General features: G+C 36.5%; 3 protein-coding genes across 5 annotated transcripts in view; all 3 read left to right on the plus strand.

The window, feature by feature from the left end:
* The first annotated feature begins 5,724 nt into the window (after nucleotides 1-5,724).
* Nucleotides 5,725-43,345, plus strand: DCN (decorin). 2 transcript variants are annotated; one of them, XM_060112173.1, is made up of 8 exons: nucleotides 5,725-6,001; nucleotides 9,834-10,080; nucleotides 22,177-22,289; nucleotides 28,102-28,315; nucleotides 29,130-29,243; nucleotides 33,744-33,837; nucleotides 37,227-37,365; nucleotides 42,649-43,345. In XM_060112173.1, the coding sequence occupies exons 2-8, from the start codon at nucleotides 9,867-9,869 to the stop codon at nucleotides 42,841-42,843; spliced, it is 1,083 nt and encodes a 360-aa protein (XP_059968156.1). In that variant the 5' UTR covers nucleotides 5,725-6,001; nucleotides 9,834-9,866; the 3' UTR covers nucleotides 42,844-43,345. The 2 variants fall into 2 exon arrangements, with proteins under 2 accessions (XP_059968156.1, XP_059968157.1); XM_060112174.1 differs by lacking the exon at nucleotides 5,725-6,001 and adding an exon at nucleotides 8,947-9,063.
* A 44,922-nt stretch (nucleotides 43,346-88,267) lies between these two features.
* Nucleotides 88,268-95,514, plus strand: LUM (lumican). The gene is made up of 3 exons (XM_060112809.1): nucleotides 88,268-88,421; nucleotides 90,815-91,702; nucleotides 94,816-95,514. The coding sequence occupies exons 2-3, from the start codon at nucleotides 90,835-90,837 to the stop codon at nucleotides 94,968-94,970; spliced, it is 1,023 nt and encodes a 340-aa protein (XP_059968792.1). The 5' UTR covers nucleotides 88,268-88,421; nucleotides 90,815-90,834; the 3' UTR covers nucleotides 94,971-95,514.
* Nucleotides 95,515-127,149: 31,635 nt separating this feature from the next.
* The window catches only part of KERA (keratocan), an 18,548-nt gene continuing 1,518 nt past the window's right edge, over nucleotides 127,150-144,179 (plus strand). Inside the window, exons 1-3 of one of the 2 annotated variants that reach the window (XM_060113037.1) lie at nucleotides 127,150-127,390; nucleotides 138,267-138,317; nucleotides 139,635-140,529. In XM_060113037.1, the coding sequence (XP_059969020.1) occupies nucleotides 139,644-140,529 (886 nt within the window). In that variant the 5' untranslated portion in view covers nucleotides 127,150-127,390; nucleotides 138,267-138,317; nucleotides 139,635-139,643. The remainder of the gene's footprint in view (nucleotides 127,391-138,266; nucleotides 138,318-139,634; nucleotides 140,530-144,179) is intronic. The other variant, XM_060113038.1, reaches the window with a different exon arrangement.

Consider the following 144,179-nt stretch of genomic DNA (forward strand, 5'->3'; position numbering starts at 1 on the left):
TTTAGATTGCATGATTTCTCCATAATTACTCACACTAGAGTCACTATCAAGATGACTGATTATTTTAGTGCCTTCAAAGTTGGACTCACATAAAATAGTTAATTTCTTATGACTTTTGCAGACATCAAGAGCTTTAATTAATCATCTCTGTTTGCTGCTCTTTTCCATTTAAACAATGTTCTCCTTGGAGATAAAGATGCAAGCAAAGAAGTTAACTATTTTCCTGCCATTGCTTATGGGACAAAAGCAGCTGGTTGGAGTGCAGTGGGTGGAGTACAGAGCTTCTTCAAGCCTTAGTTCTAGGCTTTTAAAATTGATTATGAAAATTAATTATGATAGTGCATAACTGATAAGGTTAACATGAGTCTTAATTGAGATAATGAATTTCAAGAACACACCACAGTGCCTGGCACAGAAGAGGTGAGCTAAACATTTATCTTTAATATATCACATCAGCTTCCTGAGCAGTGGCCCAATTTTTGGCCATGATCATCTTCTTGTTACTAAGGTATTAATACTTCAAGACTAAAGCAATAGCCTCCTAATTTCCTTGATTCCAGTTTCACCACCCTGCATATACTTGCTAGATTTGATTTGTTAAAATAAAATTGTATCATGTTATTATCTCATTCAAGTACCTTTGATGACATCCAGATGCTAGCATGGGAATTGGCACATATTAATCATCAAATGAGTATTTGCTTAACAAATGAATGAGTAAATAAGTGCCCCATAGGAGACTTTCAAGTCCTTCCACAGTCATACTCTACCCTCATTTCTTTCCTTATCTCCCTTTAGTTATTATCATAAACATGGACCATTTATTTATTGTGTGATATCCACATGTCAGACACCACTGTAGTTGTTGAATGTTCAAGGATGAGAAAAGAGCTCATGGCTTCTTTGAAAAGTGTCCTTTTAAGCCAAATTTATTTATTTATTATTTCTTGCTTTCTCATTGCCAAGGTTTTGATAGTGCTGTTCTGCCAGCCTAAAAAAGCTGTCCCTCTACTTTCACACTCTTTTTATCCTTCAGGATTCAGCTCAAACTGTACCTTATTTAGCTTAAACACTTAGCTAACCACCCATATGTAAGGTGATCTCTCCCCTGTTCCTCTTCTGACTTGCTAAGACAATTATTTTTAATTACATCATACTTTACTTCGGCCAGGAGTTATAATTGTATAATACATTATAAGTTTTATGGTACTACAACTCTAAAATGTTATTTTATATATATATATATATATATATATATATATATATATATATATATATAGCTTATGCCCTATCTCCTTACTGCAGTGTAAGTCCTTTGAGGTCGTGCCCTTCACCTTATATTTTCTGTTTATTAGTATCCTCCACAGGACCTAGTATTAACATTTTCTTCCATAGTGGTTCATCAGTCAATATTTGCTGATTGATTGATTGCTTGATAGGTTACTAGATATTCAATAAATCTTGGCTTGGTGTCCCCGTACAACCTACTGATCAATTCTGTGAAAGGAATAATACATCTCTTGACTGCACTTGACAAAAGAGATGCTCCTGAACATTCAAGAGTCAGAGAATTAAGGAACTGAATACCTCCTTGTCATGAAACAGAGGCACGTATCTCCATACCGTTATCTTAGTTCATAATTTACCCTGTCCTTGTTTCTATTTCCACTTCTCCTTCATTGTTCAGATTAGAGATTCTTTACCTGGAGTCTCTGGATCCCTATAAAGTCTATGAATGGATTTCAGCAGGGCTTGGAACCCACTAAAACGTCATGCATGAAGAAAGCCAGACAGTTATTTTACAAGTACAAAGTAGAGGTTTAAACCCAAGCTTATCTAACTGCAAAGTCCCTGTTTTTCCAACTATATCAACGTTTAGGTGATATTTTTCGTTGCTAGGTAGGCAACACCTTAGGCTAGGACAGGGGTGCAGTCTGATTACTGGACTGGAGTGTCCAAGGAAAGGTTTGTAACAACCATGCCCACAAGAGTGGCAGCGGCAGAGGCAACGACACTTATATATTGTTTGAGATGTGTCAGGTGCAGTTCTAGATGCTTTATGTATTAATCTTTTTCTAAACCTTACCACAAACCTATAATGTAGGTGGTACTATGTCTAGACACATTTTATAGATTAGAAACCTGAAAAACAGAAGGTTAAGTTACTTACGCAAGGCACAAGGACACTGAACACAGTGGCGGTAGGTTGAGGGATCAGAGGCATATGGGAAAGAAAGAAGATGGCCAAGGTCATCGTTTCCTACTAACAATTGTGTTTCAAACCTGCATTCTAGGCCACCCTGAATTCCACTCTAGCCTTCTTTCTGGGCTAAAGAAGAAAATCTGTCTAGGGTGGCAAAAGAAAGAGCCAAACAACCCATTCCAGCTGCTGACCTTACTTTGAAGAGTCAGTCTGAGAATAAAACAGTCACATCAAGTTTGTGAAGATAGTCACTTACTTCCAGACCGCTCTGAAAATAAAAGGGTGTCAGAAGGAGACCTTCCTAAGCTCTGGCATTTTTTTTTTTTTTTTAAGATGTTGGGGGTAGGAGTTTATTAATTAATTTATTTATTTTTGCTGTGTTGGGTCTTCGTTTCTGTGAGGGCTTTCTCTACTTGCGGCAAGCGGGGGCCACTCTTCATCACGCTGCGCGGGCCTCTCACTATTGCGGCCTCTCTTGTTGCGGAGCACAGGCTCCAGACACGCAGGCTCAGTAGTTGTGGCTCACGGGCCTAGTTGCTCCGTGGCATGTGGGATCCTCCCAGACCAGGGCTCGAACCCGTGTCCCCTGCATTAGCAGGCAGATTCTCAACCACTGCGCCACCAGGGAAGCCCTGGCATTCTTTACATCTTAGTATGCAGGTACAATTTAAATCACTTGTATTTGATGTCAGTGAGAAAGAGTGACTAGCCTTGAAATGAACCTTGATAACATGCAGAATATAGTCACTCTGTTAACTAGTGGCTTGTCAGTAGAAATCACAGTTTAAGTGGTTTTAACAGCAGATTTGGTATCTGCTCTGTATTTGAATATTTCAAATATCTATACAGCAGCCAAGATTTCAGTGAACCCTACCCCCCTAACATTCCAAGCCAGGATAAATTTCAGCCTCCTTTGCACAAGCATGGTTTCTAGCCTCAAAACTGTTTCATTTCCCATTTGATTGCAAGTGACCTAGGATTCTGACGATGATCCTTATGGCTTCTTTGTGACTTGCTGTATATGACTTTGCTGTGACTTAATTTCTTCCATCTAAAAGTGGATATGACAACATATGTAACAACATCTGATTAAAGGTACAAATTTTAAATAAAATGATATTCAGTAAAATCCTTGGGATTTTGGAGGTGAGGTTCTTACTAAAACTTAAAAGATAGAAATATTTTTTCCTGCATAAAGATAAAGTTTAAAAAGAAGTGTAAAACTTGGTCACAGTTTTTAAACTAGTCTGCAAAGGCATGTTACCCAAGAATTTTTATTATTGATTTCCTATAACTTAAGAGTTTGATCTTTCTTAAAATGCAGTATAGTAATGGTAAACTAGGTTAGGTATGAGAAGGTTTGGGTATTCATTTCTGTTGGGCTTCTTACTAGCTCTGTGAGCTTGGGCAGAGCATTGGACTTCAGTTTTCTCATCTATAAACTGGAAAGAGTAAAAATGATTTCCCTTGCCCAACTCAAAGGATTGCTATGATGTACATCAGAAAACAATAAAGACTAACATTTACAGGGAGCTTAATTTATCCCAGCCATGCTCTGAATTATATGCCTTATACCTTTTGCCTCATTTCATCTTTATTTCAACATTATGTATTAGGTAATACTTTTTATGTATTTTACAGATATGGGAACTGAGACTCAGAGAGGATAAGAATGCTGAGTTCATATAGCTTACTATCAGAGGGAAGAACCTGGATGTGAAACTTGCCAAAATGGTTCTGCTTTATAAAAGTAAGATGATCTACATATCAAGATAATGTGTTTTCTTCTCCTCCTGTCCTCCTCCTCCTCCTCCTTCTTCTTTCTTCTTCTTCTTTCTTCTCCTTCTCCTCCTCCTTCTCATCTCCTTCTCCTCCTCCTTCTTCTTTCTCCTTCTCCTTCTTCTTTCTTCTTCTCCTCCTCCTCCTCCTCCCCCTCCTCCTCCTCCTCCCCCTCCTCCTCCTCCTCCCCCTCCTCCTCCTCCTCCCCCTCCCAATCCCCCTTCCCTCTTTCTCTCTCTCTCTCTCTGGTAACAATTACTACTGTTATTCATCATATACACTATAGCACTATAGTAGATTGGGTTTTGATAAGGAGCAAACCAGACCTGAGCAAAACAATAATCATGGTATGATCCATAGCTAATGATCTATCTTCATGTAATAGTCATTCATCAAGTGTTTCTTGAGAATTTACTATATACTTTGTGCTGAGTGTGGGGACTCTTACAAATATGAAGAGAATGTGCTTTATTCCTTGGGGTAAGAGATGTACATAAAAAACCATAATATGAAGAAGTGATTGCATGTTATAAGAATGAGATAAATACAAGAGGAGTTCAAGTGGAAAAGTTAATTGATTCCAGGTAAGGGGATCATGGATTTTGCACCAATGTCCAGGAAAAATATTTTCCTTTTCCTAAACCATCAGACTAACTGGGCATGGGTTTATTAAATGCCAAGGAGAAAAGGAGTGGGGTAAGGTGTTAAAATTATGGAGACTGGGCTTGGAAAATAAGACAAAATAGCATGTGATAGTACCCTTCCTCCCTTCTTTAGATGCACACTCAAAATTTTAATTTCTTCACATTTCATCATGGCAAAAGTATATTTACTGTAGAATTGTGCACTTAGATGGCTAGAGGAGGGAGGGAGGGAGGGTGGTGGATGGGAGAGTTATCCTCTCATGTTTCACAGATGTTGATTTCAAGTTTCTACCTGGTAACAGCCTAGGGGCCAGGACATAAAGATACAAGTCAAAACATAGAGACACACACAGAGAACTGACAGCATCCAGCAAGGGAATTATAAAAACTCAAAAAAGCTTCCACTGGCTGAATAAATATCTCTCCTTGAATTTGCACTTTCTATTTACTAAATTTGGAAAGAGCCATAGACTTTATTGCCATTTTCAAAGTTCTGAATTATATAAAAGTGTAGCCTATGAAAATAAAATTTTTCATATACAGGCTAAATTAAATTGTGATCAACTTCTAAGATCTATGTGTTTTATTTAAAAAAAACACACACAACTGGTAGACAACAAGAAAGGTTTTAAACTATGAGTAAGGAAAGTAATAAATGACATGCTTTTCATATAAAACCATGGCTTTCTTCCAGGACACTTTAGAAATACGTTCAAAATACATAGAAAACCTCCACAGCGTAGTACTTGAACTTGCACAAACAGCCCAAGGCAAGTAAGAATCCGAATGACTACTCATTTATTTTCACAGACCACACTAAAAATAATTTCATTCCATTTGCTGGACTTACACATCCTGAAAGCAAGAAAAAGCTGTCATTTCAGTAATATGATAAATGTGACTTATAAACAAGACTAGAAAGGGTGGATAAAGGAGTAGGGTTGGGGGTGGGGAAATAAACCCTTTAGTTACAATTTTAGGGAAATGAATCCACACGGTAAAACAAATTCCAAGTCAAGTTGCTCCACTGCTACACTACAGAAGAAGTTTAGAATCTTAAGCAGATGAAAAAGGAATAAAGCATTTAAATGGGGAGAAAAAAAGGCCGATAAAATTTCTGGCTACAATACAAGAGACATATCATTACCATATGATCTAATGTGGGTGTCAGCCGGATTGTGTTCATTGAGGGAAACCTTATTTTTTAACTGTGCTATGGAGTAGAAGCAGGAGATTTTCAACCTAGTGACAGTCACAGAGCAGCACCTGCCCCCTCCTCCTTTCCACACCTGCAAACTCTTTTGCCTGGGCTGAATATTTAGTGTAATTACATCTCAGCTTTGAGGGCTCCTGTGGCAAATCCCCGGATTAAAAGGTATGGTTTTCAATAATTGTCCTGAACTCTGCTACAGACTAATAAAACTTTGATCAAGTTGAGAAAAAAGGGATTATTTGGTAAGAGGAAAAAAGAAAACAATGTGTGCTAAACTTTTAGTAACCTTTATGCAGCATTTTAGACAAGTATTGCTTGAAAACAGAAAGTAAATATTTGGTAAAAATGGTTGAATGCATTGCTTTAGTTCTTTCTCTCTGTTCTTGCAAAGATGTTTCTTAAGAAACTATAACCTAACACCATGACTGTCTTTACTGATATATTTTTTATTTGTGGTAATTAAATGTTTAGCTCTTTGGGAAATGTTTATAGAAAAGTATTCTAGACTGGCATATTATTCGTAGTTGGATTATATATTTAAGGATTTATTCTCCTTCTGAATTCTTGTATATTTTAAGAACTTTAAAACCTCAGAGAAGTGAACTCTGGTGATAACTTATAGAAGTCTAATGTATACTATAAAATAATAGAAATTATCACCAGAGAGGTGACAGTAAACACTGAATATAATTATGCTGATTATTAAGGACTGAATTAAGATAATCTCACAGTTAGCTACATAATTTCTTAAATGTAAAGAAGAGACCCTGCCAGAATTTTCGCTGCAAATAAAATTTTACTAGAAGATACATTCACTCTAAAATGAAAGTGTGGGTTATTTTTCTTTCTAATTTCAAAACAGGGTAACATGATGACCACTGGTTAAATGGACTCCCAGTGATGTAAATACCTGTGGCTTTTTCTTCAAATTGCTATTTTGACCAGAAAAAGAACCACATGCCTCCTATAGTAGCCTTTATTTATGGATGGATACTGCTTTCGCTGTTTATTTTTCACTTATTTCTATTGTTATGGAGGTTTTTAATTCACCTAGTGCTGGAGGATTTAATTTGCTCTGCATTTACAGCTTTACTTATCTCGTGCGGGTTAAAGTTTGACTTTGAAACTCACACCAAAGGCTTAAATGACATCATACAAATGTTGATCTGCATGGTATAATGAAATGAAGTAGTTTAAGAAACGAGAAATTATTATTTTTGATAGAACACATAAATTATGGCAAGCAACTTTAGTAAAGTAGTGACATTCTTAGCAATTAGCATTTTAAAAAGAGGCATACATTCTAAGAATACTTAAAACAGTCGAAATGAAATTTTAATAGCATATCATCTCAAGAATAGTCTCCTTGCTGTCTACATGGGCAACTGCTGTTTTTTTTTTTTTTTCTGATTTATTAAGAAAGGAAGGAAATGATTAAAGAAATCATCAGTATCAACAGCCCACATTAATTGTTTTAAGATGCTGAGTTTTTAAGTATTATGACACTAATTTTAAAGAAGTTATTTCATGGAGGAATTTGTATAAAGTACCTGGACACATATTATTCTTCCCCAGGACATTCAGGGTTAAAATGCACGCACACGCTTGCACACACACACACACAAATGGTAAGTAATGGAAGCTTAAAAGCTGTCTGAGTTCAGCTTCAACCAAAAAGAATGTGTAGAGAATTTGTACCATTTTAACAAGAGTAAACAAGTGTAAATGATAATATTCCTCTGAGCTAATGTTTCGCATTTCCTTTTTTTGGATTTGTGAACCAGGCATTTTCTGCTCTGGAGAAAGATCAGAAAGCGACATCTGCATTAATTCTTGTTGCTATTTATTAAATCTGCAATTAGTTTGCTTCATTTTTCTCAAAAATTGTAAGACATTAAATATGCAAGGCTAGCAAACTTGTGGTAAACCATAAACATTGCATTTTAATGTGAAACAGACAGAAAACCACTCTCTTAGATCCAATCCAAGGGAACACTGCCAAAACAATAGGGTCTCCTTTAAAAGGCAATGCAGTAACTGAGTGGGAATGGGTTTCTAAAGGAAACCGGATACTGAATTTAAAGGGGCAGTGTGAATAATAATCTTGTTATTATTTAAATGAAAAGTCACTATTCTGTATTGCATACGTGCTGCCTGAGACGTGCGTCAAGTAATAAATACAAACTAAGAATAAAATTGTAAGAAATTTTAGAACATTTGTTTCCCCTCTAGTAGATCTAGGCAAACATTTCCAGAAGATACATTAAGGTTAGAGCATACAAAGACTTTTTCTTTTCTGTATATGCTATAATTGGATAATGACTGAAAATAATTCTCTAATTCTAATTATGAATGTACAACTTTAATATGAACCCTTATAAGTGTACAATTAAAGATGATGAGACTAAAGATAATATCTACAATGTGTTCTGGGAATACTTTGAGCAGTTTCAGTGGGGTTTGAAAATATAAGAACTCAAAAATAGACTGTTCCCCCATAATCAACTACTTTTTGTCATTCAGATTTATTAAGATTTTGTTATTCAGATACATTTAGTTCAGCCAACTAAACAACTGACTTAATAACATAGATGTACATATCTATAAGGGCTTGTTAAATGAATGGATAAAAACTGTCTGGATTTGTCGAAATCATACTGTTTGTCGATTTGTTTACAAAATAGTCCTGTTGGTAAAATCAGATAACATATAAGTCATATAAAAATCAGATAGGATTTTCCATATATGTCTATTAGTTTATTAAAAATGATTAGTTTGAGAAACTAGCCAATAGATTTATTTTAAAAACTGAATCTTGCTTATACCAAGTTGAGGTTATCAATTTGATATCTCTCTTATGCTAGAAATTTGATATTGAAAAAAGATCATCATATTTTTAAAAATCAGACTAGTTGGTTGCCTAGAACAAATTGAATAACGTGTATTGTTAATAAACTGACGGTCAATTGAGTCATGTGCAAAATATTGTGCAAGGCCCTGGTACACAACAAAGATTAAGACACGCCCTGAAGGAGTACATCTTCTAGTGGGGGGGCAGGCCAAGCATGCAAAACAAATTACAATATAATGTGATAAGATCTTTAAAAGAGGTAAGCAACATGCTTTGGGAGCATAGAAGAGAAAGCAGCATCCTGCCTGAATGAGCCAGGGAATACACAAGGGAATCCCATTATCTCATTTAGCCTTTACAACACTCTTACAAGGTAGGTATTTTAAATGGTGATTAGCTTTGAGTGTCAGGTTTGAGGTGGGGACTGGGAGTAGAGAGAAAATGGAGAGGAATATGGCTTGAAATATCAGTTGGTATCAAATTATGTGTGGTCTTATATGCAACAAAGGGGATGTAGACCTTATTGGCAAGCTGTGAGAAGTCAACAAAGGGTTTGTGGTAGGGAAAATTAATACAATGAAATTTAATTTTTAGAAGATGACTTGGGCAGCAGAGTGGAAGATGGCCTGGAGCAGAAGAAATATTCAAGGCTGAGTCCATTTGGAAGCTCTTGTTCAGGGAGTGATGAGAAGGGTCTGGACCAAGATAAATACAGTGGGGTGGAGAGATGAGATTGGCCTCCAGAGATATTTCTGAAGCAGGAACTGGAGCTCTCTCAAAACTTTATTTAATTGTGGCATGGCTTGTGTTGAGTGAGCATTGAAAATTCCAAAGTGGTTTATCATCATAACAGTTTTGCAGGTGGCTTGACTATATAACCCATGGTCTTAATTCAGACCCAAATTCAACCAAGCAGATTCAAATACTATTCAAATTTTTCTTCATAAGTAAATAGCTGTGCGAGTTAGTCTCTAATGTACCTTGTTACCTTCCAAATATATTTCTAACACTCTGCTCCTAACAATAAATAAAATATTACTTTTTATGCTTTTCTCTATGCTCATTCCACTGTCAGGTGTTACTGAAGAATAACCATATACACTAGGCAAGGCTACTCTTCTAAACCTTTCATTTGTTTCCTAGGTTCCTTGGTTGTGAAAATACATGAGATAAATCATGAAGGCAACTTTCATCTTCCTCTTGCTTGCACAAGTTTCCTGGGCTGGACCGTTTCAGCAGAAAGGCTTATTTGACTTTATGCTGGAAGATGAGGCTTCTGGGATAGGCCCGGACGACCGCTTTCCCGAAGTTCCTGTATTAGAGCCTCAGGTGCCTGTGTGCCCTTTCCGCTGTCAATGCCATCTTCGAGTTGTCCAGTGTTCTGATTTGGGTGAGTGGGGTGCAGGCTCTCTTTACCTACCTTGTCTGCTTTATCCATGGGAATGGCTTCTGTGGGAGTTTTAGCATTTTCGGTTTTAATTTCTGCAATTCCAACTGTGAGAGACAGTGCCACCTAATGAGGAGTAAGGGAAGCAGAACAGGAGAGAAAGAAATAGCTTTGAAGTGAGGGGGCTTTCTTCTAAGTCAGGGCTCCGTCACTTTGCAATCTTGGACAAGTCACTTAAAAAGAAAATAATCTTTCTGAGCTTCATGGCTCCCTTTCTGCAAAATAAAATTTTGAACAAAATAATATCTTATGTTCTATGATTCCAGGGTGATAGCTTATTTTAATTTGATGATTTGCTCTCATGAAATCTTAGATATTAAGAAAACCTGGGTGATCTCTCTACTCTTGGCTTAGCCCAGATAACAGTTTGAACATTACTAAATTGTAAAGTATGCAGAGTTATCAAGAGCAAAACAAGTAAACTTTTAGAACAGAAATTTATCTTTCAAGTACCAAAATACTCCCTTAATCCCTGGGTCTTAGTTTTGCCTCTGCCTTTGGCATTTTGTAATCTAGCTGTTTATATTCTTTAGAAAGTTTCAAAGGAAATCTTTATAACTAAGTTATGGTATAAGTATTCAACATAATCATGAAGCATATATCTCTATTCTAACACTGTAAATACAGTTTGATTTATTAGCTTTCAAGAAAAATTTGGCCTAGGAATTCCAAAAGCAATATACTCAGAAGATAAATCTCCAGAAACTTCGAAGCCCCAGCAGATGGGCCAAAAGGGAATGAATTTAGTTTACATGGCAGCTGATTCACATTCCTCTTTTTTTTGGTTCATTTTTCTTACTGGAAAGAAAAAACATCCTCACAGAATGATTCTGCCATGGTGCATTTCCTTATAGAATAAACCTCATAGCTTTGTAGAGTACTTATTTTTGAAATCCTGTATTTATTCAGAATATGCTTTCTAGGAGTATTTTGCAGGAAAATTTGCTACTAACTCCTAGAATTGGAATAAACTACATACAGGAACCCAGAAAGATGTAAAACATGTTAAATAGTAACAACTGAAAAACAAACACTTTGAGATAGATTCTTTGATGCTGACATGTACTGTATAGCCATTTAAACCCAAATAAAACGTGTAAATAAAGGCTTTAAAAAAAATGTCATGAAGAACATAGGGGTAAGACAGGAATAAAGACACAGACCTACTAGAGAATGGACTTGAGGATATGGGGAGGGGGAAGGGTAAGCTGTGACAAAGTGAAAGAGCGGCATGGACATATATACACTACCAAACGCAAGGTAGATAGCTAGTGGGAAGCAGCCGCATAGCACAGGGAGATCAGCTCGGTGCTTTGTGACCGCCTGGAGGGGTGTGATAGGGAGGGTGGGAGGGAGACGCAAAAGGGAGGGGATATGGGAACATATGTATATGTATAACTGATGAAATTTGTTATAAAGCAAAAATTTAAAAATATATATATATATTAAAAAAAAGGCTACAGGATAATTCCACTAGATTAATTAATTAACTCATTAATCCAGAAAGTATACTGAGATCCCATAACGGGTCAGATCTGTTCTGGGCCCTGGGGAGAAAGGGATGAGGAAGACAAATATGGTCCTAGTTCTTGTGGGTCTGATATTCTACTGGTGGTGGTTATTCCTTTTTTGAATTGTGTATTAGAGACAAGGGGGATTAGATTACTAGCAAATTCTACAGAAACTTTTATGGCATCTAGAGATTACCTCCATTACTGGTTTAGACAGGAAAATAATGGTGTTAAAAATATCTGAAGAAGGGAATCACCATATGATGGATACACTAGTGGTAAAGTTTTTCAAATATTGCAAAAATGGCCAAGTTCCTAAGAAATGTGATGCAAGTTGAATCTCACTTTGCCTGAGAACAAGTTTAAAAGGATCCATAACTACCCCCCATACACATATTATCAACAATAAAGAGTTGATATTTTTAAGGAAGCCTTGTCCAGTCACTTCACTGAAGTTTTATTCTTCCAAAAATACAGTTTTACTTTGCTTTCATGATAAATAACTCATAAAGCTTGACTCTGATTAAAGCATTGGGACAGTTTTCTAATTATCTATCACAAAAAAACTCCCAAGCCTATTGCTCAAAACTAAACAGAAAAATGTAGCCTTAGGGAACATCAAGCTCACTGATGTGGATGTCTCATGATACAGTTTTTTGGTTGTCCTTGTTATTATTTTGCTTTGTTTATTTTGTGTTGTTTTCAGATGAGAACGTTTTCCAAGTTATCTTTTTCTCTAAGAGCCCAGAGTGTACGTCATCCCTTTGGGCTTACTGATCTTATATACAGAAGTAGTAGCTAAGGTTGTAATAATGATTCATTTGGGGGAACCATGTTTAAAGGGGAGTACTGAGTTCCAATGAGCAATGGTCTCATCCAAGTAACTTTTACTTTTTTTTTTCACATATGCATATTTAAATATATTGTCCAAAAAATCAGTCAGATATTTCTGAAACAGAAAATTCATTTCTTTAAAGGAAAAGCAGTCCACTGCCTTTAAAGAAAACACTGTATTCACATTTTCAACTACTGCATAGCCTCTGTTCCCTTTATGATCATGGCAAGCTGTTCAGAGCCTTGACATTTTCACCTGTAGAGAAATCACAGTCAGTCTTAGAGATTCGATTATCTGTGTGAGGTACCTGACCCATAGTAGAGCCTCAATACATTTTTTCTATATGATAATTATGTGGAGTAAAAGATGAAAGAAACATAGGAAAAAGCAGAGAAGGGGAAATGGGCAACCTCACTCATAGTAATGGCAATGCAGTTTATTTTATTTTTTGTTTTAAGTTATCTAGTAATCTGAACATGAAGCTTGAATTATCATAGCAAAGAAAAAATGCAATGCACTTTGGGGTGAGAAATGTGAATGCCTATTTATACCAAGGACTAATATTTTCTTAAGGATTATTCTTGCTAGAGCTTTTTTTTTTTTTTTTTTTTTTTGCGGTAAGTGGGCCTCTCACTGTTGTGGCCTCTCCCATTGCGGAGCACAGGCTCCGGATGCGCAGGCTCCGGACGCGCAGGCTCAGCGGCCATGGCTCACGGGCCCAGCCGCTCCACGGCATGCGGGATCTTCCCGGACTGGGGCACGAACCCGTGTCCCCTGCATCGGCAGGTGGACTCTCAACCACTGCGCCACCACGGAAGCCCCTTGCTAGAGCTTTTAATGAGCAGAGCGGAGCTTCAGTGTTGAAGGACAATAGATCTTTGTCATCTTATTATCTACATAATGTTTAATATAAGCAAACATGTCTTATTCAAATGTCTGACTATTTTTGCCAGTAAGAAGTATTTCTGACAAAGTTAAACAGCATCAACATTTTAAACAGTTCTTTCAAAGCTAAGATATGAAAACTGTGAAATTAAAATTGAATAATCAGTCCATGGAAAACTTGAGGTGTTCAAGAAGATCCATTGACTGTTTTAGTCCCTAGTTCCAACTTGTCAGAATAGCATTATAATATGTTTTTCTAGAGCATGGGGGATTGAAAAAGTAAACATATATTTTAGCCTAAGAAAGTAATGAATTCTCCATTGATATTGGCCAAATTATTTGGCTGAACTTGTAATTTAACTTGTAATTTGAACCAGAATTTTATGAGACACATATTTTCTTTTCTTTATCTATCCTCTTAAGACATAAAAAGTCCACTCATAATTATAGCATTTATAAAAATAACAATATAAAAGTAAATGTAGGATTAGCAAATTCAGAACCCTATGGGTTTCCTTAAAATAATAATCCCACAATGTTACTCATTCTTGTCTGAATGCCCTAATATTAATCCTGTGATTGGATACTTTGTTTTATGTACTTAGTATCTTAAAGGAAGACAGTTCCCTTACTTAATGTACTCTTTGGCTCAGCCATTCATCTGTGGATCAAGTGTTACCAAGAAGCATTATTTGGTACCGACTTTTATCTCATTTATTAAAGGTATATCAGCCCTGCCATTAAAGGTACATCAGCCCTGCCATTAAAGGCACATCAGCCCTGCCAGGTGAAATAAGCATAAGTATTGTTTTTTAACTATTCTTCCAAATTAAAGCAATATTTATTGATACATTTCTTATAAACAACTTTCAAAAGAATTGAAATACCCTTAAAATATTTAATAGTGGGGCTTCCCTGGTGGCACAGTGGTTGAGGGTCCGCCTGCTGATGCAGGGGACACGGGTTCGTGCCCCGGTCCGGGAAGATCCCACATGCCGCGGAGCGGCTGGGCCCATGAGCCATGGCCACTAAGCCTGCACGTCCGGAGTCTGCTCCGCAACAGGAGAGGCCACAACAGTGAGAGGCCCACTTACCGCAAAAAAAAAAAAATTTAATAGTGGAAAGATCTTGGGTCATGCAGTTCAACACCTCTGAACTCAAGTCCTGCTTTACCATTTATTACCTGTAACTTTGAAACTTTCAAAACCTGTTTCCTCACTGGATAAATGGGAATATCTCTTACCTTATTAGGTAAGAATAGAAAATATTTATAAAAATATTTTTCATAGTAACTGTGATGTTCAGTTGACCATTTCAGACAAAGTCAGCTAATAACACGAAGTTATTTCTCATGATGTTCTTTATTTTTATGTGAAATTGAGAAACACTAAGTATATGGCTTGTCAAGCTCGATACAAAATAGCACCTTCTCTCCCCTCCCCCGAAAGAAGGCCACATCACAAAATAGAAAAAAATTAGAAAATTGTATAAATATCAAAATAGTATTCTCCAAATACTATTCCTTTGAACAAAATTGGTTTGGTTGAGTAGAGAGAACAATAAAGCTTTTGGCTATTTAATAATCACAGATGATTCATAGCCTGCATAGTTAGCCCTCTAGACATGATGCCAGAAGATGAAACATTTTATTTTGCCAAGCAAAAGCGTTGTAAATAACTAATGGTCCCTAAAATGTACCTCATAATGCAAAGGATATTTTACTTTTTAAAAATCTCAGGAAAATGTACAACCCTTTAAATTGCATAAAGTTAGTTTTCTTCTTTTTAATCATTTTGCTTCAATTGGTGGAAATTTTGTTTGTTAGTGGTCACCACTTGGAACATAGATGCCAGAGCTTGTCTCTTGTTTGGGGAAACTGGTTTTCCAGAAGCAAATCTTATGCATGAAGTAAATGAACCATTAGACTTCTTCCATGAAATCATCCTAGAAGAATAAATTAGGACTATTTGTAGAGGGGTAGAGAGAATGCTGGAAGCTTAGTTGCTTTCATTGTTTACATCTAGCTTTACAGCAACAGGGATGTGGGGTGACTCTCATTCAGAGTTTCAGATGCATCAAAAGGGTATCTCTAAGATGTGGTGCAAGAAGGAGGCTGTGCACAGAGCATGCCCATGGGTTGCCTAAAATAGTTTTGGGTAGGGATAGAGTATGACAGATCTCAGATGCAGCAAGAGGAATGCTCAGGTGTGATCCAGATAACCAAAGCCCCTGACTCAAGGGGCTAAAGGTGAGGAGAAGGAAGAGAGGGGTCAGAGAAGGCCAAAGGAAGCATCTGTCTCCTTGACCTGACAACTGACATTTCCCTGATTTCCTTCTTAGTCCCAGGAGGGAGAGAGAGGCAGCTGTGTGGGATCAAGGCATTTGGTTAGACTGCAGCTGTGATGCATTCTCCTCTGGAACATCATTCCTGGCTCCAGAGGACAGGATGGGAATAGGTTAGTCAGAATATCAATGTCCTGGACGAATGCAGGAGACCCTCTAATCTTAACTTTTGTCCTTCAAAAGAGTAGCAAGAAAATTATATATTTCCTTGAAAATAAGGATAAAGAAGAATTAACCCAGTTTGCAATCTAGTCTTAACAAAAGGAAGAAGCCCTGTAGCAGCTACACTGTAACACTCAAGATTCAATTAACCCTTGACTCAGTCTGAAGATGGTTTTGAGGCAATTTCTGCAGCCTGCCTACTTCTGTGCTTTCACTGTAATCTATATTTGCTTTGATGATTCTGCAATAATCAATTATATGTACATAGATAATAATTATTCATTATCTTTAACTACTTATTTAAATATTTACTTTCTCTACCAGAAGAAGGGCATGGTGATAATTTATCTTTTGGTCTTCCACTCTAAAAAATGCCTTATACTTGGTAGGTTCTCAAACATCAATAAATGCTTGATAAATGAATAAATGAACATATGCATGGCTTAGTGCTTGAATGAATGCATAGTTCTACAATATTCTTGATTCAAGCTGGAAACAGGGTGGAACATGGCTGACTGGAAATTAGGAGTCATGGAACTGTAGCATATCCTTTCTTATTCTTTTTGAGGATGACTATAGAACCAGGAAGCTTAAACCTTCCTTAAGTTATTTGGAAAGAGAATCGAATTAAAATGATCTATTATTTCTGAATCCAACTGCCATCAGAGTTGAATTGCTATTTTTTAAGAGGAAAAGAGGGAAACATTCCTGCCTTTGGAAGAAATGGTTTTTGATAGAGCTGGGACTCCTACATATTATTTTGATCATATGCCAAAACTAAAGTGTATCACCATTGACCTAATTATTAAATTGAAGACAGAAATATAAAAACTTTTTGGAAATCAACAAGAATAAATCTTGGAGTTTGGACCCCTGCCACAGGGCAGAAAACAACAAAAAAAAGGCATGATATTTTAGGATGACCTGGCCTTTGTCCAACATGATGTTTACCAGATTGATGAAATTTGCTAGCACAACAATACCGTTCATCACTGAGACAACTAGAAAAAGAAGTACAATTCTTGGGCTTCCCTGGTGGTGCCATGGTTAAGAATCCGCCTGCCAATGCAGGGGACATGGGTTCGAGCCCTGGTCTGGGAAGATCCCACATGCTTTGGAGCAACTAAGCTCGTGTGCCACAACTACTGAGCCTGTGCTCTAGAGCCTGCATGCCACAACTACTGAAGCCCACGTGCCTAGAGCCTGTGCTCCACAACAGGAGAAGCCACCGCAATGAGAAGCCCACGCACCGCAACGAAGTGTAGCCCCTGCTCACTGCAACTAGAGAAAGCTCACATGCAGCAATGAAGACCCAACACAGCCAAAAATAAAAAATAAAAAAAAAAAAAGAAGTACAATTCTTATTAGCCTTTATTTCAGAAATGACTTTCTGGTAATGTCTTAAATAGAGTTTTATTTACTTTAATTAATAACCCTATTATTAATTAAAGAAGATAAAGTTTCCTTTACTGAATTTGGAAGAGCAACTAAATAATTCAGTCTAGCCTTGAAAATAATTGCATTTTGATGGAAGATTTGGAATTATATTAAAGAATGCTCATTGAAAAATAATTAAATTTAGGAAACCACTTTTTTCCTGTTACTATTGCTGAATAAATATTAACTCAAAACTTAGTGACTTAAAAAATAATTTTATTTTGCTCATGATTTAAGTTACAGGGAATTTGAGCAGGGCTTAGAAGGGCTGCTCTCGCTTGCGGTCTCTCATGCATTTGTAGTCAGGTGTTGGCTGAGGCCATAGCCATGGGAAGGATGGCCCAGACTGGACCTAAGACAGCTCACTCTCGTGACTGGCAGTTTGTTCTGCTGTTGCCTAGGAGCTCAGCCCTTCTGTCATCTGGAGTGTCTCACATGGCCTCTCCAGCATAGTGGTCTCAGTGTAGACAGACTTCTTACATGACCCCTTGATGGCCCCAGAGCGAGCATCCCAGAAGGACTGGGTAGCAGCTGAACAACCTTTTCTGACCTCACTCTGGAAGTCACGCTCTGTCACCTTCACCACGTTCCCTTAGTTCAGAGAGACAGCATAAGGCCATACCAGATGGGAAAGGACAGGAACTTGACTCCACCTTTTGATGGGGCTGGACAAGTGTGTATTGAAGAAGAACATGTAAGATGGGAGATATCATTAATGCCAAGGAAGGCAGAAAGGACGGGAGGGAGGAAGGGAGGGAGGAAAAAAGGGAGGAAGGAAGGGAGGGAGGAAAAGAAAGAATATCCTAATATAAACAAAGACTGATATTTTACAGATTTGCAAGCCTGTAGGATTTGCCATGATTGAATTAGGGTTAAAGTGACCGCGAACAGCTCTTTGGGGGGGGGTCTAATTGTTTTGGGGGAATATGTGCCTACTAAACTGAGGGGTTATCATCTGAAGGTGGGGAGCTTGGTAGACGAGTTGTTCAAAGGTCTTGAACTTCATGGGAAAAATGATGACTATAACAAGCCCACAAAACGACTGACGAGAAAAACCAACTCAGAATCAAGTGCGTTAGGTGAAAAATCTGTGTGTGATAACAACTGAAAAATAGATTGCAGCTTACAGGTTAATATGCGTTATAATTGTATTGTACAGAAAATAGAAAACAATCATTTGTCACAGACTTACAGACTAATAATCAGCAAGATAGAGTTTTACCCTCTCTTCTCATTATTATTATTATTATTATTATTTTTGCGGTATGTGGGCCTCTCACTGTTGTGGCCTCTCCCGTTGTGGAGCACAGGCTCTGGACACACAGGCCCAGCGGCCATGGCTCACGGGCTCAGCCGCTCCGTGGCATGTGGGATCTTCCCAGACTGGGGCACGAACCCGTTTCCCCTGCATCGGCAGGCGGACTCTCAACCACTGCGCCACCAGGGAAGCCCTCTTCTCATTATTGATAATAATTACAGGTACCAGGAGTTGGGGCCCTGCTATGCACTATAGTAGGAAATTATTTTATAGAATAGCTTGTTGAATTCTGAGCCAGTTGCATCCTAATAATTTGGGAGATTTATTATGAGAATATATACCTTTATGAAAGAAGAATGTGAAGAGATGATTGTAACAAAACATAGCAGAAAAGATCTTGAAGCTATGGCCATGAACTTTTCACAATGGCACAACAGAATATACTATGATTTTAAAACTAATCAGTCAAAAATTTATTTCTGTACATAAGGCAGTAAGATCAAAGCTCTCATGAAAAATAGTCATTTGTCCCTACTTACCCAGAACTTACAGAAAAGAAAGAAAACTAAAATGTGGTATAATACATAAGTTGATAGATCAGAATTTTGGAGGAGTTTGTTTTCTGGAGTGGTTATGACAAATATTATAGAGGGGGGTGGGGATAGTGGGTACACTTTAAAGGATTGTTAGAATGGAAATGGAAAAATGAGTGGGTGGAGTATTCCATAAAACAAATTATATGAACAAAGTGAGTAGCTGGGAATAAGCACAGTATGTTCAGGGGACAGTGTAGATCAGCATCTTTTAAAAATATGTACATCGTTTCCAAGCATCCATTGCATATCAGGTAGTTCTAGAGTGAGGACTCATGCATCTTGTTCTTGGTTTAGTTTAGCCATGAGGCACTGTGGAGAAGCCATTTAACTTCATTGGGTTTCTGTTCCTTTACCTATGAAAAGAGAGTATTAGACTGGCTTGAAAGTTCCTGATCTCTGGGACAAGTAAAATTTGTTGAATGTTGAACAAGTTACTTTCTTATGAAGGTCAAAACCAAATCCAACAAAAGAACAACCACCTGGCATCTGCTATCAGAATCATTTTTTAAAAGAAGGTATATTTAAAATGGAGGCAGGAGCTAGTCTCAGAAATGTGTGTGTGTACATGTGTATGTGTGTCTAATAATTTATATTAAAACTAACCAAATTGCCCTCATAGTTTTCTGATTATGATATAGGCGGATAAGAACCTCATCATAGAGTCTACCTGATCAGAATTTGGAAACCACAGATTAGCTGATACTCAATGGTCCTTCCCTTTGTGACATTCTAAGAACTCATAGCTAGGATAATTTCCCCTTTGTATTCTGCCTAAATGTACAGCATGTTATTGGGTCTGATGTCAGAATAATTCTTGTTGGGGATACAAATAGGAATGATAGGGGAAAAAAATATCCTGTTGGAAGCCAGGAAATTAGGCTTTTCATCTGCATGTTGTCACTCCTAGCTACATGAGCTTGTTCATGTCACTAGACTTTTTCTAAAAATCATCTGAAAAAATGATATTATCATGCTGCCTCACCTGTCTCATTGGATTGCCGTGAGGTAAATGAGATAACATATTTTCAATTTTTTTATAAACTGTAAAGCTAAATAAAGTTTTAATAATAAAGTGCTGATATGTGAAGTCCCTCAAATGAATATGAATTTTCTAGTAATTCAGAGAAGATTATAGGATTATGATTTTAATCACTATAACAACTCTCTAAGAACTAAGCTGCAGAAACCACAAGCCTGGTTTTTTTTATGCTAAATCTTCAGGGAAAAGATGTATATAATTCATCCCAAGCAGTTCCTGTTACTATAAAATTCTAGGATGACATTATCAAAATTGTCAGCCATCCAGATATATCATTTTCTCTTCACAAACGAAATGTATCTTCACTTTGGCATTGAACAATTGTTAAGGGGGCCACTATAATATAAGTTCAACAATGTATAAAACTAAGCATAAGTGGGAATTAAGACTTTGACAAAGAAGCCCATGAAGTAATGATGAAATGTAGGCAGTAACTTTTCTACAAATGAAAGGAAATGTGCCTTTTCTGTGTTGAAGAACACTAATTATCAAAGATTTGGCAGAAGTCTACCACTCTTAATTGCATGAAATTAGCAAACTGACATTTCTGAAAATGGCAGTGATCATGAGTGTATAGTGCAGTTAAATATCCTCCTACAAGGTAGCTGTTCTAGTGGTTTGCTGTTCATCGCTGAAAACACTTCATTTTGGTTATTTCTCTGTGAACTATTTCTGTAGTGAGTTCTTGGAATATATTTATGCATGTGCAGAATCACCTGCACTTTGATATTCAAATTTATAACCATAGCTGATCACTGAATTGGGAACTAGACTTTTTGCCATTATCAACAGAACAGTGATAATGTGAACAAAAAAGATTTTTTTGGAAAGAAATCAGAAGTTGGTACTTCAGATACATTTTCTGTAATTTTCATGGCAATATGAAGATAGGAATATGGTTAGCATGATAATTTACCTGTATACTTACATAAGATTGAAAATTGAAAGGATATCTTCCCAACATAGCAGTTATTATATACCCTGTTTCAATTTTCCTTTTAATTGAAAACTGTAGATTGAACTCTTTTTTCCATGAGGATGTGGGCAATTTCTGTCTTGTTCCTGCTATATTCCCAGAGCCTAATAAATTAATGGTGTCTAAAAGGTATTCAATAAGATGTTATTGAATGAATGAAAGAACGATCTTCAGCACTTTAAGTCTAAGATATGATGGAGATGTTGAAAAGCGTTTCTGATTTATGTTATGCAATCTTAACATATGAAAATGACCATAGGAATTTGAGTTAATAAAATATCACATTTTTGCTTACATCAATATGGAACAAAGCCAATGGAAGAAAGAAAGGAAAAAGGCTATATAATTTAATATTTTCTCCATTAACATTCATAATGATAATTTATTTTAAATGCCATACCTTTTGAATAAAAGCAGTTTATCCTTATACATCTAGTTGAATGACTATTGAAATGTCTTTTTTTAATGCCATAAGCATTTGGTTTTTCAATGTGTTTACATTTATAAACTAAAAACAATAACTCCATTATTTAGATATAAATTTAAAGTCCAGAAGTAATGCTTCATATAATAAATTTTTTTTTTTTTTTTTGCGGTATGTGGGCTTCTCACTGCTGTGGCCTCTCCCATTGCGGAGCATGGGCTCCGGATGCGCAGGCTCAGCGGCCATGGCTCACGGGCCCAGCCGCTCCGCGGCATGTGGGATCTTCCCAGACCGGGGCACGAACCCGTGTCCCCTGCATTGGCAGGCTGACTCTCAACCACTGCACCACCAGGGAAGCCCTGTTTATGATTTTTTTTTAAACTCATTTGACTTTGTTGGAAAAGATAGAACAGATATTTTAAACTACAGTTGATATAATTCCTAGAAGAAGAAAAATATGGTAGCAGTAAAACTATCACTGAAACACTGATTTCTCTGTAAACACATCCTTTGTGATTCTGTAGTCATGTGTCCCTTTTCACTGAGTGCACATTGCTTTTACTCTCATGCTAGGTCTGGACAAAGTGCCAAAAGATCTTCCCCCTGACACTGCACTGCTGGACCTGCAAAACAACAAAATAACTGAAATCAAAGATGGAGACTTTAAGAACCTGAAGAACCTTCATGTAAGAATTATTATTTATTTGAGTTATAACAAGATCTTACTCAAAGTATTTTTGAAAACAAAACTTAGGTAAGGCCAAGATTACCATATGGTAATAAATAAGCACATAAGTGTTTATTAAATTTTCTTTTTAGGGGGTGATAAAGGAGCAAAGCAACATGTTCATTAACCCCTAAAAAAACATCCAGTTTTCTTACATATACCTCATATAACTTTAGTATTGGCTTTCTAAAAGATATGTTATATCTTAATCTTCTCACACATTTTATTGATTAAAATCTTTATCTTCCCAATTAGAATGTACTTCAATAGTGGAACAAAACACAAAATGGACTGATCTTAGTATTATTTTATTTCATTGTTTCTTTTGTTTTGTTTCATTCATTTTCTAAGACATGCAGATGGCTTTGTAAAGGCTCAAAGACTGACACCAAGAGAAAAAAATAAATGTCTATATAGCTATATAGTTTGCTTTGTATTTAAGATTATGCATGCTGCATCCTTATCTGTATCTGTGTTTTTATTCTGCTTTTTCACTTCCTTCTACTCTATTGTAATGTAATACATCCAGTCTACCAGTCAGGATGGCATGATCAAGGCAAGATTTAGTTATCAACTTTTTGACAGCCAAGATGAGAAAAGCAATAAACATTTGTCCATTAGGAGAAAATTTTACCAGACTTTTTTTTTTTTTTTTTTTTTTTTTTGTGGTACGCGGGCCTCTCACTGCTGTGGCCTCATCCCGTTGTGGAGCACAGGCTCCAGACGCGCAGGCTCAGTGGCCATGGCTCACGGGCCTAGCCGCTCCGCGGCATGTGGGATCATCCCGGACCGGGGCACGAACCCATGTCCCCTGCATCAGCAGGCGGACTCTCAACCACTGCGCCACCAGGGAAGCCCAATTTACCAGGTTTTTAAAAGGAAGCAAAGAATTTTTCCTTGAGATTTTAAGATTGCCCATGGAACAGTTAACAAAAATAATAGCAAGTTATAAAATGGCATCATCAAACTACTGAAGTATCCAACAATATAAGCACATTATGATATAAATAGTGAATATTTAAGGCACTAAGTAAGAGAAGAAAAAGACATGCTCTTATATCAGGGTAGCCAGTTAATGTTTTGAGAGAATATGGAACAAAGGGGACATAGAGGATTAGCAGAATTTTGAAAGGAAGAGAAGAGTTTTCTGTGCAAGAGGAAAGGAAAGGCAGAAGAAAATGAGCAGCAGACAAAAAGAGAAGAGGGCTGAAGTGAAAGATACAGGCTCCAAAGTAGTGGACGGTAAGGCTTGTGCTGGAGGTCTTGAACCCTGGACCAATGGGCTCCTTCTCCACTGACAGGCTACTGGACATGGGCCCCTACTCACCTTCTCTCTGCTTTCATGTTATGATTTCACTAGGAGTGAAACGATGGAGATTCCAACAAAGTTTGTCAGTGAGTATTTAAACTATCATTGGAATAAGTTAAAAGAGGTGATAATAAAAAATGAATATATTAGTTTTAATAAACTAAAGTATTAAAAAGCTTCATTTTTTTTTGCATAACTTTAGCCTAAAGCTACTTTTTTAAGGAAGGAGAATTCTCTTATACCCAACTTCCTGTATGTTTAAGTATAATCTCAATAATTTGTTTAAATTCCTCATACCTTAAGTAAGAGATACCTAGTTTCTGTGACATTCTCACTAAATCTGGTGTTTGTAACAATGTGTTCTTTCTTTTCCATGTGTCCTGCTAAGTATGTTTTTAGGCAACTTATCATCTTGGCAATCTCTTTCTTTCTGCTTTAAAGTATACACTGGAAGAAGACAGAGTTTATTAGAGCTTCTAACCATTTAGAGGATGCTAAACAGCTATCTTTCTCTTACTCTTTCATTCATGACCATTTCTATCCCTGTTATTATGCAAATAAACATCATAATTTCAGCCAGGAAAGCCACCCTTGAATGAGAAGGGAGAGAAATAAAAATTTACCAAGGATTAAAATAGAAAGGATTTAACAGAAAAATGTCACCTTTTTCTCAATAATTTTATTAATTTACAACCGTGCCTCACTATGAGCAGTATATATTGCTTAAGAGTAGTTGTATACTTATATATAGCAGAAAAAATACATATTCTATAAAGTAATGGAAAATTCAGTATAATAATATCAACATTCAATATATTTCCTTTGAATTAAAGTTTAATAAATCTAATTTTAAAAGTTTTTAAACTTCCCTGGTGGCGCAGTGGTTGAGAGTCCACCTGCCGATGCAGGGGATACGGGTTCGTGACCCGGTCCAGGAAGATCCCACATGCCGCGGAGCGCCTGGGCCCGTGAGCCATGGCTGCTGAGCCTGCGCGTCCGGAGCCTGCGCTCCGCAACAGGAGAGGGCCACAGCAGTGAGAGGCCCGCGTACCACAAAAATAAATAAAACAAAGATTGAATAATAGCAAACACTTCTTTAGCCATTACTATATACTAGACACTGTTCTTAATATCTTGTGTACATTAACTTATTTAATTCTTATAACTATTCTAATGAGGTAGACACTCTTGAGAACACGTTTAATACAGATGAGGATACTCAGGCGCAGTGAGGTTATGTTACTTGCTTACTGTCACACAACAAATAAGAGCCAGAGTTTGAGATCTAAACTGGGGAACAGTCTGGCTTGAGTCTGTGCACTTATAAATTGCCTGTAAATATTATAGTAACAATAAAATCCCTTAAACAACACCTGGTACAGTGTGAGCCCTACATAAATGGCTTTGGAGAAAATTGTGCATACTGTTAAGTCGGGTTTCAACATTTTTTTTCAGTTTTATTGAAATATAATTGATATACAGCACTATATAACTTCAAGGAATACAGTATAATGACTTGACATACATATATTGCAAAATGATTACCATAATAAGTTTAATTAATATCCATCATCTCATACAGATATTTAAAAAAAAGAAGAAAAACAAATGTTTTCCTTGTGACAAGAACTTTTAGGATTTATTCTCTTAGCAATATTCAGGCATACCACACAGCAGTGTTAACTATAGTCATCGTGTTGTACATTACATCCCCAGTACTTATTTGTCTTATAACTGTAAGTTTATACCTTTGACCACTTTCTTTGATGAAGGTGGTAAAAATGCTTTTACTCCCCCTTCCACTCGATTTCTATTGTCAGTCACTTTTTTCATCACCTCTCCCCTACCTACCAGGCTAGATCACTTTTCTTTAGTTACCAGAGAAGTAGGCAGTCCCGATTTTTTGAGCCTGGGCTTCAATTTCAGGATAAATAGTACTCAAGGCATTTCCTGACCCTTGAGCAACAAGGTCTCTCCTAATTAGACTTCTCTCGGCCTCTTACCTAACTAATGATAATCCATTTCTGCTTGTGATTCTTTTTTTCATCAGCCGATCTCCTGAAGAATATCTGCGGTTCACCTTTGATTCTTTCTCTGTTTTGTCATTAACCAATGTAATTAGTCAGCTTTTTCCCATGTTGACATCTTTCCATTGCCTGTTATAATATTATAACTATGCTTTCTTAAATACATTTCCCTGTGTATGAAACTAACATTAACCATCTTTAGCAGTACTGTATATACATGAGTACCTTTTTTCACATATGGATCTGTTTTAGATGAAGCTCTAATTTATATATATCTTAACATTTTACATCATGATGACCAAAATGTGTATGGTTGATTCATTTTTCACATTTATTTTATTCTGAAAGTGGAGATGCTTTTTGCTGGACTAGACCTTTCAACCAACACTGCCATTTGAAAAGTGCTTTCCAAAGAAGCAGATGGAAATATGCTATATGCATGATCATTTTTTAATCATCACAACAACCCCCTGTAGGTGTTATTATAGTTTCTACCTTACTGAAGAAATAATTGGGAACAAATGTCACACCACCCCAAAATTTAGCAGCAGTTATTATTACTACAGCATACTCACCAGTAGAGACATTGTCTAGTTATTATCTAGGAAAAGAAGTAATATTTTATTACCTGAAATTTCAGATAACATCAGCAGGTTGATTCTTCATAATAGGTTTCAACATTTAACGTAAAGTAAGACAGATTTTCAGACCACGTTTAATTCATTTAATTGTATCAGTCTTTCAGAATTTTCTTCCAGGGGTGGCAATTAAGGACAGCCTTTGCCTTTATAATTAAGCATCTACCATTTTGGCTGCCTTTTAATGATGCAAGTTCTCTCTTCTCTCCTCTAGCTCCGGCTTTTACTGATTTTCTGGACATTTTGCTTATTAACATCAATTTCCTATGACTTTAACCCTCATGGGTTTTTGAACTTTCTGTAATAGTCTTTGAAATTTCCTAGGATTTTGTTTTAATCAACCAATGTACCTGTTAGGATTAGTTAAAAGATTATGTATGGGCTTCCCTGGTGGTGCAGTGGTTGAGAGTCCGCCTGCCGATGCAGGGGGCACGGGTTCGTGCCCCGGTCTGGGAAGATCCCACATGCCGCGGAGCGGCTGGGCCTGTGAGCTATGGCCCCTGAGCCTGCGCATCCGGAGCCTGTGCTCCACAACGGGAGAGGCCAGAACAGTGAGAGGCCCGTGTACCGAAAAAAAAAAAAAAAAAAAAAAAAAGATTATGTTACTTGTAATAAGTTTTAATTAGTCAAATAATGTGAACTATATGAGGATGTACATGGGTCATGAAACCAGCTGTTACCTTCAGAAAGTAGACCTGCATTTCTGAGACAGAAAGTTCTCACTGTTCTATTACTCTAGTTCCTATTTTGCCCCTCTCCATTTTCATATGCTCCTAAAAATGTACTACAATTGAAAATACAAGTTTCTTAAACCTTGGTAAAATTATCCTAAATTCCTTAGGATTAGTTGATAAATTGACTTAAAATAATATCAGTGTTGTTCTGTATACATATAGTTCATTGGAGGAGAATGAGGTAGTCCAAAAGTAGGTGTAGCAATATCTGTAGTATAACAATAATGGATTACAAGTAACTTCCTATATGAATGGAACTCAGAAACATTTTTAAATTACCCCAAAAATAACATATTTGACTACATAAAACCCTTATATGTAAAAAGGGCAAAAACAGAAGAAAAATATATTGTCTCTGCATATCCTATTATCTATACCTTTATTCTGTAAACCAGTTATTAAAATACATTAAAACTTAAGAAAAATGTGAAGTTTTGTGAGCAAGCAATCCTTTTCCTCCAAACAATAAATGGTAGCAAAATAAAAAGGAAATTTGTTTAACCTCTCAAGTGACAAGGAAATGCAAAGTAAAGCAATGAGCTACAACATAATGTGCTAATTTGGCAAACTTTTGGAAGGCGATTATATCTAACTCTGTGAGGCTGCAAGAAAATTTTACTCTCTTGCATTGTTTGTGATGTTATAAATTAGTGCCACCCTTTTGTAGTGGAATCCATGACAACAGCCAATGAAGATGGACTTTTAGGTTGAAAAGCTGACTGCAGAATGGATGCCTGTGGCACATGATTCTTTTCAGGTCACTCTAGTAATTTCAATATTTTGGAGTATTTATTGTTTAAAAATTAAATATCTCTATCTATCTATCTATCTATAATCTGTATTTTATCAAATTTTTCTCCCCTTTACTCCTGATGTTCAGGTCCTCATATGTTTTCAAGTAAAGGAATCAGATCGGTTTAATTTTTTTCTGATTTCTTCTAATTTTGCAGATTTCTCTGCTAGTCCCATGAATGGAATGAATAAACCACACACTTGCTTTACATACATATTTATGTGTGGAAGGTTTTGGAATTAAGATGTTGCTTTTGTTCACTGTCTACAGACGTTGATTCTTATCAACAACAAAATTAGCAAAATCAGCCCTGGGGCATTTGCACCTTTGGTGAAATTGGAACGACTTTATCTGTCCAAGAATCAACTGAAGGAACTGCCAGAGAAAATGCCCAAAACTCTTCAGGAGCTGCGTGTCCATGAGAACGAGATCACCAAAGTGCGAAAGTCTGTGCTCAATGGATTGAACCAGTTAATTGTCGTAGGTACAGATATTCTTATAACTCTAAGACCAGGCAGGATTCAAGGTTCACCTTAAGAGATTACAAGTAAGCTTTAGCTACAGGAAGGTAAATTAGCTGGAACTTACATGTCTTAAGACTATAGAAATAACAGTAGCCGGGCCAGGAGAAATGGGATTTTGAATCTGTGCCTTAAGACGTTTTTATTCTTGTCCTTGAGGATCTGAGAATGTGGAAGAAAGCTCTAGGGCTGATGCTACACTAGCTGCCGCATGCCCAAGGTACAGGATGGAATTAAGTAGTGCTTATTAGAGATATTTGGAGGATACCTTTCTGTTGTGGGAATTTGTTCTAGTCTGAACATCTATAAATCATTTGCCTTAAAATGTGTTCTAAAGCTTTTCTCTATGTGTGGTAAAATATTTGTAATTTTATAATTGGCTTAAAAAATCCTAGAGTCAAATTATTTTAACAACATTTTAATATATCTTAGTAAAGTAATTGCTCCATAATAAGTGTGATTTATAAACACTTACTTTTATTGATTCTAGGCAGACCTGTGTATGGACCTTAAATAATTTTGTTGTGATAGTTTTTGTTACTATTGCTTTTTCATAAATCTTTGGGGTTTTTTGTTATTGTTTGTTTTTTGATTGTTTTAATAAGGGAAATTTTTACCCCATTTGCCATCCCTTTGAGAAGCATGTCCTTTAATTTCTCTCTTGTTTTTCAGGCAAGTTGTTATTAACCCAAATTTCTTCTTGTTGAACAGACACTACTCTGACTTGCAATATCCTCAAATTGTCCTCTAAAAGCTTTGCACTTATTGCATTTATAGAACTTGGCACCAACCCTCTGAAGAGCTCAGGCATTGAAAATGGAGCCTTCCAGGGAATGAAGAAGCTCTCCTACATCCGCATTGCTGACACCAATATAACCACCATCCCTCAAGGTGACGTAAATTCTCCAAAGCAATTTGAATATCTAAATCCAAAGGCTTTGACACTAAAAAATGGTTTTGGAAATTTGAATGGTGACTCAAGTGGCCATTCTCTATCCCTTGAAGTGTTTCTACTGAACCTAGCTGACCACTGGGCCCGCTAGGCTCACAGTAGAGATGGCTAGACTCTTTCACCTATAAAGTCTCTTACATCTAACATAAAATGTAGGTTAACACACAATGATTTTATGTTATGGGACTGTGACATCACAAAGAAAAAAAGTACAATTATTTAAAAAAGAGTGCTTTAGTGGTAATTTGTTAAAAAAACTGATACGTGGAAGTACCTCTGATATTGAGCCAATTTTTACTTTGAGTCTCTAATCCCTTAGTGAATTCCTTTCCATCTTAGGACATTCTAGTCATTACTATCTGAATAACAGGACTCACAGTGGTCACATTCTTATTTAAGAGTGGTGGTGTGTGTTGTAAAGAGTGTGGATTTTGGGGTTCATTTGCGTGAGTTCAGACTGTCACTAATTGGCTCTACGATCTTGGACCAGTTATTCAACATCTATGACACATTTTTTAAATCTGTAAAGTGGTAATAATATTAACATCCACTTCATTGGGTTGTTTTAAAACTAAATAAATAGAGAAATATCTGGCCTGTAGATAAGTCGTGGATTAATATTACTTTCTATTATTCATTGAAAGTGTTTTAAACACTCCTTTTGCCTAGGCAAAGTACAAACACTGGAGACAGGGCAGTGAATAGGATGCAGACCTGCCTTCAAGGATCTTATTGCATAGAACAAAGACAGGCAAATAAACGGCAATCATCATAGCCACAGGGGTAAGCTCATCATGCTAAGGCTTAGCCAGGAGAGGCACATAAGCCAATCTTTGTGAAAGAAAAGGCATCAAATCACCAAAAATAAGTTTCTCTAAGATTTACATTTTTCTGGTCCCAGGTTTTTCAGTCTCACAAAACTGCCTCTGTATTCTCAAATTTTCCCCTTAGTCTGGCCCCTCCTCAACTTAGATGTCTTATTCCTGAATTGGGTAGAAAATATAGGTACTTGCCCACAGAAAACAATTTCCCTTTACTGTGCTTCCACAGAAACTTCAAGTCTAGAGAGTACGGAGTCCATAGAATGGTTCCTTACTACCCCCTGCCCTCTCCACAGTCTTTTTGCTACAAAGTATGTTTTTGATGTCCATTAATAGCAATTACTGGTGCAGATGATAGATAGATAGATTAGATAGATAGATAGAAGGAGATTGATTTATAGTTCACAAAGTACTTTCATGTTGAGTCTGACTTGTTACATGTAACAAGTAATTTTTTAATCCCCAGTGCAAGGATTTTATATTTGTAAATATATTTTTAATTTATATTTACAATAGTATATTTTATTATATATATATACATATACATATAATTTTCTATATTTATCTTGCCTAAAGCCTTAGAGCTGTAGGAGGTGAAGTAAAGTAGCTAGAATTTAAGGTCCAAGTATTTTGCACTACTTGATGCTGCCAGATGATTTGCGTTAAGTACAATCTTTGATTTTGCTGTCCTTCTAATTACATCTCCTAAATATACCTCAGTAACACATTCATCACTTAGTGATCAGTTTTCCTTGATTTCTTATATGTGTCTATCCCTATGCTAGGTGCTCTTTTCTCATCTTCTCTAGCTTGCTTTTATTTACTCAACTCTTAATAATATTAAAATCATAGTAAGTAAGTTTTATTAAGCACTTGTGCCAAATGCTTTTCATGGCTTCTGTTATATGAATCTCAAAACAATCCTTTATAGTAATATTATCACACCTATCTTATAAATGAGGAAAGTAAGTCTTAAAGAGATAAAGTAAATTGTGACCAAGGCCTTAGAGCTAGGAAGTGGCACAGCTGGGTTGTGCTGGGCTGACATCAGGGCTCATGTGTTTGACCATTTCACTCTGCTGCCGTCTTAAGTCCTTCTTTCCTGTGAATATTTATGCCTGTGTCATGTATGAGTCTACCTTTCCTAGGCTGGGACCCTTACGCCTGGACGTCACCACTTTCCAGGAGTCTTAATTTCCATATATTATGTCCCATCACTGATGGACATGAAAAGGCCATGGAGGAGTAGAGAGATTATAAATTCACACTCTGGAGTTAGACCAACCTGGGTGAGAGGCCTGACTCAATCATTTAGCTGTTCTGTGACTTCGGGCTAGTTATTCCACATCTCTAAAACCTCAGTTTTGTTACCTATAAAATGAAGGTATTAGTGACACCTATCTTCTAGGATATTTGTGAGGATTAATAGATGTATCAATAAATAAGAATTGTAATATATAGAGAGAGTACTTGGCCCAAAGTAAGCTCTCAATATATTTTCTCTTAAAAATGGAAAAGGGGGCTTCCCTGGTGGCACAGTGGTTGAGAGTCGGCCTGCCGATGCAGGGGACATGGGTTCATGCCCTGGTCTGGGAAGATCCCACATGCCGCGGAGTGGCTGGGCCCGTGAGCCATGACCGCTGAGTCTGTGCGTCCGGAGCCTGTGCTCCACAACGGGAGAGGCCACAACAGTGAGAGGCCTGCGTACCGCAAAAAAAAAAAAAAAAAAAAAAAAAAAAAAAGGCAAAGGAAAAGAAAAAAAGTAATTTGGCTAAGTGCTATAGTGGCAAAGGCTAATGATATTCTTTATAAATTTGCCTCTCTCCATCCCACTGCAAAATTTCCTTCCACAGTCAAACTTCCCATAACTTTTTTTTTTTGGAAACTGATGTCCCAAAAGGGAAGACACTTAGAAACAAGGTAAGAATGATGGATGCGATGATAACTGGTGTTCCAGAGACACTACATTTTTTTATTGTCTTTTCATAGTGATAGGGAAAAAAGGACATACACTCATTGCTTTGTTATATACTCACTTGCTTTCTTTATAGAAGTATTTTAAAAATCCACGTTTATTTATTCTAAGGAGACTCAAGTTGAAATCCCTTATTCCAAGAGTGACTGATTTCCTGACATTTACTCATAAGAATAATGCCATTGTTATTTCATTTCCTTCATTTAAGAACATGTTATTTTAACTCTCTTTGGCCATCTGGGAGCATATTACTTTCCCCACTTAGTAGCTAGAGAGCCTACAAAATGGGTAATTGTGAATCTGTTTCCTCATCGATGAAACGAGGTTAATGAAAAATAATTTATACATTGAAAAAAATTACATGAGCTAAGTTATGAAAATGCTAATCTCAGTGTTCAGCACATAACAGACATTTAGTAAGTAGAAGTTCCTTTCCTTAGTATGTCTCCCACACAAATCATACTACTATTGAGAAACTAATAGTCATTTTCAAATCAAATATGGAATAAACTTTTACATTAAATAGATGATCTTGACAGAATTCAGTGGGTTGCAATGAAAATTTCAGACCAAACATAACCTGTGATTTTCCAGTTTTATTCTTTATGGACAAACAACAAATACTATTGGGTTGGCCAAAAAGTTTGTTCGGGTTTTCGTGCAACATCTTACCAAAAACCCGAACGAACTTTTTGGCCAACCCAATTTCTGCTAAGCAGATGTTAGTTCTACATGTAACCAATTTGCTATTTTCTTTGTAGTTGTTGCTGTTCTTGTAAATGGAACAATATGCCATTTAAAATGCTGTATAAAAACCTAATAGAGCCACAGATGGCAGGAAGAAATGAAAATAAGAGATTTAAACTTTTAAATTTACATTACTAAATTTTTAGAAGTCGTAGCCATTCACGAAGTACTATCCAGAGGTTTAGGGGATACTTTGGATTTAAAATTTTTTCCCCAGGTGCCCCACATATGGCAGATCACTTGATTATAGGTCTCTGTACTCATCTTGTATAAAGAAACAGTTTTGATTTTAAAGGAACAAGTAAGTGTTAGCTCTTGCTACACACTGTATTACAGAGGCATTTGATGTTTTTATGGAAAACTTGATTAAAACTAAAGCCAGCACAGTATATAAGTGTTAGTTATTAATTATGCTCATTAACAAAATACCTGGTTAAGTTTGTTTATAGGTTGAACTTATACACAATCGCTTTATTGTAGTGCAAATGCCCATCTCCTCATTTTACAGTTACTATCCTTTGTCAATGGCAGTGCTAGCCCATTAACAAAGCTGTAAGAAACTAATGAGATTCAGGGTTTTTCTTCAGTTCTACAACTGTATCCTGACAGTGGCTAAGACAAAAATCTACTACATGATAAACCCAGACCATGTTTTTGTCATAATAAATCTAGGAGCAGAGCAGAAAGGGCTTGTACTACTTCCCAAAACATATATTATTGTATAAAAGGGATGAAGGAAAAAGATGAAAAGCAAAACTCATGAATCAGATGCAAAGAAAATCCTTTGAAACTGTATGTCTTTTGGAAAATTGATGGCACATGTTCTCATTAAGTCTTTGTACATTCTCTAATTACAGTTATCTACTAATTTAACTTCTTATATTTCCATATTGCAGGTCTTCCTTCTTCCCTTACTGAATTACATCTTGATGGCAACAAAATCACCAAAGTTGATGCAGCTAGCCTGAAAGGACTGAATAATTTGGCTAAGTAATAATATTCTTTCATAACATTCTATCAGTAAAATGGCTAGGTATATTGTGCCTATATGCTCAGAATTAGAAACATGATGATTGATTCTTTTGCCTAAACCACATTTTTTGTTGTTGTTTCTATAAACCTCAAACTTCAGCTTGCCCAATTATTAATATTAAAAAAAAAACCTAATGAAATAGTGTTCTTATCATAACCCCACCAAAATCACCCTTATTTTTTATGAATACCATATTGTTTTTAGATTAATTTAGATATATCATATGTACAAGATATTTGATTAAATCAGTATATTCATTCAATCTGTTCTAACTTGACTGTATGAAACAGAAGGCTAAGTAAATTATAACATAGTATTCAGAATTTGAAAATGTATTAAAATGAAAGCTACCAGACATGGGAATACTGGGCATCTCACACTACAGTACAGAATAGTTATCATGAGATTCTCTAATTCCTATTCTCTAAAGAGTTTAAAATGTCTCGGGACATTTAATGTACTCTAAAAAAACTTTTTTTCTGAGCCTTCTTAACTTTTTTTTTCCTTATAGATGATCACTAGTGCCCATCCTGCTTTCTAACCTAACTTCAGTCTTTCTGTATTTGCAATGTGGTGAAGCAATGAAAAAAGAGTGCTGGCAGACCCTTTCAGCTGTCTTCAAGGAGCACTCTGCTCTTGATCCACACGTATTGCTGAATGTTCTTACAGAGAAGCACAGGGTTGTACCAAATTGGCTCTCCTTTTTTTGCACATAAATTTCATAGTGGATAAATAAATATAAAGCATATCATTTGTCTCTGAGAAATACCTAAGAGCAGATGGATATATAATGCAGTTTTTCCCATTTCTGTGGGTATCCCCCAGTGACCCAGTGGAGCGTGAGGCCTGAAGGTGTCATATGCATGTGACTATAGCTGCAATATATAACCCTGGTGTCTCAAATGATAAGAAATCCTTTATCTAAAGCTATTTTAATTATACTCTCTAATGAAGAAGATATTTTTCAAAATACTGTTATGCAATACCTACCTTTCTATGTTGATTCGGTCCCTCTAGCTGGAGAAAACTGTAGGAAGATAAGTTGCATTGTTTATTGTGTAGAACTGTGTAGAACAATTGCACTGTTTATTGTGCATTGTGTAAAACTGTCTTTTGGACAGCTATTGTTATTGGATTATTATTATTAGGAGGAGGAAGAGGAGGAGTAGAAGTAGCAGTTGGGCTTGACCATAGTATAAAATTCTAAATATGGTAAATCAGTCGTAATATTTGTGCCATTTTAGAAAAGTTTATTTTGTACTGAAAGTGGTATGGAGATTTTGAGTTTCCTCTCTTTAATATAAAATCATATGCTTTGTATCAAATAGAAGCATAGAAGTATAAAGAGCTAATAAACTTTGAAAAGGTCAATAGAAATGAAGATTTCTGTTTAAATGGATTTTGAATTCCATTCATTAAATCAGAGGAAAATACCTCATTGGCCAACAAACTTTCCCAACTCTTGACTTGACTAAATACATTTCTCTTTGGAATCAAGTCCAGAAAAATCCATCTATTAAGCCATCAAATCCTTATGTTTTTTGCTCCTCACTGATTTTGGAACATGAAGGGTATTTTGGTGATGAAAATCAAAACCGAGGAAAGGAGAAAAAAGCAGCCACTGATCTCAGAACACTGTTGCAGTGCAAATATTCTGATTAGTTACTAGGAACAAGTGAAGAGAAAATACTGTATGTCCCTCTGCAAAAAAATAAAGTGTTCTAATCAGGCAAACTTCCCTTTTCTTATTAAGCATATATATCATCATCTCCCCTAATAGATGGAATATTCTTCGATGGAAAGAATCATGGTGGTTTTTGAGCCATGTCTCCTCTGCCCTCACAAGCCTAGGATAAAAGTCTTTAACATAATAGCTTCTCAAAGACATTTGATGAGTGAATATAAATTAATCATTGAAAATGTAGTTTCCTTCAATAGATAATTAAGACTATTATATTCTAAGAAATGTATTAGCCCAAATTAGATATGGGATTTAGAGTGCTATAAGAAATAGAGACATGATTCTGAAATAGAAAAGGAAAGACCAGAAATAAGAGATGAGAGTTTAAGACTGGGAAAAAACAAAATATTATGAGACAAGATGCCAGATTGATAATCAATAAGTAAGACAAACCAACTGTGCTATTAATAGCCTAAAATCAGTACACTTTCATCTCAGTTATTTCAAATACCAAGTCATGATTAAAATTGGAAGACTTTGGTTACCTAAACCAACATCTAAATGCCAAAAGGGCTCAAAGATCTCAACTAGCTGAAAGTAAGCAGGAATCATCCTACAAAAAGGACCCAAGTCTTTTTCACTAAATTTGAAGGAATCCAATAGATTCTTCCCCTTTCTCTTCCTAGGAACTTTCTGGTTCTCTTCCACAACCTTGTTGCCTCATCTCTCTCTGCCCTTTTGGATTGACAGAACCCTGGTTCTGACAGAGATTTATTCCTAGAATGTTGGGTACACAAATTTTGTCTTCAAGTCAACTTCTCCTGACTTTTGAATCCCATTTACTGTGAGGGGACATCACAGCTGCAGACTCTCACTTGTTAAACATCTAATTTTAAAAAAATACAACCCAAAACCTTGAGTGGCATTGTATAAGAAATGTCAGAGGGGCCAAGATCAGGGTCAGAGATCAGGGCTCTAGAGGCCAGAGATCAGAGATCAGTGTCAGGAGGCCAAGAATGTTGGCACCAGGCATATTCTGACAGTTAACAGATGGTCACTGATAAACTCAAACAAATGTAAAATGCCAATTCTGTTAACCTTTGTGGCAGGTAGGTTTATTGACTCATTAGAACCTTTCACTTTTTATTTACAACAAATAAATTTGCGTAATAAATATACAATTGCTTGGTTTACAAAGTGCCGGAAATGATAATGTTCCTTTTATTTTTCTCTCAAATGAATTCACTGTATTCATTATACAGTCAATTCAGCAGCTATTCATTGATCATATCAAGTTCTGTGTTAGTACTGGATATACCACAAGACAGTCACTTTTCTCAAGGCAGACCCACAAGTACACAGTCCCTAGAGTTTTACAAGAGGGTGATAACAGGATGCTATATGAGCATTCACTAGGGGTACACTGTATCCAGTCTGGTACTGTCAGAGGAGTTTTAAAGAGGGTAACTCTGAGCTGAAACCTTAAGAACAAATGGGCTCTATCCAACTCAGAAAGTTTGGAAAAATCACATTAGGCAGAGCTAACAGTAAGTACAAAAACAAAACAAAACAAAATTCTTTTCCTATTGACTTGATTAATCACACAACGCCTGTAAGAAGGCATCCACGTGTAGCGTATCCATTCATTTCTGTTTTCTGTTGCAGGTTGGGACTGAGTTTCAACAGCATCTCTGCTGTCGACAATGACTCTCTGGCCAACACTCCTCATTTGAGGGAACTTCATTTGAACAACAACAAGCTTATCAAAGTGCCTGGTGGGCTGGCGGATCATAAGTACATCCAGGTAATGCAATGCCACTAACTATTATGAGGGATATCTAGGGAGCAAATCCTCCCTACTGGGATGCTAGGAGGCAGGAAGCTCTGCTTAGAAATTCTTTTGCAGAGATATTTTTAATGATTCTACATATTCATTCTAAAGGTTTTGTGAAATCTATAGGTTTAAATTAGTATTACTTTTTAAAAATTAGGACTACTGCCTTGAACTTACTATAATGCTTGTTTCCAGAATGTAATATTTTTTTTATGAAGCAGGGTAGTTTCAAGTCACAGATCTGTGTAACAAATACATACTTGTTGGAAAAGATGATACCATCTGTAGTGCATAGATATGGAATAAAATAGTAGTTGTAACTTTTAGCTTCAGCAGATGTCATATAGGTCAAAAGACAGTGTTTATCTATTGATAGTAGTGTGACTGACTGAATTAACTTTATACAAATTATCAAGTTATAGTGTATTCTTAAAGATAAGAAGATATGGTTCAGTGGCCGACTATGGTAATATAGCTTTACAGTCCATAAATCTATAAATGTAAAGCGTGCTTATTACCTTAAATAATCATAGTAATTTCATATATAACAATATAAGATTTCCATTGTTACCTTGAGGAAATTAAACAAACACATTATTTAAATTATATATTTTTAAAAGATCAATAATGTGGTCATTGACAGATTTTACATATTTGTATATTTCTTCTAATTTTTCAGTTTTTTTTAAAGATTATATTTAAATTGTTTCTTTCAGAAATTTCAGTAGGTACTTAGTTAAATCATGGTGATTCAGAAACTGTGTCTTAAACTGACACTGTTTTACAGATAAAACCGTTTTATAAAGTTGACCTTTTGGTAATCTAGTATCTCAGCTTCTTTGGGTTCAAAATGGGTTTATCCTTTACTCTGCTGTCAACCGTGTCAATAAATTTCTGATCTCTTTTATTCTACTGAGTTGTGCCCAAAACTCCAAATTAAGTTTACATATCACAATTTACATTAGCTAGCTTTCAGTAAAGTGTAAGAATTCTACATATGAAGATGAAATTAAAGACGTTTCATTTCATGCTGATTCATTTTCAGTGGGTCTTTGGTGGTGGTAGAGTGGAGGGTAAGCATAGCTTGGAGCCACAAGTAAAACCGAGATGCTTGGAAGACCTAATAAAAATAGCTAATGTTGTCATTATGAAGGTTTTTGTTGGTGGTGGGCTTTTTTGTTTGGTTGGTTTGGGTTTTGTTTTTAGATCTCAGAATAATAATTTTCATCTTCTTGATTACTGTTTTTCGAATTTTAGTCTGAACATATTACTGAGCTCATAAAATCAGTTTAATAGTTTCATTTGGAACATCCCATGGGATGGGATGGAATAAGTTGAATAGAATAGAAAATACCACTGTAATGGTAAGTATTTTATAAAATTTTTGTTTCATATGCATAGATCCATATATACTAAAGCTCAATATATAGTGTGTGTCTTACTGTGGGTCTCAGAGAAAAAATTCTAAAACATGTCATTTTGAAATCTTTGTTGAATATCAGCAAATCTCATGGACATTCACACAGAGCCCCACATTCAGAAGGACCTCACTCTTGGTTTTCAGTCTCTAATTGGCATCCATGTACCCATTTTACCTGCATTTCTAGAGGGTCCCAGGGGTTTCACCTACTCTACTTTCTTGTCTATATCTATATAGTCCAATTATTTTTAGCAAAATCATGTAATTATTCAATCATCACCACAATCCAGTTCTAGAACATTTTGATTACCTCCAAAATATCCCTTTTATATATTTCTACTTGTTCTTAAGCTCATCCCCAGCCACGGGGAACCATTAATCGACTTTCTGTCTCTATGGATTTGCCTTTTCTAGACATTTCATATCAATGTAATCCTACAATGTGTGGCTTTTGTGGCTGGCTTCTTTCACTTATCATAGTAATTTTAGGTCACCCATATGGTAGCGTGTGTCAGGAATTCGCGCATTTTCATTGACGGATCACACTTCATTGTATGGATATACCACACTTTGTTTGCTAGTACTACCCCTTCTGATAACTGTAGCTTTTGATTGTGTTTAGAAATCAGAAATGAAGGCCCTCTAACATTGTTCTTATTTTTCAAAATTTTGGCTATTCTTGTTTCTTTGCATTCCATTCAGATTTTAGAACCAGCTTGTTCATTTCTTCTCAGATAGATTGCTAGGGCTTTGATAGGAATTGTGTTGAATCTGTAGATCAATTAAGGGTGAATTTTCCTTGTAATAACATTGAGTCTTCCAATGCACAAACATGGGATATCTCTCTATTTTGTCTTTATTTTCTCACAGCAATATTTTGGCATTTTTAGTGTGCAAGCTTTACAATTTTTTATTAAGTTTGTTCCGAAATTTTGTATTATTTTTGATGCTGTTGTGAATGAATTGTTTACCTTAATTTTTTTTGAATTTTTTGTTGTTATAGAAATTCAGTTGATTTTTGTGTATCTTTCTTCTACCCTAGTGCTGTACTGAAATTTTTAGTTGCAGCAATTTTTTGTGAATTCCTTTGGATATTCTACATTCAGGATCATGTAATTTGAAAAATAAAGAGAATTTTAAGTATTCTTTTTTATTTGAATTCCTTTCATTTCTTTTCCTTACTTCATTGCATTGGCTAGAATCTCCAGTACAATGCTGAATAGAAGTGATAAAATTAGACATCTTTGCTTGGTCCCTAGTTTAAAAGGGCAATCAACCTTTTGCCCTTCAGCATGATGTTAGCTATAGGTCTTTTGTAGATGCTTTTTATCAAGTTAAAAACGTTCCCTTTGATTTCTAGTTTACTGAAAATTTTTATCATGAAAGCGTTTCTTCAAATGCTTTCTCTTTTCTATTGAGAAGATCATGTGATTCTGTCCTTTATTCCTTTAATATACTATATTAAATTAATTGATTTCCAGTTAAATAAGTTTTACACCCTTGAGATAAATCATGCTTGGTCTTGGCCATGGTGAATAGTCCTTTTATAATGTGAGATACAGTTTCCTAATATTTTGTAATTTTTTGTCTATATAGGAGATATTTAATTGTACTTTTCTTTTTTGTGATGATTTTTGTTTGGCTTTAAGAAAATATTGACCTCATAGAACAGGTTGGAAATTTACTTTCCTTTTTACACAGACTAATACTTTATGTCTTGATATTTCCTTCTCTCGTTTTCACTATTAGCCATAAACTCTCACCAAACACCTCTCTCCTTTCTTGTTAATCACTTCTAAGAAATGGAGAATGGTCAATGACAAGAAGAAATTTTCAAAGTTTGAGAATCACACACACACACACGAACCTCACAGATACTGTTTTGATTTTAATATTCCTTGTTTCTATTTTTGTAATACATCTATTGTTCTCCTTCTAAACCCTTTCTTAATCAAGACCCTTTTCACCAGCATATGAGTGCAAGTGTTCAAGTCAATATTTCAAGTCAATTTTCAAGTCAATTTTTTTTTTTTTTTTTTTTTTTGCGGTACATGGGCCTCTCACTGTAGTGGCCTCTCCCGTTGCGGAGCACAGGCTCCAGAAGTGCAGGCTCAGCGGCCATGGCTCACGGGCCCAGCCGCTCCGCGGCATGTGGGATCTTCCCAGACCGGGGCACGAACTCGTGTCCCCTGCATCAGCAGGCGGACTCTCAACCACTGCGCCACCAGGGAAGCCCTCAAGTCAATTATTTTAAGGGAGTACCTCATAGGTTTTATAGCTTGCTTTAGAAATTATTGCCTTAGCATTATATTTTAGCCTTGGTTTTATGATCAATTCACTTCTTATTCTTCAGAATTCACATATAAATAATGGGAGTAAAAACTCATTTCTATAATAATTCTTTTTAAGTCTGATATTAATTTCCCTAAGAAAATCTATGAACAAATTACCATTATCTTAAACATAACCATAAAATATATTTCAGAAAAAATTTCTGATGAACTATAACATTATATTCATTGAGCTGAATTTGTAACATAGAATACATTTTTGTTAAAAATTTCTAGGTCTATATATTCCAAATGCAGTGACATTCAAGTTTTTCTTAGAGTTTGTGATTTTTAATTTCAATTCTAATACTCTATACCCTCTCTTACTTCACTATATATTACTTCCTTATTTTATATAATTCATTAAAAGGTCTACCATTTTATCTTTCCCCTGAAAACATAACATTCCATGTAGACACAATTTATGAAATAGCCATGAATTCATTCATTTATTCATTCAACATATATTTGTTGAACACCTACTCTGTTCTAGTAGACACTGGAGATACAGTCATGAACAGGTTTCCTACCTCATAGAGCTTTTATTCTAGAGGAGGAAAACAGACAAAAAGCAAATATATGTATAATATTTTATATAGTGATCATTACGCTGAATAAAAATAAATAAATATAATTGGAACAGAAAATGGCAGAATGGGATAGTCAAGAAAGACTTCTTTGGTAAGGATAAATGAATTACACGAGTCAGTAAGACCTGGAGACATCTTGGAGAAGTTTACGCCAGAAGGAGGAAACAGTGTGTGTCAACCTGAGGAGGGACCATCCTCTAGAGAAGAGAAACAAGTAGGTTAGGGTGGGTGGATTGAACAGTGAGGAGAGATGAGCTCAGCATAGAAGGATGCCAGATCATGTAGGATTTGTCAGCCACTGTGAGAACTTTGGATTTTACTCTGCATAAGATGGGAAGCTGCTGGGGTATTGAGGCAAAGATGATATAACTTGCTTCCTTTTGAAAATAATTGGTGAAAGGAAGGAAGGAAGGAAGGAAAGAAGGAAGGAAGAAAGGAAGGAAGGGAGAAAAAGAGAAAGAAAGAAAGAACAGATTTCAAGAAGGCAAAAGAGGAAGCAGGAAGGACAGTCAGAGCAACTTCAATGATCCAGAAGGAAATAATGGTGGCTTTGGATAAGGCTGTAGGAGTAGATATGGGGCAGAACTAGATTACATGTGCATTTTGAAGGCTGCACTAGTGGGATTTGTTGATGGTTGGGCAGAGACTATAAGAGACGGGGAGAGTCAAAGATAACGTCAATGTTTTTAGCCTGAGTCATCTGGAAGGACTGAAATGCCGTATACTGAAATGAGGAAGACGAAGGGAGGGAAAAGCAAGGTTAAAAAGAGAGAGAGAAATCAAAAGTTTGGTTTGAGAAGTACTAAGCATTTAAACTGAAGGATGAATGTACTAAAAAAGAATAAAGTATACACGTGTACGGTCTCAATATAGTTAGAGGAAAATAACCATGTGCCATTATTTTGGGTTGTAGGTTGTCTACCTTCATAACAACAACATCTCTGCCATCGGCCTTAACGACTTCTGCCCACCTGGATACAACACCAAAAAGGCTTCTTATTCCGGGGTGAGCCTTTTCAGCAACCCAGTCCAGTACTGGGAGATCCAGCCATCTGCCTTCCGATGTGTCTACGTGCGCTCTGCCATTCAGCTCGGAAATTACAAGTAGCTCCCAGGAAAGCCCTCGTGTTCATAACCTGGCAAAATCCCGTTAACGTCACAGCTCAAAAAAAAAAAAAAAAAGAAAAAAAAAGAAAGCTAGATACTGGAAACCTAACTGCAATGTGGATGTTTTCCCCACGTGACTTATTATGCGTAAAGCCAAATATGCAGTTTAAATAATTGTCTACAATAAAAAAAAAATTTGCCTGCCATTTTCAGAATCCTTTTTTGAAGTTTATTATTGATGTTAACTGAGCTATTGCAGATATTCTTATTTCACTAAATGTAAAATTTGGAGTAAACAATTTAGTAGAGCTTTTAATTTCCAGAAGAAATCAGTAAAAATGGTATCAATCTTCTGTAACTCATAGGGGGGTTAGCACCTTTGACATAGTCTAGCAATAATGTATTCATCCCCATTATTACTGATAAAGCCTCATTTGAGTGTGTAAATTCAATACAGGCTATGTAAAATTTTTGCTAATGTCATTATTTTGAAAAAAAATAAATTCACAAGTACATTTTAAATTACTATTGTATAAAAGCGTAATTGTAAATCTTCCCTAACCTCATTTTTCTGAAGAGAGTAAACATTGCTTTCTTGATAAAAACAGCACACCTTTTCAAGTTCTTAGGTATGCATTCTACCTCTGTCCTTTGACATTTGTGCATTATAACTTACTTTACCTATATTCAGTATTAAGCTGATAAGGCACAAACTGACTTTCTCTTATTGGTCTAAAAAACCACTATTTTTAGTTACTAAATACTAAATCAATTTTAAAACTATTACGTGTGTAATCAGGCTGAGCATTTCTGTACTTACTAGATGTATTAGAAATATTTCCTGCATTTAGTTAAACCTTCGATTTTAAAATTCTTTTTCTGCAGGATTTAGAAATAACTATCAAAGCAGACCATTCAAAAAGCCTGGGGAATGGGCTGATTTACCAAGAGTAAATATTTATCCAAAACTACATTTATGCTATCACCATCTAATAAGTAAACATGAGAAAACAGTTTATTTCTTTTATAACCTTGGGTGTTTTCTGATTGTAAATACTGAGACCCAGATCCAAACTGGTAACAATAAAGGGAAATACAAAACAGTCCTGCTATTAGATGAGCCTCTAGCGGAGTTTCTCTGCAATTCTTTCAGCTTTGCGTTCCTTCATTACATTTTCAGGCTGGCTTCCCGTATGGTTGCAAAATATGAATCTCCTCCATCATTTACCCACACACAAAAGTATATTAACACAAAATTTCAGGAAAAGTCATGAGATTCTCTCTCATTATTACATACAAATTTCACAACCCTATAGAGTAAATGAGTAAATACTATTGTTATTCCCATTTTGTTGAAAAGTAAACTGAAGTTAGGAGAAGTTTAATAACTTTCTTATAGTTAAATACCTGGTAAATACCTGGCAATAGAGCTTTCTCTTTTAACCTTTGTACAAGTCAGGGTCTGGTAGAAAACAGAATTTACCCCAGAGAATTTAAATGAGGATAATTTAATGAAGGGACTATTTTAGAGTGTGTGCAGAGTTTATGGCACGAAATTAGGGATGGTGAGGCACCTAGGAATGGGCAATGGAGGAAAGGCATTCTCACCCATGTGGCTAAATGGACAGCAGAAGAAATTGAGTTTCTGGAGCTAAGTGAGAGGACAGCCATGGAAGGTTCCCATGCCCAGGCAGCCATGTCCCTGGACGGATTGCAACATCCACCAGAGGTGAAGTACTGAAGCAGGATATCAACCTTTCTTTCCTTCTACTTCACACCCTTTCACTGATCAAACCTAAAGGGAAGATAACCATCAAGAAAACCAGGAAGATTAAGCCTCTTCCTGGGGCGGAGCAGAGAAGGGAGGGGAATGGATCTGGTCAGGACACTCAAAGAACAACTAGCCCAAACACTCCAACAGTATCCGTAGGATGATTGAACAAATCCCACCAGCCTCAGCTAAGCATTACATTTACATCGTTTGTCATCCCAGGCACTTTTTATGACCCCAATTATTTTTCTTTTCTGCATTGATCAGAGGTGCTAATAAATACAAAAATATTTGATGAAACTTTGTCAACTGATTAGCTAAATCTGGTTTTCCATTATGAAACAGCAGACTGTTTTTATAATGGCTCTGACTAAAGCAGAATTTACTTACTGAAAGAAATATGGTTAGTGTTAAAAATCGAAGAGTAAACAGAAGATGCACACTGTCAATATTAACGGGCAGTCAATTATGTATTGTACATAAATTTGGCAGAAAACCAAAATAATATTTGGATAATTATAAGAATCATGAGAGGGCTTCCCTGGTGGCGCAGTGGTTAAGAATCCGCCTGCCAATGCAGGGGACACGGGTTCAAGCCCTGGTCCGGAAAGATCCCACGTGCCGCAGAGCAACTAAGCCCGTGCGCCACAACTACTGAGCCCGCGTGTCTAGAACCCGAGCTCCGCAACAAGAGAAGCCACCGCAGTGAGAAGTGCGCGCACCGCAACGAAGACACAATACAGCCAAAAATAAAATTAATTAATTAAAAAATAAATTTAAAAAACAAGAATCATGAGAGTCAGAGCACAGGGCTCTAAACTGCTGCAGTTAAAGTCATATTCTCCTCATACCAGTTACTGCCTGGAAGGTACAAAGCTCTGTACGAGCTATTTAATTATCAAGTGATCATGTTAGTGATATTTATTCATAGTCTATTATCAGCCAATAAATGGAAAATGCTATTTATTGCTTTAGCATACTCTATTCATTCATTTGTTCATTCATTCATTCAATAAACTAGCACTGAATATATTGCAGACATGAGATAACTCCTGGTAAAAAGATAAAAACAACAACAACAACAGTAGCAACAATAGATATTTATTTCTGGAGTTTATTCAATGCATACAGCAAATTGCCAGCTTCCGTGTTTGGCTCTTTTTGGACCATGTCTACTTATCACAAAAATTCCACAGGCACTAGTCCCCTCCACCAGGAAGCCTACACAACCCACTAAACCAAGCTTAGCCACTGGGGACAGACACCAAAAACAACGGGAACTACGAACCTGCAGCCTGCAAAAAGGAGACCCCAAACACAGTAACATAAGCAAAATGAGAAGACAGAAAAACACACAGCAGGAGAAGGAGCAAGATAAAAACCCACCAGACCTAACAAATGAAGAGGTAATAGGCAGTCTACCTGAAAAAGAATTCAGAATAATGATGGTAAAGATGATCCAAGATTCTATTTCCAAGATCCAAAATCTTGGAAATAGAATAGACAAAATGCAAGAAACAGTTAACAAGGACCTAGAAGAACTAAAGATGAATCAAGCATCGATTAAAAACACAATACATGAAATAAAAAATACTCTACATGGGATCAATAGCAGAATAACTGAGGCAGAAGAACGGATAAGTGAGGTGGAAGATAAAATAGTGGAAATAACTGCTGCAGAGCAAAATAAAGAAAAAAGAATGAAAAGAACAGAGGACAGTCTCAGAGACCTCTGGGACAACATTAAACGCACCAACATTCGAATTATAGGGGTTCCAGAAGAAGAAGAGAAAAAGAAAGGGACTGAGAAAATATTTGAAGAGATTATGGTTGAAAACTTCCCTAATATGGGAAAGGAAATAGTTAATCAAGTCCAGGAGGCACAGAGAGTCCCATACAGAATAATCCAAGGAGAAATACGCCAAGACACATATTAATCAAACTGTCAAAAATTAAACACAAAGAAATCATATTAAAAGCAGAAAGGCAAAAACAACAAATAACACACAAGGGAATCCCCATCAGGATAACAGCTGATCTCTCAGCAGAAACTCTACAAGCCAGAAGGGAGTGGCAGGACATAACTAAAGTGACGAAGGAGAAAAACCTGCAACCAAGATTACTCTACCCAGCAAGGATCTCATTCAGATTTGATGGAGAAATTAAAACGTTTACAGACAAGCAAAAGCTGAGAGAGTTCAGCACCACCAAACCAGCTTTACAACAAATGCTAAAGGAACTTCTCTAGGCAAGAAACACAACAGAAGGAAAAGACCTACAATAACGAACCCAAAACAATTAAGAAAATGGGAATAGGAACATACATATCAATAATTACCTTACATGTAAATGGACTAAATGCTCCCACCAAAAGACACAGATTGGCTGAATGGATACAAAAACAAGACCCATATATATGCTATCTACAAGAGACCCACTTTAGACCTAGAGACACATACAGACTGAAAGTAAGGGGATGGAAAAAGATATTCCACGCAAATGGAAACCAAAAGAAAGCTGGGGTAGCAATTCTCATATCAGACAAAATAGACTTTAAAATAAAGACTACTAGAAGAGACAAAGAAGGACACTACATAATGATCAAGGGATTGATCCAAGAAGAAGATATAACAATTGTAAATATTTATGCACCCAACATAGGAGCACCTCAATACATAAGGCAAATACTAACAGCCATAAAAGGAGAAATCGACAGTAACACACTCATAGTAGGGGACTTTAACAGCCCACTTTCACCAATGGACAGATCATCCAAAATGAAAATAAATAAGGAAACACAAGCTTTAAATGATACATTAAAGAAGATGGACTTAATTGATATTTATAGGACATTCCATCCAAAAACAACAGAATACACATTTTTCTCAAGTGCTCATGGAACATTCTCCAGGATAGATCATATCTTGGGTCACAAATCAAGCCTTGGTAAATTTAAGAAAATTGAAATTGTATCAAGTATCTTTTCCGACCACAGTGCTATGAGACTAGCTATCAATTACAGGAAAAGATCTGTAAAAAATACAAACACATGGAGGCTAAACAATACACTACTTAATAACGAAGTGATCACTGAAGAAATCAAAGAGGAAATTTAAAAATACCTAGAAACTAATGACAATGGAGACACGACGACCCAAAACCTATGGGATGCAGCAAAAGCAGTTCTAAGAGGGAAGTTTATAGCAATACAATCCCACCTTAAGAAACAGGAAACATCTCGAATAAACAACCTAACCTTGCACCTAAAGCAATTAGAGAGAGAAGAACAAAAACATCCCAAAGTTAGCAGAAGGAAAGAAATCATAAAAATCAGATCAGAAATAAATGAAAAAGAAATGAAGGAAACGATAGCAAAGATCAATAAAACTAAAAGCTGGTTCTTTGAGAAGATAAACAAAATTGATAAACCATTAGCCAGACTCATCAAGAAAAAAAGGGAGAAGATTCAAATCAATAGAATTAGAAATGAAAAAGGAGAAGTAACAACTGACACTGCAGAAATACAAAAGATCATGAGAGATTACTATAAGCAACTCTATGCCAATAAAATGGACAACCTGGAAGAAATGGACAAATTCTTAGAAATGCACAACCTGCCAAGACTGAATCAGGAAGAAATAGAAAATATGAACAGACCAATCACAAGCACTGAAATTGAGACTATGATTAAAAATCTTCCAAGAAACAAAAGCCCAGGACCAGATGGCTTCACAGGCGAATTCTATCAAACATTTAGAGAAGAGCTAACACCTATCCTTCTCAAACTCTTCCAAAATATAGCAGAGGGAGGAACACTCCCAAACTCATTCTACGAGGCCACTATCACCTTGATACCAAAACCAGACAAGGATGTCACAAAGAAAGAAAACTACAGGCCAATATCACTGATGAACATATATGCAAAAATCCTCAACAAAATACTAGCAAACAGAATCCAACAGCACATTAAAAGGATCATACACCATGACCAAGTGGGGTTTATTCCAGGAATGCAAGGATTCTTCAATATACGCAAATCAATCAACGTGATACACCATATTAACAAATTGAAGGAGAAAAACCATATGATCATCTCAATAGATGCAGAGAAAGCTTTCGACAAAATTCAACACCCATTTATGATAAAAACCCTGCAGAAAGTAGGCATAGAGGGAACTTTCCTCAACATAATAAAGGCTATATATGACAAACCCACAGCCAGCATCGTCCTCAATGGTGAAAAACTGAAACCATTTCCACTAAGATCAGGAACAAGACAAGGTTGCCCACTCTCACCACTCTTATTCAACCTAGTTTTGGAAGTTTTAGCCACAGCAATCAGAGAAGAAAAGGAAATAAAAGGAATCCAAATTGGAAAAGAAGAAGTAAAGCTGTCACTGTTTGCAGATGACATGATACTATACATAGAGAATCCTAAAGATGCTACCAGAAAACTACTAGAGTTAATCAATGAATTTGGTAAAATTGCAGGATACAAAATTAATGCACAGAAATCTCTGGCATTCCTATATACTAATGATGAAAAATCTGAAAGTGAAATCAAGGAAACACTCCCATTTACCATTGCAACAAAAAGAATAAAATATCTAGGAATAAACCTACCTAAGGAGACAAAAGACCTGTATGCAGAAAATTATAAGACACTGATGAAAGAAATTAAAGATGATACAAATAGATGGAGAGATGTACCATGTTCCTGGATTGGAAGAATCAACATTGTGAAAATGACTCTACTACCCAAAGCAATCTACAGATTCAATGCAATCCCTATCAAACTACCACTGGCATTTTTCACAGAACTAGAACAAAAAATTTCACAATTTGTATGGAAACACAAAAGACCCCGAATAGCCAAAGCAATCTTGAGAACGAAAAATGGAGCTGGAGGAATCAGGCTCCCTGACTTCAGACTATACTACAAAGCTACAGTAATCAAGACAGTATGGTTCTGGCACAAAAACAGAAAGATAGATCAATGGAACAGGATAGAAAGCCCAGAGTTAAACCCACGGACATATGGTCACCTTATCTTTGATAAAGGAGGCAGGAATGTACAGTGGAGAAAGGACAGTCTCTTCAATAAGTGGTGCTGGGAAAACTGGATAGGGACATGTAAAAGTATGAGATTAGATCACTCCCTAACACCATACACAAAAATAAGCTCAAAATGGATTAAAGACCTAAATGTAAGGCCAGACACTATCAAACTCTTAGAGGAAAACATAGGCAGAACACTCCATGACATAAATCACAGCAAGATCCTTTTTGACCCACCTCCTAGAGAAATGGAAATAAAGACAAAAATAAACACATGGGACCTAATGAAACTTAAAAGCTTTTGCACAGCAAAGGAAACCATAAACAAGACCAAAAGACAACCCTCAGAATGGGAGAAAATATTTGCAAATGAAGCAACTGACAAAGGATTAATCTCCAAAATTTATAAGCAGCTCATGCAGCTCAATAACAGAAAAACAAACAACCCAATCCAAAAATGGGCAGAAGACCTAAATACACATTTTTCCACAGAAGATATACAGACTGCCAACAAACACATGAAAGGATGCTCAACATCTTTACTCATTAGAGAAATGCAAATCGAAACTACAATGAGATATCATCTCACACCAGTCAGAATGGCCATCATCAAAAAATCTAGAAACAATAAATGCTGGAGAGGGTGTGGAAAAAAGGGAACACTCTTGCACTGCTGGTGGGAATGTGAATTGGTACAGCCGCTATGGAGAACGGTATGGAGGTTCCTTAAAAAACTACAAATAGAACTACCATATGACCCAGCAATCCCACTACTGGGCATATACCCTGAGAAAACCATAATTCAAAAAGAGACATGTACCAAAATGTTCATAGCAGCCCTATTTACAATAGCCCAGAGATGGAAACAACCTAAGTGTCCATCATCGGATGAATGGATAAAGAAGATGTGGCACATATATACAATGGAATATTACTCAGCCATAAAAAGAAATGAAATTGAGCTATTTGTAATGAGGTGGATAGACCTAGAGTCTGTCATACAGAGTGAAGTAAGTCAGAAAGAGAAAGACAAATACTGTATGCTAACACATATATATGGAATTTAAGAAAAAAAAATGTCATGAAGAACATAGGGGTAAGACAGGAATAAAGACACAGACCTACTAGAGAATGGACTTGAGGATATGGGGAGGGGGAAGGGTAAGCTGTGACAAAGTGAAAGAGCGGCATGGACATATATACACTACCAAACGCAAGGTAGATAGCTAGTGGGAAGCAGCCGCATAGCACAGGGAGATCAGCTCGGTGCTTTGTGACCGCCTGGAGGGGTGGGATAGGGAGGGTGGGAGGGAGACGCAAAAGGGACGGGATATGGAAACATATGTATATGTATAACTGATTAAATTTGTTATAAGGCAAAAAATTAAAAAAAATTAAAAAAAACAGACATAAAACAAACAAACAAACAAAAATTCCATAAGAATGTACTATTTCCATTTCACAGATGATGAAATTGAGATATAGGAAATGCAGAGTCAGAATCATAGCCCTGATCCAGTTAGGGTCGGCCCTTGCTTATGCAATGGTTTATGCAATTCATAGCATGTCAAGACCAAATGTGAGTCTTAAAAATTATGAAGGGAATCTATCCATGGTTCTCAGCAGTTCCTCCGCATTGTGTTAATAGGTTAGAGTGTTGAGGTGCAGGTGCCATAAAGATAATCACTATTATTTATTGAATACTATGTCTTAACTGTATATAAAGTATCTTATTTAATGTTTACAACAGCTCTGTGGGCTCTGTATGGTTATTTAATATCCCTTTTACAGATGAGCAGATGGAGCCACAGAGAGGTCAAGTAATTTTCCCATGGATACACAGCCTGTAAGTAAGAAAGGCAAACTTTCTGTCACTTCAATGTGTTGCTTTCTGCTACTTTAGAAAAGAACGTGCCCAACAATGAAGAATCACTGAACATCCATAGCATCTTCCATCTTCTTTGCAATAGTGTGCAGGGCCATAAAATAATGGGCACCCCACTAGTCCAAATTAGTGTTTTCACATTTCAAAAAAGATAAATTTGTTCATAAAAATTGAAAAATTGTACAAAAACTGTCCAACTTTGAAAATGTTCTATATCAGTACTGTTCAGTACTGTATCCACTAGCCAAATACGGCTATGGAGTACTAGAAATGTGATAGAATTGAAGAACTTACTTTTAAATTTTACTTAATTTTAATGAATTTTAAGTTAATAGCCATATGTAACTGGTTGCTATCATATTCTAAATACTCCCAATGACTTTAAATATGATTTTCATGGTACAGAGTGGATTTTTATTCATGGAAAAGTATTTACTAGATCTGTGCCAGGCACTGGGGATATAAGAATGAATAAGATGCCATCTTTGACTTTAAGGTGATCAGAGTTTAACAAAGGACACAATCATTTAACCAAACAATAGAAATACAGAGGGATAAATTTTATCATAGGAGTATACGCAAGTTACAGCAGTAGTTCAGAGCATCCCCCAAGGGTAGGAGAATAAGCACAGAGGAACATGGAAGACTTCACTGAGCAGGTAAGTGTTGGAGTGGATTTTGATGAATGTGTGAAGGTTCAACAGGGAGATGGGGGGCGGATTAAGTTCGACCACTCAGAAGTGTACATAGCACATCATCTCTGATCCACTGGCATAGAGGAGGGTTTGCTCCTTTACTTTCTTCTGAAGCAGAAGCAGTGGTTTATATGTACATTTGATATACACAGAGCTGAGGATAACATTAGCAGAAGTGGCCTTTTTTTCTCTTTCCACAGTCTTGCTGGCCCACAAAGTATCAATTTCCCAAAATGTTCAATAGGAGGGAGGAAACGTCTTTCTTCTTCTCCCTCACACCTCTCAAGAGATCCCACTCTCATGACTACAGTGAAATGGTAATCTCTATGGGAAGGCATTTGGTGTTCAAGGTCTACGTCATCTCTAGACAATTTTTTCAGAGCTGGACCTTGAATGCTGCACTCTCCTCTCTAGTCTTGCCTCCTTCATGCTGTAGCTTCCTCTTGTAGGGGAAAAAGTGCAGCTACCCTGCTGCTTAATCTACAGCTGGGTGAGGAATGGATAGAGATAGAACGATGGGGAAGATTTTGGAGTTTCCTCTGCAAGGTAGATATTCCAGCACACCTTTTCCAGCAGTAGAACTGTTTCTAATTTTCTTCAGATCCATAGGAGAGAGAGGACTAACCCTTCAGCATCCCACTCTTAGGTATCAGCACAACTTTTTCTTGTATATCTTTCTTTTGAAATAAAGATAAATGCGGCTCATTTCCTTGACTTCAACATTTGCTATTCACATACTTAGGAGAGTTACTTTACCTTTCTGTGACTCATTTCCCTGTCTGTGAAATGGGAATAATAATAGTGCATACCTTACAGATTGGTGTGTGAACTAAGTGGGTTAACTTATCGAGTATAACTCTCAGATCAGAGCCTAATACATGAGAAGGGTTTAAATATGTTGATTGCTGTTGCTGTTTTTCCCCAGGCTGCATAGTTTGGGCTGCAATCATCTCAAGGGAAATTATGTCTCAAGTCTAGGGTGGGGTCTGAGATTGTGCATTTCAAAAAAGCTCCCAGGAATGTTGCTGTTCCTCCCTCTGTCCTTTGAGGGACAAAGCAACAGGTCCTCTCATTTCCTCTTGGACCATGTCCGTCTCTTGTCTCCCACTGCTTGGCCCCTGTGAACAACAGCCCCTGCCCCCCTGCCACTCACTCACTGTATTAGTGTCCTAGTGCTGCTGTAACAAAGTACCACAAACTGGCTGGCTTAAAATAACAGAAATTTATTCTCTCACAGTTCTGGAGGCTAGAAGTCCAAGATCAAGGTGTTGGCAGGGCCATGCTCCCTCCGAAGGCTCCAAGGGAGACACCTCCATGCTGCTTCTAGGTTCCAGGTAGCTCCAGATGTTCTTGGTTTGAGGCAGCGTAACTCTAATCTCTGCCTCCGTCTCCACATGGCCTCCTTCTCTTGTGTGTCTGTCTTTTCTCCTCTTTTATAAGGACAGCAGTTATATTGGATTAAGCCCTACTCCAATTCAGTATGACCTCATCTTAACTTGATTACATCTGCCAAGGTCACACTCACAGGTACTAGGGGTTAGATCTTGGACCTATCTTTTGAGGGGACATAATTCAACCATTAACACTCACTTCTTTTTATCTTTATTAGAATGCTTATTTATTTTTTGTTTTCCTTTTTATTGACACTTTTGTTTGACTGTGTGTGGTTTATATAACAGGTTGTGAAGTATGAATTTGGCCTTGACCCTTTGTGGCTGGGTAAGCCCCCTTCACACATTCAAGCTAGCCTAGGCTGTACACATTTTGGTCTTAAGAGCTGTCACCTTACCATATTCAAATGACCCAAATTTTCCAGAACACAGTATTTATGTTCTTTTCATGCATTCCTCTTCAATGACCTTGATCTGGCAATGAAAGTTACTATGTCAATCTCGTCACATAAATCAGGCGTAACCTGGGTGTCCGCTTTTTTTCCTGGTTCACTCATTTTACTGAATCATCCCCATACCTTCCTTTTCTTTTTTCCTTCCTCCTTCTCCATAATACAATTCCTCATTCCATGGTTTATTGCAGCTGCAGATGCAGGATTTCATTCCCTTATCTTCCAGGCAAACAAAGAGACGCCTGATCCCTTAAGTAAACTAAAAACTAGAAACGGATACACAACACTTTCTCATTCATCCAGAGTTCCAGCGAGGCCTGTTCTAAGACTGCCCCTCAAGGCACACTGTTAACTCTTTTTTTTTTTTTTTTTTTTTTTTGCGGTACGCGGGCCTCTCACTGCCGTGGCCTCTCCCATTGCGGAGCACAGGCTCCAGACCGGCAGGCTCAGGGGCCATGGCTCACGGGCCCAGCCCCTCCGCGGCATGTGGGATCTTCCCGGACCGGGGCATGACCCCGTGTCCCCTGCATCGGTAGGCGGACTCTCAACCACCGCGCCACCAAGGAAGCCCCACACTGTTAACTCTTTACAAGACTTCATTGCCCTTCAGACTCTCATCTCCTGCAGAACGGGTGTTATAGGTGGCTGAGTTATTTCATTTCTGATTTTGCTGCTCATTTTTTAATTCTCATACTTATTTCTAAGTAATTTCTTTTAAGAGATCTGTTTATATATTCTAGTGTACCATCTGTCACAGTTACTTCAAGTCACAGGTCTGTGACAGACTGTCAATTTCACAATACAAACCGTAACAGTGGAAAACAAAGGAAAACCAAGAGAGGAAAAACACTAAACTTATTAAGATCAAACATAAACATCCAGGAATGTAAAACAACCTTCAAATGGAGTTAAATTTGAAGTAAGAGAAAGTCCATATTTCCCCCCCAGTACACAATAACCAGAGAAGGACTGGATGAAATGCCCCCCTGAGTACATGACTCCCAACCATTGATTAGCCATCGATGGTTAGGAGACTTGCCCTCCAGGCTCCTTATTGCAGTAGGGACTATGAGGGCTAAATTCATGCTCCCAGGCCTTCATAGACAAACGTAGGAACACAAATCAATTTTTAAATCTACTCAAACATCAAAATAATCTAACCCTCCTATCTAGGCCTGACATATCTACTAGCACATATCACTTTGTTCATTCAACACATATTTATTAAAGACCTACTGTGTGTCTGACATTGCCCTGGTGGCGGAGATACAGCAATGAACAGTGTCTCACCCTCATGCAGCAGACATCACAGTGGGAGGAGACCTTCCGGGGCATGACAAATAAAACAGAGGAAAGAAAAGGATAAGAGAATAAGGAAAATGAGAGGATGGGACTTGCTATTTTATATAGGATGGTCAGAAAAAGACCTTCAGATAAAGTGACATTTGAGCAGAGATATGAAGGATGGAAGGAAGAAAGCCAAAAAAGGAGCCCAATGTTAGGTAGATGCATGGCAGGTTCTAGTAAGAAAGAGATCAAATGTGAACAGGTAAAATGAATAAAGGAGAGGGAAGATATGGCATGAGGTCAGAGAGGTAATGGGAACCTAAATCCTGTAGGACTTTTTTAGGCAATTTTAAAGACTATCTTTTCCCCTGAGCAAGACAGGAAGCTATTGAAGGGTTTTCAGCAGAGGAATGACTTGATTCAACTGTCTATGAAAGGGTACCTCAGGTTGCATGGACCCAGAAACAGAAATGGACCCAGGAGGGGTATTTAGGATGTGATTGTTATAAACAATAGATGATGATGTTTTTTGACCTGGTTAGTAACAGAGAAGATGGTGAGAATGGGTCACAGTATGGAAGTGTTTTGAAAATACAGAGGGCAAGGATGGCTGAGAAATCAAATGGGGTGTGAGAAAGAAAGACGAGGGACAGAGACGACTCCAAGAATTTTAGTCTGAGCCACCGGGAGGATGAAGTCACCAGTGAGTTGGGAAACGCTGAGGAGGCTGTGGTGGAGAGCGCTGAAATCAAAAGTCTGGTTTTGGATTTGTTCCTTTTAAGATGCCTATTCAGTTTCTATGAAGAGGTATACAAGAGGCTCTCGATCTAGGAGTCTGGAGCTCAGGGAGAGGGTTGGGCTGTAGACATAAGTTTGGGAGATGTCAGAGTATAGATTGCCCTCCTTTATCAGCACAGAAATGTCTTGACTTTATCAAAACTAAGCAGTCATACTGTAATGTTAGCAACACATTTTATAGGGCCAATTCTGGCGTTTTGCAATGTTCTTGTGGTTTCTAAGATAAATAAACATATGTTTCCCTCTGGATGCCTTTGCTAAGATCCTGTCAGCATTTCCAAAACAGTCCTTGCTTGAACAATCCGGGAAATAAAAACCTCTTGAGGAGAAAGCATTTTATTGCTTTTGAAAAAATCCCTGTGTTTTCTCTTATGAGTTAAAAATTATATAAAAACACAGTCTAGTTTCTGTTTCCTTCGAGAGTTCACATTAACAAAATTACAGCTTAGTGTCTGCCTTGAAGGTGGATTGATAATTTGCTGGATGTTTGACATTTATGAATAAACAGTCCTGTACCATAAAGAAATCATATTCCTCAAACTGCAGGAGGTCTCGGTGGGCCTCAGGCACTGTACCAACACATTTAACTAGAAAACCACGGAAACACGTATAAATTCCATAGCTGATCATTATTGCATGGAATTCCAGCATAGACAATTCTGTTATAACTTCCATTGATCACTAGTTTATAAAGAATCCATGAGGCCACCTGATCTGGCATCGATATGTAAAAAAATATAAAACATTTCTCTTGAAATAATTTACTTTTTCTTATCTTCTCACAAAATCATGTATGTGGGGGATGTGTATGGAGGGGGTATCTTCTTGTAATCTTAACATGCTCATAAGAGAAAAAGTAAAATTCTAATTAATTTGATCATTCATTCATGTATTTATTTAATTCACACATTTATTGAGGACATAGAATATGACAGGAACTATGCTAGGTCTGGAGAAAATAAAAACAAAAAAATGTATATTTGATTTCCTGTAGTTAATAACAGTGGGATGTGAAAGTGAGATATTATTTCAATCAACTTTAAAAATGAATGAAATGGTAATACCTGAGAAGATTCTGAGAGGAAATGAAAGTCAAAAGTATTGTGTCCCTGTTCATGATTAAAAATTATAATGCTAAACAAATTTCCTGTGGCTGTCTTTGACTTCAGGAAAAACATCTGGAACACTGTGAGAAATACCAGGCCACCTACAACTCACAAAGCTTTTTCTGAGGTCTAGGAAATGATAAATAAAGCTTATGAGACCAGCTGTTCATGAATGCTGTTATTTTGATTAAGATCCTTTTCATAACATCTGGACTGATAGATGGATTTTTTCCTCTGGTATATCTTCCTAGCTTCAGCAACTCTCATGGATAAATATACCAGAAATCTATTTACCTAAGATGAGTGATGACAGAGTTTGTAGTTTCTGAAAGGGAAAGTTAGTGCAGAAAACTCAGCTACTCATGAGTGGGCTGTAGAACACAGCTGGGATATAAAAGTAGCTGTCACATCCACAAAGCCTACATTTTCTCAGATATCTAGGGTCCACTTTAAACTCCTTTCTGAGAAAGAATGCCTTTGGCCCTAGTGGGCAAAAACTGGAAATGAGGTAATAATGTAAACACAGTCTTTTCATAGGTTTCTAGAACTCCTTGGCCTTGGTCCTTTTTGACTCTGAAAATAGCAAATTGATTTGAAGTTGTTTTGGCTTATTTTTTCACATGGGCAAGCACGTATTTTTTCCCAGTTTTACTGAGATATAATTACAAATATTATTACAAATACTACAAATAATAACATTATCTTTAAGGTATACAATTAACCCTTGAACAACACCAGTCTGAACTGTGCAGGTCCACTTATACTCGTATTTTTTCAATAAACACATGTAGTGATACGCAGTTAATGGACTCCATGGATGCAGACCCACAGATACAGAGGACTGACTGGGACTTGAGCACCCATGGATTTTGGTATCTGTGGGAAGTCCTGGAACCAACCCGCAATGGATACCGAGGGACGACTGTACAACATAATAATTTGGTATTTACACACACATACTGTATATACAGTGGTGAAACGATCACCACAATAAGTTTAGTTAACATCCCTCAGTGTATATCCTTTCACTGGGTTTTCTTTCAGTAGTAATAATAACAATAGCAATACTTTGCATTGATATTACAGCCTTTGGTTGACAAGTGTATTCACTGATATAATCTCATTGCTGTTTTACGACCAACAGTGGAATTCGTTTATATGCTGAAAGAGACAAGATATAAGTAATTTTAAAAGGCTTTGATAGAGAAATGAAATTAAACATAGGCCTAATCCATTAGCTAGGGGACAAGGAGTTGCGTTATTGAGAGACTGGGGAAGAAAAAGATCCTTTTTCCTGCTCCGTGTTCTTACTGGTATCTCCTTTACATCTTCACTGGCTTACTCCCTCACTCTCTCATTTATCCATTCCCTTTCTGTTATGGCCTGAATGTCTGTGACATTCCAAAATTCATCTGTTGAAACCCTATCCCCCAATATGACGTTATTAGAAAGTGGGGCATTTTTCCCTAAGATCAGGAAAAAACAAAAATGACTAATCTTACCACTTCTATTAAACATTGTACGGAAAGTGCTAGATAATGCAGTAGACAGGAAACATAAATGGAAAGAATGAAGATTAGAAGATGTAAAACCATCTTCATTTGAAAATGACATGAATATAGCCATAAAAATACTAAGATAACAATAAAAGGTACCTACAAAATTAATAAGTCAGTTTAGCAAGATCACAGAATGCAAGGTTAATATACAAGAATCAGGTTTGTTTTTGCTTACCAGCAGCAAAAACCTGGAATTTTTGTTATTCTGTTTATCTTAGAATTATAAAATACATGTTTGAAAACTTATGAATAAATTTAACAGGAGACATGTAAGACATATACATAAAAAACTATTAAATATCCCTTATAGAAATCAAAGGATAGCTAGTGGGAAGCAGCCACATAGCACAGGGAGATCAGCTCGGTGCTTTGTGAGAGGGGTGGGATAGGGAGGGAGACGCAAGAGGGAGGAGATATGGGGATATATGTATATGTATAGCTGATTCACTTTGTTATAAAGCAGAAACTAACACACCATTGTAAAGCAATTATACTCCAATAAAGATATTTTTTAAAAAAAGAAATCAAAGGAGACCTTAACAATGGAGACATATACAGTGTTCATCACTTGACAATTCATTATTGTAAGATAATTGACCTATAGATTCATCACAATTTCAATCATAATTCTAATAAAACTTAATATATAAATTGACAAGCTGATTCTCAAGTTAACATGAAAATGCAAACAACTGGGTAGATACAAAGCTTTTTTTCCAAGAAAAAATTGATCATTTACACTTTTTAAAAAGTTCTGTGAAGATAGTGTGGCATTAGCCAAGGGATAGATATAAAAATTAATTGAACAAAAGAGAGATGAGCCCAGAAATGAGCCCATGCATATACAGTCAAGTGATTTTCAATGACAGTGACAAGGCAATTGAAATGGGACAGAAAGGCACTTTAACAAATGGTCCTGGAACAACTAGATATTGGTATGAAAAACAATTCAAATTGACCATTACCTTATACTCTACATAAAAATTAAATTAACTCAAAAGGGATCATAAATATAATGTAAAAATTAAAACTATAAAATTTCTAGAAGAAAACATAGGAGAAAGTCTTTGTGAACTTGAGGTAAGCAAAGATTTCCTAGATATGATACATAAAACATGAACTGTCATAAAAAAAAAGTTTATAAGTTGGACTTTAATAAAATTAAAATTTTTATCTTCAAAAGACATTTTAAGAAAAATAAAGAATGCTACAGACTGAGAGATAACATTTCCAATACATATATTTAACAAAGAACTTTTATCCAGAGTGTGTGTGTGTGTGTGTGTGTGTATACACACACACATAAACTTAACTTCAGTAAGACCAAACAACCTTCAAAAAATGGACAAACTTTTGAACGGACATTTCATGAAAGAAAATATGTAAATAACCCAAAAAATGTATGGTAAGATCAATGATGTACAACATGTACAGATCACGTAGTCCTCAGGGAAATGCTGTTTAAAAGCTCATGATGACTATTGTTAATAATACTGTTTTGAATACTGGAAATTTGCTAAGAGAGTAGATTTCAGATGCTTTTACCACAAAGAGAAGAAAATGGTGACTCTGTGAGAAGACACATTAGTCAACTTGATTGTAGTAATCACTTGACTATTTATATGTCTTTCTAACCATCATGTTGTACACTTTATATATATATATATATATATATATATATATATATATATAAAATTTTTATTTAAAGAACAGAAAACAAAACAAACAAAACACAATAAGATGCTACCCTGTACCTATGACAATGGCCAAAAGTAAAAAGACTTCTAATACAAACTCTTCACTGAGCAACTGGAATGGTCATATTTGGTTGGTGGCAAGGTATAATTATCCTACCAAAAAAATACTGGTTCTTTGTCAGTCAGAGTAAGGAAACCAACACTACTATGTTTTGGGGGGTGGGTTGTTCTTATTAAGACATAATTGATATATAACATTGTTTAAGTTTAAGATCTACAATGTATTGGTTTGGTAGTTCTTTAACTGAAGTACAGTTGACTTACAGTACATGTAGGTATCAGGTTACAACATAGTAATTTGATACTTTTACAGATTATACTCCACATAAAGTTACTATAAAATATTGGTTATATTCCCTGTGCTGTATATTACATCCTTGTGTCTTTTCTATTTTATACCTAGTAGTTTATACCTCTTAATCCCCTTCACCTATTTTGCCCATCCCCCATTCCTCTTACTACTGCTAACCACTAGTTTGTTCACTATATCTGTGAATCTGTTTCTTTTTTTTTAATATTCATTCATCTTATCTTTTAGGTTCCACATATAAGTGTTAACATACGGTATTTGTCTTTCTCTGTTGGCCTTATTTCACTAAGCATAATATCCTCCAGGTCCATCCAGGTTGTTGCAAGTGGCAATTTCTAATTCTTTTTTATGGCTGAGTAATATTCCATCACACACACACACACACACACACACACACACACACACACACGTCTTCTTTATTTATTCATTTGTTGATAGACGCTTAGATTTCTTCCATATCTCAGCTATTGTAAATAATGGCACTATGAACACTGAGGTGCATATATCTTTTCAAATTAGTGTTTTCATTTTCTTTGAATATATACACAGGAGTAGAATTGCTAGATCATATGGTAGTTCTATTTTTAATTTTTTGAGGACCCTCCATACTGTTTTCCATAGTTGCTATACCAATTTACTTCTCACCAACAGTGTACAAGTTTCCCATTTCTTCACATCCTTGCCAACACTTCTTATTTGCTATCTTTTTTATGATAGCCATTCTGATAGGTGTGAAGTGATATCTCATCGTGGTTTTGATTTGTATTTGCCTGATGATTAGTGATGCTGAGCATCTTTTCATGTGTCTGATGGCCATCTGTATGTCTTTGGAAAAATGTCTTTTCAGATCCTTTGCTCATTTTTTAATTGGGCTGTGCTTTTTTTATATGAGTGGTATGAGTTATTTATATATCTTGGATATTAACCCCTTATCAGACATATCATTTGCAAATATTTTTTCCCATTCCGTAGGTAACCTTTTAACTTTGTTGACAGTTTCCTTCACTGTGCAAAAGCTTTTAAGTGTGATCAGATCTCATTTCTTTATTTTTGCTCGTTTCCTTTGCCTGAGGAGACAGATCTGAAAAAATATTGCTGAGACCGTTGTCAAAGAGCCAACACTACTATGTATCTAGAGTCAATTTCTGAAAGAACACGAGCTTTTATATTCTTTAATCTTAGGCCTTAATTAATACTTTTTTGCACTCATTTTGGGATTGGAGTTTCAATAAGTTACATGCAAAATGGATAAAAATGGTATTCCATGTGCAACAGTGTAAGTTTGGAAATAGGCAATTCATTTTTATAACATCTTATATAGGCTTTTTGTTTTTATGTTTCTTGGCAGAGCCACAGAAATGATGCACTTTTGCTTTTCTATGTTATTTTTGAAACTTTCCTCTTTTCATTGTATCTGGAAACATAAGATGACCAGGTGATAGAACCAGGAATTTCCTCCTTAGCTCAGCAAATTCACAGTCTAAAAATCGTTGTGAAAGACCAGAATGCTGCACACCACTTAGTTTCCTGCTTAATATATAAAAGGATTATTTTTTAAAAGCCAAAAGAGAGAAAAAGACAAGAAGAAGCATCTGAAGTGTTTATTGATGGGCAAAATGCCACCCTGAGTAGAGATCACTCAAGGATGAGAAAACATTGTTAAAACAGCTAGAACTTTAGGAAAATATTCTGCAACATACAATAAAAAGGAGAACTGAACTGGCATTGGGGGGGTTGGGAATAACTGCTTTGAAAATCATTTATCTAAACAGAAATTTTGAAAAGTTCTAAATAAATATTGAAAAAGTAGCATTTATGACACAAGAGATACTGAGATAGAGGGAAAGAGAGATCTGGGTGACACGCAGAGTTTAAAGAAATGAAAATACATTATGAGAAAAATAAGATCATTTCAGAAACAGTAAAGAGGTAAATCAACACTGCATTGAGAAGGCAAAGGAAAAAGACAAAGGTGTGAATAGTCCAATGTGATGACAAATAAAAACAGAAGGAGAAAACCATCCCATGAGTAACTGCTGTTCTTTAAAAAGAAACGAATTCAAACTGTGCAAAACAAATAATCAAAAACATCACCCAGGTATAATGTGGGACAAACAACAATATAAAGGACTCTACAGGAGGAAAATAATTACACCTGCCTTGGACTTCTCTACAGCACTAAACTCCAGAAGAAGATGGAGCAAACTTTTCAGTATTTTGACAGAAAGTTTTGTGACTATGTCCATGCACTCTTTTGTGTTATTTCCCTAAGACCTGGCTTATAGTAAGCAATTAATAAATAGTTGTTAATTGAATTAAGAGGCAATATCAGAAAAACAAACAACCCAATCCAAAAATGGGCAGAAGACCTAAATAGACATTTCTCCAAAGAAGATATATGGATTGCCAACAAACACATGAAAGAATGCTCAACATCATTAATCGTTAGAGAAACTCAAATCAAAACCACAATGAGGTATCACCTCACACTGGTCAGAATGGCCATCATCAAAAAATCTACAAACAATAAACGCTGGAGAGGGTGTGGAGAAAAGGGAACCCTCTTGCACTGTTGGTGGGAATGTAAATTGATACAGCCACTATGGAGAACATTATGGAGGTTCCTTAAAACACCAAAAATAGAACTACCATACGACCCAGCAATCCCACTACTGGGCATATACCCTGAGAAAAACATAATTCAAAAAGAGGCATGTACCACAATGTTCATTGCAGCTCTATTTACCATAGCCAGGACATGGAAGCAACCTAAGTGTCCATCGACAGATGAATGGATAAAGAAGATGTGGCACATATATACAATGGAGTATTATTCAGCCACAAAAAGAAACGAAATTGAGTTATTTGTAGTGAGGTGGATGGACCTAGAGTCTGTCATACAGAGTGAAGTAAGTCAGAAAGAGAAAGACAAATACAGTATGCTAACACATATATATGGAATTTAAGAAAAAAAAATGTCATGAAGAACCTAGGGGTAAGACAGGAATAAAGACGCAGACCTACTAGAGAATGGACTTGAGGATATGGGGAGGGGGAAGGGTAAGCTGGGACAAAGTGAGAGAGTGGCATGGACATATATACTACCAAATGTAAAATAGATAGCTAGTGGGAAGAAGCCACATAGCACAGGGAGATCAGCTCGGTGCTTTGTGACCACCTAGAGGGGTGGGATAGGGAGGGTGGGAGGGAGGGAGATGCAAGAGGGAGGGGATATGGGGATATATGTATATCTATAACTGATTCACTTTGTTATAAAGCAGAAACTAACCCACCATTGTAAAGCAATTATACTCCAATAAAGATGTTAAAAAAAATCTATAAGTGTAAGTTTTAGAAAGCAAAAAAGAAAGAAGGAATAGTAGAGAAAGCCTTTTCAAATCACTAGTGTACTGTAATAAACCCACTGAATTTTAAACAAGGAGTATGAGTTTTACTTATTAAGTAGTAATTAGCACACCTGTTTTTCAACTAATCGTTATTAATATTCTTAGCTTTTTGTTGTCCAAAAGAATGTAATATGATTTTCATTCCCTTCATGTTACTGAAATAAACAAACATTGTTTCTTGTCAGTGTTCTACAGTCATTGATTAGTTCACCCAAAATCTGGGAAGTTTTTGATAATCCATCAGTAAATACTACTAACATAACATCCAAAGTACATCCTCAATACGTCCCCTTTTCATCAGCGCTGCTATCATCCAATTCAACACCATCATCTCTCACCTGGGATGTGAAATATTTTGAGTGATTTTCCTGCTTCCACTCACCCTCTCTCTCTACCCCACTCCTACACAACCCCACATCACAATCTATAAGGCTTTACACAAACACTTCCTTGTCCAAACCTCTGCACTTAACTCTCACCTGTAACATGCTAATTTGGTCCTACCTCAGGGCATTTGTATTTGCTCTTTCCTCTGTCTGGGACACTTTGATCTGTGCTCAAATTCCATTTCCATGACCACCATTTATAAAACAGCATATATTCTCATCACTTTCCATCCCTTTACCTTATTTTATTTTTCATAGTACTTAAACTATTTTTGGACAGTGTCTTGTTTATTTGTTTATTATCTTTTCCCTAAAAAAACTCCTTGAGAGCAGGGTTTTTGTCCATCTTATCCACTGCTATCCGTCCAGAACAAAGGCTAATTCTAAACACACAGTTGGACATTCCATATATCTTGAGTGAATGAATGAAGGACTAAATGAATGAACGAATGTCAGAGCAAAGCAGACCATTTGGTTAGACTCTATACTCACACTCACAGCCAGCTACTCAGAAGGTTTGAAAGTATTATTCAAAACTGCAAGCTAGCTGCTTTTTTTTTTTTTTTTCTTTTTGCGGTATGCGGGCCTCTCACTGTTGTGGCCTCTCCCGTTGCGGAGCACAGGCTCCGGATGCGCAGGCCCAGCGGCCATGGCTCACGGGCCCAGCCGCTCCGCGGCATATGGGATCCTCCCAGATCGGGGCACGAACCCGTATCCCCTGCATCGGCAGGCGGACTCTCAACCACTGCGCCACCAGGGAGGCCCCTAGCTGCTTTTATTTACCTTCTTTTTCTTAATTTTGAGTGTTCAGGGTGAAAGAGTTAATAGAGAGATATTTTATAACAGGGGTTCTGCCAGAAGAACCTGAAGGAGTAACTTGGATTCTAGAAGGCGGAGGCAGAGGATAGGTTCAAGGTGACACAGATGAGCACATTTAGTAAAGTCTTCATTACTCCTTGTACCGGCCTTATGAAACAGGTGTGTGCCGGTAGCATTTGTGATGCTGAAAATTCACTTCTTTTTAACAATGTTACTTCGATTTAGCCATAAATTTCCAAAGAATAATTGACTGGAGAGAGAGAGAGAGGAAGAAAGAGGAGGAGGAGAAGGAGAAGAAGAAGAAAGGAAAGGAAGGAAGGAAGGAAAGAAGGAAGGTGAGAAGAGAAGAGAAGGAGAAAAGAGAAAAGAAAAGTTCCATTTCAACAGCTGGATCAAATTAGAAAACCAAATGAAATTCTATGGGTTGGGCTCTGAAACCAGAAAACTGCAGTTGTGGTAAAACACCACATTATTTTCAGCAAGCAAAATGAGGGAAAATCACATCTGTTGTACTGGGTTCTATAAATGTTGGTGAGTTAGATCGATACCTTAGGGGACAGTCCTCAGGAATTCTGATCATTACTGATGAAATGGAAAATTAGAGTTAATGAAGTTTAAAAACAGTCACCTAAAAGATTCCTTTTTGCAAACTGAGCCAGGGTTTTTTTGAGGTTGGCTTGTGTTTACATGAAGCATAATGTCTGAAAAGCCTCCTTTGGTCATCAGACAGTACACTTATTTAAAACTATATTTTTGAGGTGAGGCAATGCTTTCTGAGTACCCAGAGTACTTTCTTCAAAACAAATATGGGCAAAGAATGAGGGAAGATGTTCTTGACAAAATGTATCATAATATTTTTCACATTATTTATAATAGAAATGTGAATAAATTCATAACATATATAATTTAAATTTTTATTTTATCTTTTAACAAATTTGAAATACAAAGTATAATTTCATTTCAAAAAGCTATTATAATTTTCAAAGTATAAAAATTAAATTAAAAGTTTTCAAGCTTTTATCCAAAATGCCCACATACGTTTGACAGTCAAACTCTTCACTTTATTTCTGGTTGGGATAAGAATACATAAATAAGATCATAATTACAAAAAATACCCATAAAATAATGAATTCTGTATCTGCATTTAGGAATTATTCATTATTAGGAATTGATTCTTAGTAAGATGATTATTTTGATATTAAGTTGTGTAAAATTATGAGACTAGAGATAAAGATATCTTTAGTTCAAGGAGATAATTGTGTCAATGATTTCACTTTAAAATTTCATTGTTAGGTATGTATGCTGATGCAAGACCATATAGCTCTATATCACTGCAAAGAGAGATTATGAAATTATATATTGCACTTTTACTGATTTATTTGAATAAAACTGTTTCCTCTTTATTACATAATATTGGTATAATTTTAGTAATGTATTATATTTCATTACATGAGTTTACCATATAATCACTTACGCATGCTTTTTTCTCCTCTAATTTAGAATTTCGTCCAACTTTCTATTACTCTAAAGTAATACATAATGTTGAAAAAATTATGTAGGGTTGAAAAACTTATTGTCCTGATTATAAATCACTTAATATTTTGATATCTAGATATGGGGATTACTGGATCAACAGCTTTGAACATTTCATTACATTTTGCCAATGAAAAAAATTTTCTTAATGTTATTTCATAGGTCTAAAATGGTAACTGATTTTCTTTGCTTACTATTACTTTTGTTGTTGTTGTTTTACCTAGTTATACTTTGCTGACTTCATTATAATGATAAAGATTGTAAAGTCCAAAGAAGTTAAAAAACTGCCCTGGGGAGAAAAAAACAGCAAATTAGTGAAAGAACTAATCCTACCACCTGTCCACAAGTTCTGTATTCTTTATCATTTGCACGCAAACTTAGTGTTGATGGCATGTTTTAAATTGGCAATGAGAGACTGTTAAATCTGTGAGACTCATAGTATGAATATTTCTGAAGCACAAATTGGTTGAGAAGTGAAAGTTTAAAGACTCTACTGTGAGGCAAAAGGAACAAACTTAAATGCTTTCATGACACAGCCTACGAAGTGTGGGGAGATTTGGATATCTCCCAGACTTTTGGAAGACCTCACATAATCCCGGAACTACCTCCATTATGGTTTAATTCTTAAAAGATATTCATCAGACTCCGAATCAAATTCTGAATCCTTTGGCATATATAATATTTTATCTGTGAGTAGATTAAACCGTGATCTTCATGTATTTGTTCATTCATTCAACAAATATTTAAACTCCTACTCTGTGCAGAACTTTGTGATAGATGCTGGAGATTTTACGATGAAAACAACAACATAAAAAGCAAGTATGATCTCACTCCGTTGAGGAATACACACACACACACACACACACACACACACACACACACACACGCACAGAGTAAGCAGACAAATAAATAAAAGGCAACTTGTAATAGGTGCTCCTGAAGCAGAGCAGGACCCTATGGTCCTTGTCTGCAGAAAACCTTTAATAAGTTTAATCAGAGAAGCGAGAAAATGCAGAACAGAAGCAAAGGAAAGCAGTCAAAGACCAAAGATTAATAGTTTAGTCATTAAGCGTAGTCAAGGACTTTTAGCTCCTCCTCAAGGGCTATAGATAATATTCTGAGCCATGTTCTGTGAGCTGTCTTATAGATACTAAAACCCCCATCAGGAGGAAGAAGTTAACTACATGATGACCAGACTATAGCCATGACATAAGCTGCCACAATTCCGAGAGCTGGCCTCAAAGAAATGGGAACAAATAGATCCTGGAACTGATGATCAACTGTACTTAAAACAATCAAGATGACACTGATCTGAATACTGCATGACCAACTTCAAGATGACTGTCAGAGCTGACTGTGCCATTTCTGCATGTAGACCCTCCCTCTGCCTACAAAACTCTTGCCCACTGATTGTCATTGGGTGAGTTGGCCTTTGGACAGGAGTCCGCCCTCCCTCCTGGTTGCTGGCCTCCAAAGTAAAGCAAACTTTCCTTTCCACCAACTTTGCCTCTTTATGGGCTTTAGAACAACAAGCAGCCAGATCCCACTTTAGATAATATTATGACAAAAACAAAAGAGTAACTGAGACAGACAGCCTGCTGAGAGAAAAGCCCTAGGGCTTACATGTACCATGTGCAGTGGAAGAATCTGAATTGAGTTGGGGGTGGTCATGAGGGGTGGTGAGAGAATGAGTATCCAAAAGGAAATGGAAAACATGAGACAGTATCTCCTCTTTCAGGGATGGTGGAGCTGAGAAGTCAAGGAATTTGGAGGCACATGTCCTATTTCTGAGGCCTGATTTTCTTCATCTTTAACACAGACTTAATAATTTGTATTTCACTGAGTTTTAACAAGGATCAGTTCAAATAATACACATAAAAGGGCTCTCTATATTGTAAATAACTAAAACGTTAATGATCTTTATTACCTTTGTCAAGAATGGTAAATGGTGAATTTCTCTAGATATCACTACCATGAAAGACTCTTTTAAGAAATAAGGAATTAAAATAAACTGCTTATGGAGCTCTGCATATACAACAAGATGCATTTAGAGAGACCTGATTAGAACTGGTGTTTTAGAATGACCGTCTTCAAACACATAATAATGTCTTAGACATGTTTCACCACTTCAGTTGGAAAGATTCCTATATTAGTGGAAGAGGGAGACCTTGGAATTTCATTTAGGAAGAAAGTAACATTTGGAATTGAGGAAGGGAAGCAGAGGGTTCAAATTCAACCACATTAGCCCTATTTGAAAAATACTTACTTTGCCTTTCTTTTCTTTTTCTAAGGAATGCTCCCCAAATATATACTATAACAGTATTCCTTAAGAAGAATCATATATAAAAGCTAATAAAATTGAAGTAGTGAGTCTAAAAGTAATGGTACACTCCCTTCCTTTGTTTACTTTCTTGTTCTATTTAGTCGTCTTCTGTGTGGAAACCATATTAACTAAATGTATATACAGTAAGTCCCCTACATACCAATGAGTTCCATTCTGAGAACTCATTTGTAAGCCCAATTTCTAAGTCCAACAAAGTTAGCCTAGGTACCCAACTAACACAATTGGCTATACAGTACTATACTGTAATATTATAATATTTTTCACACAAATAATATATAAAAACAAACAAAAAATAAAGAAAACATTTTTAATATTACAGTACAGTACTTTGAAAAGTACAGTAGTACAGTACAACAGCTGGCATACAGGGGCATACAGGGACAGCTTTGAAAGTTCACAACTTGAAGGTCCGTATGTAGGGGAATTACTGAACATGTTTTTATATATATATACATTACATATATACATTTACTTTACATTATATATATTTATATATGTAAAGTAACATAATTATAAAATATGTAAATATATATTAATATATATTCACATTATGTATATATTTACATTATATATAAAACAATAGCAGGTGTTGTGTTTATCACAAAGTAATCATAGGAGCAGTAAAGGGAAATATAACTGGGAAGTAGGCAGGAAAATGGGGAAGGAGGGAGTTGGTGTTAGGAAGGATCCTGATAAAATTCTTGGACAAAATGATATTAGAAATTTGGTACTCATATTGGGATTAGTATTTTCAGTGGTTGTGATCCATGATCCAGCACAACCACATAACTGTTTTTCTCTTAGATACTCATCTTTTTCTTTTTTTCCAAAGTGGCAAAGTGAGATATGACTCATTTAGGGATTCTACTCTGAGCCATGACCATGTTGATCACAGAAATAAATGCAGACTTGTGAGCACTCACACCCTCCTTTCTGAGACTGGTTGCCCAGACTAGTATACAACAACACTTCTGGGAAGAACAACCCACATGCCCACAAGGAAATGTCTCAGTGTACTTTTTAAGTTACTCCCAAGTCTATTCCGAGAAAGAACATTAAGCAGACCAGGAATAAATTTATTATAATTTTATTTTCCCTTGATTCCAAGGGAATATTAAATACACAATTTGGCAATGTATAACAGCTGAATCACGTTACTAAAAGTCAAATCTCAGATCACCTTCCTAGCTGGATAATAAAAGCTAAAAAATAAAAAGTCTAATTGTCTAATGTTAGCGTATAAATTAGGAGATACTATGTGATGTGGCTATAATTGATTTTTTAAAAATTATGATCAAACATGTTAGAAGTCATAGACCTAAAGAGCACAACTTTCTTCTAATCAAACATCCTTGGAGATTTAATTTAAATGAACCCATAGTTCCCCAAAATGTTTTAGAAGCTGTTGTAGGCAAAATAGTGGCTTTTCAAAGATGTACACATCCTCATTCCCAGAAACTGTGAACATATTACATTCCATGGCAATGAGGATTTAAGGTAGTTGACAGAATTAAGAACACTACTCAGCTGACCTTAAAACAGAAGATGGCCCTTGTTTATCTGGGTAAGCCTCATGGAATCACAGGGTCCTTAAAAGTGGAAGAAGGAATCAGAAAAGTTAATGTCAGAGTGATGTAACATGATGTGACTGTGATGTGATGTGAGAAAGACGCAACTGACCACTGCCGGCTTTGAAGATGGTGGACTTAAGAGACAAAACAAACTGATGTCTTTAGAAGCTGGAAAAGACAAGGAAATGAATTCTCTCTTAGAGCCCCCCCACCCCCCACCAAAATGTAGTCTTGCTGACACCTTGATTTTAACCCAGTGAAACTCATTTTGGATTTCTGAGCTTCAGAACTGAAAGATAATATATTGGTTCTGTTTTAAGGCACAGAGTGTGTGATCATTTATTACAGCAGCAACAGGAAAACTGATCCTGAAACTCATCTAAGTCCCTTCTTGACCTCCCTCACTCTACTCTGGCCTTGGTTCTATTACTGCAGTGATTGCAGAGACAACCACTCAAGCAAGGATTTGTTTGGGAGTCATAGCCAAACATCAGGAAGTTACTCAAAGCCAGCCAGAGATGGTGAGACATGAGCCTCATAGAGGATTGATGGGTACACAATCCACCCCAGAGATAAGAGGTCACAAACTCAGGAGCCACAATCTCCAGTGCAGGAGTTCATCAGTGAAGATACCAAGGAACAAAAAAACCACCATACCAATCCTAGTAGCTGCTCCATCCCTTCATCAGCCCCTGTCACCAGGAAGATATATTAAGTTCCACACCCAGATTCCATCCTGTAGAAGATAATGTTGAGGGAGTTAAACTCTGGAAGGCTAAAGGGACAATCTAAACTGAAAGGGGCTATTTAAATAGATAGAGACTAACAAAATGTCAACTACTAAGCTCAGATTTCCTCCCATCTAGTGTTGGTGGAAGGGAGATTAAACAAAAAATAAAAAAAATAAGTGTTGTAATTTTCTTTGTCCATCTGAATTCCATGCATTAATTTTCAATCAACATAAAATGCATAAATATTCCATGACTAACTAGCTTCTAGATTTGCCAGAGTCCATGTCTGGACCAATAGGAATATTCCTGAAGACCCTGAGTTTTTTAACATCTTCTCTCCCCAAATTTGCATTATTAATAGACTGAATAGATAGTCATGAAGAAAGCTATGATGAAGTCTTCGCTTCCCCTATGGGTCTTTCTGATTAACTAATCCTGAATTTCCTCCATTGGAGTCACACGTTTTGCACTTAAAAAAAAAAAAAAAAGGCAGAGACACTCTCTCCATAAGACAACTGATAAGGCACAGGAATTACGAAGGGGCTGTTTCATTAGCACAGGGGACTATAAGAAATCAGGCTTTTGGAATCTAAGGTCCTGAGGAGAAGATCATTTCAATGGTACAAAGTACAAATAGTACAATCAGAATTTTTATAACTGTCTTACACGTATTGTACAATAGCACAAAATAGTACAAACGCCTGATATTAGCCTAAGGCCTCCAAACTTAGGGTGATGGTATCTTCCACTATACAGAGAAGCAAACATAGAGAAACGAGGAGAATCCAAACCTTGGATAGTCTACTACATAGAGAAGCAAAAATAGAGGAATGAATAGAACATAACTTACTTTCATCTGATTATCGTAATTACTTTCGGTGTTTGTTAAAAATGTAAATGTCATAGTACACACTTTCAATTAGGATCTCCAAGAGACATTTCTTGGGAATCTGTATTTTTTTTTAAAAAGTTCCTTGAAGGATTTCAATCAACAGCCAACTTTGGAAATCATTAATTTATTTCAAAATTTGAGTTATGGCCAAATCTAATTAGAGAAGCCAAAAACCATGATTTTTTTTAAATACAGAAATATTTAAATCAACAAATCATTGCCAAGATTACTGTAATGGATCTGCCCCATTTTCCTCTTGGAAACTTTAGAAAGACTTTTATTAACATGGTCATTTCATTGTTGTGCAAAGGAAGAAATTGAGCATCGGTTGGAATATAAGAGGTTTGGGTGAGTATCTAAAAATATATATTCTGCAGACCGGAAGCTTAGAAGTACACTAGGGTCTTCAATATTGAAGTAATTATCCTAAAAAACTTTGTGGTTTATGAATAAGTCAACTACAACTTATATTTTAAAACCCCAGAGCTATTTTCTAAAATTCTTTTCTGAATCTTAGGGGAAACCCTATAGCCCTGGAAAATGTGTATCATCTGAAAGTCTATTAACTACTTAATCTTACAGGTCAGCCATTTCCTTGCACATGTAACAGAGGAAGGATATTTGGAATGGAGGGTAGATATTAAATTTCAGGACCAAAGCTTTCAACACTAAAATCATGAGTCCTTATACCATTTGCTGTTAGAAGTCAATTTGTTTTTAGTGGAACCTGTTTTATAATGAGTCAATATTATGTCATTTTCAAAACACGACTTTGGTACTAAAAATACACTTCAGGATAACTTCAGTTTTCAAAAACTTTATAGTCGTACAATATGCCTCCTAGACTCCTAGGAAGGTGTTCATTTTTTAAAAGGTTAAGACAAAAATACTTTTAATCTTTTATGCTATTTGTGCATAGTTAAACCCTTGTTTAATTTAGCTCCTTGGAAAATGATATGTTCTGAGCCATCATAGAGTTAATCAGAAGAAAAACGAATTTATTTTAAACTTTCAGTGTATATACAGACCTTCTATTCATGAATTCCGTCACAGGAAAGCGGTTGATTCCCAAAAGTATAGGCTTCTTCCACCCTTTGTACCTTTCAAAAGCTTTCCCTCTGTCCGGAATTATGTGAACTATGCTCCCCTTGGCTAACCCCAGCTCATCCTTCACTGTAAAGGCTCATCTTGATTTTCACTTCCCAGTGTAAAACCTTCTTCAATCAATCAGGCCTGGTTCTGCTGCTGCTACTCTCTCTTATTCTTCCCTCTGTAGAAGCATTTGCCACACAGCATCATAACTGCATGCTTATTTGCATCTTTTCCACCTCGACTCTGTGCTTGGTGAGGACAGGGGGCTGGTCTCTAGTGCAATATGGCGCCTAAGTCTTTATAGGCATTTACGTGTGGACCAATAAATGAATAATTTGGTTTTCCCTCAAGAGGCAAATCAGAATTTTTCTAACTGTCTTACACTCATTGTATAGGTTTGTATTGACTTTAATTTGAATTGCATATTGAAGAGTAGCTCCATAGGATTTTTTTTCAGTGCTTACAGTCTTTAAAGTTCTTAATTAAGTTCCAGCTACAGACATTAGAAGGAAATATTTTTATGCAGTTAACTCATTCTTTGATTATACTGAAATTATATGTACTAAGTTCTATCCATTTCCATTGCCACCTCTGTAGTTCAAGTCATCATCTTCAATTCTTGTCTGGACTAATGCTGCTGTGTCCAATTTGGCCTTTCGGCTTCCTCTTGTCATTCAATTACCTACAATTATTAGCATTCCAAAGCACTTGAATGAAAATCTAAAATGTGTAGTATGGACTGTGATGACCTACATAACCTGGTCATCATTACATAACCAACTGCAATTTCCATGCCACTAAACTACCCAGCTTTTATCATTGACCCCTCATTAAAAAATTCTGAAATCTCTGCACTGAACACTTTTTGCTCCACTTCTTCACATTTTCCTACCCACTTTAAATATTTGTTTATCCAACAGGCAGGCTTTCTCTGCTTTCCAATGCTTGTAGTCTCTTTCATTACATCTTATTAGTTTACCTTATAATACTTTTGATAAGTTGTATTTTTAATTTGTTTTTGCATGTTTAATGTAAATATTAGTATAAATATTAATAATTTATGTCTATTTTTATATGCTTTAGCTTACCAAAATAAACCACTGTATGCTTACAATGTTCTAAGTAATGTATTAACTCATTTAATCCTTTTACCATCGCCCATGATGGTGGTAATTAATTCTATTCTACAAAAGGGGAAAATGAGATTTAAAGGGTTTAAATACATAAGAGTTTATATACATAGAGTTAGTTGCAAAGCAGACAACAGAAGAGACAGAAACAAAGATTCCCATCTCAGGGAATTTGCTGCTCCTACACAATGCACCACCTTCCATGTCACTCTCTTTCATACATGCTGGAAGTGGTGGACCTCCATAACAGTAATAATAGCTAACCATCACTGAGTGTTTACTGTCTGCAAGAAATGTTTCTAAAAGTTTTACATGCATAACTCATTTAAGGTCATGAGTAAAGCTTTGCAAAATAGGCACCATGACCTTTCCAATTTTAAAGATAAGCAAACTGAGGCAAAGTGAATTGCTAAAAATGAATCAGCAGATATGTTATAGAACACTCTTAACTACTAGAACGTATTGCATAAACACACACACACACGCACACACACACACACAGATTAATAAGGGATAGAAGAAGGCAGAATGCCTGATGTCATCACTTTTTTATGCTTAGTTGTCATAATATAACCTTGATGTATTTTAAAAATTTTTTGTATTTGAAATGAGTATTACACTTCTTCCTATTTCACTCCACTTAAATGCAATTAATATCTATAATCCTGATATACATTATATTAGACATATATAAACTGTAACAGCTGGCAGACATGCTTCACATACAGTGGCTTGTATCTGTCTTGTGAGCTTTAAAGGACATGTCAGAGAAACTTCTAGGTTGAAACTTTGAACTTAAAAAAAAACTATAATGTCATGAGCACACTCCTTGTGCTTTACCTACTTTCATGAAAAATAAAGGGAAGTTAAATTCTTGCTTATCCTGTACAAAAAAATCGAAATCCATATCAGCATTGTAAATGATAGTATTTTTGTATCTTCTAGGTTCGGTTGGTTCAGTAATAGAGACAAGATAATCTAGAGAAAACTAGACCTGAAAAAAAGATTAAAAATAAACTATTTAAAATTCTCCAATGGTTAGAGTGGAATCATATTCCACCATGATTCTGTCATGGCATGGAGTTGTCAAAAGTTAATTAATTTACTGTACAGAGTCAGTTAAAAGCTAGATATTCACAGTTACAAAAAACCACTTAGATAAATGCTAAGACAATCTATCCTCGGATGTCAAAATACAATACTGTAAAGATGTCAACTTCTCCTCAGTTGAATTATAAAAATCAGTGTGACCTCATTCAAATCCAACAGTATTGTTTTTGCTATAAAAATGTAAATGAGAATCCATCTGAAAAAATAGACAAGTTGAGAACAACAAGGAGTATTCTTGAAAAGTATTTCATTCACTCAACAAACATATATGGAGGACCTGTGCCAACCCTAAGGGACCAATAAAGTCCTTATCCTTGTGGAAATGATAGTTATAAAATACACTGCTAAAAAAATCAACAAACAACCTAAGATAATTCCAGAGAGTGGTAAATGCAACAAACGATGATATGTTAAAGCAATAGAGAATAAATGAAGGCAAGTCCCTGACCCCCTCAGTTTGGGTGGTAGAAAGCCTGTCCGAGGCAGCTGAGACCTAAGTGATGAGCAGCCCACAAGGAAAAGGTCTCGGGCAGTAGTTCTCAAAGTGTAGATCATGAACCTCAAGACTTTTTTTCAGAGAGTTCACAGTGTAAAAATTATTTTTATAATAACATTAAGATGTTACTTGCATGTTTCACATTAATTATCTCAGAAGTGAAAAGCATTTTTTCAGAGGCAACATGACATGTGGTATTGTTCTGGTGGCTAATAGACTACTTGCCTGTGTTTATTTGTGCTTTCTAGAATTTTCTATAGTCATACGGATAGAGTATGAATGTATTTTTAGAGATTAATCTAGTTTGTTCTCACTAACAATACTGTTCTCCTGCTATTTCTCTTTGTTTACACCTGCTATCCTTTCTCTATGTAGCTGTTATTCAGTAAATAATTATTTTGAAATCCTCAAATTGTGTGTCTATAAAAGTGAACAAAAAGAAAGCAATTATACTTTGTGGTCTTATTTTGCAATAATACTTAAAAACATTGTTTTTCAAAAATGTTTCTAAATTTTAAAATTTTGTCTAAAATTATTAGTATTTTGAAATGTTTTATTCTATGATGCAATAAAAATCAATATATTCTTCTTGGGACTTGCACATGTCAATCCCAAACTCCCAATATGTACCTTCCCCGCCGTAACCATAAGTTTGTTCTCTAAGTCTGTGAGTCTGTTTCTGTTTTGTAAATAAGTTCATTTGTATCATTTTCTTAAAGATTTCACATATAATCGATATCATATGATATTTGTCTTTCTCTGTCTGACTTACATCACTTAGTATGATAATCCCCAGGTCCATCCATGTTGCTGCAAATGACATTATTTCATTCTTTTTAACGGCTGAGTAATATTCCATTGTGTATATGTACCACATCTTTATCCATTACTATGTCGATGGACATTTAGGTTGCTTCCAGGTCTTGGCTATTGTAAACTGCATTGCAATGAACACTGGGGTGCATGTACTCTTTCGAACCATGTTTCTCTCCAGATATATGTCCCAGAGTGGGATTGAGGTATTATATGGTAGCTTTATTTTTAGTTTCTTAAGGAACCTCCATACTGTTCTCACAGTGGCTGCACCAACTTACATTCCCACCAACAGTGTAGGAGGCTTCCCTTATCTCCACACCTTCTCCAGCATATATTGTTCATAGGCTTTTTGATGACGGCCATTCTGACTGCCGTGAGATGATATCTCATTGTAGTTTTGATTTGCATTTCTCTAGTAATTAGCAATGTTGAGCATCTTTTCATGTGCCTCTTGGCCATCTGTATGTCTTCTTTAGAGAAATGTCTATTTAGGTCTTTGTCCATTTTTTTGATTGGGTTATTTGTTTTTTTGATCTTGAGCTGCATGAACTGTAAATTTTGGAGATTAATCCCTTTAATTTTAGAAACCAGTGTAAAAAATGTTCTTTGATATGATTTCAGGTTTCACGTTACAACTAACCTTTTTAAAATTACCACTTTTTGAGGTTTGATGTTTTATTAAAGAAGAGTATTTGAAATTATCTTTAAAAAGCTATTAATATACTTATTTTCCTAAGTTAATATCTGAGACAAGATTTTCTTCATACATATCAAACATCACAACATATCACAACAGATTGAACAAAGAAGCAGCTATAAGAATCCAGTTCTTGTCTACTAAGCTGTTTATTAAATAGATTTGCAAAAATATAATTCCTCTCCTCTCATTATGTATATTTTGGAAACTATTGGGTTTTTAATTAAAATATTATTTATGTTAACACATAATGAATTCATTATTGTTATCTTAAGGAATAAAGATGGGAGACTACCAGTACCAAATATTATTTAGTAAATAAAGCTTGAACAATGAGATCACAGAAATTTTAAGCTTGAGTATATCCAAATTTCATGAATGAAGGGTGAAAATATATCCTCATGTACCACTGATGAGAGTGATAATCAGAACAATAATTAGACTATGATGGCAGTCTTAAAATGTGCACACACTTTTCATCAGAAATTTCACTTTTGGAATTTTCCCAAAGTTATATTGCATTAGTGCACAAAATTTGCTCCACAAAACACTGTGTGTCATAACAACTGAACTGTGCTAACAACAAAAAGTAAACACTGAAACCACTGAAACACTCACCATTGAGCAAAAATATAAGTAATGTTTGTTACACCTATACAACAGTGTGTTCTGTAACTATATAAAACATGGTGCAGAAATATATATATATTAATCAGATAAAATAAGATAAATATTCTAGGTGAAAAGTACAAGGCATATAGGACAAAAGAGAGAGAGAAAGAAAGAAAGAGAGAGAGAGATGAAATTTGGTTGGGTATATAGAACACATCTGAAATATCTGAAGTAACAAAATCTAAAAAAACGATTACTTCTGGGGAGTGAGATTGGAAAGTCAGTTGGGTTAGAGGTTATTTTACATTTAACCTTATATCCTGGTATGCCGTTAAATGTTTCAGCATGTTATACCATTCATGTATATTATTTCTACAGTGCAAACTAATTAATACAAACATATAATAAACCCTACTATTGATAATTCTAAAAGTATTTTTTCATGTAAGATGCCAAGAGAAACGGAAGCAATTATAGAATGTGTTTAAAAATATACATCCAGCAGAAGCAAGAAGAACTACAATCCTGCATCCTGTGGAACAAAAACCACATTCACAGAAAGATAGACAAGATGAAAAGGCAGAGGGCTATGTACCAGAGGAAGGAACAAGATAAAACCCCAGAAAAACAACTAAATGAAGTGGAGATAGGCAACCTTCCAGAAAAAGAATTCAGAATAATGATAGTGAAGATGATCCAAGACCTGGGAAAAAGAATGGAGGCAAAGATCGAGAAGATGCAAGAAATGTTTAACAAAGACCTAGAAGAATTAAATAACAAACAGAGATGAACAATACAATAACTGAAATGAAAACTAGAAGGAAAACTAGAAGGATTCAATAGCAGAATAACTGAGGCAGAAGAATAGATAAGTGACCTGGAAGACAGAATGGTGGAATTCACGGCTGCAGAAGAGAATAAAGAAAAAGGAATGAAAAGAAATGAAGACAGCCTAAGAGACCGCTGGGACCACATTAAACGCAACAACATTCGCATTATAGGGGTCCCAGAAGGAGAAGAGAGAGAGAAAGTACCAGAGAAAATATTTGAAGAGATGATAGGTGAAAACTTCCCTAACATGGGAAAGGAAATAGCCACCCAAGTCCAGGAAGTGCAGCAAGTCCCAAACAGGATAAACCCACGGAAAAACACACCAAGACACACAGCAATCAAATTCGCAAAAATTAACTCCTATAGGAACTCCTATAAAGTGAACAGCTGATTTCTCAGCAGAAACTACAGGCCAGAAGGGAGTGGCATGATATACTTAAAGTGATGAAAGGGAAGAACCTACAACCAAGATTACTCTACCCAGCAAGGATCTCATTCACATTCAATGGAGAAATCAAAAGCTTTACAGACAAAAGATAAGAGAATTCAACACCACCAAACCAGCTCTACAACAAATGCTAAAGGAGCTTCTCTAAGTGGGAAACACAAGAGAAGAAAAGGACCTACAAAAACAAACCCAAAACAATTAAGAAAATGGTTATAGGAACATACATATCGATAATTACCTTAAATGTGAATGGATTAAATGCTCCAACCAAAAGACACAGGCTTGCTGAATGGATATAAAAACAAGAACCATATATAGGCTGTCTACAAGAGACCCACTTCAGACCTAGGGACACATACAGACTGAAAGTGAGGGGATGGAAAAAGATATTCCATTCAAATGGAAATCAAAAGAAAGCTGGAGTAGCTATACTCACATCAGATAAAATAGACTTTAAAATAAAGACTGTTACAAGAGACAAGGAAGGACACTACATAATGATCAAGGGATCAATCCAAGAAGAAGATATAACAATTATAAATATATATGCACCCAACATAGGAGCACCTCAATACATAAGGCAACTGCTAACAGCTATAAAGGAGGAAATCGACAGTAACACAATAATAGCAAGGGGACTTTAACAACTCACTTGTACCAATGGACAGATCATCCAAAATGAAAATAAATAAACAGAACCTTTAAAAGACACAATAGACAAGATAGATTTAATTGATATTTATAGAACATTCCATCCAAAAACAGCAGAATCCACTTTCTTCTCAAGTGTTCATGGAACATTTTCCAGGATAGATCATATCTTGGGTCACAAATCAAGCCTCAGTAAATTGAAGAAAATTGAAATCATATCAAGCATCTTTTGTGTCCACAATGCTATGAGATTAGAAATGAATTACGGGGAAAAAAACGTAAAAAACACAAACACATGGAGGCTAAACAATACATTACTAAATAACCAAAAAATCACTGAAGAAATGAAAGAGGAAATCAAAAAATACCTAGAGACAAATGACAATGAAAACACGACGATCCAAAACCAATGGGATGCAGCAAAAGAAGTTCTAAGAGGGAAGTTTATAGCTATACAAGCCTACCTCAAGAAACAAGAAAAATCTCAATAAACAATCCCAACTTACACCTAAAGGAACTAGAGAAAGAAGAACACACAAAACCCAAAGTTAGCAGAAGGAAAGTCATCATAAAGATCAGAGCAGAAGTAAATGAAATAGAAACAAAGAAAACAATAGCAAAGATCAATAAAACTAAAAGCTGGTTCTTTGAGAAGATAAGCAAAATTGATAAACCATTAGCCAGACTCATCAAGAAAAAGAGGGAGAGGACTCAAATCAATAAAATTAGAAATAAAAAAGGAGAAGTTACAACAGACACTGCAGAAATACAAAGCATCCTAGGAGACTACTACAAGCAACTCTATGCCAATAAAATGGACAACCTGGAAAAAATGGACAAATTCTTAGAAAGGTATAACCTTCCAAGACTGAACCACGAAGAAACAGAAAATATGAACAGACCGATCATAAGTAATGAAATTGAAACTGTGATTAAAAATCTTCCAACAAACACAAGTCCAGGACCAGATGGCTTCACAGGCGAATTCTATCAAACATTTAGAGAACAACAAACAAACATTTAGAGAAAAACAAGCCTTCTCAAATTCTTCCAAAGTACAGCAGAGAGAGGAACAATCCCAAACTCATTCTATGAGGCCACCATCACCCTGATACCATAACTAGACAGAGATATCACAAAAAAAGAAAACTACAGGCTAATATCACTGATGAAAATAGATGCCAAAATCCTCAACAAAATACTAGCAAACAGAATCCAACAACACATTAAAAGGATCATACACCATGATCAAGTGGGATTTATCCCAGGAATACAAGGATTCTTCAATATACGCAAATCAATCAATGTGATACACCATATTAACAAATTGAAGAATAAAAACCATATGATCACCTCAATTGATGCAGAAAAAGCTTTTGACAAAATTCAACACCCATTTATGATAAAAACTCCCCAGAAAGTGGGCATAGAGGGAACCTACCTCAACATAGTAAAGGCCATATACAACGAAACCCACAGAAAACATCATTATCAATGGTGAAAAACTGAAAGCATTTCCTCTAAGATTAGGAACAAGACAAGGATGTCCACTCTCACCACTATTATTCAACATAGTTTTGGAAGTCCTAGTCATGGCAATCAGAGAAGAAAAAGAAATAAAAGGAATACAAATTGGAAAAGAAGAAGTAAAACTGTCACTGTTTTCTGATGACATGATACATACATAGAGAATCCTAAAAATGCCACCAGAAAACTACTAGAGCTAATCAATTAATTTGGTAAAGTTGCAGGATACAAAATTAATGCACAGAAATCTCTTGCATTCCTATACACTAATGATGAAAAATCTGAAAGAGAAATTATGGAAACACTCCCATCTACAATTGCAACAAAAAGTATAAAATACCTAGGAATAAACCTACCTAGGGAGACAAAAGACCTGTATGGAGAAAACTATAAGACACTGATGAAAGCAATTAAAGATGATACCAACAGATGGAGAGATATACCACGTTCTTGGATTGGAAGAATCAATATAGTGAAAATGACTATACTACCCAAAGCAATCTACAGATTCAATGCAATCCCTATCAAACTACCAATGGCATTTTTTACAGAACTAGAACAAATCATCTTAAAATGTGTATGGAGACAAAAAAGACCCCGATTAGCCAAAGCAGTCTTGAGGGGAAAAAACAGAGCTGGAGGAATCAGACTCCCTGACTTCAGACTATACTACAAAGCTAGAGTAATTAAGACAATATGGTACTGGCACAAAAACAGAAACATAGATCAATGGAACAAGATAGAAAGCCCAGAGATAAACCCACACACATATGGTTAACTAATCTATGACAAAGGAGGCAAGGATATACAATGGAGAAAAGACAGTCTCTTCAACAAGTGGTGCTGGGAAAGCTGGACAGCTATATGTAAAAGAATGAAATTAGAACACTCCCTAACACCATACACAAAAATAAACTCAACATGGATTCAACACCTAAATGTAAGACCGGACACTATAAAACTCTTAGAGGGGGCCTCCCTGGTGGCGCAAGTGGTTGAGAGTCCGCCTGCCGATGCAGGGGATACGGGTTCGTGCCCCGGTCTGGGAGGATCCCATATGCCGCGGAGCGGCTGGGCCCGTGAGCCATGGCCGCTGAGCCTGCGCGTCCGGAGCCTGCGCGTCCGGAGCCTGCGCGTCCGGAGCCTGTGCTCCGCAACGGGGGAGGCCACAGCAGTGAGAGGCCCGCATACAGAAAAAAAAAAAAAAAAAAAAACTCTTAGAGGAAAACATAGGAAGAACACTCTTTGACATAAATCACAGCAAGATCTTTTTTGATCCACCTCCTAGAGTAATGGAAATGAAAACAAAAATAAACAAATGGGACCTAATGAAACTTCAAAGCTTTTGCACAGCAAAGGAAACCATAAACAAGACCAAAAGACAACCCTCAGAATGGGAGAAAATATTTGCAAACGAATCAATGGACAAAGGATTAATCTCCAAAATATATAAACAGTTCATGGAGCTCAATATTAAAGAAACAAGCAACCCAATCCAAAAATGGACAGAAGACCTAAATAGACATTTCTCCAAAGAAGACATGCAGATGGCCAAGAAGCACATGAAAAGCTGCTCAACATCACTAATTATTAGATAAATGCAAATCAAAACTACAATGAGGTATAACCCCACACCGGTTAGAATGGGCATCATCAGAAAATCTACAAACAACAAATGCTGGAGAGGGTGTGGAGAAAAGGGAACCCTCTTGCACTGTTGGTGGGAATGTAAATTGATACAGCCACTATGGAGAACAGTATGGAGGTTCCTTAAAAAAACTAAATATAGAATTACCATATGATCCATCAATCCCACTACTGGGCATATACCCAGAGAAAACCATAATTCAAAAAGACACATGCACCCCAATGTTCACTGCAGCACTATTTACAGTAGCCAGGTCATGGAAGCAACCTAAATGCCCATCAACAGACAAATGGATAAAGAAGATGTGGTACATATATACAATGGAATATTACTCAGCCATAAAAAGGAATAAAATTGAGTCATTTGTTGGGACGTGGATGGATCTAGAGAGTGTCATACAGAGTGAAGTAAGTCAGAAAGAGAAAAACAAATATCGTATATTAATGCATGTATGTGGAACCTAGAAAAATGTTACAGATGAAACAGTTTGCAGGGCAGAAGTTGAGACACAGATGTAGAGAACAAACGTATGGACACCAAGGGGGGAAAACCGTGGTGGGGTGGGGATGGTGGTGTGCTGAATTGGGCGATTGGGATTGACATGTATACACTGATGTGTATAAAATTGATGACTAATAAGAACCTGCAGTATAAAAAAACAAACAAACAACAAAAAAAACAACTAATACTAAACTTTCTTTGGGTTATTTGTATGGAAATATGTTCATATAAGTGTTTCAGACATTACATGAAAAAAATGTAAAAAAAATATATATATATACATCCATATGTAAGGACTGCAGATGAGACATAGTTCTATGGCTCATAAGAAATGATAAAATTGGGCTTCCCTGGTGGCGCAGTGTTTGAGAGTCCGCCTGCCGATGCTGAGGACACAGGTTCGTGCCGCGGTCCAGAAAGATCCCACATGCCGCGGAGCGGGTAGGCCTGTGAGCCATGGCCACTAAGCCTGCGCATCCAGAGCCTGTACTCCGCAACGGGAGAGGCCACAACAGTGAGAGGCCCACGTACCGCCAAAAAAAAAAAAAAAGAAAATGCTAAAATTAAGAATGGTAAAAAGATTGATGTGAGGGGAGAAAATAAACTTCAAATCCACTCCTTTATTGTCTAATTCGAAAACATAAGCCACCTACTAAAATGGCATTTTCATTTAAAATGTGTCTATTGAGATAAGCAGAACAGACAGATTAGGTACAACCAATGTGAAGAATAAAATTCCATTGCATGTGACAGTGCTTTGCAAATTATAAGAGAAAGGAAATGTTTGTTGTAATATTAAAAAATAACAACTACGTTATGGTACCTCTATATAATAGAATTTAATGCAGTTAATTAAAATGACAGTAGAGAATAATATTTAATAATATATATAGAAAAGTATCCACAACTTACTGTTATGTGAAAAAGATTATAACACTATAAGCGTAATGTAATATTTTTGTGAAAACCGATGTCTGTTGGTTTGTGTGCGTACATAGTCACACCCTAAGGAAAAGCACCAAAAGACGGTTATCTCTGGGCTAGAATATATATTTTTATTTTTCCACTCTAAGTATTCTCCAAATGGGCTAAAATTCTTATTGTCCTCTGCATTTTCTAAATATGCCAAAACACACAACTTTTATGTCACATATAATAAGAAGAGAGTTGAGTTTGAAACCTCCATGTATAGAATGATAAAAACAGAACTTTCTCCTCTATTAGCAGGGAATTGTCATTATAGCTCATCCTATTCTATGCTCTAGGATGACTTCACTTTCATAGATGCACAGTTGTATCTCACTGCATACACAGAGCTTTGGAGAACATGGCATGCCATCCAACCACCACAAAGGGAAAACAATATGGCAGTTCATTTGGATGGAGTACTCTTACCACATTATCTTTAGCTCTTCACATGAGAAAAAAAGACCAGCAGCAGAATTTGGGGAACTGGTTTCATAGAACCCATCATTAGATGATCTCTGAGATTCATCCCAATTCTGTGGTTCTATGACTCTATGAATAATAACTAATAATAGCTATAAAATATTATGTATTTAAATATATTAATCACTTATTTTAAGCCAAGTCCTACACCAATGGCTTTATACATGTGCCCTTTCATGCTCATATGTTTTCCTACAGAAATCATCACAGCCATTTTAAAGACGAAGACACTAAAGCTATCAAGATTACATACTGTTTTCATTTTCACTCCTGATAGGTTGCTTGAGAAAGTTTCTAATCTATATCTATCTCTCCACAAAGTCTGGGCTGTTTACTACTTTCTGACTACTACTTTTCTGTCCTACTTTTCAGAATGCTTATGACAGAGGGAAGAGTCAAGTTGCAGTGAGCCTGGGGGCTTTGAGAAGTCCAAGGTTGGATTCAGAACCAGGTAGGTGAAACAGTCATAATGTTCCTCATCATCCTTGCTGGTCTCAAGTAACAGAGGGAATCCAGCTGATGGGCTGAGGGGGCAACTGAATCATTTTAACATGGATTCTGATGAAATCTCCAACATCCATTACCACAAAGGACCTGATTTCCATTCACCAGGATGGAAAGCTCCAGCCTCATCCAGAAGCTCTAACCTGTGCACATGGGCATGTGTGGGAATGTGAGCATGTGGTATACAAAGAAAGAAATGATTGCTTAGCTAACTTTTTTGCCACTTAAAAACTATTGTCTGGTTTATATTTAAGCCTTTTCTAAACTGCTAATAATATTGCCTAGAAAATATTTTAAACTGATTAACTACCTTGTCTCAGCTCCATCCTGTCCACCCTCTTCCCAATGGGTGAAAATGCTCATGACTTTGTTCTTCCATTTAGTTGTTAGGTGACTTTTAGCAAATTATTGAGACTTTCTGAGTCTCCATTTTTACTTCTTTGAAAATGTGAAAATAATACTTATATGGATTTTAAAGCATGAAATTTAAACAAATATGTGAAAATTCTGAGAATAAAGCATAGAATAAAGTAGATACACCATAAATATTAATTTCATTTCTTTCTAGTGGGCCCAAGCAATATGCTTTAAAATGTGCAACATTATCCAATTATTGGTCTCACAGAACTAATTTTATAGAAAAAGGTATATGTGGACAATATCAGTTTCACAATGATCCAAATCCAACTTAATGCATTTGAACTTTATTACAGATACCATAACACATTTATTGCTCATAAAGAAAAATCCTTGGAATATATAGCTGGATTTTTTCACACAAAATCTCAGATTATAGAATTTGACACACAAGGTTAATGCTTAGAATTGTTTTAGCTGTCTCTTACAATGAGCCACTAATTATATGTGATTGGTCTATTTGTCTTTCTTTTCTTGATTTCTTCTAAGTTTATGGATGTCCTCTATTGTAAAACTGAGGCCTTTCTAAAATTTTCTTAAAATGTTACTCTATGAATCACCTTACCATTCTATGAATTACTTTCAATAAGATTATCTTTTGTTTTTTTAACAGTTCTCTGACAAAAATGAGACATGTACACTAATATTAATTTTTCGGGCAAATGCATCAGTGGCCACAGAGATTAAATAACTTTCAACAGGTCTCATAGCTAAAAAGTGACATATTTAAGTTATTTTAAAAGGGAAAAATCTTACAATGTGGCAACTTAAAGTATCTGATTCTAAGAGTTCTTATAAACATGAGGAAATGAAAATTTTGGAGGGAAAAAATCATATAAATAGAGCTGATACAATCACAAAATGAAATAGACAAGATATTGAGTAGATCTCTCATTTTCTAGAAGCATGCATCAGGAAATGATAAGGGAAGATATACCAAACCAGGCCTTTAGGAAATTACAACTTAGCATAATTTTTAGTTTTGAAAAAATATTGCTAGCATGCAAAGACAGAGTGAAAAATAATTACTTTGTGATATTTTTAGTATACATTTATTTCTTTCATGTTCTTTTATGTTTTTTGGCAATAAGCCATAGAATACTCTCCCCATGTAAGGTTTTGGATGAATTCCTAAATTAAATCCACAAAATAAGAAACAGGCAGAATATTACTGATTGATTCCAGACCTGAAGAGCATAAAACGAGTCTGTTTAACATAAGTAAACTGGAAATGTTGTTGCTTATCTCTTGTATCAGAGTACAAATGAAGCATTTAAATATTTTAGAAACTAATGTAAGCTTCCCCCTTGGCTAAAAATTAAGTGAGTCCAAATAAATCAGTATAGATTTCACGAGTAATGAGCAAAAAGGATTCAATTCTTCTGAGTCTGCTCATTTGCATTTTCCTGAAATGGTTTACTCTGTTGATTTATGAGACCTTTAGATGAACACGATAGTTAGCTGAGAGAATTGCATTTAATTGTTGTCACAGCTATAGAAGTAAAGGGCTTTGTAAGAGAAATGTTCTCACTGGAGATGCCTCATTTGCAGCAGTACTCAATTTGGGATTAAAAGCTATGGTATTGGGGCTGGTTCAGCACGTATCTCTCTCTTATTCCATAGGGAGTGAGCTGGGCTGTCCTTGCTCACCAAGTCCACCTGCACCTCGTTAGAGAGCAGAATGTTTGCATGCCACACCACAAGATCCCCACAATGACATAACTCCATTCAGAGACTGGCGTGACTGGGCTGGGTTTCCCCCACTCAGCTCTTGTATCACTAAGAATCTGGCAGCCAGTTCCGTCCTGACAGAGTTTACAGCATATATTGGTGGATTCTTGTCCACCAAGCAGAGCATCTGCTTTAAGAATTAACGAAAGCAGTGTCAAGACAGTAAGGTAAGTGCTGTTTTAACTATAGCACTGGGGATGCTGACTGTTTGGGACGGTGTTTATTGTAACAGGAACAGAAAAAATTCCAGAGCAACTTTGCCAATTGCTATTCAACAGCAAATCCACAGTTTTGAGCATTTACTTTCACATTTTGCTTAATATACTTTCCATGATTTATAGATTTGAGATACATTTTATACAGTCTATAATGCCTTACTTAGCTAAGGAAGTTATAAAAAGTTTCAAGGTTGGAATGAGAAAATTAGACACAGTGAAAAAGTATGGCATTTAAAATGTTTGCTATTTCATGGTAATTAGTTAAATATGTTAGTATTGTTAGAACGTAACTTTGGAGCAAAGAAGGGCCATTTCAATCAGTCATCAAAATATTTTGCAACAAGTATGTTGTTATAATTTGTTATAATTTGCCATAAACATTTTATGCTGTTATAAAATGTGAGCTAAAGGATTATTTATTTCTATTTTGTTAATTTTAAAGATTTGGATTGTCGATGTATGTCTTAAGAAACAGGAACATGTTTTAAAGAAATTCTGGTAAATGTGATTTACTTTTCGAAAAAAAAAGCATTTTCTTCATAGCCACAGGTATTTGAAAATACTGGGGGACAGTAAAGCGTGGTTTTGCTTCATAGTGGAGCCATTATACGGTTACAGATTCTCTTTGAATTCAGAGCCCTTGTTTTGACTCTGCCAAAAAAATATGGAAGCATTTTCCATTACTATTCGCACTATAGTTCCCATGTCTAGTTTAGTGTATACTGAATTAAACTAAGGTGGAAGCTTATTAATGAAGTAAGAAAAATCTTTACAACATTAACATAACTGGAACTCGTAAAGAATCCTATAATTACATTAGCACTAATTACATTAGATCTCATGGCCAAGTCCTGTCAACTAAATTAAATGACTCCATCATAATCTTAGAGAATAATTTACAAAGAATCTGGCTACATTACGTCAGTTATAAGAGTCACTCTAACGTTTTTGAGTGTTTCATCTGCTAAAACAAAGTGCTTTATAATTCCAAGTTAAAGCAAAGCAAAGATGTTTAAAATTCCTGATAGTAGAAAATCCTGCTTATCCCAAACTACCTAGATCCAAAAGCTTGTACCATGTTTCTCACAGGAAGAGATTTTTTTATGGTATCCATTGGAATGTGGACACTGCTTCACATTAACAATTTCCCTCCCAGAGTTACCAACTGCTCAGCTATAACTCCTCATTCTACAAAAGCCCAACTCTTATATCCTATTTCCCTTTACCTAATTGCTGACCTGGTGCTTCCCCAAGCGATTGAAATGTACTTCTTTGAACCTCACCTTAGAAAGGGGTTCATATGAGAAGATCACTGTTACAAATTGTTTTTAATTTATATTCTCAAATTTGTCCTTTCCTACATGGCTCTTAATGCCACTGTTTCATACAGACTTTCCTCAGTTCCACATCTCTCCCACTTCCATTCAGTGAGAGCACTACAATCCAGATAAGCAAACCCTGCCTTCTTAAATTTTGACATGAAGAATGTAGACAAATTGTGAGTCACTGAGAGAAAGAAAAACATTCATTCAAATCTTTGAAAAGAATATCATTCTCTACCAGTGAGACCTCTTTCTAGGCTTAAAAAATGTTTAGAGTTTGTGACATTTCCTTGATGAATAGACATTAATTTGACTAAACCTAATATACTAAATATTAATTTTCAAACACAGTTTTGTTATGTGCTTAAAAGCACAGAATGTTAAACAAAAGGTGAAATAATATGCACCCCCCCCCAAGACTTCTGTTCCCCTTCCTCAGAGTCAACCATAAAGACATTTTTAAAGGAACGTGCCACGACTGCTACCACTCCCCCCCCACACACAGAAGAACAGCTTTCCTCCGGACAACATCATAGATTGCCCACGTTTTCAGTAAGGATCTACTTAATGAGACATTTCAATGATGTTGAATGGCGGGGTAGAGGGTACAATTTACAAGTGTCTTCTCGTTTTCATTTCTTCTGGTTTTGAAGGTATTCTGAAGCACTGTTCTAACATGGTGGTTAATGGGCACCTCCCAGAAACCTCTTGCAGGAAGATATTTAACTAAGGAAGGACCTAGAGAGGTTGACTGGGATAGTTAGGCTTGGCTTGCCCAGAAGGGGGCGCATGTGAATGCAATCTGCCCTGGAATCTGTTCACTTCCCCACCCATTGTAAACATATATCCTTAACCTACTCCTCAAATGCAAATTAACAAGGCATCGTTAGTGCAGTAAAAAAAAAAAAAGGCACTATAAAGTAATAAAATTCACATTTGCTAATGCATTTTCTTTCTTCTTAGTATACTTTTCCTGAAAGGGTACTATTTTATAATAATACATGTTTCCACTTTATTTAGGATTCAAAGCATTTGCCAAAATGAATCTAGGTATGTTTCCTCTCCTCTTGGCATTAATTGGCTGTGCCAGTGGCAGCTACTACTATGAGGATTATGATTTCCCCCTATCGATTTATGGGAGATCATCACCAAACTGTGCACCAGAATGTAACTGCCCTGAAAGCTACCCAACGGCCATGTACTGCGATGAGCTGAAATTGAAAAGTGTGCCAATGGTGCCTGTAGGAATCAAGTACCTTTACCTTAGGAATAACCAGATTGACCATATTGATGATAAGGCCTTTGAAAACGTAACTGATCTGCAGTGGCTCATTCTAGATCATAACCTTCTAGAAAATTCCAAGATAAAAGGAAAAGTTTTCTCTAAACTGAAACAACTGAAGAAGCTGCATATAAATTACAACAATCTGACAGAATCTGTGGGCCCACTTCCCAAATCTCTGGTGGACCTGCAGCTCACTAACAACAAGATCTCGAAGCTTGGCTCCTTTGATGGACTGGTTAACCTGACATTTATCCACCTTCAACACAATCAGCTGAAAGAGGATACTGTTTCAGCTGCTTTTAAAGGTCTTAAGTCACTTGAATACCTTGACTTGAGCTTCAATCAGATGACCAAAATGCCTTCTGGTCTCCCAGTATCTCTTCTAACTCTCTACTTAGACAACAATAAGATCAGCGACATCCCTGATGAGTATTTCAAGCGTTTTAATGGATTGCAGTATCTGCGATTGTCTCATAATGAACTGGCTGATAGTGGAATACCTGGAAATTCTTTTAATGTATCATCCTTGCTGGAGCTGGACCTCTCCTATAATAAACTTAAAAACATACCGACTGTCAGTGAAAACCTTGAAAACTATTACCTGGAAGTCAATGAACTTGAAAGTAAGTAGAAAGCTGTGCCTATGATTGATTGATGTTTCCTCAAGGTTTTAAATGCCTAAGTTGTGTGACACAAATACTGCATCTGGCTCCAGTTTAAAAAAATGAAAATGCCAACAAATATTTCTCTAGAATATAGAATTCTAGCTTAGTTATTTATACAGTATCTGGCTTTGCTTTGGAGTGTCCAGGTAAGAAACCATTAAGGTCATAGAATTTAAGCACTCTTTTCTTCAAATGTAATACTCTGGGCTAATTAATCCTGCTGTGTTATCTCTTGATTTTTATCTGTTTATTATTTGCCTCTTTCATGACTTTGATTTGTGTCTACATTTATTTCTTGACAAGATGTAGCTGAGAGAGAAATCAACAAGTCCACAACCAGCAGAGGCTTTTACATCTCTCTCCTGCTTGTCCCCAGAGCAGCCCGTGTACACTCACAGTCTCCTCTGACATCTTTACTTGGGACTCAACATACTACTCCGCTATCATGACCATCATCTATCTCTGTTATCCCTGTTATGGTTGGTGTGTATGGTCTTCATGGTGTTCTTATGAGGACTGTGAGAAAGTTTAAGGAGGAACATGATAAGGGTTTGGAATATTTTTTACTAGAATTACAAAGCCCCTTTTCTTATACACAACCCTTCACCTCATTTGATTTTCCCACAGTTTCTCCTTCCTTTCTCTTACTTCCATAGTTTATTTTTCATTTATCTGCTGGGTGGGAGTTTGACCTATTCCACTTGAGCTGCTTATGTACTCTTCTGGTCTCCTGGGACATTTTTCATTTTAAGCTAAAAAGATTCAGATGGGAAACTGACATTCACCAATCCCTACCTTATTCTTTAATGGAAGTTGGAAGAAGAAAAAACCTATAATTCACAGATGAAGTTTTTAAAATGAAAACTCAGGTGGGAAACACTGATTCACATAGTAAATGATTTTATGTGCAAAATAATCTATTGAAATTGAACATCTTTATATTATAAAAGTTGGTTCCCTTGTCATACTGGGTAAGGATATTGACACTCTTATCAGATGAAACAATTTCAGTGTGCCTTATTAATATAATTCTGCAATAGTAATTCTGTAATTCTGCAATAGTTTCATGTAACTCCTAGTAGGGTTGGGGTGTTCTCATGAAGGAGTCCATGATTGCCAACTCTGCAATGCCATGTGTTCTTTCTTGTGTCTGCAAAGCTTGTTTGTCATATAATACACAGTCAAGCTATCAGAGCTAAACCCTTACAGCTGTTTCCAGGGCAAAATTCACTATGTGTCAATATATGGTCCCACATTATAAACATTTGTGGTCAGGAGGAAGGATACTCAGACAGGCCAAAATGCTAATGGGACTTAAGATGTTTGAGGGCTGAAGAAATCCATTAGATTTGGTGGGTGGAGGTTAGGTGCAGGAGCAAGACTACCTCCTACTATGAGACAAGAAAGGGGACAGATATAGATGCAGGGGCATTTGAAGGTGGAAAAAACAGTTTTCATTGTATGAGTAAAAAGTGAAGAGCCAATGTAGGAGATAGGACAGATGGACTATGGGAGAAATGCCAGCAGCTGCTCAGTGCCTAGCTGAGGCTGAAATCCCAATGCCCTGCACATATAGTCATTTGAAAGTGAGTAGTTACCTTTCTCCTTTCCTTATCATTGACACCTTGGTTTACAGATTTCAGGAATTCTTGCCGTGTGACTTTGCATGTGTGTCTTCAACTTAGTTTATCTTGCCGCATAATGATTATGCATACCAACTGCCCACCTTTTCTTAAGGTAAAAAGAGTCCCTTAATGTTTTTCCAATATTAGGAAATACCCAGCCAAAAACAATTTGTCATATTTCAAACCTGCAACTTTAAGCATTAAGCTAGTCACAGATCTTCCTAGTGTAAGGCAATTTAGAAAACAGAAAAAATTAAAAGGACACCAATAATTATTTAGTACATAGTATAATAGTACTATACTATGTATAGTATAATAGTACTATACTATATTATACTATACTATACTATAGTATAATAGTACTATACTGTACTATACTATACTATGTACTATAGTACATAGTATATTAGTGCTAGCTAGTACATAGCTAGCACTGTGTGAAGTGCTTTACATACTTTAATTAATGTAATCTTCATGCCACACAGTGTGATAGATATACCTAAAAAGAAGATCTGATAAATGTCTCAGATGGTAAACGACAGAGGTAAAAAACTAATATAGACCTAAACCCATGTTTTTTCCATTGTTCTATACTTCAGAGGCAGATACCATAACCAAGAACCCTGGAATTTGACAGATGAGTTATTTAAGACAACATCTTAGAGGAAAGGACTGCAGTGTGTTTGGGCTTCCACTGAAGTCTTTGTTAGCTAGAGTTGAAGAATGAAAGAAAATAACACTATACAGGACCAGATAAGGTTAATCTGAAATAGACTTGGGCAACCACAGGCAGTTTCCATATACATACACAGACCATGCTATCCAGTAACCTTCTTAGTGTCCATTAAAAATTAAATCAGTTGTTCATTTGTGGCAGCTTTTTGACCACAGAAGAAAAGGGCATGAGCTGAGATGGTGGACATTCCATGATTTGGTTTTTGCTTTGGAGTTTTGAATCTTTGTCATGAAGTCCGGCTGTTGGAAAACTGTTTAGAGTTCATCTATTTAACCCCTTGTATTTTAAGAGGCAAAAACCCAGAATACTTACACTGGTGAGATTGCTCATACATATAACAGCACCAATCTTAGGTTTCCTCAGGCTAGACTTAATATTTCAAACTAAAGCTTAGACAATATGAAACATTCACTGGGTGTCCTTCTATAAGCAAGTATTTCTAAATCAAGAACTTAAATAAGTTCTCTTCCTTGAAACATTTCATTAAATCTTCTGACCTACCATAAGTATTCTTTACTAAATATTGCTGGGCTATTTGGTAGTCTGAAATATTCCTTTAGTAGTTCCAAATTCAAAGATACATCAAATAAGTGGGAAAAAGTTTTATTGGATATTATTATAGATTTGAAAGTTTTTAAAAATGATGGTTTCAAGCCCATGTACTAAAAAGAAAAAAAAATATTGAAGTGTTTCATTCTTTAATTTTCCAGAGTTTGAAGTAAAGAGCTTCTGTAAGATCCTGGGACCATTATCCTACTCCAAGATCAAACATTTACGTTTGGATGGCAATCGCATCACCCAAACCAGTCTGCCACCTGATATGTATGAATGTCTACGTGTAGCAAATGAGATCACCGTTAATTGATATCTACTAATTCCACTTATATTGAGATATATCCTGGAACAGCAGTTTATGGTTATGTTTACTTGTGTGTCAGTTTTTATAGTATTCATTCTTTGTTGCTGTTTATTACTTCCATACATTTCAAATTCTGAGGGAAAATGTTTTGTAAACGTTTTACTACTTTTTTAAAAGAAAAGATGAAAGGCAGGCCTGTTTCATCACAAGTACAGACACACACACACACACACAGACAATAAAATTAATGCTTTGTTTGTAAATTTAGTGGTTTTTCTCATATCTCCTGTCAAATGATGTGAAAACTTTTTACTGGTTTCGTGGAAGTCAGCCAAGTTTAATAATTTCTAAACCTTAACTTAATGTGCCAAAAAGCATGGATTACATGCATATGGATGTTTACTGTCTTGAAGCAAATTATCTCAATGTTCAAATTTCAGTGTTCAAATTTGTTTAGCTGAAAAATATATGGTAAATTTTGAGACAAATGATCTTGCAAATTAGACAAAATTCATGAAACCACATACAATTAAAGCAGTATTTTTAGTGTTAGGAATATATACTTACCTAATGAAACTTTTCTTTTCTAGAATTATTTTTCACTCTAAGTCATATGTATGTTTCTTTTTGATTATTTGCATGTTATGTTTAACAAGCTAATAGCAAAATAAAACATAGCAAATGGCATCACTGTGTTTGACTTCTTGTGAAATTCGTAACTCTCCTATAAAAAATAGATAAAATAATAGATTCGAATTCAAAAAAAACTCTAGCCTGAAATATTTTACTTATGTTAAATAGAATTTTTCATTAACTAAATTATCTGCTTCTAGCATCCACCTGTAAAGAGTTTTTAAACACATCTTACAATATGTGCTTAAAAGTGTGCAGATCCCAATTGTGTCCTACAGTTCAACTCAGTTCTGACAGTATGTGCCTGGAGATAGTGTCGGATTGTATAGGTTAAGGGTTCAGTCCTACAGGACTGCCCTCCTTCCCCACTTCAGATGCCAGTTGAAAGCCCAGATTGTTACCTCCACTTCTGACCAACAAGCTATACATCAGAGGTTCCCAAGACCCTGTCCTGGACTTGAGGAATTTGCTGGAGCAGCTCACAGAACAGGAAAACTCTTTACTCACTAGATTATTCATTTATTATAAAATGATACAACTCAGGGGGGACTTCCTTGGTGGTCCCGTGGTGAAGAATCCACCTTGCAATGCAGGGGACAAAGGTTCGATCCCTGGTCGGGGAACTAAGATTCCCACATGCCACTGTGCAACTAAGCCCACGTGCCACAACTGCTGAGCCCACGCGCCTCAACTAGAGAGCCTGCGTGCCACAAACTACAGAGCCCACGTGCCCTGGAGCCTGCGTGCCACAGCTAGAGAAGAGAAAAAAACCCCGCACACCACAACTAGAGAGAAGCCCATGTGTCACAATGAAAGATCCTGCTTGCCGCAACTATGTCTCAATGCAGCACTCCCCAAAAAATAAATAAATGAAACAAAATGATACAACTCAGGAACAGCCAGATTGAAGAGATGCAAGGCAAGGTATGGGGAAAGGGTGCTGAGCTTCCATGCCCTCTCCAAGCATGCCACCCTCCCCAAATCTCCACAGGTTCACCAATCAGAAAGCTCTCTGAATCTTGTCCTTTGGGTTTTTATGGAGGCTTCATTTCATAGCCATGACTGATTAAACAGTCATTGGCCATTGGCAATTGAACTCAATTTCCAGCACCTCTGCCCTCCCAGGAGGTGAGGGGGAGCGACTGAAAGTTCAGACACTCTAATCATGGGTTGATCTCTTGGCAACAAGCCCCCCTTCCTTAGGTTACCTAAGAGCTTTCCAAAATCACCTCATTAACATAATAAAAGACACCTTACTGCTCTTATTCAGGAAGTTCCAAAGGCTTTAGGAGTTGTGAGCCAGAAACCTTGGACAAAGACCAAAATATATATAAGAAATATATTTGATCATCTGAATGACCAAATATATATTTCTTAAAAATCACAATATTACAGTATTTAAATCTCACAACTTCCTTGGATATTTGTCATTATTTCCATTCCTGTTGGTTTTACAGATTTATACGCAATGATATTATATCAAATAAAAAGCAGCTATAAGTTCTCAGCAGTCACTAGTTGGTTGTAAGCAAAAACAGCAGATAACTCCCAGGACTGAAAATGTTGAAGGTATATAAAATTTTCAGAAAATGAGATTTAAAATATCAGTTTATATTGAAACCACTATATTTGTAACATAACGTTAGAATTTATAATACAGAAAAAGTATATCCATGATTCTATACAATGGGAAATAGTAAGGCATATAATTTATAACTTCTACCTACCTAGTTAACAATAAAGCATATGTTTGGAGCCAAATGTTGTTCAGTCAAATATACTCATCCCTGTATAAGCGTATATATAGTCTCAAATGTGTCTAAAAGAAAGGCATCATCTCTCTCAAGTATAATATGTTTTAACAGAACATTTTTAGTGCACTCTATCTTGTGGTAAAATGGCCTATCATCAAAGGACCATTATCAGTTAAGACAGCACTGACTGGCTGATGTGTGACATGTATATTATGTGTTTCTGAAAACAGCAATTTCCCTTGTAGTTAATGTTTGGTTGACAAGGACCAAATTAAGCACAAAGTCACACTTCTTGCAGAAGCATCTGAGGAAGACACTACTTAGATACTGTTTGGGGACAGCTCCTCTTTCTAGCGGCCAGACCCCATCTCTCCAGGGCACAGCTGGAGGAGAGAAGATACTGTTTGCTCTTTCACTCATTGTGACAGCCTTAGGGAGGAAAGGATATTGAAGATTCTTTATCTGCTCTTCTCTCATCCCTCCCACTCCCACCCCAGCTATGGTAACGTCTTCCAACATTTCAAGTGTATAATCAGCATGTTGAAATGATTTTCTAAAGGCAGATTACCAAACACAGTGCCCCAGATATACAGACCTGATAAGTTATGCAACATAGGATTCCACATTTTTAAAGAATATAAGAATAAGTGATTCTTATACTGGTGGTCAGCAATATACTTTTTTTTTTTTTTTTTTTTTTTTTGCGGTATGCGGGCCTCTCACTGTTGTGGCCTTTCCCGTTGCGGAGCACAGGCTCCGGACACACAGGCTCAGCGGCCATGGCTCACGGGCCCAGCCGCTCCGCAGCATGTGGGATCTTCCCGGACCGGGGCACGAACCCGTGTCCCCTGCATCGGCAGGCGGACTCTCAACCACTGTGCCACCAGGGAAGCCCAATACACATTTTAAAAACACTGACTTAGTGTGATCCAGCCATTGAAATCCCAAACAGTTAAAAAGCAGACACGTCCTTTTCTTTAGGGAAGCAGAATAGAAAGAAGCATGTCATTTGCAGTACATATACATGAGAAGAAATATTATTTTTCCTGTATTCTAATTTATTTAAGCTAACTTCATGAAGATAACAGGTACCACTTCTGCCACCCAACTAACTCAAGAGTTGCTTCACGGTACTTCTTGACTGTCTATGCTCCTTTCTCTCCAAGAAAAGGTACTCCATCAAGAGAGACGGCTTAGGATTTACTTTAAATGTTCAAGAAGGTACCTAGGGGAAATGGTCAAAACAGGGTGAATTTAAAGCAAGAACTCCTCTTGACTGTCTCACTAACAACGATTCTGATCTTGTCTCCTTCTGGATGAACAACCCCATGAATGGATTAAAGCACTGATGCATGTGGATTATTAGTTTTTACTAAGATTGATTCACTGGAGACTTAACTATCGACCCTGATTTGGTGCAGGGAGGTGGGGAGCAGGGGGAATGGAAAATGAGAAAGTCCTTCAACATCTCCATTTGAAAATCAAGGCTAAGTTATGCTTTTATGTTGAAGGAGAACTATGATGTCCTTGGGTTTTGAGGTTTGTGAGGAATTATCATGCCTTAATAAGTACAAAACTACAGATGGAAGACAGACCACTAAATGAGCCAGAGGAATGCTGATTTCTTAGTTAAAAGTTCTCCAACTGGTAATAGCTGTTTTCAGAAATACTGGAGAGTTTAAAAGGTTGGTTTTACAAAGGACTGTGAATTTGTTTCCTTGTGATTTTTTAAGTTTGGGTTCCAGTTTTTTCTATAGCAGTAATTTTATCATAATGATGGCCTTAGATTTTTCTTTGGTTGGATTTTGCAACAACCATGTAAACTTGTTTAATATTTTACTCTCAAGTAAAAGAAAATGCTCATTTGAGTTAAAGTGAACTCTAAAGCAACTTTACTACCAGGAACTAAAGGTGTATATAAAATAACAATGTTATAAAATTTAAAGTAGACATGCTATAAGTATATGCAATAAACAGAAATGAATTTTAAAAATATCTAGCTAGATATTTTTATTCATTCACTCAGGCATTTAGATTTTGTTTCCTAATAAGATATAAAAAATTGAACTACAATACATGTAGGGAAAAGTAGAAATTTAGGCAACATAAAAAGAGTGAGGTCCCATGCATTTTTAGCTCACTTTGTTAACCCCTGGTTTGCACTTCTCTGTGTAGTAACTCCTCTTTCACATTTTGATTGACCTAAAGAGTATCACCTATATGTTTGTCTTGTCCCCTTAAAGTGTAACTGCTGTTCTATAAAAGAGAATACATTCCATGTTTTAAAAATATTCAAGAGCTTTAGCCACCTTATCTATGAATTATGTCTCAAATAAACCCCTCTCTATTCCCACTACCACTGCTTTACTTTATAATTTGCTCAATTTTCATCTAGATTTCTAAAGATTCTCATGTTTTGCTTAACTTCCTCATCCACAATGTTACCAGAGTGAGTTTTTCTAATATATAAACCTAGCCCTTTATTATTTACTTGCTTAAAATGATTCAATGATGCACCATCATTTTCAGGATGAGACTCAGGCTCCACAAGACAGTATACTAGTCACCTAGGATATCAAATGTCCTGTTTGATCTGGTCCTTGGTTACCTTTACAGGCTCATCTCTAACCAGGCTCGCCAGGTCCCACTGGCACCGTGTTAAATCACTTCATGCTGCAAACATATTTACCATTTTGCAGCTGGTTTTGCTCTGGTGTCTATGAAAACTCTGTCTTTTCTTCCTGGGATCTCTTTATGCTCCTTCTACTTGGAAACACTGACACAAACTCTTTCAAACTCACCTTAAGCTACTCTGTCCTTTTGCCATAAATCCCTCTTAACCTCCTCAGAATTAATATCCTTTATCATAATAGGAAAATCCTGTATCATAAAAATAAAAATTCTTTATCAAAGTTATGAGCTAGAATTAACAGCTCCCTCTATTGTGCCTCTATCTGTAACTTTTCCGTTAATTCATTCAACAAATATTTATTGAGCTTCCACTATACTCCAGGAATGGTGTCAGTGTCAGGAATTCAGTAGTGAACAAAACCAACACATTACTCCCCTAACAAAGTTGATGTTCATAAGGAATTCAAACAGTAAAGAAGATAAATTCATACTCTGTGACTTGATGTTAGGTAGTGATACATGCTGTGAAGAAAAATAAAGTACCTGAAGGGATAAGAGGGAGGGGAGGAAGTGGTGATTTTTGATTGGGTGATAAGGAAAGCCTTTCTGTGGAAGAGACTTAATTGTAATAATAATATTTATTTAAATTCTATTATGTATTAGATACCTTAGGGAATGCTTTTTATGTATTATTTTAGCTCAAATAATATCTATATGGTACATTCCTACTTAACAGGGGAGAAAAGCCAAGATGCAAGGTCAGACCTATTTTAAGTGCTATAACCCTCATTGGAGACCAGATTTCTACTGTCAGAGTACATGTTCTGACTTGGTAGATGCCCATGGAATTAAAAGGAGCTTAGATATGTTTATATGTGTGTCTGTAAATTCCCTCTTCCCACCCTGACAAAACACAGTGCCTGGTGGTAAGTTCTGAAGATATGATTGTTGGATAGGGTTACTGGAATCACACTGCAGTGACAAGGGGATAAGTCATGGAGGTCAATCTTGACCCAGCCCTTTTCTAGCAAGCTCCAGTACAATTGTTTCTATTTTGGTCTCTTTAACTTTACGCAAAATATTTCAGTTTATTTTAATTCATGGGGTTCATCCAGTTCTCTCTATAAAGTCTATTTTTAACAGAACATTCTCTATCTCAAAACTTGGGATAACGGATAGAGGAATATCAATCTATTTCTTCATAGTGAATTTGTCAACATAATTTCTGGCTTGATCTTCAAAATATATCACAAATCTGACTGTTTGCCAAGACTGGTCCAGTCCACTGTCATCTCTCTTTTGAACTAAGGCAATAACCTCCTAATGCATTTCAAAGTGTACTCAAGAGTGGAATCTTAACAGTTTACTCTCAAACCAGTCAGGATGAGTCTTGAAAAAATATTAATCAGATTATGTTCTACCCCAGCTTAGACAGCTGAAATATTTTCTCATCACACTTAAAATCTGAAACCCTTATCATGACCTTCAAGGTCTGGTTGCCTTATCACTCGTCTTGGCCACTCCTCTCCAAACACACTGGTCTCCCTGTTCATTGAACATGCTGAATTTATTCTTGGTCCATATTTCTTGCATTTGTCTCTACCTGTGATCCAGCTATAGACACAGTTTATTTCCTTACTTGGCTCTGATCTCTGTCAAAAAAGGCATCTGCTTAGAGTGGCCTTTACTAATCACCACATATGAAAATTTTGTATGGACTCCTCAAGGGGCCCAACTCGTGAAAGCAATTTTGAAGGGGAACAAAGTTTTAGGCCTCACACTCCCTGATTTTAAAATATACTACAGGGCCTCCCTGGTGGCGCAGTGGTTGAGAGTCCGCCTGCCGATGCAGGGGATACGGGTTCGTGCCCCGGTCTGGGGGGATCCCATATGCCGCGGAGCGGCTGGGCCCGTGAGCCATGGCCGCTGGGCCTGCGCGTCCGGAGCCTGTGCTCCGCAACGGGAGAGGCCACAACAGTGAGAGGCCCACATACCGCAAAAAAGAAAAAAAATAAATAAAAAAATAAAAAAAATAAAAAAAATAAAATATACTACAAAGCAACAGTAATTAAAACTATATGGTATTGCCATAAAAAGAGATATACAGCCCAATGGAACAGAATAGAGAGCTCAGAAATAAACCCTTGCACAAGTGGCTAAATAGTTTTTGACAAGGGTGCCGAGACTACACAATAGGGAAAAAAACAGTCTCTTCAACAAAACGTGCTGAATAAAACTGAATATCCACATGCTAAATAATGAAGTTGTACTCTTATCTTACACCACATGTAAGATTTAACTGAAAATGGATTAAAGATTAAATATAAAATCTAAAACTGTTAAACTCCTGGAAAAATCATAGGGAAAAAACTTCAAGGCAATTAGATGTGGCAATGATTTTTGATTGTGAAAAAAAAGCAGATAACAAGATTTAAAAATAGACAATGGGACTACATCTAATTAAAAGCTTTTGCATGTCTAAAGAAACAATCAACAGAGTGAAAAGGCAATCTATGGAATGGAAGAAAATAATTGCAAATCATATACCTGATAAGGGATTAATACACAGAATACAAAAGGAACTTCTACAACTCAACAATAACGACAACAAAACTCCAAATAACCTGATTAAAAATGGTCAGAAGAATAGACACTTCTCCAGTGAAGACATACAAATAACCAATAAGCACATTAAAAGATGCTCAACATCACTAATCATTAGAGAAATACAAAACCAAAACCACAATGATATACTACTTTATATCCATCAGAATGGTCACTTTCAAAAGAAGAGAAAAAAAGTCATTGAAGATGCTGAGAAGTTGCAACCCTTGTGCAATGTCCACGGCAATGTAAACTGGTGCAGCCACTATGGAAAAAAGGATGGAGGATCCTCATACAATTGAAGATAAGATTACCATGTGATCCAGTAATCCTACCTCGGGGTATATATCCAGAAGAACTCAAAGCAGGATTTTGAAGAGATATTTGCACACCCACATTCATTGCAGCACTGTTCACAATAGCCAAAAGGTGGAAGCAACCCAAATGTTCATCAATAGATGAATGGTTTACAAAAATGTGGTGTATACATACAATGGATTATTTGGCAGCCTTAAAAAGGAAGATTATTCTGTCACATGCTACAACATGGATGAACCTTGAGGATATTATGCTAAGTGAAATAAGCCAGACACAAAAGGACATATACAGTATGATTCCACTCATAGAAAGTATCTAAAAGAGTCAAAATAATAGAATCAGAAAGTAGAAACATGCATTTTAGAAATGCAATATATAATCATTGAAAAAAAAAGGAGTTTTACCAATAAAAGATATACTTGATAAAAACAGGTTCCATGAATAAAGAACAGATTGAATACAGTTACAGAGAGAATTAATGACCTTTAAAATATGTAAGTGGAAAAGTTTATAGAATGCTGCAAAAGGAGATAAAGAGAAAACAAAAAATGTGAGTTTCAGAATTAAGGAAGCTAAAATAACTATTTTTAATATAGGTCTAAAAGACCTATAAAGAAAGAATTGAGAAAATGCAGAGAGAAAATATTTTAAAAGATAATACCAGGGAATTTTTCAGAGGTAATAAAAAATATAAATCCACTAATCTCGAAAGGAAAAACTACTTACAAAGGAACATCAGTTAGAATTATAGCAGATTTCTCCACAAAAAAGAGAAAAATGGAAGCCAGAAGATAATGGCATAATATATTCAAGCAGTTAGAGTAAATAACTGATAATATATATTTGTGAAAATTGTTTTCAAAAACCTATTTAAAAATAAAGATGTGTACAGTTTACCACTTAGGATATTCCAAAAAATGATCTTCAAGGAGGAAACTGATCTCAGAAAAACTTTTTAAAGAGTAAGAAAAAAATTAAACAAATTAAATGACAAATGTTAGAGAAATAAAACATGGTGTCAGGGCCTCCCTGGTGGCGCAGTGGTTGAGAGTCCGCCTGCCGATGCAGGGGATACGGGTTCGTGCCCCGGTCTGGGAGGATCCCATGTGCCGCGGAGTGGCTGGGCCCGTGAGCCATGGCCGCTGGGCCTGCGCATACGGAGCCTGTGCTCCGCAATGGGAGGGGCCACAACAGTGAGAGGCCCGCGTACGGCAAAAAAAAAAAAAAAAAAACATGGTGTCAAATTATAATGATCATGTCGAACTTGTGTAATTTTTTTTTTTTTTTTTTTTTTTGCAGAATGCGGGCCTCTCATTGTTGTGGCCTCTCCCGTTGCGGAGCACAGGCTCTGGACACGCAGGCTCAGCGGCCATGGCTCACGGGCCTAGCCGCTCCGCGGCATGTGGGATCTTCCCAGACCGGGACACGAACCCATGTCCCCTGCATCGGCAGGCGGACTCTCAACCACTGCGCCACCAGGGAAGCCCGAAATTGTGTAATTTTTTAAAAGGACGTAGAAATATATAGTTGAGAAGGAAACATATGTAAATTTTGAAGAGTAAGATAGGTGAACATGTTTTAAGCCCTATTATCATTAAAGCAGGAGGTCAACATATTATTTTATTGTTCCTAAGGTAATTTTGTATGGTAAAATTTTAAGAAGAAAAATCAGTAGAGTCTATAAATTAAAAAAAAACAATATGTATTTTAAAAATTGACTTAAAAAACCCAAAGATTCAATAAATCAAAATTTAAAAAAACAAAGGAGAAAGAGTTTTTAAAAAATGAGACTGATAGAAATCGAAAGTTAAAATAGTAGAATTGTGTCAATATATCAACTTTCACAATAACACCAAACATTTTAGTTACAAAATATGGTTAGCCATAAGAGAAAAAGAAAATGTAAAAGAGTAGGAAAATATATGGGGTAAATATTAGGAAAAGATCTGGTATAGCTCTAATCATATCAGAAAAACACACTTGAAGATAAAATGTGTCATGAGCAATGAAGGCTCACAACATCACAACCTAAAGTTTAATGTAACATAAAAATATATAATAATTTAAAATATATTTGCAACTAATGAACAGTATCAAAATAAACACAGAAAATTAATATGACTAAAGAAGGGTAGAGAAAAACTTTAATAGCACTGTGGTAGATTTGAACACTCCTTTAATTATTAATATTCAAGAAGATTAGAAAAATCAGCAAAGATATAGAAGATTAGAACTTCCAACCTTGATTTAATGGACATATATGATATTCTATAACCAAAAATTAGATAATTAATACCTTTTTCAAGTTCAAATAGAGCATTTATAAAAATTGATTTCAGGGCTTCCCTGGTGGCGCAGTGGTTGAGAATCTCTCTGCTAATGCAGGGGACACAGGTTCGAACCCTGGTCTGGGAAGATCCCACATGCCGTGGAGCAACTAGGCCCATGAGCCACAACTACTGAGCCTGCGTGTCTGGAACCTGTGCTCCACAACAAGAGAGGCTGCGATAGTAAGAGGCCTGCGCACCGCGATAAAGAGTGACCCCCGCTTTTCACAACTAGAGAAAGCCCTCACATAGAAATGAAGACCCAGGGCCTCCCTGGTGGCGCAAGTGGTTGAGAGTCCGCCTGCCGATGCAGGGGATACGGGTTCGTGCCCCGGTCTGGGAGGATCCCATATGCCGCGGAGCGGCTGGGCCCATGAGCCATGGCCGCTGAGCCTGTGCGTCCGGAGCCTGCGCGTCCGGAGCCTGTGCTCCGCAACGGGGGAGGCCACAACAGTGAGAGGCCCGCATACCGCAAAAAAAAAAAAAAAAAAAAAAAGAAATGAAGACCCAACACAGCCAAAAATAAATAAATATATACATAAATAAATAGCCAAGCATTTTTTTAAAAAATTGATTTCATATTTGGCCACAAAGCCAAATTTGTTTTTACAAGTTTCAAAGACTAGGTAGACTACAGGTCCCATTCTCAATTCACAGAATATATCAGAGGTTGACCATGAAGAAGATAATTCACATTGATTTGGAAACTAAGAAAACAACTCTAAACCACTTATGGGTCAAAAAGAAGAAATCTGAATAAAGACCTAAAAATATAATACAAATAACAGTGAAAATACTGTATATCAGAATGAATTTGAATCTGTGATATTAGTAATTTAAGAATAATTTATAGCCTTTAATCATGTTACTGAATTGAAAATTAATGTAATAAATATTCAATTTGAATAAGGATGATTTCCTTTAAAATATGGGATAAAGAAAAGATATTCACTATCACTACTTCTATTCAACAGTTTCTTGGCAGAACTTGCCAGCATAATAGAAAAGGAATGGAATGCATTAAAAATTGGAAGATTATAAAACTCTAAATTTTTGAAGATTATATGACTGCTTAGAAAACATGAAAGAGTCTATGGATACATTATTAGAAATAGTAAGAGAAAGTACCATTTATTTGCTTATTGAATCTCAGATCCGGTGTCATTTCTTTATATTCTGTAATGCTGGATATGGGACTCTGCGAACTAGTTCCTAGATGGCTTTGTCTGTAGAGGTTTGTCATGGGAGACACTAGAGGAAAATTGATAGATGAAAGAAGAAAATGGACTTCCGGGCTTCCCTGGTGGCGCAGTGGTTGAGAGTCCGCCTGCCGATGCAGGGGACGTGGGTTCCTGCCCCGGCCCGGGAAGATCCCACATGCCATGGAGTGGCAGGGCCCGTGAGCCATGGCCGCTGAGCCTGTGCGTCCGGAGCCTGTGCTCCGCAATGGGAGAGGCTGCAACAGTGAGAGGCCCGCGTACCGCAAAAAAAAAAAAAAAGAAAGAAAATGGACTTCCAGTGTAGTTTTGTGGGTGTGTGAATTTCACAACTGATTCTAAAATTTATGTGGGAAAGCAATGAATCAAGAATAGGCAAGGAAGAACCTTCAAGATGGCAGAGGAGTAAGAAGTGGAGACCACCATCCTCCCCACAAATACATCAAAAATACATCAACATATGGAACAACTCCTACAGAACACTTACTGAACACTGGCAGAAGACCTCAGACTTCCCAAAAGCCATGTGGCTGACAGGGCTGTGGTGCTGCAGCCAGCTGTCAGGCCTGAGCCTCTGAGGTAGAAGAGCCAAGTTGAGGACGATGGACCACCAGAGACCTCCATGCCCCATGTAATATCAATCAGTGAGAGCTCTCCCAGAGATCTCCGTCTCAGTGCTAAGACCAAGCTACACTCAATGACCAGCAAGCTACAGTACTGGACACCCCATACCAAACAACTAGCAAGACAGGAACACAACCCCATCCATTAGCAGAGAGGCTGATTAAAATCATAATAAGTTCACAGACACCCCAAAACACACCACTGGACATGGTCCTACCCACCAGAAAGACAAGATCAGGCTTATCCACCAGAACACAAGCACCAGTCCCCTCCACCAGGAAGCCTAGACAACCCACTGAACCAACCTCACTCACTGGGGGCAGACACCAAAAACAATGGGAAATACGAATGTGCAGCCTGCAAAAAGGAGACCCTAAACACAGAAAGTTAGGCAAAATGAGAAGACAGAGAAATATGCAGCAGATGAAGGAGCAAGGTAAAAACCCACCAGACCAAACAACTGAAGAGGAAATAGGCAGTCTACCTGAAATACAATACAGAGTAATGATAGTAAAGATGATCCAAATTCTTAGAAATAGAATGGAGAAAATACAAAAAAAGTTTAATAAGGATGTAGAAAAACTAAAGAGCAGACAATGATGAACAACACAATAAATGAAATTAAAAATTCTCTAGGAGGAATCAATGGCAAAATAACTGAGGCAGAAGAATGGATAAGTGACCTGGAAGATAAAATAGTGGAAATAACTACCACAGAGCAGAATAAAGAAAAAATGAAAAGAATTGAGGACACTCTCAGAGACCTCTGGGACAACACTAAACTCACCAACATTTGAATTATAGGGGTCCCAGAAGAAAAAGAGAAAAAGAAGGGGACTGAGAAACTATTTGAAGAGATTATAGTTGAAAAATTACCTAATATGGGAAAGGAAATAGTCAATCAAGTCCAGGAAGCACAGAGAGTCCCATACAGGATAAATCCAAGGAGAAACACTCCAGGACACATATTAATCAAACTACCAAAAATTAAATACAAAGAAAAAATATTGAAAGCAGCAAGGGAAAAGCAACAAATAACATACAAGGGAATCCTCATAAGGTTAGCAGCTGATCTTTCTGGAGAAAATCTGCAAGTCAGAAGGGAGGGGCAGGACATATTTAAAGTGATGAAAAGGAGAAACCTACAACCAATATTACTGTATCCAGCAAGGATCTAATTCAGATTCGATGGAGAAATTAAAACCTTAACAGACAAGCAAAAGCTAAGAGAATGCAGCACCACCGAACCAGCTCTAAAACAAATGCTAAAGGAATTTCTCTAGGCAGGAAACACAAGAGGAAAAGACCTACGAAAACAAACCCAAAACAGTTGAGTAGATGGTAACAGGAACATACATATCAACAATTACCTTAAATGTAAATGGATGAAATGCTCAAACCAAAAGACATAGAATTCTGAATGGATACCAAAACAACACCCACATCACACCTAGGGACACATACAGACTGAAAGTGAGTGGATGGAAAAGGATATTCCATGCAAATGGAAATCCAAAGAAAGCTGGAGTAGCAATTCTCATATCAGACAAAATAGACTTTAAAATAAAGACTATTAGAAGAGACAAAGAAGGACAATACATAATGATCAAGGGATCAATCCAAGAAGAAGATATAACAATTGTAAATACTTATGCACCCAACATAAGAGCAGCTCAATACAAAAGGCAAATGCTAACAGCCATAAAAGGGGAAATCAACAGTAACACAATCATAGTAGGGGACTTTAACACCCCACTTTCACCAATGGACAGATCATCCAAAATGAAAATAAATAAGGAAACACAAGCTTTAAATGATACATTAAACAAGATGGACTTAAATGATATTTATAGGACATTCAACCCAAAAACAACAAAATGCACTTTCTTCTCAAGTGCTCATGGAACATTCACCAGGATAGATCATTTCTTGGGTCACAAATGAAGTAAATTTGTGAAAATTGGTAAATTTAAGAAAATTGAAATCATATCAGGTATCTTCTCTGACCACAAAGTTACGAGACTAGATACCAACTACAGGAAAAAAAAGAACTGTAAAAAATACAAACACACGTAGGCTAAACAAAATGCTACTAAATAACCAAGAGATCACTGAAGAAATCAAAAAGGAAATCAGAAAATACCTAGAAACAAATGACAATGAAAACATGAGGACCCAAAACCTATCATATGCAGCAAAAGCAGTTCTAAGAGGGAAGTTTATAGCAATACAATCCTACCTCAAGAAACAAGAAAAATCTCAAATAAGCAACCTAACCTTACACCTAAAGCAATTAGAGAAAGAAAAAAAAAAAAAACCCCAAAGTTAGCAGAAGGAAAGAAATCATAAAGATCAGATCAGAAATAAATGAAAAAGAAATAAAGGAAACAATAGCAAAGATCAACAAACCTAAAGCTGGTTCTTTGAGAAGATAAACAAAATTGATAAACCATTAGCCAGACTCATCAAGAAAAACAGGGAGAAGACTCAAATCAATACAATTAGAAATGAAAAAGAAGTAACAACTAACATTGCAGAAATACAGAGGATCCTGAGAGATTACTACAAGCAATATATGTCAATAAAACAGACAACCTGGAAGACATGGACAAATTCTTAGAGAAGTAGAACCTTCTGAGAGTGAACCAGGAAGAAATAGAAAATATAGACAGACCAATCACAAGCACCAAAATTGAAACTATGCTTAAAAATCTTCTAACCAACAAAAGCCCAGGACCAGATGGCTTAACAGGAGAATTCTATCAAATATTCACAGAAGAGCTAACACCTATCCTTCTCAAACTCTTCCAAAATATAGCAGAGGGAGGAACACTCCCAAACTCATCTACGAGGCCACCATCACCCTGATACCAAAACCAGACAAAGATGTCACAAAAAAGGAAAACTACAGGCCAATATCACTGATGAACACAGATGCAAAAATCCTCAACAAAATACTAGCAAACAGAATCCAACAACACATCAAAAGGATCATACACCATGATCAAGCGGAGTTTATCCCAGGAATGCAAGAATTCTTCATTATACATAAATCAATCAATGTGATACACCATATTAACAAATTGAAGAATAAAAACCATATGATCTTCTCAATAGATGCAGAAAAAGCTTTTGACAAAATTCAACATCCATTTATGTTAAAAAGTCTCCAGAAAGTAGGCATAGAGGGAACCTACCTCAACATAATAAAGGCCATATATGACAAACCCACAGCCAACATTGTTTTCAATGGTGAAAAACTGAAACTATTTCCACTACGATCAGGAACAAGATGAGGTTGCTCACTCTCACCACCATTATTCAACATAGTTTTGGATTTTTAGCCACAGCAGTCAGAGAAGAAAAAGAAATAAATGGAATCCAAATCGGAAAAGAAGAAGTAAAATTGTCACTGTTTGCAGATGACATTATACTATACATAGAGAATCCTAAAGATGCTACCAGAAAACTACTAGAGCTAATCAATGAATTTGCTGAAGTAGCAGGATACAAAATTAATGCACAGAAATCTCTTGCATTCCTATACATGAATAATGAAAAATCTGAAAGAGAAATTAAGGAAACACTCCCATTTACCACTGCAGCAAAAAGAATAAAATACCTAGGAATAAACCTACCCAAGGAGAGATAAAAGATGTGTATGCAGAAAACTGTAAGACACTGATGAAAGAAATTAAAGATGATACAAACAGATGGAGAGATATACCATGTTCTTGGATTGGAAGAACCAACACTGTGAAAATTGCTATACTACCCAAAGCAATCTACAGATTCAATGCTATCCCTAACAAACTACCAAAGCAATCTACAGATTCAATGCTACCCTAACAAACTACTGATGGCATTTTTCACAGAACTAGAACAAAAAATTTCACAATTTGTATGGAAACACAAAAGACCCCGAATAGGAAAAGCAATCTTGAGAAAGAAAAATGGAGCTGGCAATAGCAAAAAAACAAACAACCCAATCCAAAAATGGGCAGAAGACTTAAATAGGCATTTCTCCAAAGAAGATATACAGACGGCCAACAAACACATGAAAGAATGCTCAACATCATTAATCATTAGAGAAATGCAAATCAAAACTACAATGAGATATCATCTCACACCAGTCAGAATGGCCATCATCAAGAAATCTAGAAACAATAAATGCTGGAGAGGGTGTGGAGAAAAGGGAACACTCTTGCACTGCTGGTGGGAATGTGAATTGGTACAGCCACTATGGAGAACGGTATGGAGGTTCCTTAAAAAACTACAAATAGAACTACCATATGACCCAGCAATCCCACTACTGGGCATATACCCTGAGAAAACCATAATTCAAAAAGAGACATGTACCAAAATGTTCATAGCAGCCCTATTTACAATAGCCCGGAGATGGAAACAACCTAAGTGTCCATCATCGGATGAATGGATAAAGAAGATGTGGCACATATATACAATGGAATATTACTCAGCCATAAAAAGAAATGAAATTGAGCTATTTGTAATGAGGTGGATGGACCTAGAGTCTGTCATACAGAGTGAAGTAAGTCAGAAAGAGAAAGACAAATACTGTATGCTGACACATATATATGGAATTTAAGAAAAAAATGTCATCAAGAACATAGGGGTAAGACAGGAATAAAGACACAGACCTACTAGAGCATGGACTTGAGGATATGGGGAGGGGGAAGGGTAAGCTGTGACAAAGTGAAAGAGCGGCATGGACATATATACACTACCAAATGTAAGGTAGATAGCTAGTGGGAAGCAGCCGCATAGCACAGGGAGATCAGCTCGGTTCTTTGTGACCGCCTGGAGGGGTGGGATAGGGAGGGTGGGAGGGAGACGCAAAAGGGAGGGGATATGGGAACATATGTATATGTGTAACTGATTAAATTTGTAAAATAAAAAAAAAAATTAAAAAAAAAAAAAAAAAAAAAAAAAACTAAAAATAGAACTACCATATGATCCAGCAATCCCACTACTAGGCATATACCCTGAGAAAACCATAATTCAAAAAGAGACATGTACCAAAATTTTCATTGCAGCTCTATTCACAATAGCCTGGAGCTGGAAACAACCTAAGTGTCCATCATCGGATGAATGGATAAAGAAGATGTAGCACATATATACAATGGAATATTACTCAGCCATAAAAAGAAACGAAACTGAGCTATTTGTAATGAGGTGGATAGACCTAGAGTCTGTCATACAGAGTGAAGTAAGTCAGAAAGAGAAAGACAAATACCGTATGCTAACACATATATATGGAATTTTAAAAAAGATGTCATGAAGAACCTAGGGGTAAAACGGGAATAAAGACACAGACCTAATTGAGAATGGACCTAAGGATATGGGGAGGGGGAAGGGTAAGCTGTGACAAAGCGAAAGAGAGGCATGGACATATATACACTACCAAATGTAAGGTAGATAGATAGTGGGAAGCAGCCGCAGAGCACAGGGCGATCAGCTCGGAGCTTTGTGACCGCCTGGAGGGGTGGGATGGGGAGGGTGCGAGGGAGGGAGATGCATGAGGGAAGGGATGTGGGAACAGATGTATATGTATGACTGATTCACTTTGTTATAAAGCAGAAACTAATAAAAAAAAAAAAAAGAAAAATGGAGCTGGAAGAATCAGGCTCCCTCACTTCAGAGTATACTACAAAGCTACAGAAATCAAGACAGTATGGTACTGGCACAAAAACAGAAATATAGACAATGGAACAGGTTAGAAAGCCCAGAGATAAACCCACACACATATGGTCACCTTATGTTTCATAAAGGAGGCAAGAATATACAGTGGAGAAAAGACAGCCCCTTCAATAAGTGGTGCTGGGAAAACTGGACAGCTACATGTAAGAGAATGATATTAGAACACTCCCTAACACCATACACAAGAATAAACTCAAAATGGATTAAAGATCTAAATGTAAGGCCAGACACTGTAAAACGCTTAGAGGAAAACACAGGCAGACACTCTATTACATAAATCATAGCAAGATCCTTTTTGACCCACCTCCTAGAGAAATGGAAATAAAAACAAAAATAAACAAATGGAACCTAATGAAACTGAAAAGCTTTTACACAGCAAAGGAAACCACAAACAAGATGAAAAGAAAACCCTTAGAATGGGAGAAAATATTTGCAAATGAAGCAACTGACAAAGGATTATTCTCCAAAATATATAAGCAGCTCATGCAGCTCAATTCCAAAAAAAACAAACAACCCAATCCAAAAATGGGTGGAAGACCTAAATGGACATTTCTCCAGTGAAGATATACAGATTGCCAACCAACACATGAAAGGATGCTCAACATCACTTATCATAAGAGAAATGCAAATCAAAACCACAATGAGGTATCACATCACACTGGTCAAAATGGCCATCATCAAAAAATCTACAAACAATAAAACCTGGAGAGGGTGTGGAGAAAAGGGAACCATCCTGCACTGTTGGTGGGAATGTAAATTGATGCAGCCACTATGGAGAACTGTATGGAGGTTCCTTAAAAAACTAAATATAGAACTACCATATGACCCAGCAATCCCACTACTGGGCACATACCCCAAGAAAACCATAATTCAAAAAGAGTCATATACCACAGTGTTCTTTGCAGCTCTATTTACAATAGCCAGGACATGGAAGCAACCTAAGTGTCCATCAACAGATAAATGGATAAAGAAGATGGGGCACATATATACAATGAAATATTACTCAGCCATAAAAAGGAACAAAATTGAGTTATTAGTAGTGAGGTGGATGGACCTAGAGTCTGTCATACAGAGTGAAGTAAATTGGTACATTGGTACAACTACTTAGGCAAACAATTTGGCATCATCTTGTAAAGTTGAAAATTCATTTATCCTGTAACCCAGCAATTCCTTTTCTACAGTGTTTCTCAAACCTCAATGTGCATACACATAAAACAGAGATCTTGGTAAATTGCAAATTTTCAAGGATGTGCCAAGATTCCATGTTTTTAGCAAGGTCCCAGGTGATGCCCACACTGCCAGTCAGCTCACACTTTGAGTAGTAAGACAAACCCAACACAAACTTTGCATATGTGCAAAGAGAGATGTGTATAGAATATCCATAATGGTCCTTTAAAAAATAGCAAAAGAATAGTAAAACCAGGCTTCCCTCGTGGCGCGGTGGTTGGGAGTCTGCCTACCAATGCAGGGAACACGGGTTCGTGCCCCGGTCCGGGAAGATCCCACATGCCGCGGAGCGGCGAGGCCTGTGAGCCATGGCCACTGAGCCTGCGCGTCCGGAGCCTGTGCTCCGCAATGGAAGAGGCCACAACAGTGAGAGGCCGCGTACCGCAAAAAAAAAAAAGAGTAGTAAAACCCAAATATGCATCAATAAAAAAATTAATGTAGTATCAAATGGAATATTATACAGTGGTAAAAATAATCAACTATGGCCAAACAGAATAACATGAATGAATCTTGGTAATAGAACACTGAGTGAAAAAGCAAATCTGAGAAGACTGATATATTTTTTATAAAGTTCAGTATTAAGTAAAATAAGGCAATATATTATTTATGTATAAATGTATATGAAACAATTATAATTATGAAAGCAAAACCAAAAAATGATAAACACAAAATTCAGGACAATGGTTTTCATGGTGGAAGTGGCCATTAGAAGGGTAGCATAGGTACTAAGGTACGAGGCTCATGGAAGTGACAGGTAACACTCTACTTCTTGGACTGGACGCTTTACCCATGGGTATCATTATGTTATTAAAAAATGAATTTCAAAAATACATCAAAATCGAGAGAAAATAATATCTAATAGTATATATTTCAGTACTTCATATGTATTTTATATCTTAGAATTTATCCTCTCAACATTCCTATGCATTTGATATATCATAAAATTACAATGAAGAAACTGAGGAAAAGAGGTAAGGTAACTTTCCAGGATAATAAATGATATCCAGAGATTTCTCAAGACAGCAAACTAGAGAGCATCCTTGCTTCTTCTCTTACTCTTGTACCTCACATCCAGTTTATCAGCAATTTCTAATGAATAGGCCACCAAAATGTACATCAAATTTGTCCATTTCTCCCCATCTCCACTTCTACCATCCTAGTGCAAGCTTCAGTTGATCTGGCCTGAACAACTGCAAAGTTTCTCACGAATCTTTCTGCTCCCTCTCTTACTTCCTGTTATGGGTTGAATTTAAGCCCCCCAAATATTCATATGTTGAAATACTAACCCCCAGTACCTCAGAATAACTATATTTGGAGATCTCTATAAAGACATGGGCCAAAGCCTGTATTTTTAACCACTTCAAACACTGTTCCTGTCAGGTTTCCAGAGTTAAGTTGCTTTGCTTCAAGGGCCCATACATCACTGAAAGATTTGGGCTAGGTGATACCCAAAGAAACTTTCATTCTAAAGTCCCTCATAGACTAGCAGATTCCTTGGCTGGAAATAACCTATTCAGAGACTGTCTGGTATTCTAGTCTCCCTTAGGTGTTATGCAGATTCCCATTCTACATCAATTCAGTTTTAAATATTGCTGTTAAAAGATGAGGGAGAGGATTGGAGAGATCATTTGTTCTGCTAATTACACTTGGCCAGTTAACACTGGCCAAGGATTGACACTCCTTTGAGTATTTCTAGTCCCTAGACAAATACATAGTCTAAAAATCGGGGCCATTTTTATGGGACCTGAGCATTTTGTTGATAGGAGTATGGCTTTTCTTCTCTTTAGTTAGAAAGACTAAAGCTTTCCAAGATTTTGCAATCACTTTTCCCATTTGTCAACTCACTGGCAAAAAAAAAAAAAAAATTCCATCTGTCTTCTCATTTCTATTCCTTGCCATTTTCCCAGAAAAATTCTGGGAGGAAGGTTCCATTTCAATTTTTTTTAATGGCCTTTAGTCCTGAGTACAATCATCTTAATTCTAGGTTTATTATTAAAATTTTATTGTTCTAAGAAAACAATAACCTTTATTTGTCTAAGATGGAAATTACAAGTACTATGACTTCATGGCCAGTAGGATGTATAAAGAGGTGTTCAAATGTCTTAGCCTTGAAAATGGCTTTGTCCAAATTCTTAACTAAGACCTGCTTAAAAAAGGATTATTTTAAAATTAAAAGAATGGGAAATCTAATGTCATTTGCTAAACTTTTTGATCATGACTTAGATATCACAATTTAGATCATTTCAATAAGAGACATTGCCTGGTAAATAGACCTCCAGATTTTATCAGGAAAGACTGCCAGAAATGCAAATAAATCACCACACTCTCAGAAGTTGATGTACCCACTTAAATTATTTTCCAGATATATATTTTGAAAAGCCCTTGGGGGAGAGTTTCTTGACTATTATAATCTTAAGAACTACTTCTAACTCCCAGTTCACCACCATTTTCATTGCTGTTTAGGCTATTGCTAAGGTTGGAGTTTCCTCGATTACTGCTAGCATAGTTTTAGCTATTCCAGGGTTGTACTTTCCCTCTATTCACCTCATTCCACTATTTTAGCAACAGCTGAAAAGGTAATACTGTAAAAAAAAAAAAAAAAAAAAAGAAGGTAAGCCTAATGAATGCCAGAAAGTAACTCTAGAGAAATTTTAGCTTATCTTTTTGCAATAGGTATATTTTTAAATATTCTCAATTTCAAACAGGGCAACCATTCTAAGTTTGCCTTATCTCTAGCCTTTCTTTATCCTTCCTCAGACAAGAAACAAGTGGAATTAGATTTCACTTAGACCTTGAAAAAGTAACTGGAGACACACTTCAGGGCTATTTGTAACCATGATAGATGTCACCACACTCAGTACTAGAGAAGCCTTTCATTTATGTACTTTTTTTTCTAAAGTGTATCTAATTCTCACTTCAGAGATGAAGTATCAGGCAGCAGTCAGCCAGGTTCCAATTAATTCTTTTACTGTAGAAGTAAAATGCTTCCTTTGTTTCTCAAGTAAACCCATCTAGCACCTGCTGAGCTGAAGTATTAGATACACAAATTCCAATAGCATGAGTCCAAGATCTCCCTCCTTGAGAGGGTGAGAATGTTTAGCTTATGATAAAAGAATTCTCTCTCACTTGTACCTTTTCCATGTCGAGTTTAGGGTGAGGACAAAACTGGAAGGTTTGGTTATTCACTTGCAATGTAAGCTATTATGCTGTCTCCTCTCTCTCTTCCTCCTCCTCTTCTTTCTTCTTTTTCTTCTCCTTCTTATTTTATTTTATTTTATTTTATTTGCGGTACGCGGGCCTCTCACTGTTGTGGCCTCTCCCGTTGTGGAGCACAGGCTCCAGACGCGCAGGCTCAGCGGCCATGGCTCACGGGCCCAGCCGCTCCGTGGTATGTGGGATCTTCCCGGACCGGGGCACGAACCCGTGTCCCCTGCATCGGCAGGCAGACTCACAACCACTGCGCCACCAGGGAAGCCCCTCTTCTCCTTCTTCTTCCTCTCCTTTCTCCTTCCTCCCCCTTCCCCTCCCCCTCCTCCTCCTTCTTCTCCACCAAAGACAATATAATGTAAGTATGTAAGCTGTGGCAACAAACAAACAACACTGATAAACGATTCCGTCTGTACAAACAACCCAAATAGGCTATTTTTAAAAATCATTAACAGTTTTATTCAAAACCCTAATATAATTACCTCCTTTAAAAATCAAAAGAGTTCCATGAGATAAATCTTGCCCTTATTTTACACACCAGGAATTTGAGGCTCAGGGAATTTATATTAACTAGTCAAATTTCATACCGATGGTGAGATCTGAAGCTGAGGTTTAAACACAAATCTGTCTCATCCTAAAGACTATGAACTATTCTGTAGACATTCACACCAATTTTTGAAAAGAAGAAGATGAAGCAAAGTTTCCTGGCCAAGTAGGTGGTTTTACAGAGCAGAAAGAACACTCAGTGGGAATGGAGAGGCCTGGGTTATAATCATGGTTATGCCACTAAGTATCTGGCTGAGTGATTACTTCTTTGATCTTTGTTATCTTCATACATAAATCAAGAAGACTGGAATAAATGAGCCCACAGTCTTCCGAGCTGTTAAGAGTCTATGAGTTTTAACTGATTCAAGGCCACAGAGCAAGACTTTGGGATCACCATGTGTCTTGACTATCTCAGTATTCTTCCTATTGGTCCCCTTGATGACACAGGTTACCCAGGCAATTGCAGGGAGCAGGGCTAGACATGTGCCATCCTACAAAGGAGGGGAAGCTGGACTTTGGCTCATCCTGGGCTGTTGCCTCTTTCGCTGTCTCTCTACAGCTTATGGTTTCCAGACTGTCCACTCAATCTCCAGTAGCCTTATCCTACCTAGAGGCTGCTGAGAGACACTAAGAAGGACACCCCAGGCAGAAAATAACCCATGGGCTCTTCTTGATTCTTATACGCTTAAGAAGAAACAGGTTACTCAGTTTTGTAGATAGATACAAATTGGTTCCTCTCTTTCATTAATTCAAAGGCCTACTCCATACTACTTACCCTTTTCCATGACCTCACCTCTGCAGAACTTTCCCACCCCTGTAATAAGCTTCCTCTGCCTTCTATGGTCATTCTGCTTTTACTACAACCTGAGATGAGTCAGTAATGTTCTTTCCCTTAAGAATATAAAAAATCCAAAGGAGACACAGAAAAGAATGTGGTCATCGCAAGGTAGCTAAAGATGAAATCCATCAACTCCTGGGGCAGAAGCCTGTGGGTAGCTCTTTGGTAGTTTCCTTCTAAAACTATAAAGTATTTATTTGTTTGCTTTGTTTGTTTGTTACATATTTGCTTATTTGTTTTCTCTTCCTTACTTATGCATGTAACCCTGGTATCTTTCTAATGAATCTGCCTCTATGTTTAAACTAGCCAGAGTTGCTTTTGGTAGTAACTCAAAGAACCTAAATTGATTCAGAATGGTTTGCTTCCTTCAGATCCTTATAAAATGTCACCTTGCTCAAATTCCCTTAACTAATTTTTGAAAGCTCTTCACACATCCTATCCCATTCCTCCACACTTGTCACCACCTAATACGTATATTTTATTTAATTACATTCTCTTATTAATTGTTTTACCCCAATAGAATATAAGTTCCATGGAGGCATACATTATAGTCTTTTACTTCTAATGCTCTCTCTCCAGGGCCTACTGGAGCATTAGCTCCTGACACATATAAGTCACTTAGTAAATATTTGTTGAATGCATAGACATTTATGGGACTAAAGTGTTGGGGTATTGTTTATCTCTCTCAGGACATTGAGCCTCCTAATAATAAACTCTTCTCTCTTCTCTTCTCTACCCTTCTCTCCTTACTCTCTTTCTTTCTCTCTCTCTCTCTCTTTTTTCCACAAGGCTAAATTGCTTGTTAGTTTGCCTGTTTGCTAGTTGACAGATTTGCAGGATGACACAGAATAAAATTTTCCCTACCAGACTTATATATACAGCTCACCATTCTCACCTATCTAATAATATAGAATAGAAAAATAAGATTTAGTTGTGGGCTTGGGGTCTCCAGTGTTGCTGGCCTCTGATGTCTGACCCTCATCTAGAAAAAGAGTGTTTTCCATTTGGGCCAACAGTGTTACGGAGTAACACTGGGAGTAAAAAATCATCTCAAAGAAATTTTCATCTGTATGGCTTTGACTTCCGTGCATTTATTCTCCAGATGCCTGGGGTGGAGAAGAAGAGTGGAATGCAGGACAGGATAGAGACATGATGAGTCCTTGGTCTTGGCCATCATTCAGTACCTTTTTCTCCTTGGATACGGGAAATTGAAAAGTTAAAAGAAAAGACGAATGCTCAGAAAATACAATAAACAGAAACAACTTGATGAAGACCAGATTCCTTATTCCACATGTAATCCATCAGGTTTTCTCACATTATTTTTTAAAAAGTGCTAGAACATTCCATTCAAAGAAATAAAATAAGTTCATTTATAGTATAAAATAAATATGCACAAATTCTAGAAGATGACACAAAACGTTTTCCTTTGTTTTGGGAGATCCTCTGTAATGCTTTTTTTCCCCTTTCCAACAGGAACCACAATAGGGTCAGCAAATTGTGACATTTAAATCAATTTTACTGATTACAGGAGAAAAATGGAACACCTGCAAAATCTCTTTTAAAAACCTTCTTTTTCAGAGATTAACTGGCCTTGCTCTTTATGTTTTCGATAGAGAGTAAAGAAAAATTTGTGATCTAGTGTCTTGATTAGGTAAGAGAAATATGAGAAATACATTCAGGTGTTACCAAGGGCCCATAGTTTCTTACAAGTTCTTTCTGATCTAAAGTGCATTTCTTTTTATTAGTTTACTCCTTCTGAACTGAAATCTTTGATTTCTTTGCACCACCTCTCCGTTCTCTCCCCCAGCTCTTCCCCTAGTCTCTGAGGAACGATTCCTTGCAGAATCCTCCTACAGGGGACAAAATATCACTTAAAGAAATCTGATAGAAATAAAAGTATATGAATTCATCTACTTAAGTTGTAAAACGTGATGCAGGTCTAGTTGTTCTCAGACATTGTGAAGATTACGCATTTTTAATAAAAATCAACATTATTGACAAGGATGAACTTTGAGCATAATCTCATGAAAAAACCGACCACGGCTAAGAAGTTTGAGTCCTTATCATCATGTGCTCTAAATGTTAAAGGAGAAAGAGAAGTTCTCAGGTGCTCAATGAAAACTGTTCTCATTCTCTATAGCTCCCTCCAACCCATATTTCATGCCCTAGAGAACATCCCTGGCTAAATACTGATCGACTGAATGTAGTATCTGGGAAGGTGTCCTCAGCAATAATTCTAACACTCCTTTAAAGACCTAGTCTGACCACTCAATACTCTTAATACATCCTACTTTCCCACCTCCATGTCCAAACACTTTAGGGAGGATTTAAATGCCACTTTTTCTGTAAGGTCATTATTGCCTCCCATCATGAAATCAAATCACAGTCTCTTTCCCTGAACTTCCTGCCTGTCTGTCCCTCTCCCCACACCTCTAATTCTTTTTCTTTTCTTCAGGTGAGCTCTATGACAGTCCCCACTGTCTCATGCCACAAACCCTTTTATACCTTGTGTTAAGCTTGTTTACACACCTCTTCTCCACCTGTCTGGAAGATGAGTTCTATGGAAGAGGTGTTTATCTCCATTTATTCAAATGATTACTAAGGTAACACTTTCACCCAAAAGTGTTCTTGGCTTGGGGGACAGACACAAGGTGGCTTCCCACCTGTAACTGATGTCTGCTAAATGCACCAAAGCATCTCTTGTGCTGGACCAGTGGGAAAAGAGGAAAGTTTCCTTTCTCTACAGCCAGGGAATAAGCTCATGATAACAAAGAAGCCAGCAAAATGAATTAATGCTAAAGACTAATTAATATCTTTTGCAAAGATGTTTATAAGTTTCCCAAGAGATAGATTCAGTGCCTAGAAATAGGGATCCTGTCAGTGCTGGAGCTGACAGTTTGTCTACAGCACACCCCTCCCAGCCTGAGCGGCTTTTAAAATGGATTGTTATGATAGATTCCATCTGGTGAAAATGGAAAGAAAACCATGCAGGTTTTTCATTACAGTCCCCACATTGGCATAATGGCCAACTGGCAGAGTGTGCATTCAAGGTTTCTCTATTTTTCTCTCCCTTCTCATAAGCTATGGAAAGTTCTAAATTTTAAAGAACAACAAGGCTATATTTCAGAGGTGCCAGAGTGAAATTCTATGCTGTTCTCTCTACCTCAAGCTTAAGTAACTCTTTAATAACCGATTATAATATAGCTAAAGAAAATTCCCCAGCTTTGAAAACTTCTGCTGTAGGCACTGGTCTTCCAGGAAACACAAGGAAAAAGAAAATGGTTGAGATCAGTAATCACAATTTAATAAAAAATAGACAGCAAAAATTTTCAGAGTGTTTTGTTTGAACAATCTGAATCAGTGTCACCATGAAGTCATGATAAAAGTACAGATTCCTGGGCTCCATCTCAAATTTACTAAGTCAGAGTCTCTGATACTCAAGCTTTGGAACGTGAAAATTGGACAAGTTCCCTGGATGATTCTAAATTTTAAGAATCCCTTAGGTAAGGGTATGGAAAGAATATTGAAAGTCTCTAGAAGGAATCTTCATTTAAAAATGTGCTTCTTTTTATCTTTTTGGATAATTTATAGAAGGCATGATTTTTTTTGAATTTTATTTATTTGTTATACAGCAGGTTCTTATCAGTTATCTGTTCTATACATATCAGTGTATATATGTCAATCCCAATCTCCCAGTTCATCCCACCACCACCAAACACCCACACCACCACCCCCCGCTTTCCCTCCTTGGTGTCCATACATTTGTCCTCTACATCCGTGTCTCCACCCCTGGAAGGCATTATTTTGAAAATCTGAATTTAGATCATTGTTTTTCTAAGAATTTAGAGAAGGGTAAGATGTGTATTTAAAATTAGTTTGAGGTACTTTCCCTAATATTCATAGATTGAATAAATTAAAAGCAATGCAATTAGGTGGCCATTAAAGGACTTAAAAAGCCAAAAAAATCACATATTCTTGCATAAAGTTTATGAATTTGAGATAAAATCCTAGAAATGATTATAGGGAGTGAGTTGTCAACTTACGAAGCCAACAGCTTGGAGGCTTTTTGAGCAATTGAAAATGAATTTAACAGTGAAAATATTTATTGTCCTTTGGCTGAAAACGTTATTTGAAATGAATATGTTTGGCTTGGGAGAAATTTGTGAATGTATAGTGGATTATGGGGCCAGTTCTTTTTAGATTTATAATATTTCAGATACAATCTGCAATATTCTACCTGAGGGGAAAAATGCTTACTAGCAAGTACTCCCAGCCAAGTCACTTTAGATTCCAATAACTTTGCTTTACTTTACAAGAATTTTTTTTTTTCCCCCCGGTACGTGGGCCTCTCACTGTTTTGGCCTCTCCCATTGCGGAGTACAGGCTCCAGACGCACAGGCTCAGCGGCCATGGCTCACGGGCCTAGCTGCTCCGCGGCATGTGGGATGTGGGATCTTCCTGGACCGGGGCACGAACCCGTGTCCCCTGCATCAGCAGGCGGACTCTCAACCACTGCACCACCAGGGAAGCCCACAAGAATTCTTTTCTATAAAATGTGTATGCTTGTTCAATTTTCCCCTTGGATTTTTCTTTTTCTCTAACAATTCTCTTTAGCTAAATTCCAAGCAGATGGAAGAATAACTTTGATTATAATGGAAAATATACAAATGTGAGAATAATAATAATCGTTTCATTTTGGGTACAGATCTCTTTTTAAAAAATTTTATTTTTATTAAAAAATTTTTTATTAAAGTATGGTTGGTTTATAATGTGTAAATTTTTACTTTTTTTAAAATTTATTTTATTGGATACAGATCTCTTTATGAACAAAATGCTTAAGCTCACTACGAACTTTCAGGTAAATGTGGAGAAACTATTTTGTAGTTTGAGGAGGGAAGGAAAAGGATATTTTGAAAATCCAATGTCTATCGGTCCTCTTGCTGAGGTGTTAAGTCTGATTTAAGTGTGCAGACAGTGCAAAGACAAGTCCAAAGGGCTTCAGACAGTCATTTGACACTGTGATAGCTCAGGTGGCCCAGCTGATCATGTTTCCCCAGGCAGAATTAGGAAGTGTAAGTTTTTATAAAATTTTAATTTGATATTGGTTTTTCCTTACTGGTTTAATAAGGTAAATCCATCTTTACTAACAGCAATCTCACACATACACTCTCTCTCACAAGCACAGAGAGACTGAAATATTAAGGATTCTAGAAATAAGGTCTTCAGAATCAATAGACACAGTTAAAATGATATGGTAGATAGCATTCCCTAGAATCTTCATAGTAGAAAAGCCAAATATGAGGAAACACAGCTATTTGAATTGGATTTGCGGAAAAGTTCTGATTGTGTGACATTTCTGTTATAAAACGTAAGAACTGTCTCAGAAATGATTTATTCCAGGCTCCTCTAATACCCTAGCACACATTTTGTACTTATTGCATATGATTATTTCATAATAGCCTTAAACACAAATTATGGCACAGAGACTTTGAGTGGGTTTGTTATAACAAATTAGTCTTTGGGAGACTGAATAACTGGCAAATGGATGAGGAAGTAGTTTGACATCTCAGTTCTTAGGAACTGTGGGGTAAACTATCTCTTCTATATTGTTTGTACCTTTTATAGCATTTAGCAAGGTAAATGATAGTAAACTTGATTTGATATGATCTAAATCTGAAATATTGTGACATTTCTTGGCTTAAAAACTTGATCCAGCAGCCACATAATCAAAAACTTTCCCCAATATTAACTTTCTATTTATATCTTTCACATTGTTTTTCTTTACACACAAAAAACAGCTCATGTTAAGGCCATCAGTTACTGCCATCAAATTCTAAATTAATTACAAGCCAAGTAAGTGACCAAAGACACTGACCATTTCAAAATCTTTATGCTCCTTGAACTTTCTGAAGCACTGAACACTGATAGATAATTGGTAATAAAATTTCAATAAATGAAGATTCTTTCTATTATTGACCTTGAATCACACAGCTTCTTCTTCCTGTTTTCTCTTTTGTTCATTTAAATACTACTTTGTTTGCATTTTCACCAGGAAAAACATGAAATTACACTGTATACAAAATTGTGAAAAATAGTATGGTCCTGAGAGGTACAAAATTAGTGATGACATTTTTTAATGCAAAAATAGTTAATTAGTTAATAAGTTTTCCTTCAGACTACTAGAAGGTATCTTTATAAAAAAACTGGACAAAGAACAAAAGGCATTTGTTTGAGGTTTTCACAGCACAACTGCAATCACTTTATTTCTGCTTCCCTAACTTAGCAGATAGAGTGAAGAAAGGTTGGCTGTATTACCACCAGTGCAGTTTATTTCTTCAGATTCAATAAATGAAATTCACAGTGGTTTCTGGAATTTCCATTACTGTACACTGGCACCAAGCATAGAATAACAAACACATTTTATTTGGTTTTATTCAAGAAAAGTAGGTTTGTATTACACTTCTTCAGTACTTTAGCTATGGTAGTCAAACAATAGCACCAAACATTTTTTTCTTTAGAGTTTCTTAAATTTTTTTTTGATCCCTCAATTAGGAATGGCATCCTTTTAGTAGAAAAAGAAGGCATCTTATCCAAAATTATGAATATGGAAAATATGGATGTGGTTTCTAGCCAGGAACATGATATTCCAACACGAACACGAAAAGAACATTGTTATACAACACCCTAGCTGTTTTTAAAAGATCTGCTAAAGAAAAAGTCAGGCTTTCAATTACAGGTCGTGGACAAGATGTACACATTGTAAGGTTGAATCATAAAAAGAACTCGCTGGTTTAAAAAGTAAGAAACAGTGAGATATAACCAATAACATTTATATAAATTAAAAATGCATTAATATAAAGATACATATTTTAAAGGAACAAATACAAACCAAAAGGTGTATATTAGATTAAAAGTATTGTTCATAAGGAGGGGCACAAGAAAAGCAAATGGTAAAAACTGCAAAATATTAACAAAACACAAGAGAGGCCTATATGGACAATTAACACAATCAGTCACACTTGAAGTCTGGCTAAATAAACAAACAGAATGCCAGTTTCCTGATTCACTGAGATGTGTTTGAGGCACATTTCTTACTTTAAAAAAAAGGCACTTCTTTTTCTTTTTTCTATACTTATTTATTTGGCTGTACCAGGTCTTAGTTGCCACCTGCAGGATCTTTAGTTGCGGCATGCAAGCTCTTAGTTGAGGCATGTGAACTCTTAGTTGCAGCATGCACGTCGGATCTAGCTCCCCGACCAGGGATCGAACCTGGGCCCCCTGCATTGGGAACGCAGAGTCTTACCCACTGGTCCACCAGGGAAGTCCCCTGAGGGACATTTCTTGAATCAGCTTTTCACTACAATTCCAGTTAGACCTTTCCCTTTAGCGTTCTGACCCTCTTATCCTTAAAATAGCAGTGATGTTAACAGCTAAACTTTGATGATTGCCAATGTTCTATATGTTTTATATATTGATTTATACCTAATTTTCAAAACAACCAATGAGGTAATGTCATCATTGCCTCTATTTTACTAATGGAAAGGGCTGAGTGAGTGACCCAAAGTCACAGCTAGTTAGGTTCCTGACTCTGGAGACTTTCTTAACCATTATAATCCAGTTCTCACTGAATTCTTGTGTATAGTTGAAGCCAGTGTTTAGCGTTTAATTACATACTATCTTTAGCTATCCTTTAAAAAAATAATTTACCTTCCAGTGAGGAAACTACTACAGCAATGTTTTTATTTCAAACTATTTTTCTCTAACATATTTTAAAATCTGAGGAAAATACAAAAAGCCCATATTCATAGGTGATTTTTGCCCTAAAAGTTTTACTAAATGTCTAAAGTATTTAGTAAAAAAAAAAAAGGAAAAAAAGGAAAAACCTATATATAGGGAAGAAATTAATTGGAATATTCAATCCCAGAGAGTAGTTACAATCAGTAGAACTGAAAATTCCTATTGAGATAAATGATAAATCTGCTAATTATTAATAATATTAAATATTTTATAACCAAGTCTCACAATGGAGAGAAGAGTTAAGAATTAAATGCTTATGATTCAAGGGGACAGGTAGCTTAAAATTATTTTGTTAGGGACTTAAAATTGGACTAAAAGGGCTATGAGAACTATTGACCAAATTTAATTTATCTTCCTCATCATATAAGCATCCATTGGGCCCCTATGATATACCAGCACAATGCTGTTAGTCAATGGGGGAAAAAGGGCAGAAAAAGAATTGCCTGCCCTTCTCCCTGTCACCTCTCCACTCCTTCTTCCTGCTGCGTCCAACCTGTGGCTCCAGGAAAATCAAGTGGATCTGAGCTCAACTGTCCAGGGCCATGGGGAAAGCATATGAAAGTGATCCTTCTCGGAATTACAGCTGGAGGCTGCCTGACATATGCCGGCCTCACAGCATACGGCAGATGCTGGGTTAAGCTGTGACAACAGCGCTGCACGCCACCAGGCAGTAAATGGATTTCAGTTCCGCTTTAATTTCTAATGAACGGCCATGACTACGCCACACCCATCAGCAGGAGGAGACGATCCTGCCGCATTGACAGCCTTTCTTAATGGCTGCCCTCCCGCTTATCACACCTCAGCCTGATTAAATTGTTATATAAAGAGAAATGTTTTTGCAATAAATATCTGTCGGGAATTTCAATCGGGTTCCAAGGTCAAAAAAAAAACAAACAAAAAAAGAATTGCCTGTCATCAAGAAACTTGTAGCCTAGAAGACAGAAAAACAATCACAAATTGTTAGCTGGAATTGAATCTACATTGGGTAAGTAGGTTCTAACAGGAGCATGTACTTATTTCTAAAGGAGAGTAGTATTGAATGCCTTCGTTGAGGAAGTGATGCTGTATTTGAGTGTTGTGTTCTACAGACGGATGGGTGGTAAGGGGATTTTGGTTGAGCAAACATCATGAGCAACGCTTGGAGTGAAGATATAATAGTAAATTCAGAAAACTGCAAAAATCTGGGTAAGGCTATAGCAGAGGGCTTGTGGATGCAGGGTGGGGGACCCATCAAGACAGAGTCCTGGAGTAAGCAAGGGACAATCATGAAGGCTTCTGTGCCGAAAAGTGTCCAGTTCATGCTTTTAATCAGGGAATTACATATTCCTGAGTAAAGGTCTGTCCCAGCTCCAGACCTTTTTCTTATATGTAGAAAACTGCCCTTGATTGTAATCTTAGTGGGGCTCAGTAGCCCCCAAGTATCTCTTCTCTTCCCAGCCTCATAAAGCCAGGGTGGAGCTTATGGCAGGCTTAGCCAAGGAGAGGTGTGTTCTTGGCTTAGAATTCATCTGCGGTGGCCCCCAGTGAAGGCTGTTGGTAAGACCCTCTGCTTCCAGTGATATTCAGCAGTAATGGCAATGCGTCCTGGCCAGATGATTTCTATCTAGTTTTTAAAAGCTTCCTTATCTTCTGCCTGTTTTCCATGTTCACTCTTCCAGCCTCTTCTCATTTATGTGATTCCACCTATCACTTTCAAAGAAACTCTTTTTTTTGTTGAAACACCCGGAATTATTCTCTGGTATTTATAGCCAAGGAGTCTAGTAGAAAAAGATACCAATACCAGAAATCCATTATTGACATCAGATTGTTGGGAAATATTGGGGAATTCACATTGGTTATCTGCATAGCTTAGGTAAAAAGCAGTCAGAACCCTGAAATTATTCAGAGGTAAGAGTCTGGATGACAGTGACCCACAAAAATGGGACATGGGCCCTGTATAGTTACCAGAAATGACACATTTCCTGAGGGTAAGGCTTTGAAAAACCATACAGTAAGTCCCCTATGTACAAACGAGTTCCTTCCAAGAGCACATTAGTAAGTCCAATTTGTTCATAAGTCCAACAAAGTTAGCCACTGATCTGGAAATAGAGGGCCACCCAAGAATTGGCATAGGGATTAGACAATAAGATACAGATGAGAAGGAGTGGTCATGATTCCCAGCCCCACCGAACCTCCTTTGTTTGCTGAAAGAGCCCCACACTACTTGATTTGTAAAGCAATTCCTTCCTTTTTGAAGATGCAACTAGTTCCTCAACTCAAGGCATTAACTTTGCGAGGGAATTTATTCTTTTCATGCCCCATTCCCCTTAACCTTCAATGATTCCCACCTACAATAAGAAGGAGCAACAGGGTATCAATTAGAAAGTAAAATCTAGAGATGGAAATACTGTTATAAATGAACTACAGAAATTGCCTAACTTATATTGGCTAAATATTAGAAAAGATGGATGGATTCTGAGGGTACTCAACCAAGGAGAGAGAATGACAACATTAGATAAAGCTGAATTAGTTACATGAGTGTACTTTCAGAGACTGTGGATCCATCAACATAGTTTAAGGAGTTGGGAGTCTGTTAGTTAGCTGAAACACCGCAAAATGGAACTCAATGGAAGCATACATTAAGTGAAGTTGATTCCTCGGCATAGTATAGAAGCACAAAATAAAATTTTTCACAAAATGGAATTCTTATACTATATGATAAAATGGGTTTTTATCATGTATAATCCACCCATCCATCTTCACCAATTGAGACATATACTGGAGATGGGAATACCAGTATCTTTAAAAAGACTTTAGTGATGTCCATGAATTGTTGGTGGAAGGCATAGCAATGAAAATATATTCCCTGATTTCAGTGAGGAAGGGCAAATCTGGAGTGGAAGAGATAATGTAGTGTCATTTAATGAGTAAAACAGATACATTTTCCATTAACAGATATCAGGATCAGTACAAAGTCAGAATAGTCTGATCCAAAAAGAACTTAACAACCAGTTGAGAATTAGATTTCTGGGAATGAAAGAGATGTGAAGTCCTCTGTAGAGCTATTTGATTTGTGAAATTAATAGCCCTCCAGAACTGCTCATCAGAGCCTTGGGTGTGTCATTTTGACATATGATATGGAATTTCTTCCCTCCACTGAATTTTTAAAACATAGGTAAATCATGGACTTCAAGTCACCAGAATGAAAGAGAGGGCATCTTGTCTTAAATAAGTACTTTACAATGATATCTCAAGTGTGTGCTACTATTTTTTTTTTTTAACCTAGTCTTTGCCTAAAAGAACCAGAGTTCGTTACCAAAGAAAACATGGTTTTGAAACACAACTAATTCCTGGGGACACAGGACACTTCTGCAGTCCACTAGTGAGGGTATTTTGATGCTAAAATGACAAGTGGAGAAGCTACCTTTATCCTTCCCATATTTATTACCCAGGTTCTTGTACAGCTGGAATAGATGACTTCAAAATATGATGGATTCTTACATCAGCTCTGTAACCCATGCAAAAGGAACATTTTGATTGGAAATACCAAGTTGAAAATTGCAGAGCTTTCTACTCCTACAAAAATCTTAAATTAATAGCAATAATGCTTCAATAAAAATCAGAAATATTAGTGCCATCTTTAGTGCCTTAAAAGTGCAGGGCTAATGATCCTCAGCGGATTCTCATTTGTGTTTAGTAGTGGAAGGATAGTTTGAGAAGATAAAAATGGATTTTCCAAAGTTTAATTAGATGGCAACTTCTGTTGCCACTGCTGTTCCATATGGGGTCCAAATCATTATAGCTCTTAGTACTTTGTATAAAGCAACTGATCTGAATAATGTCTTTCTCCTCTATTCCAATAAACAAAATTACTAGAAGCAGTCTGTTTTATTTCACCAGGCAGGAACAGTAATATAATTTTGCCATACTGTTTCTGGATTGTGTTAACTCCTTGGCTTTATACCACATTATAGTCTGCAGAAATACCATCTCACAGAACATCATGTGATACAACCTAGAGGGGAAAATTTATTAGCTAGATACATCAATTAGACACTTGAATGCCAGCACATTGGAGCCAAATACAATGGAAGACTATAGGGCTGTCAAGTTACTGATTTATTTTAAAGGTTAAGAGGTCTAAGGAAAGTTGGGCTAGCTCTCTAAAGGGAAGACAGTTTGCTGAACCACGTCTCTATGACCACTAGGAGCATGAATAGTCTCTTTGAATTTTGGAGGCCACATATTACTGCATGTGAGTCTGGTGCTGAGAAGCTGTAAGATTGGAGTTTGTCCCATGGCAAGAGAAGGCTCTCCAGACAGCTGAGGTCACAGTGATCCTGCTACTTATCACTCATCAGATTAAATGATGTTTAAAGGGTTCACAGTAGGTCAGGTTGCTATATGTAGTGTGTGGTAAGCCTTAGTAAGAGAATTAAAACCCTAGCTTTCCAAAGCAAGGATATGCTTATATTTAGCAAATAATTACTATCCTTTTAAGAAACTGGACCCAAGGGGAAGCTAAACAACAGTTTGACGTTAACTACTCATAAACCTAGTATTACCGGATCTATCTAGCCTAATCTCAATTGCTCAGCAGTGCTGACTCGTCAAGTACACGGGGGCTCATGGGGGCTTTCTCTATGACCAGCTGACTAAGAAGAGTATAAATACAATTATAGTTATATACATTATAATCAAAATTATACGATAGGTAGGAACAAATTGAGAGTGAAATGCTGCAACAGTATAGGACTGACTGGGATGCCCTGGAAGGAAGTTTGATAAGAAGCTAAGGAGAACAAGAATACGTATTTGACTCAATGGATCTCCTCAACATACTGGAGACATGATGAGTCTAATTCTCACTATTCTGATGAAATGCCTTCTTGTAAGAGTCCTCTTCTGAAGTGCTTTGGAGGTGAGCTTTAAACTAATTGGCTTTCAAGTTGCTCACTTCCTGTTATCTTAGTATCCTCTGAAAGCTAATAGTGCTAAGGTGGAACGTTTGTAGAAATGCAGAGAGCTTGAGAAGCTGGAGGAGAACAATCCTAGAGCATATTGGTTCTGGATAGTTGGTAACACAGCTCACCCAAGAATCACAGAGATATTTTTATTTTTTGATTAGGTATTGAAAGTCTTCTTGTAGAGTCTTGGAGGAACCGGCACCAGAGAGAGTCATAAATATCAAAGTTGAATCAAAACATAAACAGCTTATAAGTGACAGGGTGTGCTACTAGTTTCAGATAAATTTTGGACAGCATAGCCTCAGGACGCTTCATATACAAAGGCTAAACTATGCATGGAAGGTTATTTGCTATTTAGTCACAACCAAAAAAATTCATGTTAGCAGTTTTAATAAAAAAAATCAAAGTTATAAAAAGTACACTAAGAAGAATAAGTGTTGACTTTTTCAATTTATTCCCAATATGTGTGTATATGTGTGTAATTTATATAAAAAAGAGAGACAGAATACCTGACCCTTAGCTGACAAGTGCTATTGATTCTCACAGATCTTCTAATAAGGTTACTAGTGCTTCTTCTTAAGTATCAAAATTCAGCAAAGCACCATCAGCTATGTGAGGAATGTTTCCAATGTGAAATACCTCTATAGGTCAAATCAAGCCAAGAAAAAAAAAGATATCAAGGGAAATAAAATTCTTGCAGGGAGCAGGAAAAAACTCACAATACTATCGAAACCTTGTAGTTTTTAGTCTTGTTTTGAAGAGATTAAAAGAGACGGTAGTAATTACATAAAAGAAAAGAATGCTTTAGGAAGGGAACAACCAGAGAATGTTTCCAAAGTAAATACATGAAGTATGATATAGAAATTTTAAAGAAGACAAAATTAAGGAAATCTGTTGGAAAGCATAAAAATCTTTTGATAATGGAAATAGAAAAGAAGAGATAAAAGATTTAGACAGTGTAACAAGGAGGTGCACCATCTAAGACTTTCAAAAAGAGAAAACAGAAAAAAATGGATGGACCATATGGACGTGAATTTCCAGATTGAAAGGACTCCCTGGATACCCAGTGAGTGAGTGAAATACACCCTCTCAAGACATATTGTTGTAATAGTTCAGAAACTGAAGATGAAAGGAAAATCTCAAAAGTTTAATTCGAGCAAAAAAGGTCACATTCTAAAAACTGAAAATTAAAATTTTATTAACCTTTTCTATTTCAACTCAAGAAGCAACAAGACAATCACTTTCTTGAGTATCTTCAAAATTTGGAGGGACCAATATTTCAAATTACAATTGTATCTAGTCGAAATATCAGTTAAGCGGATGGGCTGAGTAAACACATTTTTATAAACGTGACTTCACACACACACAAAAAAAGAGAGGTAACTCACGTGCACAGGAAGTGATCAGAAGCTGTGTTCCCCCAATGCAGTGGAGTTAACCAAGAAAGAACAGAACACAAGATTCGGAAAGTAACAAGGGATCTAACCCAGGAGATGGGTGAAGGAAGTCCAGGACCACAACAATCTCACTGGACCAGAGACCAAGGATTCTATTATTCATAAATGTACTTGAAAAGACAGTACTTTGTCAGAGACAGCTGATTTTGTTGTTTGGTTTTTTTTCTTTGACGTATCGTTGATTTACTATGTTGTGTTAGTTTCAGAGGTACAGCAAAGTGATTCAGTTATATATACATATATCTATTCTTTTCTATTATAGGTTATTATAAGATATTGAATTTGCATTAGTTTTGACACCTTAGGTAAGCTTAGTTAACATTTGAAGAAATCTTATAATGGAGACTCACTTCATGAATTTTTAAAATATTTGGTGCAAAATAAAGGCCTGTTATGTAACATACAGTTGAACTTATTTTCATCAAACTTAACACCTCTTTGTAGGTTGTAGGGGAAGATTCCTATAGCCCTCATTAATTATGAGTCAACTGAAATGTACCATAAAGAACTTAAAAATTGTCATTTACCAAATTTGCTTAGGTTGGTTTACAACAGCAAGCAAACTAGATTGAAGTAGGAGGATATGGAATTCCAGAAGAAATATCTCCCAGGAGAAAAAAGTGAACTTAATATTTCTGTTTGTTGTTTATTTTTTTTATGAACACTTTTACCATGTTCTAGGTGCTTTAAAAATACTAACCCATTTAATTTTCATAACAATCCTATGAGGTGGTATTATTACTATGATTATTTATATTATTATTATCCTTAATTTACAGATGAGAAGACTAAGGCAAAGATAAATAATTGTTCAATATTTCACAGCTAGTAAATAAGAGAGATTTATTCAAGCCCAAGCAGATCTGACTTTTAACCAGCACACTATGTTACCCTACCCTCTGGGTGCAAAATATTTCCAAAATGGTTTTATAATTCTGTTTGAGAAATAATTCTGTTATGGAAAATATTATTGACATAGATATATATGTATAGAGAACGTCTCATATATATGTATGTGTGTATATATATATATATATATATATATATATATATATGGCAAATAAGTGCAATACAATGAAGGAATTAAACTAATTTTGCACTGTTTTCTTCAGCAGTAAACAATATTTATATTATGTAATAACATGCAGTAAATATTTAATCAAAGTTTGTGGTATACATATATTAGGAGTTATTGAAAGGAATAATGGTTGCAGGTGGGGTAAGAGTGGGAATGAGCAAATGTGCTAAATCTTTATCTAATTGGTGGGGGGGGGGTGGAAGGGAGGTCCAAGAGGGAGGAGATATATGTATACATATAACTGATTCACTTCATTGTACAGCAGAAACTAGCACAACACTGTAAAGCAATTATACTCCAATAAAAAAAATTTAAAAAATAAAAGAAAATAGTTGATGTTTAAAATTCATAAGTTAAACAAAAAGTACAAGCAAGGATATTGAAGTAAATATTAAAAGAAATCCAGAATAGAGTTGAAAACAATGGCCTCTTGGGAGCAGGACTTACACCGAAGTGTGGGGTGGGGGATTGCTTGGTTCATTATCAGTTTTGTAGTAATTCTGACCTTTTAAATGTGTCATTGCTATATTTTAAATGTATTATTTTGAAAAAATTTAAATACACATGTATATGCATGTGTGTCAGCTATATATTTTAGTGGATTCCTTTTATATTTTTAAATTTTTTGACAGAATATAGTTAAACAGGCTAAAATTGATCTATGAAGAGAAAATTATTTCTCTTAGTAAACGTATAGTCAGTTGGACATAAACATAGGTCCTGGGAGCACCTAACAATCCAACTATTGCTAACATAGAATCATCAGATACATATGCCAACAAATTTGAAATCCTACTAGAGTTTTGTGTCTTTTATACCTTTATGCATCGCCTTCTTTTTTTAAATGTCAGCGATCTTTAGGAATGCAACAAGACAAATTCCCCAGTCTAAGACAGTTTAGCAAAGCATCCTCCCTTTTACTAAGAAATAGAAGCAAGATAAGCAAATAGGAAACATCAAAATGTGCTAACAGAAGGAAAAGAGGTTAAGCCACCAAGACTTTAACTCCATATCAAGCTTCTAGGACTTCTCTCAGGAAGGCCAAGATACCAACTATCACATTCTCTGCTGAAAGAAATTTCTGGGCCTTCTGACATATTCACCTTCATTATCTTCTTTGATTTTCAAACCACCCTTCATAGTATTCAGAACAGGTGCATTATGGGTAGACTTAGGCTTACGATGGTTAAATAACCTGTGCCCGCACAAACAGCTAGTAAGATGCAACAGGAAAACTCTCACATTTACCATATTTTGAAGGTTCTTCACTATATTCCTATTCACATAGTAGTTATGCTGATCAAAAAATTCATAATTATCAAAATGATACATGCACCTTATGTGTTTATTTGTTCATTTGCTCATTTGGTAAATAGTTATTGGATACCTACCATGTCCAAAGCCCCGGGGACTTCTAAAATATTAGTCTGTCATTAGAAGGACAATTTCAAAGCCACATCATTACACATTAGGCTTCATTTTTCCCTCTTAGCAGAGTCAGATAAGACTGGGCAGAGTCTTCCATTAATTCTTATAACAACTAGCATGACTCAGAGGTTCGCACCATTGGCTTAATTTAACTTATTGAACTTCCACTTAAGCAGTCCTCATGAAGAGTTAAGTCCCCATCCTTCAGGAAGCAGTAATCAAAGAAGAGTAGATTGAATTGTAATGGGAAAAATTAAGACACAGACAAACAGAGATTATACTAACAGTGGAAGACATCCTATATTTTAGTCTGGAAACAATGATACCAAACCTGGCAAGCATTGTAGATGATCATTTTTATTTATATCATGTCTCCCAGGGTCCTTAAAATGTGATTGCTATCATATGCTCACAAAATGAGAAGGAAGAGTTGAGAATGATTTCCAGATTTCTGGTTTAGGAGACTGAATAAGATGATAGTGTCACTCAAAAGTATAAAGTGACAAGAGCAGTTAAAGGGAGATAGTGAATTTCATTTTAGATATATGGCTGTGAGACCTGCAACAGGAGACGTCAAGAAAGCAAGTGGATACACACACTGCAGTGCAGTTTTTCTTCCAGAGGCTAGATTGAAGAAAGAGCCTCAGAAGTCATCATAATAAAGGGAATGGTTAAAACCTTGGAATCGTTTAAAAATCTTTGAGATCTTAGAATCTCAAAGAGACTTAAATGCTAGAAAAGCTTTTTAAAAAACTGTTAGAGGAAACAGAGAACTTCAGAACATAGATAGAGAGAAGTCACAAGGAAAGGGGAGAAAAAACTAGGAGAGAATGTAGTCCAAGAAACATTTTATTAAAGGGGTGGGTCTGCATTGCCAAAAGTCACAAGTCAAGTAGGTGAAACACTAAAAGACTTCAACAGATTAGTAAATATGAAGGTTATTGCTTTTTTGTTGTTGTTGTTAGAGCAATGTGAGGGAAGCAGAGGGATTAAAAACCTTATTTTGATGGGTGAATCATGGGTGGAATGGTGAATAAGAAACGGAAATTGGAGGCAGCCAATGTACAACTAATTTTCCTACAATGGACACAGCAAAATTTGTGTCACAGAATTAGGAAATGACTAAAATAAGTTTGGCTAAAAAAGAAAATTAAGAAATAAGAGAGTAGCTACAGGGGGCCGTGCAAATTCAGAGATCATCTGTTGTTTTATACTGAGGGTTTAGAAAAAGAAGAAAGAGAAAAGGAAAAGTGCAGTAGAGAGAGGAGATCATTGTTGTGACAAAAGCAAATTAACACTTGATTTTTTTTCTTAATATATGATAGGAGTGTACCTGTTGGGCTACTAAGAGATCATGTCTGAATTTGATCTTAAGCTATCAAGGCCCTGAAAATTAAAGGTATTTTTCAGTTGAGAGCGTAGGGCTAATGCTACAGACAACAAATTTACAACAAATTAGGGCCAACCTTGCGAGGTAGTCCAGCAGTATGTTTTTGTTTTTGTTTTTGTGTTTGTTTGTTTTTTTGCGGTACGCGGGCCTCTCACTGCTGTGGCCTCTTCCGTTGCGGAGCACAGGCTCCGGACACGCAGGCTCAGCGGCCATGGCTCACGGGCCCAGCTGCTCCGCGGCATGTGGGATCTTCCCAGACTGGGGCACGAACCCGTGTCCCCTGCATCGGCAGGTGGACTCTCAACCACTGTGCCACCAGGGAAGCCCCCAGCACTATGTTGTAAATGACAAAACTGTGTTTAAGAGAAAGGAAGTAGGTGGTTCAGAAAAAGTTTTTTGAGTCCAGTGCTCTCCCCTCTTCACTGTGTTCTATCTTTGATAATATTTATGTGCGCAGTGTTGAATGAGTCATATCAATACAACTCCCTTTTCCCAGAATAAGATAGATTTTGAAAAACAAAATGATTACAATCAATCAGCAGGGTAATATCTGAAAATGAGATTTTCAAAACTTTTTTGTCTTTCCTTAAGAGGCATACCATTTTTTTTCCTCAAATACAAGAACTGGAAGACATATTATCCTAAACTTGTATGTTAAAGAAAAACAAAAAACAAAACAGTGCAGCAGAATGTCCTATAATGGCCTAAATGCAAAACATTTTTTATAATGCAGGAAAGAAAAATCTCATTTTAATAATTATTTGGAATAAAGCTCCCAATATGAAAGAGACACAAAAATTATTTCTATAAAACAGTTATTTCTGTACACCGTATTTAGTGCCAACATCAGGTAGAGCTTTCCTGATTTCACTTTTAAATTTTTCAAATACATTTTTTATCTTTTTCCCCTTGACCAAAAACAATATGTCTAAATAGAATCCTAGCATCTGTTTTATACAAAAAAATGAATAAGATATTTCCATATAAACAGAAAACATTGGTCTTTATGTCTTTGTATCCAATTTTTAAAAAAGATCATCTAGAGAAAAATGCTTTAAAATCTTTTTGTTGTAGTTGAATTCAAAACTGCTTTTAGTTTCTTGCTGTTAGATCAGGTCTCCAGATCAGTGCATTACAATATCTTTGGGACTGTGTACTCAGAGTGAAAGTTGCACTGAATTTTGTCATAGGTTCTTGAGATTAAAGTCAGAATTTCCTGTGCTGGGCTACCTAGGTACTGAGGTGCTGTGGTTGCTGGAGGGGTTAAAGCTGGAGCCATGGATGCATATATATTAGGGAGGATTCACAAAAACACGACAGTGGAGCCTGGGTCAATCCATTACTATGAATGAGCAGTGACCAATAGAAAGGGACGAGGAAGATCCAAGAAAACTGAGGTAAGCGGTGTTCTGAAGCTCTGTCAAAGTGGAAACAATAGATCAAAGGTGTTCATAGTGACTGGTCAGAGGAGGTTTTATTTTTTCTCGTAGGAGGCTAGACAGCATAAAATAAAAAAATTCTTCTAGTCAAAGATTTTTTTTTTTTTTCTTAACTGATTTTAGCAAACTTCAGATCCAGACACAGGACTCAGCGATACATTCCTGGATAGCAAGGTAAACTATTTTACGCTTTTCAAAACTCTTAAAGTTAAGAATTCAAAGTTATGATTCATCACAGGCAGGGTTACAGCTTCAATAACTAAAGCAAATCCCTATTCTGAAAAAAAATAATGTTTTAATGTGTCTCTGTTGGAAGATGACCAGAGCAGTATTCTGCAATCGCAAGAAATTTGACAGCTTGCGGAAGCTGCCCTGCGCTTGTCATTTCCACTCGATTTAGTGGCAAAATTGAAAGATCAGCATTTCTAAATGATGCTGATTTTATCTCTTCCTAAGGAATCAGTGAAATTTATTTGGTCTTTATTACCAAGTGTTTGAACTAAATGTACATTGATAAGAACGTTATTGTTTATATAGATACATATTATTTTCCTGTTAGGATAGTTTTTTGTTCCCATAACCTTGTTGAAACTCAACGGGGAGGATTTATGTCTTTTAAATGTATCACATATCAGTAAGTGTTAACCTTTGCTCTGTTAGCATCCATACTGAAAATATGGAGATCCACCTGTATCCTGAGCATGTTCTTTGTTTTGTTTTGTTTCTTATCAACCATAGTAACACCGCTTACTTATGTAAGTGTGATATATATCTGTATCAACATCTATAGCTATATCTATATAGAGAGAGTTTCATAATCCAAATTTCTTGGCTAAACAACTTGATCCTCTACTTAAAATATTAGAAGTCTTTCCCTAAACCGCCAAAATAAAACTTACCTGAGAAGTTGAGCAACAGAGCAAGAGATTAATCACACATTTTTCTTCAAATCCTAAAATTTTCCTTCACAAAAAATTGCTAAAATGTTCTTTGATCTATTTCTTTGGTTGAAGGGCCAAAGAGCCTGGGAAATCTCATCCAGATGTTCTGCTCATTTAGGAGTAAAAGTGAAAGCATATGCCAACTTCTTAGGAACAACATAGACTCTAAATTTGAGTTATTAAAAGGTCACTTTTTTGTACTCGTGTGTTTAACTCTGGATTTCAGTTAACTTCCTTGCATTAAATAGCTTGAAATGGAAAAGCACTTAAGAGTTCCTAAAATTTGCTTTTTCTTTCTTGGTTTTCATTGTGATTGGGTTAAAACCAGAAAGTTACAAGTTGGTGAGTCAGTTTCAGTGTTTGCAAAAATGCTTTGCAGATAGTGCCCACTAAATAGATGGGTATTCGTTGATAAATATGTATAAAATGCTGACATGTCTTTACCTCCCCACCCCCCTTGAAGAAGCAATGTTTATCGATCATTTTGGTGCATGCAGTTATCTAAAGGTCAAGATCTTTAAACATCTAACAATTGTATCCCTTACTCTAGGTACTAAAAATGGCAACCACAATCTGTTTCATCATCTGGATGTTATTCATAACAGATACTGTATGGACTCGAAGTGTGAGACAGGTTTATGAGGCAAATGATCCAGAGGACGGGATGGTGCATGACTTCCATTGTCCCAGGGAATGTTTCTGTCCCCCCAGTTTCCCTACTGCTTTGTACTGTGAAAACCGCGGTCTCAAAGAAATCCCTGCTATACCATCAAGGATCTGGTATCTTTATCTTGAAAACAACCTGATAGAAACCATTCCTGAGAAGCCATTTGAGAATGCCACCCAGCTGAGATGGATAAATCTAAACAAGAACAAAATAACCAACTATGGAATTGAAAAAGGAGCCCTGAGCCAACTGAAGAAGCTGCTTTTCTTATTTCTGGAAGATAATGAGCTAGAGGAGGTACCTTCTCCATTGCCAAGAAGTTTAGAACAATTACAATTAGCTAGAAACAAGGTGTCCAGAATTCCTCAAGGGACCTTTAGCAATCTGGAGAACCTGACCCTTCTTGACCTGCAGCACAATAAACTATTAGACAATGCCTTCCAAAGAGACACCTTTAAAGGACTCAAGAACCTCATGCAGCTAAATATGGCTAAGAACTCCCTGAGGAATATGCCACCAAGATTACCAGCCAATACTATGCAGCTGTTTTTAGACAACAATTCAATTGAAGGAATACCAGAAAATTATTTTAATGTGATTCCTAAAGTGGCCTTCCTGAGACTCAACCACAACAAATTATCAGATGCTGGCCTCCCTTCTAGTGGTTTTAATGTATCATCAATTCTAGATCTTCAGCTGTCTCACAATCAACTCACAAAGGTCCCCAAAATCAGTGCTCATCTGCAGCACCTTCACCTCGATCATAACAAAATTAAAAGTAAGTAACCATCAGGGTGTGTCTTGGACTAAGATATTCATGGTTATTAAATTTATTCTATATCTTCTTTAAGAATATCAATAATGTTCATTTTCTCTCCAGCTCTCATGCCCTTAGATATTTTTTTAGTGTATTTTCAAGTTTTGTCTATTCACAGACAGTGTCAATGAACCAAGAAGTTCAAATGTTCAAACTGCAAATTGAAAAGTGGATTTTAGTAATCTACAGAGGGCTATTACCTGTTGGAGAAACGAAATGTCTCTATCTTCTTTTACTCTGAGGAGATTCTGATATTTCTGCTTCAGTGGGCAGACTCATTGAAGAAAGTGTACCAGCCACAAGCAACCTCATGAATAGTAACAGAAGGAATATGATTTAGGAGGTATCAGGAAGGGACCTCTGTCCTAAAACCTACAGGACAGCTGATGCCTACAATCACCCTAGTTAGAATTTCTGCTTTAGATCAGTGGGTTTCTCAAACTTCAGAGTACACAGATGGGTGGCCCCACCACAGAGTTTCTGATTGTGTAGGTCTGGTGGGACCTGAGACTTTTCATTTCAAGCAAGTTTCCTAGGGATGCTGAGATTGATGTTCTGGGGACCATACCTGGGAAACCAATATTGTACTTTAAGGCTTTGCTCAATTGAAATTGAAACAAATGTCCCTGAAGTTGGCAACTCCTTAGGACTAATGGCAGTCAACAAGGTAGAATACACACTCCTTTCCTGAAAATAGCTTTTTTTTAAAAAAAAACATCCTTATTGGAGTACAATTGCTTTACAGTGTTGTGTTAGTTTCTGCTGTATAACAAAGTGAATCAGCTATATGCATACGTATATCCCCATATCCCCTCCCTCCTGTGTCTCCCTCCCACCCTCCTTATCCCACCCCTCTAGGTGGTCACAAAGCACCGAGCTGATCTCCCTGTGCTATGCGGCTGCTTCCCACTAGCTATCTATTTTACATTTGGTAGTGTATATATGTCCATGCCACTCTCTCACTTCGTCCCAGCTTACCCTTCCCCCTCCCCGTGTGAGAGATGAGTGCAAAGCGTCTTGGAGGAAGAGGTGCCATGAAGAGAAGTGGTTATAGAAAGAAGGGGCTGGAGAAATTAAAGGCAAACTTAGCATCTTCATAATTATGCCTGAGACCAGGCTGACTCAGGTGTAGATGTAGACAATATCTTGGTCCAGCTACAGGAGATGATACCAGCCTGGCAAGTATCCATGCATGCTCCACCCTAGCACAAGCCCTTTAGAAAGCTAATCTTGAAGAGGTTTCTGAACAGCCTTATAAAATACATTCCTAAAATGAGAATCAATTGGATGGTTTGCAGGAAAATGACACAGATAATTGTCAGAAGGTTGTGCTGCCTGCTTATTCCTCACTAAACTTTTCATTAAGCAAATAATTACATAAACATCCAACCTATAAGAATAGACTATTTTGCACTGGGTATTCTTTAGTTTTTCAATATTTTTTGTTTTTTTCTAACAGCATACTTGAGCATAAAATCCAGGAACTCATGAGCAGGCTGCTCCCACAGCAGTGATTTTTTTCCATGGTGATGAGACACACTGTTTAATCTTGTAGTTAAAGCAAAAGATGCAACAGGAAAAAAACATATTAATAGCTGAATCTGTGCACTGAACCAAATAGTACAGTAGCCAATATCAACCTAAATAAATGTAATTTTTTCCTGATGAAAGTTCTGTGCTTCTACAGGTGCATTCCTTACCTGACAACAAAAGTCCCATAGACATTTGATGTAGGAAGTTAATTTAAAGGGATTCCACATAGAGCCCTATTTGTGAATTAGGAATTCCCCTGAAGTAGGAACTTGAGAATAAGAGTGTTCAGGAGTGAGGTAGCAAAATTCAACACATAGTTGGGCACCCATGCTAGGTACTTACACAGTTTTACAAAGTTACACAAAGAAGAGGACTCTGTTCTTCCTCCACTTTTATTTTAGAGAGTTTTTTTCAAAGTTTTCTCATATATTTCTATTTTCCAATCATTCTCATACCTTAATGTGCATCAGAATCACCTAGAGGGCTTATAAAACACAGGCTGCTGGGCTCCAGCCTCAGGGTTTCCGACCTAATAGGTATGGGGTGGGGTCTAAGCATGCAGTTCTCAGGTAGTATTGATGCTGCTGGTCCAGGGACCACACTTTAAGAACCACAAATTAATCATCAAAAGAACCTTGTGTGCTATTATTAGGAATGTCTGAAGAAAGAAAAACTGAAGCTCAACTAAGTGAGGCTATTTTTCCAAGGACAAAGGATAAGTATAATAGCCAGGACCTGAACCTAAGGTTCCCCATATTAGGTGTTTTTTCCCCCACTCCAACATTATTATCATAGCACATTTTTCTTCAATGCCTAGAATATGAGACTTAAGACAAATTTCTATCAATAGAGGTAAAAATCGTTTTCACAGCAACAACATCAGCAAAGAGAAATTGATTTACTTGCTGCTTAATGTAGATATCAAGCATGGTCATTTCTATATTCCAAGAAAAGAAATGGAAAAGAAGAATTTCCCTGGCAAGAGTTCTTGGCTCAACATTATATCACAATGCATTATAATAACTGCTAAAGTACTTACTTCTTCTTACCTCATAATCTAGTCTAGTTGTTAATGAAGTGGTTGCCAAGAAACATACCTCTTATATGAAGAGTTCTCAGAATTTATAGGACAGTGAACTTTTCTTATCCAAAATGATGGAAATATTTATTTCTTCTGAACACCTTAGGGGACTTTAAATTTGACAAAAATGTTATCTATTCGAACAAGTTACTTCTTGGTGCTCTCAGAAACATTAATTAATTTATGAAAATATAATTCAATTTAGAATGCTTGTTTTTACATTCTATTTATTCACACATGCATGGGTTATGGGTCATGAGGGTGATAAGGATAGGAGATAACACATCAGAAAGGACATAATCTCTCCAGCAGGCAAGGGACCCTGTGTAGTAGGAAAGGGACGAGGCTGGGACTCCGCTCTGCCACTTACTTGCTGAAATACCTGGTGCACATTGCCTTACCTGTCTGAACCACTATTTCAGCAATGCCCAGGTGGGGAGAATAATAATGTTGCCCAATACAGGTTGTGTCATGATAAGGTTATAATATACGTAAGAAAAAATACCTCGATGAACACAAATCTGCTATAAAGAGTCATTGTTTTTAGCAAGTTGAATTCACAAAATGGCATAAGATCAGAACAAAGCACCCTCACTGTAAGCATAAAATCCTTCAGAACAAGTCAGGACACAAAAGGAAGGTCATTGCCAAAGTTAGTTGGGTCTTATCTTCCAAGGGAAGATCTCTTCCTCAAAACAGTTTCAAAATAGGATTTAAAAGGAGTACATGAATTCATGGTTGAGATCAGCTATTATGCACACTTGTCAGAATTCTGCTGCTTTAAGAGGCTTTCTCTCCTGAATGCTCCTAAACTTCAGTATAGACACTGATGCCAAGGGCTCTGATCCAAGGCAGGTGCATGATTTCTCACATCTTAATCATATGAAAAGGCTGATGGAATAGTTTCTGGTTTGAATTTTTGTAATTCAGTTCTTGGCAAATGTTTCCTTTCCAATTAAATACACTTAAGTATGGAGATTCAAGGTTGTTTTCTGCA

Source organism: Mesoplodon densirostris, chromosome 11, assembly GCF_025265405.1.
Source record: "Mesoplodon densirostris isolate mMesDen1 chromosome 11, mMesDen1 primary haplotype, whole genome shotgun sequence".
Taxonomy (NCBI): domain Eukaryota; kingdom Metazoa; phylum Chordata; class Mammalia; order Artiodactyla; family Ziphiidae; genus Mesoplodon; species Mesoplodon densirostris.

Coding starts and splice junctions, on each gene's coding strand:
- LUM (XM_060112809.1), top strand. CDS start 90,835: ATGAATCTAGGTATGTTTCCTCTCCTCTTGGCATTAATTGGCTGTGCC. Junction 91,703..94,815: donor GGAAGTCAATGAACTTGAAA/GTAAGTAGAAAG, acceptor TTAATTTTCCAG/AGTTTGAAGTAAAGAGCTTC.
- DCN (XM_060112173.1), top strand. CDS start 9,867: ATGAAGGCAACTTTCATCTTCCTCTTGCTTGCACAAGTTTCCTGGGCT. Junction 29,244..33,743: donor TATAACCACCATCCCTCAAG/GTGACGTAAATT, acceptor TCCATATTGCAG/GTCTTCCTTCTTCCCTTACT. Junction 33,838..37,226: donor GGACTGAATAATTTGGCTAA/GTAATAATATTC, acceptor TTTCTGTTGCAG/GTTGGGACTGAGTTTCAACA.